This window comes from Podarcis muralis, chromosome 2 (genome assembly GCF_964188315.1).
Source record: "Podarcis muralis chromosome 2, rPodMur119.hap1.1, whole genome shotgun sequence".
NCBI classification, from domain to species: domain Eukaryota; kingdom Metazoa; phylum Chordata; class Lepidosauria; order Squamata; family Lacertidae; genus Podarcis; species Podarcis muralis.
Genome location: NC_135656.1, coordinates 4,004,114 through 4,148,292, shown reverse-complemented (window position 1 = coordinate 4,148,292; position 144,179 = coordinate 4,004,114). Strand labels below are relative to the sequence as shown.

At 46.2% G+C, this 144,179-nt stretch overlaps 2 protein-coding genes across 2 annotated transcripts; one reads left to right on the top strand and one right to left on the bottom strand.

The window, feature by feature from the left end:
* Window positions 1–79,326: 79,326 nt before the first annotated feature.
* Window positions 79,327–109,930, top strand: COXFA4L2 (cytochrome c oxidase hypoxia associated subunit FA4L2). Its single transcript, XM_028720990.2, has 4 exons — window positions 79,327–79,487; window positions 92,162–92,250; window positions 109,349–109,409; window positions 109,628–109,930. The coding sequence occupies exons 1-4, from the start codon at window positions 79,386–79,388 to the stop codon at window positions 109,682–109,684; spliced, it is 309 nt and encodes a 102-aa protein (XP_028576823.1). The 5' UTR covers window positions 79,327–79,385; the 3' UTR covers window positions 109,685–109,930.
* A 10,294-nt stretch (window positions 109,931–120,224) lies between these two features.
* Window positions 120,225–137,786, bottom strand: SHMT2 (serine hydroxymethyltransferase 2). The gene is made up of 12 exons (XM_028721276.2): window positions 137,632–137,786; window positions 134,409–134,600; window positions 132,277–132,356; window positions 130,787–130,987; window positions 130,171–130,252; window positions 127,134–127,256; window positions 126,640–126,779; window positions 125,760–125,925; window positions 123,548–123,647; window positions 122,253–122,408; window positions 121,300–121,407; window positions 120,225–120,655 (listed from the first exon to the last, which is right to left on the bottom strand). Exons 1-12 carry the CDS (start codon window positions 137,662–137,664, stop codon window positions 120,528–120,530), a joined length of 1,509 nt encoding a protein of 502 aa, XP_028577109.2. The 5' UTR covers window positions 137,665–137,786; the 3' UTR covers window positions 120,225–120,527.
* Window positions 137,787–144,179: the final 6,393 nt, after the last annotated feature.

The window sequence follows — 144,179 nt, the reverse complement described above, 5'->3', positions numbered from 1 at the left end:
TACTTTAAGTATTTCTCGATCAATATGCCCCTTGTGCTTGATGACCAGAAACAAGCTTCTTTATATCCGGCTCTATTGCTGTGAGGGATACCCACAGATCACTTGCTTTCGCAGTAATGCCCACACAAAGAAATAGCACCCCACACACTAAGCCTGCTGCAGCCACACACTTGGTGCGGGCAGCAGGAGTGCGAAAATGGGAGGGAGAAGGAAGAGGAAGGGGCGTTGCTGCGGAGTGCGCATGGCGCTCCACCCACTGGGAAGCACAGTCACTTCTCTGTTCACTCTACTCCTCTGTTTCTATTTACTTCACTTCTCTGTTTTCTGCTTTCTTTTGTCTTTTCTTTTATTGGTCACTTCTTCATTTTCTTCACTTCTCACTTTCCTCTCTGGCCCCATAGTCTCATGCTGTGGCCCCCCATTTTTGCGATTTTCTGTTGTGGCCCCCTTGGAATATCCATACGGCCCCCAGTTGAGAAACGCTGATTTGATCTAGAAGTCGGGTATTGGAGAGTTTTGCAGCACCTTAAAATGCTAACAGATCTATTACAGCATTGAACATCTTGCATGTATCCATATCCATATGCATTGTTCATTCAAAAATATCTCACCTTTCTGTCTTTTATGAAAAGACACCTAGGGTGGCTAATTACAATAGTGTTAAGTTGTGGGTGAACATATCAGACGACACAGCGATTCTTCAAACAGCTCTTGTTTATACAGAGGCTAGAACACAACTGAACTGAAGGGCTCAGTCAGCCTGCTTATATAGAGCTCCAGTACAACGTTACTGTAGCAACTTTCTAAAACTATCCAATCACTGAACGCCACTTTCAATCCTTCATTTGCATATCTACAGTATCCCCCTGCTAGCCCAGGGTGAGAACTTCAGTACATAACAAATAACGTCTCATATAGCAATCAGGGGCTGCCAATGTGGCGCCCTCCAAATGTTGTTGGACTATAACTCCTGTCAATCACTGTCAGCATGACTAAGGGTGAGAGATGATGGGAGTCATAGTTCAAAAAGAAAGATCCTGAGGACAACACAATGGCTACCCATTATACAGATAGATATATGCAGGACTTAATACGTCTAGCATGGGTTCATCCAGATTTACCATGTGTCAGATCATTTATTTATTTTTACATCTATTAAGTAATAATAAAGAATCATGGTTTTGAGTTTGCTCCATGGAGCCGTTACATCCTTATTAGTTGGGTCAGGGTTGCTAAGTCCCTGCTAGGGCACGTTTTAGGGATGATGTAGCAGTGAAACAAAGGAAGAATTCAGAATCCGGTGGTCCACTAGATATCTATGGGGAGGCCACAAGCAAGCAGGTCCTGAGGGCAACAGCCCCCTCCCCGCTGGAGAGTCCCAGGAGCTGGCATTCAGAGACATGTTGGCTGCAACAGGGGAGGTAAGAACATATTCATAATGGAAAGTGGGAATTCCTGCATTGACAGGACTTGGACTAGATGACCTCAGTAGCCTTTTATGGGCAGAACCCTGACAACTCTTGCACGGTGGGCTTTCTTCTGTCCCCGTTGCCCCGAAGTTCTCACAGGGGGATCGGGAGAGGCTCCAGAACAGCTCCCGGCAGGGGGGGGGGGAGCAGACTCCTTCTGTCTGGCAAGTTGATATGCTTGCACAGATGAAACGTTCTGCAGAGCACACCATGGAATTCCACCCTATTATTCTATGAAGTGATTTATTAATTTGCTTAGCAATTTCATCTTGAGTTTATCTAGGAGTAGACCCTTAAATTTTGTTGAGAATCATGCCTCCCGTTGCTGAAATCTCTTTGCTGCCCCTCTACTGAAACTTCAGGTGCTCCCCTGGGTGCAAAATGTTTTGTTGTTGTTACTGGGTAATCCTAGGCAGTTCCCATTCAGCTAAGAGTAGAGGACAGCCGTCTCTGCCAGGCTTGAGCCCATACACCTCCCATTTTGGAACTGAAGTGGCGTGTATGTGCGTGTATGCAAGTTTGCTAAGAGACGGAAGAACCGCCATGGCGAGCTCTGGGCTAAATAGAGAAGGAAGGAAGCAACCCTGCAAGTAAAGGCACTCACAAATGGAATGGAAGGATTGAGACGTGTTGCTTTCTTACGCTGTTACTGCTACAATATTCCAATATCAAAACAATCCATTCTTATTCCTCGCTCATGTCTAACAATAGAGGCTTACAAGCACCATGCTATTAATGTGGCTAATTAAAACAGCACTTAATTTCATAACATTAGCCTGTAATGTGCCATCAAAGCGATGTAATTGATTTGAGCCTTATAATGGATTCTGGGATGTTAATTTTCAAGAATATATTTACAGTGAGGACAGCAAACAATGGTACAATGCCACAATAATATTGTTAGGGAGCAAGAAGAATTTTAATACAGTCATTGCCTCAGAACAAATCAATCAGTTTTACAGCAGAGCCGCAATCTAATTATGGGACATTCACATTCAGCTGTGGGTCGACCGCATAGTAGATGCATCCGGATAGAAGAAGCCGGCCACATCGTCTGCTCTCCTGGTGGGTCTGGCCATTGCGCTGATATCCACGTGGCCCTCCTGCACTTGGTCCTCCTGTTTTTTATGCCCAAGGCGACACATTCATTCTAGAAGGTGCTGATGGTGCACATTTGACCTTAGGGCTGTGGTTTTCAGTCCATGTTCTCAGGGACCCTGGGACCTTCAGAAAAATAGCAGGGATTCTTCAAGAGGCGAATGAATGGTTGATGCTCCCCCCTAAGTTCATCCAGTCCCATTTCTACATTAATCAGAGATTTTCTTTTTTAAAAAGATGTGCATTTAAATATGGTGTAGGTAAATATGTAATTCCCCCTCAAAAAATATGCATTATTGTAAGTTGTTTTAAACTGTTTTTAACATTGTGTTTTAATTGTTAAGGTGAAGGATGGGTAATTAACAACTACAACAACTACAACAGCAGCGTTAACAATTATAAGTTCTAAACATATTTTGGAACTTATTTGAGCCAGGAATGACTTCAGAACATTAGGGAAGTGCAAAAGTCAGTAGATAACTAAATTCTACTTTGCACTTTGTGAAATAATATGAGAACCAAAACACAGCTGTCAGGGGTTCAGGGACAGAGGCACAGGTGAGGGGAGAGACGGAGAGCGAGGGGGAAGAATCCCAGGACAGCGAGGAAGAGGATGATAATGATTTGAGGGATTCCATGAGTCTTTCAAGTGAATCGGAGGATTCCCAGAAGGGGGCGCCTGTGGTAAGGCCGAGGGGAGTCACAGGGGGGACTCGTCAGGAGCAGGGGACCAGCAGGGGAACCCAAAGTGGGAGCTGGGAGTCGGGACCGGCTTCTCCGCCAGAGCGCAGTGAAGGGGGTGGAGATTCCAGTGTGACAGGGGAAGCAGATCCGAAAGCAGAGAGGGAGGGAAGATCGGAGCAAGACATCCTCCCGGAAAGGGAGGGGAGTAGTGCAGGGAGTAGTGTAACTGTCAAGAGGAAGGTTGGAGGTTGCGAACGCGCGCCAAGTTCAAATGTGGAGGCGCGCGGAAGAACAGGGAGCCCGGAGGAGGAGCCAGGTCCCAAAGCACGCAGGAGGGGGGAAGAGCTGTCTGGGGATTCCGCGTCAGGGGAATCCAGGAGGGGCGAAACCCCAGGGGGCAGGAAGACCCTGCGGAAAAGGAAAGAAAGGAAGAGGTGGAGCAGCACAGCCCTCTTAAACTGGTGCAGAGGAGGGACTGACTCAGAGGGGACTTCAGCGGTCTAAGCGTAACAGACGTGGGGCTGCGCGCCTCGGCTGTGGAGAGTACAATGGACTTCAATAAACATTTTTGTATATAAACTGGACTTGGCGTTGGTCTCTTGTGAGCTGGGACCTGAGGCAGCCCTGACAACAGCCATCCTTCAAAATGTGCACTCATCCAACTTTGCTCCATCACTATCTTTCATTTCCCCAGATTTCCTCTCTTGCCTTCTTCGCCTGTTATTTTTCCTTCCTTCCAGTCTCTCTCGTAATTCTTATTGTCTCTTTGTCTCTTCCTTCTTTCACATTCTTTCACTTACAAAAAAAATCAGGGGTGGGCATTGCGCTTGTGAAATTGGGTGGTGTGGTGGTGGAGCTTAGAATAAACCTAGGAGGAGGGTTTGTGGAGTAGTGCACCATTTGCCCTACTGAACCAGCCTCCGCTGCATTTATTTCTGCAAATAAAGCAGTGCAGTCAAACAACCATTCTCCATTCTCGAAAGGGCTGCCTTGTCTGTCATTTCCTTTCTGTCCTCTTCCTCAGTTCCCATCACCAGTCCTGAATTTTCTGTATTTATGGTCACTGCTTATGAGGCCGTGGCTGTCTCATGTCTTTCCAGCCCTCCTATTTTATTTCTTCTTGTACTTTTGTTCTTTTAAACAGGAAATGGGGAACCTGTGGCCCTCCAGACAATGTTGGACTGCAACTCCCATCACCCCCCCTTGATCATTGGCTATGCTGGCTGGGGCTGATGGGAGTTGGAGTTCAACAATAAACACCTAGAGAGAGACAGGCTCCTCCTTCCTGATTTAAATGCTGCAACCCTTCTGCCATTTTGCTGAAGTGATGATGTTGCACTTGTGTCTGACAAAATGTTGGGTTTCAGTATGTTGTTTGAGGGGGAAAGGAGTGTAGGTGTGTGTGCATGAGAAAGTAGGGTTTTTTAGCTTGGACAATGCGGAAAATATGGAAGTCTGTTCTAGTAAACTTGCATTCACAATTGCTCTTGCTTGACATCATGTGAAAAGCATTGCCTCTCACTGGTAGTGTTCTGCCAATTTATGTGAAATTGCAGTTGCCTCAGTGAAGGTTGATTGGTACATCAGAGGGCTGGTGGGAGTTTGAGAAATGAAATTGTCTTCCTCCTCCTCCAAAGTAGGTGAACTCTAACAAATGTTTCCGTGTGTTTTCCATACCCCACTCCCTGGCCATACACACACATACTGACGTTCACCATTTTCAGACCCTCCTAGTGTCCCCATTTTCCAGAAGCTTTTACAGAAGCTGTCCTGGTTTCTGATTTGATCCCTGAATGTCCTGCATTTCCTTAGGACGTCCCTATTTTCACTGGAGAAATGTTGGAGGGTATAAAGTCATGGGACTCCTGAGCCAAGGAGGAAACTAACTATCCAACTTTTAGAAGACATCTGAAGGCAGCCCTGTGTAGGGAAGTTTTAATTAAAAAAAAAAAAGTTTTATTATGTTTTTATATATGTTGGAATCTGCTCAAAGTGGCTGGGAAAACCCAGCCAGATGGTTGGAGTATAAATAATAAAATTATTATTGTTGTTGAATAGAACATCCCTATTTTTATGGGATAAATATTGGAGGGTGTGTATTTTACCTGTTATTTCTTTCCAGTGGGTACCACAACAAGGTCATTCTGCATTTTTAAGGGGGAAAGTTTGCTGTTGTTTAAAAAAGTGAATCCAGATTCTCCTGAAAAATATCACAGTGCAGCTAAACAAACTTGTGTTTTAAAAGGCTTCATTTCTCTGGTTGTGCATATAATTTCTGATGATACATAGGATGCTTTAGGCCTGGAATGGGAAACGTGGTTCTTTCGAGATGCTACTGGACTCCAGTTCCCATCATTGCTGGCAACTGGCCGTGGTGCCTGGGGCTGATGGGAGTTGAGGTCCAGCAAACCTCTGGCAGGCTGCAGGCCACCCATCTCTTATTTAGGCTCTAAACTTTAGGACATCATTAGGTGTAAACTCGCTTTGTAAAAATACCTGATGAGATACATATATGTGTTTGTGTATTTGCATTTGATAGTTTTCATCAAACCTGGCAGAAACAGTTCCTCACTTTTCAGATATGTCCATTCCCCAATAGACCTCAGAGCCAACTGTATGTTAAACCAAACTACTTGGGGGCATGTTCTTTCTACCGGGAGTACCATGGTGGCCTGTATGACCCTGCCAAGTGGCATGGAGGAGACGGCCACCTGTCAGGTACAGATGTGAACTAAAATGTGTGGTTAAATGATGATCTGTATGGGTTCAAGGGATACAGGCCTCACTCTTCAGGTAAAAGCAACAAAAAGCTGAATGACACTTGAAAGGCTAACACAGTTCATATTAAAGAGAAATGTGTTTGATGGCTGTGTAAACACACTAACATCTAAAGCTCACCCCCCCCCCAAAAAAAAAGAATCATGGGAACTGTAGTTTACCCTTCACAGGGTTACAATTCACAGCATCCTTAACTACAGTTCCCAGGATTCTTTGGGGGAATGTTTTAAATGTGCTTTACATTTATAAACTGCATTCTGCGTTTGCGAGGAGTTGGCTGTTTAGTGTAGCAGCAGCTTTTTCTGAAGTGCTGTTTGTTGACTTGGTTGTTCTTTGCCCAGCCATTCCATGGGTCTTACTCCCAAGCGTGGGGCGTTAGGAGTGCAGCCTTACTCCGGATCCTACTGTATATTTGAAAAACCAGAGTTTTGCACCATTCATTGTTGTCCTCTTCACCTGGAAAGAACTGTTCTCTTTTGTTACTTGTAAAATTTACCTGTCCAAGCCGCTTTCTCAAAGTGGGGAGAACTTTCTGGAATTGACTGCTTGCTTTGCTTTGCTTTGCTTTGCTTTGCTTTGCTTTAAAAGTGTATTTCCCTTAGATTTGTATAGTGAGAACAAAACCCCAAGGTGGTTGTCACCAATGGAAGCAAAAGCTCAGAAAAAACTCAATATGGAGGCCAAATGGCCAAAATATTGGGAAATTTTGGAACAGGAAGGAGACAGATTGAAACTGCAGAGTTTTGAGAAACTAAAAGACAAAGTGCGAGATTGGCTTCATTACTATCAGATAATGGAGGCTTACAACATAGATAAGAAAGTTGGCTTCCAGGTGGAAAAATCTAAATTGGAAAAAGAACTGTTAGAATCCAAAACTAAGATTTTGTCAAAAATGTACAATTTGCTGATGAAATGGAATACTCAGGATGAGACGGTTAAATCTGCTATGATTAAATGGGCACAAAATGTGGGACATAACATTATGTTTGCTGACTGGGAACAGTTGTGGTCCACCGGTATGAAATTTACGGCATGTAATGCCTTAAGAGAAAATATTATGAAAATGATATATAGGTGGTACATGACTCCAGTCAAGCTTGCAAAAATTTACAATTTGCCCGATAATAAATGCTGGAAATGTAAAGAAAATGAAGGTACATTTTTTCACCTTTGGTGGACGTGCCCTAAGATTAAGGCTTTCTGGGAAATGATCTATAATGAACTGAAAAAGGTATTTAAATATACATTCCTGAAGAAACCAGAGGCCTTTCTCTTGGGCATGGTTGGCCAATTGGTGTTAAAGAAGGATAGAACTCTCTTTATGTATGCTACAACATAGTAACTCCACTTACCTGAGAGTAAACCCCACTGAATTCAGGGGACTTACTTCTAAATAGAAATCATGAAAATTGCAGCCATAAATGGCTTTGTGGTGGGTCATCAAATTTATATTTAAGGTGCCTGAAGATTCTTTGTTGTTTCTGCTGAAGAAAACTGACAGGACTACCACTCTGGAAATTCACTAAGTTTGAAAGGGAAGGCACAGGGAAGATCATTCATTTGTAAATATCTGTTGATGGCTGAGGTGGTACAGTACATGGTTATTGTGTGCTATAATATAAGTTTTTTTTAAAAAAATAGGATATTTCCACATCAGTGGATGATGGAACAGAATAAAGGCTTTTGCAAAATAAGCTAATTGCAGTGGAACAAAACATGGTGGATGAAAATGGAAGTGGATGTCAGAACGAATTGAGACACATTCACACATCCCTGCCACTGATTCTCTGCTTTGAATCCTGTATCATAAAATTTAGTAGCAATCAGTGTTCTTCTAACACGTAGGACTGCAGCTGTCATGTGTAGTTTAGCCATGGAGAAACCCTGAGCCAGAAGTGGGGCATGAGACCCCTTCAACTGGGCAAGACTCACAGAGTTAATCGCCTCAACAATCCAGGCGTCTATACCAGGCCCACAACCTGCCTCCCATCCTTTTTCTCTCTCCCCTCCTGCACTGCCCCCGGGCTTTGCAACTCAACAGCCTTGTTTCCTGGGCGTCAAGTCGACAGCTCATTAGCCGTGTCTCTCACATGCGATCACAAGCAGGGAAGGATGCACAATAAGCACAAAATGGTGCTTCAGCGCTGAGGGATGGTGATGCCGAGCCATGCAATTGGCAGGGCCAGGATGGACCATAAATCACACACACACACACACACACACACACACACACACACACATTACAGGGAGGGATGGAAGGATGCGTCAATTTAGGTCCTCTCACTCATTTTTCCAGTCTAAACTTCAGTTCTCTACATTAGTGCAGCAATTTGCACATTTATTTGTTTTTGTTTTAATCCTCATGAAAATTCATCAGCAATTTTTTCCTAATTGACACATTTCTGTGTGTGGGTTTTTTTGGGGGGTATGTAATAATGTACACATATTTGCAAGCTGTTTTCTCCAAATATTATGTTATTTTTGTATGGTTATAGATTTGGGGAGGACCCCCCCCCCAAAAAACCCCCAAACCTTAGAAATTAATAAATGGTAGGATTTTGATTATGTTGGATATGAAGGGAGAAATACAAGCTGCAGATGAATTCCTGGATTAGCCTGTGCAAAAATGACAAGGCCAAGAGCTAGGGGCATTAAAAAAACAATACAGGGGCATTGAGGAGCACTGGCAATGTAAGATAACTGTCTTCCCCCCTTGCCCTGAGGTGTGAACAGAGACTGGGGGGGTTGGTCAGGGTTAATGGGTGTGAGGTGATAGGAAGAGACTCCTGAGCAAGGGTTGCTGGAAGGAAGAAGTAGGAAGAAGAGAGGCGGGAATCCATCTTGGGCAGCCTGGCTGAAGGCTGGTTGGGAGAGATGCTTTGGACTCGAGTGCAGCACTGCTGTAGGGCACAAGCCCCTCTTGAAATGACCATGCTTGAAGAGCTGGAATCCCTCCATGCAGACTGAAGGGGTAAATAGGTGAATTAACCATATTTCTTAAAGCTGTGGCAGTCTCCACCGTGTCTCAGTTCTACAAAGGAACAAAAACCCCGGGTGAGTCCCTGGAACCTCATGGGCTCTTGTTGCAGCTCGGCAGAGAGAGGGGGTGGCACCCCACTTTTAAAACAGCACGTTATGTTTACTAATATACTCACTTTCCCCTAATATATACATTTTTGTAAACACTGTTTGTTTGGAGAACTGCATCCCCAAAATCGGAGAAGTGCACATTTCAAAGGATGGCTGTGTTTCAGGTTTCATATTGTTTTGGAAAGTGCAAATTTGATAGATTTGGTTTCAAATGTGAACTTAATCGAATTTCTTCCTCCATCCTTTGTTGCAGAGGACAGCAGCAAGGGAAGGCCATGGTAGCCCTCAGCCCCATTGGGCTAAACCTCAAGGCACAAAGCCGGGGCTATGTGCTCTTCAAGTAATACTTGGGTGATCAGGATCTGGGAGGCGTCCTCTGCATTGCAATGACTGTTTCCTGGCACTTCCCCTCAAAAATGGTTGCTTATGGGGCGGGTTGACCAGAGCAGCAGGGGACTCAGATTGCTGCTTCTGTTTGCTGCAGCATGCAGAACACATGCAGGAAAGAAGGAGCACAATGCCTTTGGATATCCCTTCAGACTTATCTGTCGTCTTTTCAATAAGAGTTGTTATACAGTGGTACCTCGGTTCTTGAACATAATCCATTCTGGAAGACCCTTCGACTTCTGAGACTTTTGAAAACCAAGGCACAAAAGACTGGCTGCAAGTTTAATTAGGAAAAATTGAAAAACATGCAGTGGAAGCCGTTTGACTTCCGAGGTGTGTTTGAAAATGGAAGCAATTACTTCTGGGTTTTGGGCATTCAAAAATTGAAATGTTCAGCTTCTGAGATGCTCTAAAACTGAGATACCACCTGTCAGGGGCTCAGGAGCAGAGGCACAGGAAAGGGAGGAAATAGAGAGCGAGGGGGAGGAATCCGAAGGAAATGTTAGCGATGACAGCGGCCCGAGGTCTCTGAGTCTTTCCAGCGAATCGGAAGATTCACAGAAAGGGGCTCCCATGGTCAGAGCAAGGGGGGTGCCTAGGGGGACACCCCAGGAAGAAGGGGCCAGAGGGGACTCAGAGAGCAGCAGTTGGAAATCAGGACCAGCTTCCCCACCAGAGCGCGGTAGGGGGGAGGAGTCCCAGATATCGGGATCAGGCTGCTCACCGCCAGCGGGAGGAGATGAGTCAGGATTGGCCACGCCTCCATCGGAGAGCGAGGAAACGGTCAAGAGGAAGGTTGGAGGCTGGGCGCGCGCGCCAAGTTCAAATGTACAGGAGGGCGGCGCAGTTGGTAGCCCGGATAGGGAGCCAGGTCCTAAAGCCCGCCGAAAGGAGGGAGAGGAGTCAGGGGGGTCAGCGTCAGCGTCAGAAGAGTCCAGAAAGGAGGGGACCCCGGGGGGCAGAAGGACCCAGAGGAGAAAGGAGAGACGGAAGAGGTGGAGTAAGGTTAGAGTCTTAAACTGGTGTACAGGGGGTGGAGACTCAGATGGAGCTTCGCCGGTCTAGCTTCTAAGACGTAGAGCTGCGCGCTGCGGCTTGAAAATGGAAACTGTACTTCAATAAAGACTTTTGTACATTACTACCGGCTAGCGTTGGTCCTCTGTGAGCTGGGACCTGGAGAAAGCTCTGACAGTAAGCTCCATCTCAGTTTTTCACCAAAAACCTCGCAACGTGAGTGGGCGCAGCGAGGGGCGAAGATTGGTGCTTCGCGAGCTCACAAAAGTCAGACAAGATGACTACCGAACAGCAAATAGCAGCCCTACAAAATGCAGTGACACAACTCAACGCGGAGATACTCGCATCCAGGAAGAGGGAAGACAAAGCGGCTGCCGCCTGCAAGGATCTCCAAGCCAGGTTGGAAGCGCTTACTAAGCAGGGGCAACCGGGACCCAAATCAGAGGGGATTGGGCTGGGGAAGAGAGGAGGCAGCCTTGTATCTCATTTCGATGGGAATTTACAGCAGTACCCTAACTTCCGAGCAGACGTGCTGTTTGCGCTGCAACTGCTGGATAAAGACTTTAGAGATGAGCAAGAGAAGGTGGGGTTTATCCTATCTCATTTGCATGGAGAAGCTAAAGCGTGGCTGCGCAATCTGTGGAGAGATAAGGATCCGGCGCTCCGAAGTGCGGATGCCTTCATTAAAGCGATGGATTCGTGTTTTTTATCAAATATAGACATTGATATCGCCAGAAAAGAGATACATGGGCTGAAACAAGGGAGAGCCACTGTAAGGCAGTATCATTCCCGCTTTTTTGCATTGGTCAATGCGCTGGGATGGGAGAAAGATTCAGCTGCAGTCAGAGACCTTTTCTGGGAAGGGTTGAATGGAGCTGTGAAAGATGAAATTGCAAGGGGGGAGAGACCCCAGAGCACTCAGGAAGTTGTTCAGAGGGCGCTGACGATTGGGGTGCGCCTGGAAGAACGTCCATGGAGCAAAGAAGAAGGGCGTTGGGGACGCACGCCAGCGAGAGTACCTTCCCTCTTTCCCAGGGATGCAGCGCGTGCGCAATCCACGCCTCCGCTGGGAGGAGGAGAGGAACCGATGGAGATTGGAGGCGCCAGGGCTCAGTCAGCAACCAGAGCCCTAACACCGGGAACAGTCAAAGCGAAGCCTCCTAGAGGGAACAGGAAGTGCTACATCTGCGACAGTGCTCAGCACATGGCGAAAGAGTGTCCCCAGAGGCTCCACAAGCACACTGCAGCCTCCGCAACAGTAACAGAAGCAACTCAGCAGAGAGAACCACAGCAGGGAAACGACGGAGTCTGGCTGGAGGCAGAGGCACTGGGGCCCAGCCAGACGAGTCAGTGAAGCAGTCCCCAGAAATTTTGCAGCCCACAGACCCTCTCCCGCCCAAACCAGTGGTGCAGCTCACCGCATCGCTCCAGCTACCCAATGGACTCACAATGGAAGTGCCAATTACCATTGACTCTGGTAGTAACGCAGACTTTATAGGACTGGATTTCATTAAGCAACACAGCATAGCGCTACTGCCAGCCACGCTGCCCCTGAAGGTTGTCACGGTGGATGGCAGGGAATTGCTGGGGGGGCAGGTGGTGAAGCAAACGCCGCCGATGGTGATGCAAATTGGAAATCACCGGGAAGTCATCAGCTTCAATGTCACCCAACTGTCGGACACGCCTGTAGTATTGGGCATGAGTTGGCTGCACAGGCACAGCCCAGCATTGGCTTGGTACCAGCGCCAACTGACTTTCGGCTCCTCCTACTGTGCGGAACATTGCATTCTGCCTAGCCCGGAAGGGGAAGAGGATGACCCACAGCTACAATTAGGCACGCTGCAAGCAGTGCCACTCAAGTACGCAGCGTTTTTGGAGGTTTTCTGCGAGAAGGAAGCGGACAAGCTACCTCCCCACAGGTCCTATGACTGCAAGATTGACCTCCTGCTGGGGGCGACGCTGCCGACCGGGAAACTGTATTCCATGTCTGAAGACGAACTGCAGGAACTCAGGGAGTTCATAGATCACAACTTGAAGCGCGGTTTCATCCGGGAGTCCAAGGCAGTGGGGGGCAGTCCCGTATTCTTTGTGAAGAAAAAGGACACGCCCCAAAAAAGGCTTGTGGTGGACTATCGAATTTTGAACTCGAAAACCAAGCCCACGGCCTTCTCCATGCCCAAAATCGACGACCTGCTCGCGACGGTGAGAAAAGGACGCGTTTTCACCAAGTTGGATCTGCGAGGGGCGTACAACCTTATTCGCATACGGGAGGGCGACGAGTGGAAGACGGCCATGTTCACGCCCCTGGGCACCTATGAATACAGAGTTATGCCCTTTGGATTACAAAATGGCTCCCACTGTTTTCAAGCCTTCATGCATCACGTGTTAGCGGGACTCCTCTACAAGAAGTGCGTCTGCTTCCTGGACGACATCCTGATATTTTCAGAATCGCAGGAGGCTCATGAGAGAGACGTCAAGGAAGTTCTGCAGAGACTGCAGGAGCACAGACTGTACGCCAAGCTGGAGAAGTGCCAGTTCGACATGACGGAGGTGGATTTCCTGGGCTACAAATTGTCGGACAAGGGGCTCGCCATGGACAGCGCCAAGGTTCGCTCAGTGTTGGACTGGAAGAGCCCGCGCAATCGGAAGGAGGTCCAGCGGTTTGTTGGCTTTGCTAACTTTTACCGCAAGTTCATCAAGGGGTTCGCTATGCAGACGGCGGCCATTACCGACACGCTCAGCTCCAAGAAGAAGAAGTTCATCTGGACGGAGCAAGCGGAGCAGTCCTTTCAGAAACTCAAGCGTCTCTTCTCGTCCGAAGAGCAGCTACTGCATGTGAATCCCAGCAGACCGATGAGGGTTGAAACGGACGCCTCAGACAGGGCCGTGGGAGCAGTCCTGTTGCAGCAAGACCCGCATGGGGACTGGAGGCCGTGCGCCTTCTACTCCAGGAAGCTCAGCAAGTCAGAGCAGAACTACACCATCTGGGACAGGGAGTTGCTAGCCATTCATGCAGCATTCAAGGCGTGGCGGCACTTCCTTATCGGAGCCAAACACACAGTGCAGGTCCGCACAGACCATAAGAACCTGGAGTACTGGCGCATGGCAAGGTTCCTGAACCAGAGGCACATACGCTGGGCGGAGTTCTTTGCGGACTTCGACTTCAGGATAGAGTACATCCCAGGCGACAACAACGTCATGGCGGATGCACTGTCCAGGAAGCCGCAATACCTCGAGGAGGCGGTACCAGCGGCGGCCAAGCACATTTTCGCACCGAAAGCGTGGGCGTGCGCTTCAGCAACCGTGGACCTGGATGCTGTACGTCGCGCGCTGCAGGAGAACCCCTTCGCACAAGCCAAGATGGAGGAGGTGCACAGGGGCACGGCGAAGGACGACGAGTTCCAGATACGCGACGGATTGCTCATCCGCAAAGGGGCCCTCTACGTACCGGGAGACGACCTCCGTGCGAAGGTACTGCAGCAGTTGCACGACGCACCCACCGCCGGGCACTTTGGCAAAGAGAAGACTGTAGAATTAGTAGCCAGAGATTTTTGGTGGCCCAAGATGCGGGGGGAAGTCGCGGATTACGTCTCGAGGTGCGACACCTGCCAAAGGGCCAAGTCAGTGCACAAACCACCGGCGGGACTGCTGGAACCGCTGCAGACACCGCTCGAACCGTGGGAGAGGGTGGCCCTGGACTTTGTCACGGATCTGCCCAGCTCGAGGGGCAAGACAGCAGTGCTAGTGGTGGTGGACATGTTCACCAAAATGGCCCACTTCATTCCGTGCGCGAAGGTGGCCACGGCGGAACAGACCGCCAAACTGTTCATAGACCACGTGTTCAGGGTTCACGGTCTACCACGGTCTATCCTGTCCGACCGGGGGCGACAGTTCATCTCGAACTTCTGGCAGAAGCTGATGGGCATCCTGAACGTCAAGATCAACCTAGCGTCGGCGAGACACCCGCAGACCAACGGACAAGCGGAGCGGGTCAACGCCATCATGCAGCAGTACCTGAGATGCTACGCAAATCAGCAGCCTGCAACATGGGTGGACTACCTGCCGCTCGCCGAGTTCGCCTACAACAACACGAAGCACGTGTCCACGGGGGTGACACCGTTCTTCGCCAACAATGGGAGGCATCCCAGAACCTTCCCGGGATTAGAGAGAGTGGAGGAGGGGGAGCCACAGGCAGCGGAAGCCTTCGCGTCAGAGTTGCAGGAGGTCCACGAACAGCTTCGAAGGCAGTTAGAACTAGCAAAGCACGCATACAAACTGCAGGCTGACAGACACAGAAGGGTTGGGGAAGACATACAGGTGGGAGACTGGGTTTGGTTAGCAGCCCAGGCAGTGCCGGCCAGATCGTTAGCGAAGAAGAAGCTCGGACATAAGCAGCTAGGGCCTTACCAAGTCGAGGCACAGGTCAATCCAGTGGCCTTCCGGTTGACACTTCCGGAGGGATCCAGAATGCACCCGGTCTTCCATAGATCAGTGCTCACGCCCTACAAAGCACCTCACAGATTTCAGGAGCCAGGCACGGCACCAGACCCGCTCAGGGAAACGCCCACAAAGGGGGGGTCGCCAAGGGGGGAGCCCATCAACGAGGTCACAGAGATTTTAGACTCGAGATGGGGGGAAGAGGGAGTAGAATATCTTCTCGCCAGAGAAGGTACCCCGGCCAGCGCCAACAGTTGGGTGCCGGACTATGCCTTGGAGGAACCTCTGCTCAAAGACGAGTTTCATGCCCTTTTCCCACACAGGCCCATGCCAGCCGAGTATTTCGATGACTGGCTTTTCACACCCACACTTTCAGCCAGCACATTCCAGGGGTTCGCCTCGGACGAGGAACCGGCACTAGACACACGTTCCCCGGAGGGATCACCCTCGGGGTCTGCCTCAGACCGCTCTTATTGGTGGGACGATCGACCAGAGGAGCAGTGGCGCAGGAAGTGGCTGGGGGGTCCTTGGCAGGCAACATCCCCAGAGGAGAACGGGGGAGAGACGGACATGGACGTGTTGGGGGAGGACCACCGTATTTAAGAGGTGACATGCCAGTGTTTAATGTTACAGCACAGATTCATGGAGGATACGCCTATCAACAACCACAATGTCTATGTTCTACCTCTGCTACCTGTGGGGAGAGTACTGTTGCGCTCATGGCCTGCTTTTGGGCTTCCCATGGGCACCTGGGTGGCCACTGCAAGAACGGGATACTGGCCCTGATTGGGCTGATCCAGCCAACCCATTTTATGGCTAGGTAAAGGTAAAGGGACCCCTGACCATTAGGTCCAGTCGTGGCCGACTCTGGGGTTGCGGCGCTCATCTCGCTTTATTGGCCAAGGAAGCCGGGGTACAGCTTCCAGGTCATGTGGCCAGCATGACTAAGCCGTTTCTGGCGAACCAGAACAGCGCACGGAAACGCCATTTACCTTCCCACTGGAGTGGTACCTATTTATCTACTTGCACTTTGACGTGCTTTTGAACTGCTAGGTAGGCAGGAGCAGGGACCGAGCAACGGGAGCTCACCCCTTCGCAGGGATTCGAACCGCCGACCTTCTGATTGGCAAGTCCTAGGCTCTGTGGTTTAACCCACAGTGCCACCCGCGTCCCATTTTATGGCTAATCCATGGCTAATCAGAAGGAAGTCCTATTGAATTCAATGGGGCTTACACTGGGTGATCTTGAGCCAAGATCAAGACAGTCAACAGACACTGCCTTAAGCTCCTTAGAAGAAAGGCAGAATAAATATATAATAAATAGATACACCTTCCACTTGCTGCTGCTACAGCAGGAAATGTTGTGTTCGGCATGTAGGCAAGTTTTCTGTTTTTCTAACAAGCTTTATATGGCTTTAAGGGTTGCATAGAAAACAAATGTAACAGCCAGTGCTTCATTCAAACTTTGTGGATTTTCTGTTCTTGGAGAAACCATACTTGCTGAAATTCTGCTTCTCCTGAAGCCCCTGAAGACACAGTAGTGGAACAGGAGAGTTGGGGAAGGGGGAATCACACCTGGCAGCCAATGCATCACTAGGTTGTTCAGATAGTGCACAGGTAGACAAGTCTAAAAAGCCTGGGACACAAACTTTCACAGCTCTCCTGATGTATACTGTGCTTTAGGAGGCTTAGTTTGGTCAGAATTGATTATACACTTCCAGAGTTAATGCTAAATACATTACAGTCATACCTTGGAAGTCGAACAACTTAGTTCCCAAACGTTTTGGCTCCTGAACGTTGCAAACCCAGAAGTAACTGTTCCGGTTTGCAAACTATTTTTGGAAGCCGAACATTCAACAGGGCTTCCGTGGCTTCTGATGTAGACAATCGGAAGCCGCGCTTTGGTTTTCGAATGTTTTGGAAGTCGAACAGACTTCCGGAATGGATTCTGTTCGACTTTCAAGGTACGATTGTACTTCTGGTAAATGAGTCACCATAGCCACTAGAGGGCTGTACCAATTTGTGTTCTGGGCTTTTAAGATTCATCTACCCATTTGGCAACTTTGGCAAAAGGTCCAACATTGACACCTAAGTAAAATCTACAGGGATTAGGGCTTTGGGTCCTTGAATATTGCAACTGAATAAGGTGGGAACCTGTAAAAAGCTGAATAATATTAGGGCTGTGCGAGCCCCTATTAAAAGTTTTGAAGGTTATATTAAAAGGATGTCCCACATACCCAAGAAAGGCGGGGAGGGTGGAATATCGATAGACAGGAGAGGGTCCAAATCAGATGCAGACTTTAAGGCAGAAATACTGAAAATGTTCGGTGAAATTAGACAGAGCGAAAAGAATATGGAGGATAAATTGGAGCATGTGAACACAAGAATAGAACAGGTGGATATGAGAATTGGGAAAATGGACCAAAAGATTGACGAGACTGTAAAAGAATTAAGAGGCCAAATTAAAGAGGTCTCTAAAAGAACACAATCTCTGGAAGAAGGAATGAAAAAAACAAGAGTAGAAATGAAGGAAATAAAACGGGAAGAAGAGAAACTAAAAGCAGAATTATCCGAAGTCAACAAAATGCAGGAGGAAGTCTGGGATGCTATCGCGATGAACGAATTGAGGCAACGGGAGGTGAACCTCAGGCTGAGAGCAATCCCGGAAACACAAGGTGAAAATATCAGAGAGAAATTGATAATAGAAATTGCAAAATGGTTGGCAATACAAAAAGAAGAAGTGGAAAGAGCAGTTCAAAATGCGTTTAGAATAAGAACAAGAACAACCAGAACAAAGAAAATGCCAGGAGATTGTCTGATCACTTTTAAAGATAAAGATATGAGGAACTTAATTCTGCAAAAAAATAGAGAAAGAAGATTAAACATCGATGGAAACTATATAATCATCTTTAAAGATATTCCAGTGAGATTGTTGAAACGAAGAGACCCATATAAGCCATTGGTCCAAATCCTCAAGAAGAATAAGATTGAATTTAAATGGGAATTCCCACAAGGGATCTCATTTATTTACAAAAGCAAGAAACATAGAATTACTAGCCCGGAAGAAACAAGCAAATTTCTGAGACGCTACAAGGAGCTGACGGTAGAAGAAGAGGAAGACAGGGGAGCAGTAGGAGGAGTCAGTTTACTGGAGAGGAAGTACTTGGAAGACGAGGGAAAGGAAAACGCAGAATTTGTAGAAGAGGAGGGGGAGGAGGAAGAAGAGGAAGGAGAGGAACAAGAAGAAGAAAGATCATAATTTTTCAGATAAATCTTTAATCAGGAAGGAAAGATGGCATTAAAATTTTGGAGCTGGAACATTAATGGAATGAACGATAGGAGGAAACGTAATAAAATTGAACAATACTTAAAAAAGAAACACCTTGATATTATTTGCCTCCAAGAAACACACGTGGCAAAAAAACATAGGAAAATTCTGATCAATAATAGACTGGGGAATGAATTTGTATCTTCCGACAAAGGGAAAAAGAGAGGGGTAGTACTATATGTAAATAAGAAGATAGAGGCGCAACAAATTTTTAAAGACGATGAAGGAAGAATAATTGCAATAGAGATTAAATGGCAAAACGAAAAAATAATAATTGTCGGGATCTATGCACCCAACGGAAATAAGGCGGACTTTTATAAAAATCTGGAAGAAAAGCTGTTTGAGTACATGGACCAAAAAATGATACTTATGGGGGACATGAACGGGGTGGTTTCACTGGAAATTGATAGGCTGAGAGAAAGAGATGTAAGTAGAGAAGGGAAACTGCCTAAGACCTTTTTCACTATGATAAAAAATCTTAACCTAATTGATATATGGAGACTGAGATATCCGTTAGAGAAGCAGTTCACATTCTACTCCGAACCAAACCAATCTCTATCAAGAATCGATCAAATCTGGGTTTCTGAGGAGTTAACATCAAGAGTTAGACAAATTGAGATACAACCAAAAACAATATCAGACCACAATCCAATAAAAATGGAGGTCAAAGGATACGAAGAAAGATCATTTAGATGGCGTCTCAGTGATTATCTTATGGAAGACCAAAAGCTTATCCAAGAGGCAAAGAAAACACTGACAAACTATTTTAAGGATAATATGAATAAAGGTACAAAAATGAGTATAGTTTGGGACGCTAGCAAAGCAGTGATAAGAGGTTTTTTTATTCAACAGAACGCAATAAAGAACAGGAATAGGGAGAAAGGGAGGAAAGAAATTCTAAAACAAATAATAGACAATGAAAGAAAATTAATTAAGAACCCAAACAGTTTAAAAATAAAAGAAAATATTAAAGTCCTGCAGACACAATTCGCAATGATCATCAACAAAGAGGTGGAATGGAACATCAAAAGGCTTCGACAGAAAAACTTTGAATTTGCTAACAAACCTGGAAAGTGGCTTGCGTGGCAAATTAGGAAAAGGAAGGAACAAAGTACAATAAATAAAATTATCTTAAATGGAGAAGAAGTTGAAAACCCCAAAGCCATCAGGAAAGGATTCTTGGATTTTTATAAACATCTATATAACAACAGAGAAAAGAACAACATGAAGAAAATAGAAAGATTTCTAAAAGGAAAAAGTGTGCAAAAGATCCCGACAGATAAGAAAGACCAACTGAATGCCCCAATTGTTAACGAGGAAATAAATGAAATAATAAAAGAGCTGAAGAAAGGGAAGGCACCAGGACCAGATGGTTTAACACCCAGTTATTACAAAGAATTAAGACACGCCCTAATAGTACCAATAAAAGAAGTTATGAACAACATATTGCAACAACAGGATATGCCTGGTACGTGGAAAGAGGCCTTTATTACACTCATCCCTAAGCAAGACTCTGATTTGACACAAGTAAAGAATTATAGGCCAATATCTCTGTTGAACACAGATTATAAGATCTTTGCCGGAATACTAGCAAAAAGGCTAAAAAAGATACTGCAGGAGGTAATACATGCAGACCAGGCAGGCTTCCTTCCGAACAGACAGATGAAGGATAATGTCAGGAACATAATAAATATTTTGGAATATCTGTCTGTAAGGAACGAGAAGCAAGCCTTACTGATGTTTGTGGACGCAGAGAAGGCTTTTGATAATATTTCGTGGGAATTTATGTTAAAGAATTTGGAAATGATGGATGTTGGGAATGAATTTTATAACGGAATAAGGGCAATTTACTCGGAACAAAGAGCTAAATTGATCGTGAATAACGTATATACTGAAGAATTTAGAATATCAAAAGGTACTAGACAGGGGTGTCCTCTCTCGCCGCTATTATTTATAGTAGTCCTGGAAGTCCTTTTAGACTCGGTAAGGAACAATGACAAAATAAGGGGGGTGACAGTCGGTAAAAATGAGTATAAAATCAAAGCATTTGCCGACGACATAGTAATAACGATTGAAGAACCCATAAGCAGCTTAAAAGAGGTATTGGAGGAAATAGACCAGTTCGGTAAAGTGGCCGGATTTACACTGAATAAAAAGAAAACAAAAATAATGGTTAAGAATATTGGCCAGAGTCTAGTGGATGAATTGAAACAAGAATGTGGAATCGATGTGACCAAGAAAGTGAAATACCTGGGAATATGGTTGACCCCAAAAAATATCGATCTATACGAGAACAATTATATCCAAGTATGGAAGGGAATTAAGAAAGATTTAGAAACCTGGGGCAGAATGAAATTGTCCTTCTGGGGCAGAATATCAACTATCAAAATGTGTGTGCTCCCCAAGATGATATTTTTGTTTCAAATGATACCTATAATTAGGGGGATAAGCGTGTTTAAAGAATGGCAAAGAACCATTTCAAGATATATCTGGCAGGGCAAAAAACCCAGAATACAATTTAAATTACTGACAGACGCCAAGGAAAGAGGTGGTTTTGCCCTGCCAGATCTTAAACTATATTATGAGTCGTGTTGCCTTTGTTGGATAAGGGATTGGATAAAACTAAATAACAACAAATTATTAGATCTAGAGGGACACGACAATAGGTTCGGTTGGCACGCCTATCTGTGGTTGGACAAGAAGAAAGTTCACAAAGGTTTCACTAACCATGTTATAAGGGGCTCATTAATAGAGGTCTGGGAAAGGTACAAAAATATTCTGGAATTTAAAACCCCGCACTGGTTATCACCACTAGAGACAGTGTCAGTTAAAAAGATCAATATGAGACCAAACTGGATAACATATGGCGAATTGGTAGTGAAAGAGGGGGAGAAATGGAAACTGAAGCCATATGAACAGGTTAAGGACCAGGTTCACGATTGGATGCAATATTTCCAGGTAAATGCACTATTTAACAAAGATCTCAAGGAAAAGGGTTATATAGGAAAAGTGTCTAAATTTCAGTCAGATATAATTGATAGTGATGTCAAGATAACCTCAAAAATGTATAAAATACTTCTGGAATGGCAAACAAAGGATGAGGAGATCAAGTCGGTCATGATTAAGTGGGCCAGAGATTTTGGTTACAGTATACAATTAGAGGATTGGGAAAAGGTATGGAACGAGAACATGAAATTCACTGCATGCACAGCATTAAAGGAAAACATAATGAAAATGGTGTACAGATGGTACATTACACCGGTAAAATTAGCAAAGATGTATAAGACATGCAACAGGTGCTGGAAATGCAAAGAAAAAGAGGGATCTCTCTTTCATATGTGGTGGGACTGCAGGAGGGTGAGGGGATTCTGGGAATTGATTTATTGTGAGTTGAAAAAGATGTTTAAATACTCTTTTGTGAAGAAGCCAGAATCCTTTCTGTTAGGTATAACAGGAAGAGAGATAAAAAGACAGGATTACAAACTGTTCCAATACGCCGTTACGGCGGCAAGAATATTGATGGCCCAGAGGTGGAGACAAGAGGAAATGCCGACGCTGAGTGAATGGAGGATGAAACTTGTAGATTACGCAGAACTGGACAGAATGACCGGAAGAATAAGACATCAGAAAGATCAAAGATTCATTGAGGACTGGGGAAAGTTTGCGGCTTATCTGGAAACTATATGTGATCAACAAACAACGCTAGTGGGGTTTAAAGAGACTTTGTAATATTATAAGGTATATTGTGTGACAGAATTAGGGTGATGTAAGATAATGGTAAAATAGCAATACTAAATAGAAAATGCGGGAAAATAAGGAAAATGGATGACTGCGGGGGGTGTTGGTGGAGGTTCAAAAATTGTAAATATGCAATCATGGTTGTAACTAATATAAGTAGAAGAAAAACTGAATAAAAAAGAACTTAAAAAAAAAAAAAAAAGATTCATCTACCCATATACCCATGAAACCAAAGGGGCTCATTGGTTGCCAGATGTGAAGAATATTGGCATTATTTTCAGATCTCCTACTCTACTACGGAAGCCGTTAAAAGAAAAAGTGCCAATCTGATTGTGTCACCTGCAATCTACAACCTGTGGTATCTTTCTAGACTACAAGATGGCCAGCTTTTTTAAAAACAACAACACCACCACCTGTCTTTTCTGTGAGTTTATCAGTATGTTTATGTTGCATGTAAAACAATAATCTGGTGAAGGCTGCAATCCTATGCTCAAAGGACGAAGACTTCCTTGCTCACAGTTGGACTTCTTCCTGAGTATACCTGCAGAAGGGACAGGTAACTGTCTATGGTGAATATGGACAGCATGTGTTATGAGCAGTTATAACCATGTTTTAGGATCCCAGGGATTCCACCTAAGCAACCATAGCAGGTCCATCTGATGTCTGTTGCCTTGCCTCCTTCCCGTTGGCACTGCTGTGTAGTAGGTAAAAGCTACTGACTCCTGTGGAGAAATGGCTTGCAATACAGGATGTAGGCAAGCAGCAATGCACACTTTGTCTTCACATGGCATTTCCCTTTTTAGTGTGCAGTGTCTGATAGGGAATTTGTGCAGCCGGAAAATCTGCTTTTTTAAAAAAAAAAACCTTGCCCGGTGTAGTAATTTACTATCTGCAGGTTATGGGGGGGGGGGGGCGGATTACGTGGTTCTTCTTGTTTTGTTTTTTAAATACTTAGGGGAGCATTAAACAATGACCCCCTTCACCTGGAATCCCCAAAGTGGCACAGTACCAAATTATACTACCCGACACCATGTAAAATTCAGAACAATACTTCATGCCACTTGGAACGTGCAGGGATTGGCTTTCAGGATGAAGGCAGAAAATATGTTGTGCTCTGAAAGTTAAAATAGAACTGAGATTGGAAAAGAAGAAGAAGTAAGGAAAATATTTTGTGCCGCAACTTTTATCTGGGGACGCGTGTCAGTGTTGGGGTGTGAGGCTGCTCTGCCCTGTAGCCTTCCCCTGTTCAGCCACATCCGCCTGCCTTAGCTTCATGTGTCTAAAGCAAAACACATGTGCTGCATAGACTAGCCTGTGTCTCCAGGGACCAGGGTCTTCGTGACATCCTGCACAAACTGCATTATTTGTTCCGTTCCCAGTTCTGGGAGGGGAGGCAGCTCCAGTGGGTTAGAGTGGGGTCTGGGAGCCAGGCCTGCTGGGCTTTCTCTCTGCCTCCACTCTGAACTGCTGCCTGACCTCGGCAGACTCTGCAAGGCGGGGATAATAAGAACTGCTTCTCCCAGTGGGTTGTGTAGTTTTGCTAATGAAGTCTGTGAAGCACTTTAGCGTCCTCTGGAGAGCACGAAGGGAAGCAAAGGGTTAGCCCTGGTTATTTATAGTCTTCACATTTGCATAAGCATTTCTGTATATCTGTGCGCACGTCGTGGTTGTCTGTGCATGCATTCACGGTGTGTGTGCTTTTGCACGGGTTGTGAGTTCTCCATTTCTGGACGTACCCATATGTGTACTTCGGGTCTGTGCAATTATGCTTTTGCCTTTGTAAGAGGAAGAAAGAAATAATCAGATTAAAATTTTGAAAAGAACTGCACTATGGAACAGAAACCCACAGTTATTTACTGTTGTTACTGCAGATAACACCTTCAGGGGAAATATCAGAAATGGGTGGGGGCAGGGCAATTATTGGTAGGAAGGGGCATGGGATGGAAATATTAACCTTACACATCGTGGTCACAGGGTGGACCAGGGCCCCTGCTAAGCAGGTGCTTCTCAAAAGGGTAGCCAGCTTCTCAAGAAGGTAGCCAGCACCATGCACTTTTTTTAAAAAAAGTGTACCTGATATCAGGTGTTATTCACAGACAACACCTAAAATATGGGGTATGTTATGTGAGATCTGTGACTGATTTTGACTTAAAACAGGGGAGGAACTTAACCCTCCCCCTACCATCTCATTGTCCCAATTTAGCTGTCCCCTTTTCCAATGGGGAAAATGTGCACACTTTTCCATACATTATCATTTGCACATGTAGGCATGTTCATGTTTGCATACAGTAGCATTCCACACCTGCACCATACATTTAAAGCAGTACCATACCACTTGAAGCAAAAATGGCTCCCCCCCCCCAAAGAATCCTGGGAACTGTAGTTTGTTATAGATACTGAGAGTTGTTAGGAGATACCTCCCCCCCCCCCTCACAGAGCTACAATTCCCAGAGTTCCCTTTGAAGATGGGTTGGTTCTTAAGCAACTCTGGAAATAATGGCTTAAATGCATGGTGTGGATGTGACTTTGAACACATCCCTTAAAACATTAGCAAGTGTTTGTATGTCTGTATGCTTGTATATGCAGTGTACAAGTATGCACATGAGCAGGTGTTGCATACGTACCACGCGCCTACATTTTGCAGGTGTACGTTTCTTGATGTTTTGCACTTGCAAGATGCAATAGCGTTTTCTGCTCGGCACAGATCTCTCCCAGCCAGCGCTTCTGACACAATGAGGGAAGAGGCTATTATGTTTATTAAATTGTATTGAGGCTACATTAAAGCAATTGGCAGCTGGGAACCCTGGTTATTTATGAAATGGGCATCAGGAAACATAGCTCCCAGGGCTGGATTTTAGCTGCTGAGAATACGTTGGTGCGGGGGGAGGGATCAATATTGCCAGGCACAAGCCAATCTGGTTTTAATTTGATATTCACTTACAGAGAACACCGCCTGCTGATTTCTCTTGATACCAAAACAGCAGCTACATGAATTAACCCTCCCTGTCCAGCCCAACACAACACCCTCCCATCCACTGAACACCCACTTATTAGCTCTGTTGGCGCTCCTCCTTACAGCCACCCCCTGCCTCTGTGTGCCATTCTTAAATGCCCTCCGTACTCTGCCATCCCAGCATATAGCCACGATATCAGCAGCCCTTCATTAAATGCCAAAGAATAACACTGCTCTTCTACTGATTCAAAGAAGATGGAGAAGAACCAAGGAGGGATGACAAATTTATTTTCAGTGGTTATTCTCAGACAAGAACACTTTAAACTTTGTGGGCCCAGCACATGAGCCTGGGGCTAAGGTGGCCAATCTCACATCGCCAAAGGAGAGGAAATGCATTGCCACAATAAAGGGGCAAAGGGAGATGCAGATATATGTACACGTCTATATGCACATTCAGAAATCATCATCGTAATGTAAGTAGAATGGCTACACATCACACCAAAGTGAAGAAGAAGAAGAAGAGTTTGGATTTGATATCCCGCCTTTCACTCCCTTTAAGGAGTCTCAAAGCGGCTAACATTCTCCTTTCCCTTCCTCCCCCACAACAAACACTCTGTGAGGTGAGTGAGGCTGAGAGACTTCAAGGAAGTGTGACTAGCCCAAGGTCACCCAGCAGCTGCATGTGGAGGAGCGGAGATTAGCAGACTACCGCTCTTAACCACTACACCACACTGGCTCTCACAGTGGAGAATATTGTGACCACGTGCTCAGACTACTGTTCCAGTTTTGCTAATGGGTTGGTTAGAAAGGCTTGTGGGGTTGCGTTTGGCTCATTGGCCTGAGGGTCTGCAGCAGTGTTGTAAAGCCTTCGGTGGCCCAGGGATGAGACAAAGAGTGCCTCCTTCCATATAAAGCTTCTCATATATTAAGATACTTGAACATGACCCTGTTCTGGGCACCCTTTCTAGCACGTGATCAATCACATAGGCAGGGCCTTTTTGAAAGTGGCACCATCCTTCTGGAACCAACTTTCTCCACTACAAGGCTCTGATTATTTCCAGGAAGTGTGTTAATATGGTTTTATTTCACCAGGTTTTTGAAGGATCGCTGCTCCCTCCCTTAAATACAGCTGAGTTGTTCTTTGTGATTGCAAAGCCTGGTTTTATCAACTGATTTAATTGTAGGTTTACCAAATTTTAATATATTGTTGTTGTGTTGTGCTTTGGGAACCATTGGCCAAAAGGTGGGGTAAAAACATGTGGAACAAACAAACTGCTTTAATGGGACTTGTAGTAGCATGGATATAAGACCTACATTCACCAGGATGCTCATTTGCATCAGATATGCCTCTCCTCTGTTTTCTCTTCCATATCAGCACCACAGTCAAGTGTAATATAAGTAAGTGCAGAAAAGCTCAAAGGCAATTTAAAACCTGATGCATGAAAATGCTCCTAGCCCATACTACCTTCCAGGCTCATATTTGCCAGCAATTATAAAGGGGGGGGGATCAGACTACCATCAGAAAACAAAGGCACACTTTGTGTTAAATGCATACTAATATTGTAATCATAAAACACTTTATTAGTAAACATTGTCATTGGTGCCACAAATGAAGAGCTGCTCCACCAAACAAAGGCAATTTGCTTGGATTTTCTGGGAGATTGGACCTTGAGCCTTTCCAAATGGGAAAACCCCAGGGATGGGGGGATGGGTGTGTGTGTGCACATCATCCCTGTTGCTGGGAGGCATTGAGAGCAGAGAGGAGCAGAATGCCTGGTGAATTGACAGTCTCAGCTGGAGTGAGCTGCTATGGCAGGGTTAGAATAGGAGCCCCAGGGCAGAGGAGGAAAGGAACCGGGGGTCCTGCAGCTGGTCCAACATTCTCTCCCTATTTCCAAGCAAAGGTTCAGAGAAAATGCAGAATGAGCAGAGACCAAGATTGGGGTGGGGGGGAGTCACATGGGCAAACATAAGCCCTCTTTATTAACATTTGCAGAGCACTTGGGGCTGCAATCCTTTCCACACTTTTATGAGAGAAAACCCCACCAAACCCAGTGGGGCTATCTTCTGATCAGGTGTGCATCCTATTGCACCAGGAGAGTCCTCAAAGCACCTAGCTGACATTCTTTCAGTAATCTTTATGACACCACTCTGGGGTAGATCAGCATTCTTATTCCCGTATTTCAGTTGGAAGAGCAGGTGCTTAATCAGCCCATACAAAAATCAGCTTGGGATCATATTTCTTTCCATTCTCTGAAAAGCTTCACCTGCTGATTTCTGCAGACTGAGCTGCCATTAAAGGTGAAGGAGCAAACTAAACTCTTTCTTTGGGTCAGTTGTCTACCCTCGATTGAGAGATAGTAAATTAAGTAAACTCATTGGAAAAGGTGAGGTCTGATCCAGAGACATCCTGGTTTGTATAGCTTGGCTTCTGGGAGTAGCTCCCTCTGCTGGGATAAGCATAATGCTAAGCACTTCCTGTGAATGGGGCACCAGCTCAATTGGGACTTCTAGGACCATTAGAGAAGCTGCTTTATCTCAAGTCATATCCCTTCTACTGAGCCATAGCTCAGTGGTAGAGCTTCTGTTTTACATGCAGAAGTTCTCCGGTTCAATCCCTGGTGTCTCCAGGTGGAGCTGGGAGAAACTCCCTGCCTGAATCCTGGAGAGCTCCTGCTGTCAGTGTTGACAATTCTGAGCTAGATAAACCAATGCTCTGACTCAGTATAAGGCAGTTTCCTATGTTCCAGTTAACAAAACAAACACCTGCTGCTCCCAACATACTGATGCCATCTGTCTGGAAGATGAGCAATGTCTAGTCCCCATCTCACCAGATTTTCAATACTGAGGATAGTCTGCTCACCAGGGGGAACCAGGGGCTTAGCGTGGGTGTGGGGCAGGGGGCATAGCCCTGGGTACAGGATGTTTAGGGGGCATCAGCTAGGTGCCCCCATGCAGAGAGCCCTGTCCCGTCCCACCCTGCTTGCCACCAGCGGTCTGTGGACCCCGGAGCCCAGCCTGGCCTCGCCATGGCGTCCTTGACCCCCTCACTGAATGGCCATCTGGCCAGGGGAGGATTTGTCTGCCAAGGGTTGCGTTGGCCAGCTAGGCTCCTCCCTACAGGGCTGAGCTGCTGTGTGGGCTCCATGAACCTTATGCACCCCATGCGCATGCCCTCCATGGCTTTGGCGGCATGGGCTGGCCTGGCATGGTGGGTTCTGTTGACTCTTTGCGGCATGCCTCCACGCCTGGGCGCGAGTGCCCTGGGTGGCAAAAAAGGAAGCAATGCTGCTGGGGGAGTAGAAGACTCTTTGAGAATGCCGGGAGACACATTGGACAGGTTGTAGAGGTTGCATGTGTGTGTCCTTGTGTATAAACAGCTGCAGGTGACATGTTGTCAGGGGCTCAGGAGCAGAGGGACAGGAAAGGGAGGAATTAGAGACCGAGGGGGAGGAATCCGAGGGGGAAGTGAGCGATGAGAGCCGCCCGAGGTCTCTAAGTCTCTCCAGCGAATCGGAGGATTCACAGAAAGGGGCTCCCGTGGTCAGAGCTAGGGGGTTGCCAGAGGGAACACCCCAGGAAGGAGGGGCCAGAGGGGACTCAGAGAGCAGCAGTTGGAAATCGGGACCAGCTTCCCCACCGGAGAGCAGTAGGGGGGAGGAGTCCCAGGCATCGGCATCAGGCAGCTTTCCGTCAGCGGAAGGACATGAGTCAGGGTTAGCCACGCCTGCATCAGAGAGCGAGGAAACGGTCAAAAGGAAGGTCGGAGGCAGCGCGCGCGCGCCAAGTTCAAATGTACAAGAGGGTGGCGCAATGAGCAGCCCGGATAGGGAGCCAGGTCCTAAAGCCCGCTGAAGGGAGGGGGAAGAGTCCGAGGGGTCCGCCTCCGAAGCGTCCAGGAAGGAAGGGACCCCGGGGGGTGGTAGGACCCAGAGGTGGAAGGAGAGACGGAAAAGGTGGAGTAAGGCTAGAGTCTTAAGCTGGTGTACAGGGGGCGGAGACTCAGACGGAGCTTCGCCGGTCTAGTGTCTAGACGTAGAGACGCACGCTAGGGTTTGAAAATGGATAATGTACTTTAATAAAGACTTTTGTATATTACCGCTGGCTAGCGTTGGTCCTCTGTGAGCTGGGACCTGGAGGCAGTCTCTGACACATGTCATTCGCAGTACTGTATATTGGCGGGTGGAGGGATGAGAACATAACCAGGAGTAGATCTAATTCACTGCAATTGGCCATTTCAATGTAAAACAGCACATATACCTTTTGAAAAATATAAAACACAGAGTACAGCAAATAGTGAAATCTCTGATGCTACCATCAGCATGTATTTTTATTGCCACATTTTTGTTAATATGCATATATGAAACAAGCAAACACAATGGTACTTACGGAACCTGGATCACCTAAACTGTCCACTGACACGAACACAGCAGAAGTGCTGAAGAAAAGAAAGAGCAGGGAGAGCCAAAAGAGAGGAAGAAGGGAGGGAGGGAGAGAGGGATAGAAAAGGGGAGGCGAGCTCCAAGACAGGCCCAGAAATAAGGGGGGAGAATCAAGACCAGAGGGGCTCTAATAGTTCAGACCAGATCTCTCTGAATGCAGAGCTGGCAGAATACTACATGTGGCATGAATATAATGTAAGAAGGAAGAACCCATGCCACAAACTTGTTTTCAATACATGGCAAAGAACAGGAAACGGCACCCTCAACCCTGCCGCCAACCACTAAAGCAGGGGTAGCCATCAACATGCCTTCCAGATGTTTTTAACTACAACTCGCACCCCCCCTTGGCCAATCTCCACATTGGCTGGGACTGAAGGAAGGGCATCATTTTGTTAGCTGAACACTGAAGAAAAATCCAGTAGCCCACTCTTTCCCCATATGCCTAGTAGGGATGGGCAATAAGTGCTTCCCAACATTGTAATATACTGCCAGCTAAACATCGCGATATCACAATGTCGGAGAGGAGGCAGGAAGGAAGAAGGGAGCTGTTGGCCACCGTGCGAAGCTTCTGCCTCTTCCAAAGCGCCTCCTCCTCCAGCCCCCCCCCCCCCCGTGTGAAGGCAGCAGCAGATGAGGCAGGAGCACGAATGTCCGTTTGCATCTCTGCCTCAGCCGCTGCCTTGGCATGGGCAAGGGGGGGGGGGTGAGCGGGCTGCCTCTCCCTCCCGAGATGAAGAAGCGGCCTGCTCATGCCTCCCCCCACCTATGCCAAGGCAGCTGTAGTGGTTCAGGCAGCACCTGCCACTGCCTTGACATGGGCGGGGGGGGGGGGGACAGACTGGCGAGGCTGAGCTGGGCTTCTTTCAGCCTTCTTGCTGCCTGGCTGAGCAAGTACACACGAGCTGTTTGTGCTCCTCAGCTGGGGTGTGTGAGAAGCCTCCCCTTCCCCAGCTGAGCAGCCCCAATCCTTCTCCTGCTTGCACGTGAGCAGGAGAAGGATCAGGGCTCCCTCAGCTGGGGAGTGGGAGCACTTTAATGGAGCCCCCACCCCACCGCTGGCTCGTGCAAGCTGGTGGCAAGTAGGGGGGGTCTGTAAAACTTGGCTGAGGCGAGGGCAGCCGGGCACTCCTCAGCCAAGCTGAACCTCCTCCTCCTGAGTCCCTGTGCCCCCAGCTCCTGCTGCAGCTTATTTCTCCCTCGGCCGCTGGGCACTGGTAGCAGAGGGACTCAGGAGGAGGCAGTTTCCCCCGCGATATAATGCTGAGTGAAGTCATCATCACGGCTTGCCCCTCATACCGGGCCTGGGTGATATAGTAGTCGGCATTGGCCTAGCAAAGGAAAATTGGTATGAAGTTTACGGCATGTAATGCCTTAAGAGAGAATATTATGAAAATGATATACAGGTGGTACATGACACCAGTCAAGCTTGCAAAAATTTATCATTTGCCTGATAACAAGTGTTGGAAATGTAAAGAAACTGAAGGTACATTCTTTCACCTTTGGTGGACGTGCCCAAGGATTAAGGCTTTCTGGGAGATGATATATAATGAAATGAAAAAGGTATTTAAATATACCTTTCTGAAGAAACCAGAGGCCTTTCTCCTGGGCATTGTCGGCCAATTGGTGCTAAAGAAGGATAGAACTTTCTTTATGTATGCCACGACAGCAGCAAGAATACTTATCACAAAGTATTGGAAGACACAAGATCTACCCACCCTGGATGAATGGCAGATGAAGGTGATGGACTACATGGAACTGGCAGAAATGACCGGCAGAATCCGAGACCAGGGAGAAGAGTCGGTGGAAGAAGATTGGAAGAAATTTAAAGACTATCTACAGAAATATTGTAAAATTAATGAATGTTAGAATGATGTTGGATGAAAAGTTATGTGGTTTTTAGCTATAACGCTATACGGAGTATGAAAAAAAAGGACTATTAACAGACAAAAATTTAATGTTACATTATTTTAAGATTAAAGATTAGGATAAACAAAGAGGGGAAGGATTTGCTGAACTTACAAATTGAACTGGAATACAAAAAGGGAGGTGTGAGGAGGTCCGGGAAATAAGCAAATGAAAGAAAGTGATGGAAAGATGGAATTGTTTTTTATCTATTTTTAATTTGTATTTTTCCTTTTTCATTTTGTAAAATTCTAACAAATATCTTTTTCTTAAAAAAAAAAAACAAGCAAAGGAAAATTGGTGGATCCAAGTCTCGTTAGCCAATTGCTAATTGCTTCCTACTTCCCACTGCTTTTCCTAATCTGGTCTCCACCTTCTCCTGTCCACCCAGACTCCTGCTGTTCTGTTTTCCTCCCTTGGCAACAACACCAATTCATCATCCCTAGTGACGATATCATGTAACACCTGGCAGGCTCTGCTACTGCAATCTCTCTCCCTCTCCTCCCAAAATCCCTTAGTCCCACCAAGCACTTGAGAGGAAGGGAATTCTCTGGCTGCGAACACATCATGCATTTAAAGCACACAGCTTCCTCCAAAGAATCATGGGAACTGTAGTTTACTCCTCAAAGGCGAAAATTCCCAGCACCCTTTAAAAAAAAATCTTCACTGAATTGTTTTGCAGCTTATACAAACAACTAAAATACAAAACAACCAGGAGTAAACATAGTACATTAACAAAAACGGAATATAGACACAAACTCTAGCATTACAATGAAAGCAAAAAAGGGTTGGAAATCATTTTATGGGCTCACAATAAAAGTTAATTGCACATTATAAGCCTCATTGTGTTTTTGTTTCAGCATCTATCAATTTCAAGCCAGCAACCTATAATGCTTGGGAATAATATCCAATTCCTAGCACCCATAACAAACTACAGTTCCCAGGAGTATTTCAGTGGGGTACATGCTTTAAATGTGCTTTAAAAGTCTGGTGTGTGTGCACAGCCCGGGCCTTGTTCTTAGTTTTTTTCTTGAATTGTCTAAGGGCTGCAGCTGACCTGCAGCTTGGCTACCCTTGCCTAAAGACAGGTGGTAAAAGGTTATGTGTAGATGAAACCCAGGTGATTCAAAACAGCAGCCATGCTGAAGGAGATGAACATCTGAGTTAGGCTTGGCGCCTCTTCTCAAGGGTCCCGTTTACTCTGGCTCCCAACCCCTGGGGAAGTGGGTTGTCCTGCGGCTCTTGGGTAGGACCCCTGACATGCTGGCTTGTACTCTGATTCCTGTTATTGTCCTGGAGCTTTCAGAGGGCTGGCCAAAGAAACAGCACGGTGCCAGGTTGAGCCCCAATGATGAATGGGTGGAATTACTCTGATAATAGCCCTTTAAATGAAGGTGCCACTTGGAGATGATGTATTTCTGTGCACAGATGATGGATGCGGGTACATTCTACTCCTCATTGCCAGAGGCTGTGTGCGCTAGGAAACAAGTTAGCAGTGGGCCAGGGAGAGGGGAAACAGCAATGAGGGGGAGCTGGATGGGATTCAAGACCCTGGGATTCCCTTGGGATTCCCTGCTTGGACTTACCTTTTGCACAGATGATGTCATTATATGACAGTATAGACATACAAAACAGGTACTACAGCGTATGTTGAACAGAGCATTATTATCAGCAGCATCTGTTGGCACAATGCCATCCAAGCGGCACATGTGATGATGGACTTCACTGTGCCCAATACATTACACCACCAGTACCTCGGGTGCTCATTGCCACAGCCTTCACACAGTCCTCACAGTGCAGAGCCAGGTTAGGGCAATGAAGAATAATCAGGTGAGCACATGCAAGCAACTACATAACAATACTCAGAAGCAGACACCAATTCAATGAGCACAAGGGTGCAGGCTCTGGGGTTTAATATAGGAGAGAGTGGGAAGCGGTAGGCTGCTCTTGATCACCTGACTTTGCAGCTAGGAGGGCTTGCCTAGAGATTTCTGTCGTAAGGCTAGAAAGAACGCAGTCCCCCACTCTGACCACTTGCAGTGATTATGGTGCTGATGACTGATGAGGATCTTTCCATTGAAAGTGCTTTTTGAGTCTCTCTCCCTATTGAAGGGTGGCCTTCCACTTGTGTTTCAACCATTTGGGTGCTCCACCCATATCTATATCTATAGCTATAGCTATAGCTATCTAATCTTCTATAGTTTTATAGACAATGGGAAATTGAGAAAACCCTTGTCAGTTTCACTTGTACAGACTCCCTTCTCTGGTTTGCATTCTCTGTCATCGGGTGAAACTGACATACCCTGTCGGGGTTGCTAATAGGAATTGGTTTCTCATTTGCTCATTTCCCCAATATTAAATTCAGTTTGCATTTCTGCAGCAATGATTGGTTGGTTCTCTCTCTCTCTCTCTCTCGTTAAAATTTGTCAGCTTTCTAGTGCAGATTTCTCTTGATAAACATATTTCTGTATGTAGTTTTGACTAATATACATGTTTTTGCAAACACTATTCCCATATTTGATGCATTTTTTAATGTTGCTTTCACTAACATATACATTCTTGTACACATTTTTTGTTTTCAGAATTCCATTGCAAAATTCAGAAACTTCAGAAAATTCTCCTATAAATTGTTTTACGGTAAGAAAGAGACAAAAGCCCTCTTCCTCCTCCCTCATAAGAGATTGTGGAGGACAGTGAATTCCTCCATAAAAAGCCCCTGGACGTATTTGTCCGCAGTTTGACAGGCTTAATCAACCCTGGCAGGGTCCTGCGCCGGTAAATTTCATCCATTTTGGCCCTAACTGGAAATTGTTATAGATATTTTCAGATTTCCCACTACAGTGAATAGGGAAACAGAGTTTTGGCTGGGAACCTGAAGCATAGGTTGAAGTAGAGAGAATACAGAATGACTCAGAAACAGATTGGAATTAAAATGGAAAATGGGGAAAAACATTCCACTGATATAGGTGAATCTTGGAGCCTGCTTACATTCGTAATTTATACAGCCTGGTGCATACGGATATCCCTTATCCTTTCCATGTGACAGCCAGGTATGGAATCTGGAGTGAGGAAGGGGACTGAGATGTTGCAAAAGGAGAAGGATAGTGGCCCATGAAAGCAGGCCAGTGAGCTTCGAGTGCCAGGCTGGGAAACCAACCCTGAAATTTTTATATGGGGTCTATGGGGAAGGGTTAACCAGGCAGCCATCCCATGCTACTTCCCTTCAGAGGCCCAGGTGATCAGTTTGCTTCTCGGAGCCTCTCAGGAACCTAGGCACAAGCCCTCGAGTGACAGGGGGACTCTGAGTTTCTATTAAACCTCAGCGCAGCTGCAGGCTGTGTACCTTTGAATTGTTTTTGTTTTTTAATTTTCTCCTTCCCATTGTTTCCCCCTCCCTCCTCCCCCAAAGATGGAGGGCAGGAAAAAAGAGAGAGAGAGAAATCTACAGAAGAGGAATGCAATTTGATGCAGTATCTCAGCCTTCGCCCGCCGCGTCGCCGGGATTGGAATAAAGAATCCATTAAAATAACAAAGCGCAAAGCGAAAGCGGGGGTGCGCGAGAGAGAAACAGACGTACGCACAGCACAAACAATAGTCAAATTGGATTTGAGATAGCAACAGGCGCACAGGCAGGAGGGCTCGGGGTGCAGCGGGGGTGCGGGGAGAGAATGCAGATGGGAGAGACAAGCTTGAAGAAGCAGAGCTGCTCCCTGGCTAAGGTGGCCATCAGGCCAGGCTACGGATATGGAGATAACAGGCTGTGAAGACCTTCAGGGATAGGGAACTGTCTCTTTGATCTATAATTATATTTGTGTGTCTAATTGTGTTACTTACCCTGAACCTTGGGGGGGGGGGATAGGATCCCAGTTTTATGTTTAATTCTTCCTCTCACATACCTTTTATTAAAAAAGGCTGTCCCAACCAAACACATGAAACAGGGAGCAGAATAAAAAGCAAACATAAACGTCAATTAGAAAGCAGCAACAACGAAATATGTAAAGCGGCGCTAAATCCCCCAGTTCATTACTCTAGCTCAGGTATGGGGGACCCTTTGCCCTGAAGATGAGCAAGAGCTTCCATCAGCCCCAGCTAGCATGGCCAGGGATGGTGCAGGTTGTAGTTCAGCAATATCTGCAGGGCCAAAGGTTCCCCACACCTGAGACTCCCCAAAGAGAGCTAAATGCCAAAAGGCAGCTAAAGGGGAAAGATTCTTGGATGGACTGGAGCTCTATACTTGCATGGTAGACAACAAGGGTGTCACTCTGCATCTTTGCAATGCGCAAAAAAGAAAACACAACGGGGGGGGGTGCCCTTAGGGTGCTTCTGGGAATGGACAAATCTGTCAATTTCAGCATCTCATTTTTCCAGTTCTAAATTCAATTTGTCACATTTCTATGTCAGTTTGTGAATTATTTTTAAAGTCCTCGTGAATGTTAGCCAGCAGTAGGGTTGGTACATCCTGTTTCACTCCTGGAAGTGAAACAGGAAGCGCAACATTGCCCTGTCCTGCCGCTTCCACCACCACTGCCATACCTGCTGCTTCCTCTTTTAAAGCCGTCCAAGTTAGTGGTCATTCCTGTCTCCTGTGGGAGCAAGTTCAATAGAGTAACTATGCATTGCATGAAGAAGGACTTTCCTTTATGGCTCCTGAATCTTCCAGCATTGAGCTTCATTGGATATTCACAAGTCCCAGTCTTATTATGGAGACAAACTTTCTCGATCCACTTTCTCCATGTCATGTGTAACTTTATAAACTTCTATCATGTTACATCTTATTCACCTTTTCTCTAAAGTAAAAAGTCTCAAACACTGCAACCTTTCCTCATAGAGGAGTCTCCCCATCCCCTTGATCATCTTGGCTGCCCTTTTCTGAACATTTTCCAACTTTACAATATTCAAGAAGAGGCAACCAGAACTGGATACAGCATTCCAAATGAAGACGCATCACAGATTTATAACACGACATTATGATATCGGCAGTTTTATTTTCAATTCCTTTCCTAACAATCCCTTGCATGGAATTTGCCTTTTTCATAGCTGCCACACGCTGGGTCAGCATATTCATCAAGCTATCCACCATGACCCCAAGGCCTCGTTCTTGGTCAGTTTACCACCAATTCAGGCCCCATAAGCATATATGTGAATTTAAGATTGTTTTTGCCCTGGCATGCATAAATTTGCACTAGTTTAGTTTCAATTGCATTTGCAATCTTACCACTCAATTACTTAAAGTTTGGATACACCCTTTGAGAACTCTTCACATTCTTCTAGACCCTCCAAATGTCCCTATTTTCCAGGGACATCCCTGATTTTGAGAAGCCGTCCCAGTTTCTGATTTGATCCCAGAATGTCCCACTTTTCCTAAGATGTCCCTGTTTTCATTACAGAAATGTTGGAGGGTATGTTCTCCCTTTGTTTTAAGCAACCTTGAACATTTTGTATCATCAGCAAACTTGGCCACCTCACTGCTCACCCCTAAATCCATCATTTATTAACAGTTTTAAAAGTACATGTAATTTTTGAGGGGGCTCGGGCCCCCTCAGGCCCCATGGAGTCGGCGCCTATGGCCTGGTGACTTGGAGCGGCCCTGAACAGATGCCGGTTTGTGAGAGCCATGTGCACTCACCCATAGCTAAAAACTATGGCAAGCTGTCTCCCTAGCTGGTTTGGGGGTTGCCCCTGGTTCTGGTGCAGGTCAAATAAATGTGCCCCACCTCCCTCTTTCAACAGTCGCCAGCAAACAGAAATGGAAGTAGGAAGTACCACATTAAAATGGTTTTTATTGCACAGGTATAGAGTTACCATTACAGTGGTACCTCAGGTTACAGACGCTTCAGGTTACAGACTCCGCTAACCCAGAAATAGTACCTCGGGTTAAGAACTTTGCTTCAGGATGAGAACAGAAATCGTGCTCCGGTGGCGTGGCAGCAGCAGGAGGCCCCATTAGCTAAAGTGGTGCTTCAGGTTAAGAACAGTTTCAGGTTAAGAATGGACCTCCGGAACGAATTAAGTACTTAACCCGAGGTACCACTGTACTGTTTTCGCAAGGCATGTTAATGACCTTGATTTGTATGTCGAAGTTAACAATGATCAGAATCAGAGTCTTATGCCTGAATACATGGATTGTGGGTGATCTATCTGGTTCAGGCTGAATACAGAAGCAGTGTTTTCAGAGCAGTGGGTCTCATTTGGAAACACTTTTCTGCATTCAGCCCAAACAGAAGGTGTGGGCCGGCTCTACCATTAGGTTGAGTGAGTCAGTTTCCTCAGACTGCTGATTGATTACAAGTGCTATGAAAAGAGTGGCAAATCATCATTTTATTTTATTTCTTGTTACTGAGGCACTTGTAAGCTTTTCTGCCTCAGCTGCAAAATAGCTGGATCAGCTTCGGGTACCAGGCACCTTGAATGGCAGTGCCATTTGCTGCTGTAATACCTCAGGAAGCACAATGTTTTAGGCTAGCACTTCCCAGGGTCAATCTGTGTTGGGGAGGTGGGGGGGCAGTTATTCAGTTTTCCATGAAAAAACAGCTGTGGGCCGGGCTGATTGGCTGACAATTCCCTGATGGCACCAAGAAAGCTTATTCCCATCTGTGGAGGCAGGAGGTAGTTGGGCTCACCACACAGCTATGCCCATCTTTTTTCATTTCTGGAGACACAAATCCCATCCACGTGGAAGTTCCTTGGTTAGCTTTTGGAATGGACCGATCTATAATTCTGGTTTCTAATTTTTCCAATATTAAGTTGCATTCACCCCACTTCCACATCAACCGGAATTTTAAAATAAAAGCCCTCATGAAAATTTGTACCTATTTCCATTCACATTCCCCAATGGATTTATGAATTTAGTATGCATTCTTGCCAGCAACATACAATTTTTTTGCAAATAATTGTCTCCCAACATGATACATTTGTGTTTGTCAATTTTTACCTTGCCCCCCTATTAAGTGCCTTTTAGTGCACCCCTTTTTGTTTGGAGAATTGCACTGCAACATTCAGAGAAGTGTAAGTTTTGAAGGATAGTTGTTTTTCAGTTTGCACGGAAGGACAAATTAGGAAGCTTCACATAAAAATGGCAGCTGAATAAATTCCAATAGCCTTGCTTGGCCCACAGACTAGAAAAGGGTTCTCATAGCCACTCTGCACCAAAATTAAAGCCTAAGGGATCTCTTCCACATGACATGCTGGCCAGCTGTGGAGCTGCACCTAACCCCACCTTTCTGGGAAATGACCCTAAATATCTAATATATACATTTGCAGGCATATGCTTGTTGTTTTCATTCATTATATTATTCCTAGATATACTTGTAATATTGATTTTATAGGTGCACTGCAAAATGTAATATGTGATGTAGCCATCAGGGCTGTTTTTAGTGTGACCTTTGTGTTACTCCTGTCTTAAATAAGAGAAAAGGGAAAAAAGAGGGGGGACCTGCCCTTCCAGAATGTCCAAACCAGCCAGATGTGAATCCTGTAGGCCTCCCAAGGCAGGGCCAACTTGGCGGCGGCAGCAGCACATTCTAACCTGTGGATCATTCATCAGTCTGAAAATTCACCATTCTGCTATTGGAAAATATTAATTCCAGTCAATCATTCCCATCAGCCCCAGCACTGAAACAAATATTTGGAATTATTTAGATATTTGCTGACTGTTCCAGGTTCACACTTGAAAATACACATTCCAAAGTCACACTACATCTGCTGCCTTAATTTGACTTGAGTGCCAAATTTCGTAAGTGTCTTTGAGAAACATTTGTCATTTAGTTATTTCTCATCTAGCCTGATCATAACATTTCACATACTGTTACCTGTTTCATCCCCTGCTGTACTCCCTGAGGCTCCCCACATGATTTGGAAACCTGGTTAGGGTTCTGAATCGTTTGGGGAACTCCCAAGTGGAGGAGGCGCCCTTGTCCAGGCCTGCACATGCACACAATCCGTGGGTTGGGATGATGGCAGGAGGCAGAGCTTGGTGCACTCATCCCTGTCCACCTGCTCAAACATGAGTTTTACTCCAAGGATGGGAAACATCTAGCCTCAAAAAGAGTTTGGGAAAACTGAAAGCTTTCTCATAACTTTGTAATATTTTAGTTCAGCTTTCCCCAACCCGGTGTCATCCACCCACAATGTTTTGGATGACAGCTGGTGGAGAACAATGAGAGTTGTTGTTCCAAAACATCTGGAGCACACCAGGTTGTCAAAGGCTCTTTTAGTTGGCCTTAATGGAAGGGATAACACATATGCCTCTGTTTTCCTTCTATCACAACCTTGTATTTGGTTGACACTCTGCCTTGACATTAAGAGACATGCATTCTCTCTGGGGCGCTTCATCATAATGTCGGAATCCACGGTTAATTCCTTGCGGAGTGGAAAATCAATTCCATGTGGGGTCACCAGCCAGCCAGCAAGGCCTGTTATCTCCACCGTGTCATACAACCCTCCCTCCCTCTCTCCCCCTCTCCTGCAGAGTCCTTTGGGAAGCTCTGCTGAATGAATATGCCTCCAACACAAGCTCATTTCTCTCTCCGAGAGCCGGTGGCAGCTCAGGAATGAAGCGCAATCGCCTAGCAAGGACGGACTCATCAAAACTACCATAATACGGACAGGGGGAAGCGAGAAAGGAAGGGGGGAAGAGGGGAGGAAAATCAAAGAAATATTAGCGCTATATAATAGCCAATACTCAATGTGAAATAGGAGCTCGGGAGCACGGCTTTATGAGCTCCTGGCTGCGGTGGAAAAAACAACTAGAGGCAGGTGCGCCAAAGGAATGCAACATCTCCATCTTCTGGATGAGACAGAGACCCGAGTCCCTCATTACTCGGAATCATCAGAGACACTCTTGTACTTATTGCTCGAGTCAGGGCAGTTAGCACTCTGAATACAAGCCAGGAGGAGCGGAGGAGGAATGACAGGCTGCCCAAGTCTCCTTCTTTGGTGAAGGGAGCAGGGGAGACATGAGAGGGGCCTTTGCCTTTGGGACATTGTGCTCACAGGGAGCGGGGCCTCATCAGATCACACACACACACACACACACACACACACACACACACGGCTACATGCCCTGCTAGCCCTGTCCACAAATGTCTGTGTGCATTGAACATGCATGTGTGGAGGGATGCAGGATGCCCACATGGTCTGGAGAACTATTTGCCTGGCACGGGAGAGATGACCAAGTCAATGCCAGGCAAAGATTCATGCTGATATGGGAGCTCAGGGTGAAGGACATGTAATAACTTGCTATCAGCACCATCACAGATTATTGCTGGAATGTGTCAGGGTTGGGAGTCAGGCATAGATCAGGAATATAACAATAAAGTCCAGTGAAGTTAACTCTTTATTCAAGGAAACAAACCACAGCTCAGGCATGGTAGTCTCAGCAATTCTTTCCCCAGTGACGCAGCTGAGAGGACTGAATGTTCCCATCTTCCCTCTGCTCTCTAGGGCTCCTTCCCAGGTCCTTCCCCAATAGCCTAAGACTTCGCTTTCTTGCTTCTCATTGCTCTGCTCTCTTCATTTCTCTGCATGTTCTGGGAGACCAGAGAGGAGAGGAGCTGGTAGCAGCAGGAAAAGGAGACTCAGTGTCTTCTTCCAGTCTACCTACACTCAGCCTCTTGACCCCCCCCCCCAGCCTCCCCTCGTTCTGCTCCTTCTTCTCCCTCTGACCAGGCATCGTCATCCCACCACCAATCCCCTGGCTCAGAGCCTTGCTCCCCAGGGGGTTCCCCAGTGGGTTCTCCTACTGGTGCCTCCAGCCAGTCCATGGCAGAATGGGGCAAAATGCACTTAAGGGTAGACACGTTTTAAAGTGACCAGCAACAGACTGGTTTGTCCATACCTTCTTCACACTGGCATTTGGAGAGGTGCACCTTTTGGGGTGATTTGTTGTACAGTTTGAATCCACACATGGACTAGAACAGAGGTGGGGAACCTCAGGTCCAGGGGGAGGAGGGCAAACGTTGTGGGACATTATTACTCTCAAACCAACAATTCATGTTTTGCCAGATAGGCACATGAAAGGCTCACAGAGCTTTCCTGAAAATTGGCTAGAAAGAACTACGAGATCACTTCCTTTGTCTATCTATTTCCTTTCTGCCTGGGCAGCCTCCTCTTCATCATGGCGCCAAGATGGCCATGTATGTAGGTCTGAACTGCAGACACCATTTTTAACTTCAATTTTGTACTTTTGTAGTTTTAAGCCTGCCTTCATTTTGCTACTGTAAACTGCTACTTCAAGACATAAGATTATGTTTGTAAATATGTTTTATTTCTTCGCAAAACAATGCGTGTATGGTTGTTGTTTTTAAGGGGGGGGGGGGGTCAATACCAGGAAAATCCAGTCTGCCTTAAAGCATCCTGGATTATTGTTTGAAGAGTGTTAAACCAGCCCTGTCTTAGCTTCCAACTTTAAGCTGCAAAGAATGGTACTCACAAACGTGAGGAAGAAAGGACAATATCTAAACAATGTATTCTCTCCTAGTGTCTAAATCCACCCCCACAAACATGGCCCTAATCCAGGCCCCTCTGGTTGGTCCTCAGGCCTCCCTAGGCCATGCCCCTCACGGGCCCAGGTCTGCATTGTTGTTTGTTGTTGTGCCTGGGTGGAAATAGGTCCTTCCAGTGACCTTTGAGAGCCAGTGTGGTGTAGTGGTTAAGAGCGGTGGACTCGTAATCTGGTGAACTGGGTTCGCTTCCCCGCTCTTCCACATGCAGCTGCTGGGTGACCTTGGGCTAGTCACACTTCTCTGAAGTCTCAGCCTCACTCACCTCACAGAGTGTTTGTTGTGGGGGAGGGAGGGAAAGGAGAATATTAGCCGCTTTGAGACTCCTTCTGGTAGTGATAAAGTGGGATATCAAATCCAAACTCTTCTTCTTCTTCCACTCTCTGTCCTGGATGGAGGATGGAGATGGGTGCATGCAGAAAGCTCTGGCTTTTTGCATGACTGAAATGTAGCCTATTGCACAAAGGTAAGAGCCTAGGAATTGCCGATTGAAAGGTCGGTGGTTCGAATCCCCGCGGCGGGGTGCGCTCCTGTCGCTCGGTCCCAGCGCCTGCCAACCTAGCAGTTCGAAAGCACCCTCGGGTGCAAGTAGATAAATAGGGACCGCTTACTAGCGGGAAGGTAAACGGCGTTCCGTGTGCTGCGCTGGCTCGCCAGATGCAGCTTGTCACGCTGGCCACGTGACCCGGAAGTGTCTGCGGACAGCGCTGGCTCCCGGCCTATAGAGTGAGATGAGCGCACAACCCTAGAGTCTGTCAAGACTGGCCCGTATGGGCAGGGGTACCTTTACCTTTACCTAAGAGTTGCATCCATTGCTCCACCCTCTTTCATCAGTGGCTCCCCATTAGGGAATGTGGTTCCTCAGGCTGAACAAGGTTCCCTGCCACTGGATAGGAAAACCAATGCCTTGTGGGGACACCGGCTGGCCAGCAAGGATCATTTGCCACAAGCAACTGCAGGGACGCCCCAGGATGTTTTGCTGCCAGAAGTGAAATGCTAGATGGAGCCCCTCCCATTCCACATGTAGAAGCTGGGAGGCTGCCACCGAGAGCAGCAGGCCAACTTAGTGGGTTAGCTGACCAGCTAACATGCACAGCTCTGTCCTCCCCCTGAACACCTCACAATAACCTGCTCTCTGCCCCACCAAAATAAATGCTGCAGCACAACTATGGTGCATTCGTGTGCATCAGCGAGAAGCAGAGCGATACACGCAGGTGCATGGTGTCTGCTGGTGTCCATGCGGCTCCCTCTTTGCCTGCTCGCTCACTCAGGTGCCTTTCTCAAAAGCACAATCTGTGAGGTGACCAGACCAATGCCACTTAGGTACAGCGCATGGCTATTCTCTGAGTAGAAGAGGGGTTAATAAATTCTGGAACCAAAAGAGGGTGGGGAATAACAAGCAAGTGCGGATAGTATGGACACACCTTTAAGCAGCATTTCAGGAAGATGGGAGCTGCTCCAGAGGACAGAATATTCCTCTGGAGGAGGAATAGTCCAAGGGGCAGCCACTCCCCTCACCTATCCATATCTGCCGCCTGAGGCAGGCATGTCATCTGCCTAGGGACAGGGCTGGCCCTGAGTCTGCCACAGGTCCCAATCAAAAAAGGTGCCCTCAGAGGCAGGATGGGCCACGTGTTGCGGCCTTCCGCATCAGGTGTTGCAATCAATGCACAGAAAGAAACATCTCTTTGCTGTAGCTCCATCCCTCAGCCCAAGTCGTCAATGGAAATAAATCCTGTTAATTCACTGTTTAATTATTGCCTGCTGCTTTATTGTTTGTTTGCATTAGTCCGTATGAATTTTTTATTATTGTGAGACAGAAAACAAGCCTCCCAAGATTTACAGCGCGAGGATCCCATTCTGGAGCGAGCCGAACTAAATAACAGAGGAGACAATTGGAGATTCGTTACGCGGAGGAAGGAGGAAATAAATAGTCATGAAACAGAACCTGATGGCTCACCGTTTGAAATATATCAGCTGAAATGCTGAAATGCCAGGAAGTTGTTTATGGAGTTGAAGCAAGCTCAGTTGGTTTTTCTGTTTTGATGCATCTAGGTCAGACTGCCCCAGGTGTGATCACTACAGGCGCTGGCAGCACTTTTCAAGTTTTCTCACATCAGGAACCCTTTGCACATTGACATGCCTACCATGGGCATATTTGCCATTGAACCCCTAGCTTGTCTGCCATTGACCCCTGGCTAGGGACCTGATGCTCGCTCATGGCATGAGAGGTCTGGGGCTCAAAAAGTGGGCATGCCTCGCCTAGAGGAGGAACAGCCGCACCTTTAAGCAGCCCCCTCAGGGCCACATGGAGAGGTCCTTCTTGTACGCTGGTCTTGCGGTTCCCCATTCAAATCCCACTGGAACTGCAGCCAGAAGGTCAATGGAGACTGCACCTTTTGAGGAGGTGACTTAGGGGGTGCACTGGGCCCCAGACCTCCCTAGCATCCTAGCAGTGGCTTGAAAGCACACCTCGCCCCGCCTCTTTCACTCACTCAACCCCCCCCCCGACACACACACACACACACACACCCAGACACACACACACACCCCCCACCAGCCTGGAACCTAAATCGCATGTGCAGCTGATCTTGCAATATTCTCCATTATCAATTCCCCTTCTCTGAGCAAAGCCCGTGGCAGCAACCTGAAGCAGAGAGGTAATACTACTACTGCTATTTACTATTATTATGTATTAATATTCGTATTTCTAATTATTCTATCCTGCTCCTCCTTCCACATGAGCCCAGGGTAGCTGGAGGCAGATATGGATATTTCTTCCTCATTGCAAATATGTTTTCTTATAAAGTGCAGGAACGATTTGTGGAACTCCTTGCCACCGTAACTATTTCAGCAGGAGTGGAGAACCTTTGTTGGACTCCCAGCTCCCATCAGCCCCGGCCAGCATGGCCAATGGTAAAATATTATGGTAGTGGCAGTCCAGCAACTTCTGGAGGGCCACAGTCTCCCCACCTTGAGATTACATGGTACAGGGATGGCCAAGACCCCTAAACCTAAGAGTTAGAGTCTGAGCTCAGCCCAGGGATGTGTGTGATCATAACATAGGACCACCACTCAGCATGTGCAGAGTGTTCCCATCGTGGCCAAGTGTCCACAACTCACACACCACATCTGGGGTTGGGGGCAGGGCTTCCAGTCCAGTCAGATGGCGAGGCTTTTAGGTAGACTTAGCACTGATCTGTTTAGAAAGAAAGTACTGTAAGAAAGGGTATCAAAGCAGAAATCTTCATAAAGCCAACAGCTGCTAATGCAATGTGGCTGCCATTAGCCTGTCTCCCTTTCAAATAACAGTCATTGATTTCCCCCACACATATGCATACATACAGACACCAGCCTCACAGCCCCGATGCCTCTGTCTGGACTCTCCTCAAAATTCCCATTACAGGCATGGAGATAAGCACGATCGCTTGCTAATAATGTCTGCCAATCAAGCTGCTGTTAAAGGCACAAGACCAGAGGCAAGTCAAAAAAGTTTTGCCAGGCAACAGCCCTTGCTTTTTCTTTCATTGATCCCTCACTCACCCTTTTTCCTCTAAATCAGGCATGGAGAAGCAGTGGCCTCCTGATGTTGTTGGACTCCAGTTCCCATCAGCCCCAGCCAGCATGGCCAGGGATGAGAGGAGCTGTAGTGCAACAACATCCAGAGGACCCCAGGTGTCCCATTCCTAATGTTAAGAGATCTCAGATTACCTCTACCACCCTTGCTTTAAACCCTGCCCTCCCTCCCCAGTCTGGACTAGGAATGTGAGAAGGCGTCATTTCCTGTTCTGCCCTGTATTCCTCACCTGCAGCACTGTTGCTGTTTCGCTGCAGTTCATATTCCACCAAAAATCATATTATTTGTCTCACTATCCACTGTGGCAAAATTACATACCCTGTGTAATCATGTTGACCACATAAATTATCTTGCCATTACATTCTTCCATTCCATTCATTTCAATGCAAAGGAAATGTAACGCAAATTGTGGGCAGAGGAGAACGTCATCTCTTATGCCTCATCTGCAGATGGAAAGCAATATACGTTTAGAGAAGATTGGAAAATGTTTATTGAATATATGGGGGGGGGGGAATTGTGTACATTTGAAAACACTGGCAGCACTAAGATAAATTCAACAGTGTAAATAGGTTTTGATGGATGTAATAATGGAATACTGAATGGTTTAGTTTATGTAAAATATGCAGGGATTTATGATATGCAAAATGAACCATGGAAAGAGAAGAAGGGAAGTTGTTGGTATTTTAAGGGTGTTTAAATGAGTATTCTAAACTGTAAAACAGAAAATTTAATAAAAATTATATATATAAATAAAATAATGAAAGCATATAGCAATCTAGTATTTGCTGGATGGATTTCCATTCTAGATGAAAAAGTGACGATTGGCAATATCCGCTTCCATTTCCGTGTTCATGAGAATTCTCTGTCTCAAGGGCAAGGTGGAAAGTGGGGCCCTCAAATAACAGAACATTGACTTTGATCCTATGTGTATTTTGACCCAAAGAGCTGCTTCTGAAGCCTGCCTTGCTCTTCCACAGCATCATTTTGTTACAGAAGAAACAAGGGCAACAGATGGTCCCTTCTCTTCAGCCCGCTGAGAAACTTCCTCTCAAGCAGGGCCCCCGCCACACTACTGCCTGCACCACCCCATCTCCTCCTTCCTTGGTTTCGTCAGATGGAAAAGAAGTGGGGGCAGATATCTCTATTGTGCTTTTACAAGTTCTTCTTTTTTCAGGCTAATCACTTCACTGCCACTTCCTCCAAAGCTTTTGGATGACAACATCTTAATTACTAAATTGCTTTGCAATCAGTGGTGTGTGCTTGTCTCTTTCTGATCCTCTCTGACGGCAGAAGCTGAAGACCTTCCTAACTCCAGGGAAGCCTTGGGATGGCAAATGCCTGTATAGGGTGGCCAGTTGGACATTGCTAAAAGAAAGAGAGAATTTGCATCACCCAAAATGGGACAAAAGAAGACACCTATTTGCATATGATAAATACAAACTGAGAAATAACTGCTGGCCAGTCCTTCAAAGAGAGGACTGCCCTGTGCAAAGAAGGACACATGATGACCCTGATGCCATCTTCAGCTTTGTGTGTTTGTTCTAGTGGATACCAAGCTGCAGTCTCTCTCTCTCTCTCTCTCTCTCTCTCTCTCTCTCTCTCTCTCTGACTCTCTCTCTGACTCTTGGTTAGGGCGGTGGAGATATTTTGGTGTTCTCATAATGCATTTACAAATGTAGAGGCTGAACAGGCATTAGGGAGAAACCCAGAAGCAAGCAGCACACAGCACATCATCCTAGTTACTAAGCAGTATCCTGGGATCAAATCCCACCCCAGACCAAATAGCCACCACTCTCCCAACTGCCAACTTGATAAGATTCAAGGTATATTCCAGATGCTTAGAACAAAGGTTCCCTTCTCCCTGCACCCACATATTGCAGCCTGTTGCCCATGAGCACCCATTGTCACCCGTCAGCATCCAGGCCATAACAAAGCCATTTTGCATGGAGAGGACAGCATGGCTTATAGTGGAAGTCTGAGGAGTGGACCCTAGTGCTGCACCTTGCTGGATAACTCTCAGCTAATAGGAAACCATGGTGCTATAAGAATCCAGTTTAATAACCTCTCAGGGATGAGAGGCAGGTGGGGGCTCCTGTCAGGGTGGGGGAAGGGTTTTGAATAAATGGATGTACGGGGATGTCAGGTGTCGGGGAAGCTGTTGAATCAGCCAGCATCTGAGCTGCCGCATCTCCCATTAATGAAGCACTTCATCACGGTGCGGAGAGAGGAGTCCCAATTCGGAATGATATATTCCCAGCGACAGTCTGGCGCCTGCACGAGCTATGATTCTCCTTCATCTTGAATAATATTTTTGGAGAGGCTGTAAAACATGCCACTTGGAAGTGGTTCCGTGGAGAGAATGCCAGCACTCCTAGACTCAGCAGCCAGCCGTGGCAGTGGGGTTAGTTGGCAAAAGGTGTGTGGGGCAAGGGAGTGGTGGGGAGCAGAGGCCAGCCCTATCATTAGGCAGAATGAGGCATAGGGATGGGCAATTCTATCAATTTCTGTTTCTCATTTTTCCAACCTTAGGTTCGGTTCTCTACATTTAGCTAGTTAGTTAGTTATAAAAGTCCACATGAAAATTCATCAGCAGTTTAGTGCAAATTTGCCCAGCAGACACATTTTTTGAAAGCATGTCCCCTCATTTAATGAAATTTTGTTTGTTATTTCATGAACAATTCTGTTTTTGTGTGCATCACTTGGCTGCACAACTACCCTGCAAAATTCAGAGCAGTGTGGATCTTGAAGGATGGCTGCGTTTCGATTCTCGTATGGCTTTGGAAAGTGTGAAGTAGGTAGATTCACATTTAAATGTGAATTGAATCGAATTCTTTCCCCATCCCTAATGAGGTTTTCAGTGTTAGGAGCAGGCACAGTGTGTAGCATCCATTTTTGTTGTTTAGAAAAATAAACAAATAGAGAAACATGCAGCAATTTGTTACGGGTGTATTTTATCCCTGGGAGGGGAAGGAGAGGTGGTTGTGGAACTGTCCGCTTCAACTGTCAAAAAAAGCCTTCAGTGACCTTGGGTACAATATGCCTTGAATTGGGGCTGGGGTTCTTCTGCACCTCGGGGAACTAAATGTCTGAGCCCAGGATGAGGTCAGCCGAGCTAGGCTGAGACTCTGTAAAATGATGTTGATGATTAAATCAATTTATGCCCCGCCCTTCTTCCCAAAGGAGCACAAAGGCTATGCTGGACTAGAAGGACAAATAGTCTGACCTATCAGAAGGCAGCTTCCTGTGTTCCTGTTAAGGGAGAAGCCACTGTGGGGATGTTTAATTTCCCACTTTCCCTGAGGTGCTATTAGGCAGAAGCATGTACGCAACCCCAGGGTGCCTGTTTGTTTTCCCCCACGGAGCCAAGAACAGCTTCAGAGGGAAAGAGTGAGTCCTCCTTCCCCACGAGCCTCTTCTGCAATCTTCAAAGTGCTAATTATTAAAGAGAAGAAAAGGGGGTGGGGAGAAACTCACAGGAAATCCTGATTCTGGATCTCCCCCACCATGTCTGGTTTGGTCCTTGGGGAACTGCAGCTTTGCAGAGGACAGTTCTCTGTTGGAAGAACTGACAGAGGGCAGTTCTCTATTTGAAGAAGTTGAGTCTAAGCCCAGTTTAAGGAACCCTAATAAGGGAGTGGAGGGCTTTGAAGATGCTCACCAGCACTAAGAGAGCACTTGGAGAAGACACCGGGGGTGGGGGAATCAGTCAGTTTAGGTTTCTCACCATTTTCACAGTCTTAAGTTCTATTCTCCCCACTTTTTTCCCACAGAGCCCTCATGAAAATTCACCAGCATTTTAGTGTGAATTTCTAGCAAGATAGATACGCTTTAATGTAATTTTGCCTAATATAATGTATTATCTGGGTGGCTATTTTCACCAATATATGCATTTTAGGCACACTTTGCCCCAGTACATTTTTTTAATATATACCCATCACTTGACTAGAGAACTGCATTGGAAAATCCAGAGAAGTGTAAAAGGATGGCTACTGTTCAGTTCACACATTCTTTCCAAAAGTGAGAATTGGGTAGGTTTGACTTTAAATGTGGACTGAATTAAATTTGTCCCCGAACCCTAGCAGAGAGCCACAGGTCACAGTCTTCCACTCTGTAGCAAGAACTCTTTGTATTTAAATGGTAGAAATTGCTTCTAAGTCTGCTTGTCCCCTTCTTGGGGTGTGGGAGTGTTGCGGGACGACCAGCACCTCCCCCTGCTGACACTGGAGAGCTGGATGCTAGAGATCAGCTCTGCCAAATTGGCCAATGGCAGGTTGGCTTGGAGGGCAGGGCACACTCTGGGGGGCAGGTCTGACAGATGGAAATGAGTACAGGCACCAGTACCCCCTTGTCCTTGTTCTACCTTGGCAATGCAGGTTTAGAGCAGTGGGAGGGCCAGAGATCCAAAGCAGACATTGCTCATTCCTCTCCCCAATATAGGACCATAGGAATCTGCCTTAGACTGAGTCAGACCGATTGGTCCATCTAGTTCAGTATTGTCTACACTGACTGGCAGTGGTTCTCAGGGATTCCAGGCATGACTGTCAGTATCGTATATCCTTCCATCTCTAAGCAGAACTCACAGGGGAAAGCTGGTGACATGAATGAAGGCTGTGCAGGAGCACATCATGGTCTCTGATTACCGTATTTTTCCATCTATAAGACGGGGCCTCAAAATTTAGAAAATAGGGGGCATTGATCTTTTGGGGAGGATTATTTGGGGGGAATGCCAAAAATCACTCATCCACCAGAACGCAGCACAGAACCACTCGCATTGCTTATAATTGCCACTTTCAATCTCGGGCTTGCACTTCATTCCAACGGGTGAGCGATTTTCGGCGCATCCCCCCCCCCCCAACAATCAAGCAGCCAATCACCACTTACAATCTCGGGCTCACACCAAAAAACCATTTGCGCATCCCCCCTCAGCACTACCCGTGTATAAGACGAGCCTAAATTTTGAACCTCATTTTTGGGTCAAAAAAGCTCGTCTTATACACGGAAAAATATGGTATTTATTGTCCATGCCTCATAAAACTGATAGACCACATCATTATACATGGTCTACCTAATATCCAGTCATGGGATCTGTCAACCACAACACTCCCACCTCATCAGGGTTGAGTCTCAGTTAATTGGACCCCATCCAGCCCATCACTGCTTCCATCACTGCTTCTCCTGATTCAGATGGAATGGAGAGATAGTGTGTCACTCACATCCTGAAGACACCCTCTTCCAAATCCCTGAATGACCACTCCCAGCTGGTTCATATGGATGTTAAATACCATGTGAGGTTGAATGGGCCCCTGCAGAACCACAAAGCTCAAAACTAGCTCAGTCCCCTAGTGCTACTTTCTGCTAATGACCCTGCAGGCAGAAAGAGAACTACTGTAATACAGTGCCTCCAACTCCAAATCCCTTGAATAATTCCAGAAGGACACCATGGTCAAAGGGGTCGAAAGCTGCTGAGAGATCAAAGAGAAGCAGCAGATTTGCATTTCCCCTCTCTCTTGATGATAAAGGCCATCAGTCAGGGCAACCAAGGCTGTTTCAGTGCTAAAACCAGGCCTGAGTCCAGATCTGAAATGGGTCTAGATAATCTGTTCCCTCAGGCACACCTGCAGCTGCACAGCCACCACCCCAGGTTGCATCTCCCAGGACTCGGAATAAACTAATTTAGATTAACTAATTGACAGAATTAATTCAAAAATCCTTGAATTGCATCTAAAAGTGGTTCCTATAACTGAACGTGAATTGAGTTCCTTTTGTGTTGGAGCTCTGGGTGAATTTTCATTGAATTCAATAATTTATATATGTAGGGGCAGTGCCCCCCCGGGGGGGGGGGGGCATGTGCAGTACTGGCACCTTTTCTTCCAAATTTTAAAAGTGTGACACTTACTGCAACTTCATGGTGAGTACTGGCACCTTTTTTAAAAAAATATATTCTTTTTTTAAAAAGCACTGCATGGATGTTTCATCACTCTTAACTCTGTGTTTGACTGTGGCCATTGCATTTACCATTTTTACTTGTCTGAAAAGTGATGCAGCTATTTAAGCTTATACAATCATAATTGTTGGGGGAAATAAATAAAACAACTGTTCATATTAAGTGGCAGAACTTCATGCTCCAGCACTGGGGGTGGAGACCAGGCTGGCATGGTGTGCTGCCCGCTGGGATGTGGCGCCTGTCCTGGGGGCATGGTGCGCCCGGTCTGTGGGGGCATGGCACCCAGCACAGGGGAGGGGAGGCAACTGCGATGGCACCCCACCGGGATCGTGGTGCCGGGGGTGGTGCACTCCCCCTGCCCCCTCTTCCTCCGCCAGTGTTCATATTACACTGTATGTGTGTGTTTCAGTTTTCAAAGTCCTCTCAAGTATATTTTTTACAATAGCAGAGCATTTTGTAAAATTCTGAAGGCTGGGGGGGGGGGAAGCTGAGCAACACGTGAACGAATTGTGAATTGAATTTCAACAGAATTAGTTCATTTTTGGAGGGTGTGAACAGGAACTAATTCCTTTTTAAAATGAACTTTCCAAGCACTGGTATCTCCTATATGTTTTGGTACCACAGGGATGCAGGGCGTAAGGGTTAAAACTCCGCTATTACCACTGTTGGAAATATCTCAGGTGCCTTGGGATTTGAAATATTTATTTAGCCATCAGCCTTGCACGGCACATAAAACGTTGAGGTGAGCTCCTTTAAAATTGACACCAGTGCCAAGGAATTGCTTGTGGTTTCCCAGCCCTGACTATTATCATAAAGTGTGTGTTTCAGGATTAGATTAATATATATAGATAATCACTTTTTATAGGCAAAGTATTCCCCTCTCCGCATGGAATAGAAGCTAAGCGTATCTGGTTGTTCTTAAGCCCAGGATTTTATTTTAACCTGGATGGTATCCTCCTCTTGGCTTGCAAAACAGCAATGTGAAGGGAGTATAGCAGGGACCAGAGACACCAGACTAGGAACACAAACTGAAAAACCTTTCTGCACAGACTGAGAGACAGAAACATCATGGAGTCAGCTCACATCGCCTCAGCCCCAACACCTCTCCATCACTTGCGTGTGTCTCTCCCTCCCCCCCCCCCACTCTCTGTGTGTATGGCGGGGAGGAGGGTCCATGCGCTTGTTTCATGCCATTATTTTCTCTGTCATTTTTCTCCACCACTCCCAACTCTACCCCACCCCTCCCCCACAAAGCATTTCCCTGGGAAGGGTATATTTTACCTTGACACCTCTTTTTTATTTATTAGCCTGCGGCTGGTGGCAGTAATAACATCCCCCGGCTGTGTACAGATCAGGCATGTGGGGAAAGAGCAATGCTCTTTCCATTCACAGCCATATAAGGGTATTTGGTAATGGGAGATAAGAAGTGGTGTCAGGGAGGTGGGAGGAAAGGAAAAAATGAAATGTTTTTTGAGTGGTCATGCTTCTCGTTTTGTTTTTTAAAATCCCACTTTCCCATTCAAGGGCCATTTTGGAACAGGCAACAGGCTCTGGGCAAAGCACTGCAGTTACATCATTTTAGACTCTGTGGTTGGAACAGTCTTATGGGAAGAGCCAGGTGAGAAGATGCATCACCTTCATGGACTTTGAAATAGGGGTAAGCCACCCCTGCTGCATTTTTTTTTGGGGGGGGGAGTCCTTCCTGCTCCTTCTAGTGAGTGTGGCCCTGGATCTGTGCCCCAGAGTCCCACCCTGATGGCACCATTGGCTGGACACACCACAAAGCCTCCAACCTGGCACAACTTCCCAAGATGCACCTTGAGGTCCCGGGGGTAGTGGTCAGTGGGCTTTAGAAGACTTGGCAACTTCTCTGTCACATCATGAATCTTTGCACCCGGAAGACAGCACGCTTCCTGTGACATCCTGTTTCCTCTGTTCTCTTCAGTAGGGAGTCCCCTATCACCCCGACTCATCTCCTCCTCCTCTGTGGAGTCGCTGGAATCATTCTATGGGCTGTGCCTTCCAAAGGCTGCTTGGAGTATTCTGAGGTCTCCTTCTGTTGTTCCCGAGTCTTCCCCTCTTCTTTATTGGAGCTTATTTTGATATTGTTGGAATAAGTTACAAAGGCCGGAAACTTATGGTTTGAGTACTTCCTACTCCTTCCTCCCAGATTGTCATGTCTAGGCTGCAATTCCCTTTCTCTAATGTCATCTCCATGGAAGGTAGCAAGTACATTATCAGTATACTCCATCCATGGTCAGTAGCCCTGCATCTGAAGGAGTTAGGTCAAGAATGGAAAAAGACTCCTCCAAATCTATCTCCTCCTGTCTTTTTCTCCTGGGGGGGGGGCGGGGGCGGGTAGCAATAATCATGCTGTGCACTGTATCTTTCACACCCACCTTCGTGTCTTCTGAGGTTGGCAACTGCTGTCCTAGCTCCTCTGGCCCAGAATCTGTGTCCAAGGTGAGAGTACGGAAGGAATTTTGCAACTCTAATAGCAAAGTGTGGTTTGTGACTGTTCTACTTCTGTGCATCACATCTCTCCAGGGGTTAGACTCTTGCAATGGGCAATCTTTCTCCACCCTGGGGGCATCCCATCTATCTTGGTGCTCAATCTCAGTCAACTCAGCTCTATCAAGCAACTCCGCATGTTGTCCTGTTGCTTAAGGTGTGGCTAGGCAGGCCTCAGGTTGCTGCCCCTTCTCTTCCAGCAAGACAGCCAGGTTGCACCTGCTACAGGTGTGCTGTTGCTTGCTCTCCGGCAGAATGACAAACATGGCACAGGTGTTACAGGTCACTGCAGCAGCTCCCTCGCCCTCCATGTCTCTGGTCCTAAGCACACCAAGAGACAGAACTCTGGACTTCCCCCTTAAAATCCCCCGCTAAATGCCCCTGTTTGTGAGGTCTGGTCGCGAGCTCCCAGGATCTGAACTGAACTGAGTCCAAGAACGGATCTGTGCCCCCTTTTACATCCAGTTAACCTACAGTTGGCTCACTGGCATTTTATCATTGTCATTCATTTTTTTGGTCGAAGAGACACTTTCACTAGAGAGGGGGAGCCTCCCTCCCAAAGCAATGAAGACTATTGATGATGAGAATAAAATCAAATGACCCTTGCCAAACGGCATACATTTGAAATCCCATTGATCAGGGGTTATTATTGAGGGGGAGTTTTGTTTTTCACCTCACTGGTTCAATATCAAAATGACACCCACCCCAAATCTATTTTCCTCCAGCTGCAACTGTGTGTGTGTGTGTGTTGCTGAGGTCAGGCACAGTAATTCTTTCATCTCTGGGGAAAAATTCTCAAGTTGTCTCTCACCTCCCCCCCCCCCACCCCCACAACTGCTGAGCCATCACATCTCAAAGATAACTTGAAGCCAGGAAGGGAATCCATAAAAGAATAGGAAATTCAAGCAGATTCCATTTTGCCTGTTATTTATTGCATTCCATATTTAGGGAGAAGGGGGAGGGTGTGTGTGTGTGTGTGTGTGTGTGTGTGTGTGTGTGTGTATTTGTGTATTTTCTACTCAGCCGTTTCAAAGTTGAACTGTAAAAGTTGCTCTTGAAAGCATTTCCCTCCTGAGGAGCCAAAACAGCGCTCGGCTCTCTGCCTGTAATTAACAAAGAGGGGGAAATGACTGGTCTAAATTAAAGCAGATCTTAATTATAATAATTAACAATGGAGGGCACAGCTGCCTGAGGTTGTGGGTTAGCGCGCAGGAAATAAAAGCTTCTGTGGGCGCTGAGGGACTTCAGAGCTGCAGAGTTAACTACTCTGGTTCCTCCTGTGGTCTCCTCTCACTATTGCCCACCGACAACACCAGCTCTTTCCCTCTTTCCCCCTCCGCTGTCCGAGCATCTTCTGAGAGCACATTAAGCATCACAGCCAACATCTGCCGTGTGTGATCTGCTGCCTTGTTACTGGAGAGGGCCAGCCGTTTGGGCACTGGGCCACAAGACAAGAAGATCTGGGCTCGGCTCCAAGTACTGCAAACCTGTGTGTGTGTGTGACCTTGAGCTAGATTTCCAAGGACAGTGGAGAAGTTTTCAAAGGCACTTCTGGTTTTTGCCTGGTGTCAGCCTTTGCCTTTTCTGAACTGGCCGGCATCTGGCATCTGCTGATCTGCTTCTTCATCTCGGCAATTCCAGGTGCTCACGTGTGAAACAGGAGCAGGGAGGGCCCTGAGGCAGCCTTTTCCGGTGGATGCTCTCTTTCTGTCTGAACAATGTCCATCTCCTCTATTCATCTCCTCTTCTCCGCCTGTCTGCCCCATCCCTGTATGAGCTTACTGTTTTAGGAGAACAAGGCCACTGCCAGGTTAGAAGGGATGTTATCTTGCTTTTCAATGGGCCTCATGGGAGGTAACATGTCACTCAAGTCTGATCAGTGTCGTCATCTGCTAAGCAAGGAATGCTTTTATTCATTTGCCACCCTTTCTTCCTATTATTGATTACAAGTAGGAGCTGTTAAGAAATGTTGCATTGTGGAGTGCACCTGTTCAGGATTGCAGCCTGTCCTGGCTCCCAGTCTCAAACACAGTCCTTTGACTCTCCACCCCATGACTTCTGAAGGCTTTATTCCACAAGCCTGTGTGCTGTGTAGCCTGTGACCTAGATCAGGTCACAGGCTACACATTTCAGAAGTTTAAAAGCAGAGCTCTAAGATACAGGGCTAGGCCCAAGCAAAGACACACCCCTTGGGCTGCCCTTTTGTAGAACTGGAGTCATTCACGTGGTTCACATCCTAGGCGTTGGGACTGGGCAAGCAAGCGGGCACTCCTGCACATGGGCTGGATCTGCTTACACCAGCACATCCAACAGTGTGTCCAGGGGCATAACTAGGACTGGCTACTGCTGAGAGATCCAGCATGTCAGAACAAGTTGGCAGTAAATCACAGGTTGGAGTTAACTCTTCATTAGCAAAAACACAATCCACCTGGACCTGGCAGAATATCAGGCCTAATGAGCACAGCAACTCATTCCTGGCAGGTCTTGCCCCCCATGAAGCAGTTGCCAAGACTGAAGGTCAATGCCTCCCCACAGATGTCTATGTATCCTCCTCCCTAGAGCTTTCCCCAAGCAATCAAAGACTGCACCTGCATACCTGTCTTTGCTCCTCCCGTTTCATGCCTCTCCTGGTTCTGGGAGATAAGCGGGAGGGAAGCTTGTCGCAGCAGGAGTGGGAAACACCTGTGACTTTTCACCAGTCAGACTCATCTCTGCCTGTAAACCTCCCTCATCCCACTCTCCTCTTTCAGCTTCTGATTCTAAGCTTCTCTCTGCCACAGACTCTCTCAGCTCACTAAGCCCTGTCACCTCTTCAGCTTCCAACACCTCCTCTTCTCCTTGTGACCACTCACAGTTGTCCCACCATCACTCCCTGGGCTCTGAGACTTCTTCCCTTGGTTGTCCCACAGCGGGTTCTTCCCACCATTCCTCTGCGTCCAACCAGTCCATGACACAGCAGTAGTGGGGTGGAGATGTCTCCCAGTGCACTATGGGGTCCTGCCCCGACATCAGACACAGTGTTGTCATCCCAGTCCGTTTCCCCCTCCAGTCAATCATGCCAGGTCATCTGCATAGCCAGCCATGCTTTTTTCCAGGATACGCCATTTTGTTCTGCCCTCCTGGTTGTCTGTTCCACCCCCAGTAGCCAATCAGCATTCCGTGCCCATTGAGCATGCTCAATCCTAACTGGGCTCTTTTTTGGGGGGGGGGGAGGCCTGCTTAACTTCCTATCTAAAGTTTTGTTTTGTTTTTCTAAAAATTTATGCCAGCCTGGGTTTCCACCCAGGTCTGTTGATACTTCCCTCTTCTGGATGGGTCTTGCCATTTTGGCCATGTAAGCATTGTCACTAACTGGGAATGGGGAATAAATTTAATTTAATTTGCACTTCAAAGTGAGTTTACCTAATTCATACTTCCTGTCAAAGCTGGCCACTGGAGTGGCGTGGGATGGGGGGATTGGACCAGCTGTGTGGATCCAGTTTCCCCATCCCTGCTGCAATTGATGAGGGCCCCAAGCTTTGTCACAGAGCAAAGTGACCATCATGACTAGGGAGGAAACAGGTAGGAGAAGTTACCTTGTTTCCTGCTGTCTTGGGAGACTTAAAGGTACATGAGAACAATCTTCAGTTTTGATCTGTCAACCCCAAAGTCCAACACAGCGTTAGGCTCATTGTACAGGTCTGATCGGTAGATTAGTCAACTAAAGATTTAAGGAGTGGGGATAGGCAATTTTAATTAGAAGAACTGCAAGTTAAGAGCATACCCGTTAGTTTGTTTTAAAGCTGTTTTCAATATTTTCTGCTGCTTTGTTACTGTTGTCGGGAAATATGGGGAAAAGAAGCAAATATGAAAGATGCCCTTTCTTTTTAATATTGAGCAGTAGCTTTTGCTTATTAAGTTATCTCATACTTCCCTCAGAATCTCAGAAAGGTGCTTATGCTGAATACAGATGTCATGTGGAGATATTGAAGGGAATGTGAGGTAACTTAAACGCACCGAGGCTGAAGGAACATGCAAGATTATTCAAACTTAACTGAATTAATGGGTCAAAAGGCAAGAGAATTGCCAACCAAAAAACCCCTGTTCAATTGGTTCACAGCTCTAATAATAGCCCAATGCTATTTATTTTCTCATTCAGTCCTTAACATTCCTTTCGGTAAAGCAGACACAGAGCTCATCCAGACTTCATAGGTCCATGATTTCCAAGCACAGGTCCAAGCAGTTGCTGTTGGCTTTTTTTCAGCCCTGCCAGGAAAACCCACTTTCTACTCAAAATTGGAGCAAACATTGATTGGGTTTTCCACAGATGGAGACTTGCTCCAATTCAGTGGTAAACAGCTGGTTTTCCCGGAGGAAGCAACTGCTTGGATTCATGCCTGGAAAGCGCGGACCTGTACCTACAAATGGAAGTCTGGATGAGTCCACAGGGTAGGTTCAACATCAGAATAAAAACTTCTGAGGGAGCTGTTAGGATCACACAGCTCTACCTAGGCCCCCCTTAAAAAAAATATATCCAGTGTTCCGATCAGTGCCACTTGGTTTGGTCTGGGAGCCAACATACTGTTGCCTCAGGGCATTGTGAGAAATAATGGCAGTGCCAAGCCATTTGGCTCTGATCTGAGCATGTATGCCATGCTTACTACCACCAGGGCTCACTCACATATGAGGACTTCCCCAAGTCACACAGCCTGACCATCCACTTTCCTCTTCCCAGTGCTATTTTTCTAGAAAAAGGGGTGCCAGAACTCACCATGAACACCTCCCTTGTTCTCTTAGAATGGCAATGGTGTCCACCTGAGGGTGCCAGAACTGAGTTCCTATGAGTTCCAACTGGGGAGGGGGAAACCCTGCCTCTTTCCAGGCCACATTCCTCACCATCCCTACTTTGCACCTTGTGTGAATGGTTTTGCCTGGCTGGAATGTGTCCTTGCACTCTGATGATGCCTCTTAGTTACCTGGATGGAGGAAAGAGAGACGTGTGTGAAGAACCAATGCCCTGAGTGAGAGCTTCTGCACCTTCTTGGCACATCCAAAATTGGCTGCGAGGGGCAGGGGCACCGACTTGCTCCTTTGAAGGGACACAGCCACATGACGTCTCATGTGACGCCAGGTGGGGGCGGGATGTGCGGAGGGCAATCTTCACGCTTGCTTGTCCCAGCCCCCGCCTGGCTCCTGGGCTCCCGGACTAGGGGCTGGGATGCATGGAGGGCACTTGGCAGTGGTGGGGCACTCCCCTCAATATTGGGGGGGGTAAAGCCACCTGCCCCAAAATGTAGGGGGCTAAAGCTGATGCCCCTGGCAAGGGGGTGTCAGGAGAACCGCCGAAATAGCACGTGGGCAGAAGAGGAGAGACTCTTCCACCTGGAAAGCTGCAGTGTTTGCATTGACATAGCACCATTTTGAATTCCACCCACAGTGGCCAACCTGTGAGAAGCCTCTTACAGTTTCTAGCAACTTGTATTGCTAGAAGTGGGAGGGGGTTATTGATCTGTTTTTTGTTCTTGTTTTTATTATGTATTTGGTGTTTTATATTGCATTTTTATGTTGTAAACTGCCCTAAAATCTGCAGATGAGGGGCAGTACAGTGGTACCTCAGGTTACATACGCTTCAGGTTACAGACTCCGCTAACCCAGAAATAGTACCTCGGGTTAAGAACTTTGATTCAGGATGAGAACAGAAATCGTGCAGCGGCGGCGCAGCAGCAGCAGCGGGAGGCCATATTAGCTAAAGTGGTGCTTCAGGTTAAGAACAGTTTCAGGTTAAGAATGGACCTCCGAAATGAATTAAGTACATAACCAGAGGTACCACTGTATAGAAATTTAAATAAATAATTAAATGATGGTAATACTACTACTACTACTACTAATAATAATAATAATAATAATAAGCATGGTGACAGAGCATAGCCCCTCTGGCTAGGAGCCATGAATTTAAAAGCCATTCGTGGGACTATCTGCCCTAGTTTAACTATGCGCTGGGTGGCGTAGATTTGTCACTTGCTTTCCCACTCAGGAGCTCAAGGTTGTGTATGTTTTTGTCCCCTCTCCATTTCATATTTGGAATGAGCAGCAGTTCTTGTCAATGGATTGCTGGGGAGGGAATCCATATACAGCGGCCCAGAAAATCTTGTTGACTTTCCTGTCTGCACATGCAAATTCTTGTGTTTACGTGAACCTTGTGGGTTTCTGCCAGTGGTTCACAGAACGGGAGAGCAGCCAGAGTTAAATACAGGAACCGCAGTAGGTAAAGAAAATCGTGAAGGCCCCAGGACCTGATGCCTCTGGCCTCCCGACTGCAGAGGCAGTAAATCTCTGCCGTGTGGCAGTCCCTGCCAAGATAGAAAGACCCTGGGGCATTGGATGACTAGAGATAACCCAGTGAGTTCCTGGGGAAGATTAGTGTGATGGGATGGATCCTGATTGCTGTGAAACCAGGGCAAAACCTGAGCTGGCTACTCTATATAATTGGTCCGACTGTGAGACAGAGCTGCAGCTTTATTGTTACCAGGAGATATTGATCTGACTGCACAAGCTTATGGTTAGCGTCGCATTTAGTAGGGGAATGCATAGCCCTTCCAGGTGCACAAATCAAATTCAAATATTTACTCGTGCTGGAGAGCACTTAAGGCCATGACTTGCACTGCAGAATAATTACTTGCTTCTTTTAGGCTATAGCTCTGCAGGAGGGGGCAGTGGAATATGCAGAGGCCCCTTGGTTTCTATCCTGTTCCCAACTAAAGCCTCCAGTCTTTTATTATCAGTATTGTGCCATCATTTTTGTGCAAGTGTACCTTGATTGATAGTGAGCAACTGCACCACCTTCTCATCCCGCACAGCAAGTATGGTCCTCTCTACTCCTTACTGGTTGCAGGCATGGCCAGACTTGGCCCTCCAGATGTTTTGGGACTACAACTCCCACCATCCCTAGCTAACAGGTCAGGGATGATGGGAATTGTAGTCCCAAAACATCTGGAGGGCCACGTTTGGCCATGCCTGGATTAAGGGGTTCAAAAACATAAGAAGAGCCCGATGGATCAGGCCAATGGCCCATCTACTATAGCATCCTGTTCTCATAATAACCAAGCAGGATTTGAGCACAACAGCCTTTTTCCCTCCTGCGACTTCCAGCAACTGGTATTCAAGAAGCATTGCTGTCTGCAACTGCGGGTTTCTAATGCAGATCCTCCAAGTGTCCCTAATTTCCAGGGACAGTCCCAGATTTATAGAAGCTTTCCTGGTTTCTGATTTGATCCTGGAATGTCCCGCTTTTCCTTGGAACATTCCTATTTTCACCAGAGAAATGTTGAAGGGTATGGAGCTATCTGACCCCTGATCCATCTGAAGGCAGCCCTGTGAAGGGAAGTTGTTTTTTTAAAATGTTTAATGTTTTATTATTATTTTATATATGTTGGAAGCCACCCAGTGTGGTTGGGGCAACCCAGTCAGGTGGGTGGGGCATAAATAGTAAAATTAAAAGGTAAAGGTATAGGTACCCCTGCCCGTACGGGCCAGTCGTGTCCGACTCTAGGGTTGTGCGCCCATCTCACTCAAGAGGCCGGGAGCCAGCGCTGTCCGAAGACACTTCCAGGTCACGTGGCCAGCGTGACGAAGCTGCTCTGGTGAGCCAGCACCAGCGCAGCACACGGAAACGCCGTTTACCTTCCCACTATAAAGTGGTACCTATTTATCTACTTGCACTTAGGGGTGCTTTCGAACTGCTAGGTGGACGGGAGCTCACCCCGCCGCGGGGATTCGAACCGCCGACCATGCAATCGGCAAGTCCTAGGCACTGAGGTTTTACCCACAGCGCCACCCGCGTCCCAAGTAAAATTATTATTATTAATATTATTATGGAATAGGACATCCCTATTTTAATCAGAGAAATGTTGGAGGGTATGCTGATTCCTGTTACTTTGCATGTAAGAAATACAGTGTTTGGCACAAAAATAACTCTCCCTGGTGCAGAGGGCTGTATCAGACTGGTCAAGCAGGGCCCGTAAGCAGCGTCTTTGGTGTTTTAAGGAGGCAGATCCTGTGCGCTGTGTGATTAGGTAGCCCCTCTTCCCTCACCTCCAAACACTTTCTTTTAACCATCTTGCCTTGGCTGCCCACCACTCACAAACACTTTTCCACCTTGTGCCTCACTGCTCTCAGTGCAAAAGCAGAATTAAAAAGAAAAAAGAAACAGCAAAAGAAAAAGAAAATCCACTTTCTGAACAACATCAAATATTGAGCTCAGAATGCAGCATACAAATTGAAGGCATTTATGCAAAATAAGCAATTTTGCATATATGGTATTGATTTGAATAATTTATTCTGCACAAGCTCATCCACCATAAAGCCCCTTCCTTCCCTTGCTTGCTGTCTTCCCCTGCTCCTGTCTCCACGCCTAGGACTGGAACAGCCAGAGAGAGAGAGAGAGAGAGAGAGAGAGAGAGAGAGAGAGAGAGAGAGAGAGAGAATATCAGCTCTTTGGGAAGAAGAAGTAGCACAACCAAGGACCAGCAAGGTGGGTACCTGTTGCTGATAGTTGAGCCATGAAGCAGAGGTGAAGGGCAGCAATGTATTTCCTTCTCGCAGCAAGTGGCAGCAAATAAGTGGTGAACAGTAGAAGTGGAATGAGCAGCTTTGGACTGAGGGTGGGCACAGCTGTGGACATAGAGGGAACCAGCCAGTTTTTTTCAAAAAACAACAACAACAGATTAGAAGCTAAGGTAGCAATAAAGCCAGCATTATGAGCCAGCATCATCCCCAACGGCCTTCAGAAACAGCCATGATTTCATTGGCTGTCAAATAGCAAGGTGCCAAAGAGCCAGGAGTTGAGCCCACCTTGGAAGGCACTCCACGGCACTGGTGCCACAACTAAAAAAGGCCCTGCTCCAAGTACCGCCCACCCCCCACCAGTACTGGACAACAGAGCCTCAGACGTTGATCTGAGTATTTGGGAATGTATATTGGGAATGTATTATGGGAAGAGCTGGTAGCCAATGTGGTGGCTCTGCAGATATATTGGACTCCAATTCCCATCAGTCCCAGCCAACGTGATCAATGGTCAAGGAGCTGTAGTCCAGCAACATCAGGAAAAATTTTCTGATGTTAAGAGCTGTGTGACAGTGTAACGGACTCCCTCGGGAGGTTGTGGACTCTCCTTCCTTGAAGGTTTTGAAGCAGAGGTTGGATGGCTGTCTGTCAAGGATGCGTTAGTTGAGATTCTTGCATTGCAGGGGGTTGGTCCCTTCCAACTCTAAGATTCTATGATTCCATGAACATCTAGAGGGCATCATGTTGGTCCCCCCAGATTTAAGTTCTCCCAGCTTTAGAAACTATGCTGTACCCCATCCTTATTCCTTTGTCAGCGTGGGGAAGATTGTGATCAGGTGCAGATTTCCTATTAGCATGCCTTCCAATAACAACGTCTAAAGTCGGGTGTCTGTAAAATATATTTCAGCATAGCGCCCTGGCCTTCATTCAGTTAGCCAACAGGTCTGCAGGTCCTCCTTCCATTAGCATTCATGCCCTTTTGAAAGCTTTGCTGGATTCCACTCAATTTCACGTGGTTCTCGTGTGTGTGTTTTCAAAAAGGATACGTTACTAGCATCAAACTCACTTTTGATTAGTTTGTTTTTTTAAATGAAATCAAAATTACTGGAGTCAATAGGTGACCTTGCATCAAATAGGAATCAAAGTCCATCACCACACACCCAGAAAAAAAGACGTTTGCATGAATGGCTCCCAGCTGCCTGGTATGTGGCGGAAAGAAATATTGAGTTCATTCAAGTCAACATGGGATTTGTATTGAGCTGCAAATTAATAAATGGTCACGATGGTCCAGATTGAGATGCAGCAGCTTGGAAAATCTGTCTTCTCCTGCTGGCCCTGGGTGTACCAGAAGCTATCCCAAGTTGCTACACCTGTGCTTCTCTGCTACCACTGTGTGACACACCTGTTCTTCTGTGCATGCCATTTGGCAGAGGAGAGAGAGGAATTCCATATAACAACCCCTTACGCCTGGTCTAAGGGTTCTTTCTACTAAAGTAGCCCCCTTGCACACGTTGAACCCCTCTTCACATGTTTCAGAGCTCCTTAGTGGCAAGTTTGTGGCTTTTGCTCCCACTTGCCTTGCTTAGAATGCTAATATGCCCTATAGCAGGGATAAAACCTCAGCGCCTAGGGCTTGCCGATTGCATGGTTGGTGGTTCGAATCCCCGCAGCGGGGTGGGGTGAGCTCCCATCTTTCGGTCCCAGCTCCTGCCCACCTAGCAGTTCGAAAGCACGTCAAAGTGCAAGTAGATAAATAGGTACCGCTTTATAGCGGGAAGGTAAACGGCGTTTCCGTGTGCTGTGCTGGTGCTGGCTCGCCAGAGCAGCTTCGTCACGCTGGCCACATGACCCGGAAGTGTCTCCGGACAGAGGTGGCCCCCGGCCTCTTAAGTGAGATGGGTGCACAACCCTAGAGTCGGATACTCTAGGGGTAGGGGTACCTTTACCTTTACCTTTATGCCCTATAGCTATTGGCAGTCTTCTGTTTGAGGGGGTACCTGGTCCAAATCTGGTTTAAAGATAAAAGAACCCTAAGAAGGGAGAACAGGAGCCTTGAAGTTGCCTCAAATGGTTAGTTAGCACCTGGACAGCAGACTGAGCAAGCACACAGCTCACCTGATCACAATCTTCCCCACTATGATGAGATGGCTTTCCATTCTATAGAAATTGTAGTCTTGGATGCCTCCTTCCGGCAACTCCTGCAGCCAAGCGGGTGCCAAACATATTGCTCTGCTTTCGTTTGGACCACATCACTGAAGTGACCTCTCTGAAACACAAGCCTGAGCAGAATGTTTGGAGGTCCTGGGCTGCCTAAAATTATCAAAGCACAACATAGCAAAAAGACTGCAGGTTTATGAATACTAGGGTTTACCTCTGAGTAAACATGAAATGGAATGTGCTATTAAAGTTTGCTTGGATTGTGCCCCTTATGTGTTTTTCTGTCTAGGGTTCATTAAGTTTATTTTAGTGGACTATTTAGTTATATATGATTACTTACTATTTGGGCATAAGATCTGTGGATTTCATATGGATGTTCTATTTTACTTTTATGTTTATCTTCAGTATTTTTTAAAAAACTTGGCAAATTGCTTTAGCCTGTGGCTAATGCAATAAAGTTGCATTCAATCATTCTGATAACCTCCAAACTCTTATTCACAAACACACAAATGGATATTAGAATCTCTGTTTCACCCGTGCTTTGAGAGGGAGTGTGTAGGATATACTCTTCTAACAACCCAACTCTAATTTCAACAGGGCAGTTAAAGATTAGAAGGGGTAGATAATCTGCACCATGTGCTCCTGTGAATGTGACCTTAAGCAAAAAAGTTTACTCAAGCAGAGCTCATGCATGTCCGGGCTAGAAAAATCAATGAACAGGGAAGAAACCATTATGTGCTTTGCAGCCCTCAAAGGAGTGGCTCTCCATCCTACAAACTGCATCCTCAAGGGATCTGGCAATCCTATGAACTGTGTGTATATACCGTATTTACTCAAATCTAATGCTCACCTTTTTTGTTGCGAAAATTAAGGTGTGCATTAGATTCGATGGCACATTTACATTCGCCAGCAAATACTTCTTTTGGTTTCAAGGTTCTGAAAATGGAGGTGCACATTAGATTCGATGGCGCATTAGAAGAAGAAGAGTTTGGATTTGATATCCCGCCTTTCACTCCCTTTAAGGAGTCTCAAAGCGGCTAACATTCTCCTTTCCCCCCTCCTCCCCCACAACAAACACTCTGTGAGGTGAGTGGGGCTGAGAGACTTCAGAGAAGTGTGACTGGCCCAAGGTCACCCAGCAGCTGCATGCGGAGGAGCGGAGACGCAAACCCGGTTCCCCAGATTACAAGACTACCACTCTTAACCACTACACCACACTGGCTCTCGAGTAAACATGGTATTTCCAACCCTCCCCATTCAAAAAGGCGGGAAAGCTTGCACAAGTTGTACTCCCTCCTTGCATTTATAAGATCCCTGTAGACTTCCGATACAATCCTACCCCTAGTTCAAAGAGGAAGAACCTGTAGCCCAGTGGAGGTTGCTAGGCTACAACTCCCATCACCCTTCATTGTCAGCCATCAGAGGTGGACTTTGGTACTATGAAGCCTTGAGTGAGGACAATATCCGCCCACCCCCACAAATATTTTTTATTCTCACAATAATTCCTTTTGGTACCATTGCTTTTTATGGATGTTCTCAATGGGCCTAACTCTGAGTAGGCACCCATATAAATCTAGGTTTTACTACTACTACTGCTGCACCCCCTTGACTCAGTGCCCTGCGCAGGGGAACCACCCACACTACCCCAAATCCTACACTGGCTATGCTGGCTGGGGCTCATGGGAGCTTGTGGGGGGCCATTGGTTCTTAACCCCTGTCCTAGTTTAATGATACAGCAATTATATCCCACACAGGTACCGCTTTCCATTATAAATCACCCGTTGAAGCACCTAGATGAAAGTATGCTGATATTCAGCCACTCCTTTTATCCCTAAACTACACAGTCCCCTTTCTTCCCTTGATCCCCTCTCTGGAATAAATTGTCTGAGCTTCTCACAATTTACAGGGACAGTTTCAATATCTCCATCAATGCTACTGCCCCACAGTTATCACCAGGATGAAGCCCAGCTCTAACCAAAGACTTGCCTCAATCACTGACATCACCTTTCATATCAAAGCTCACCTGGAATGGCAGGGGCAACTTATCTGATATGGTGAATGCGTGGATTTTGCCAGGCACTCATGTACAGGGATTGATTCCCGGCCAAGTAGTTTGGAAAGGTGGACAAATGGGGGGGGGGGTGTCTGGTACCGTATATGATTAAGGGTGTGTGGTTTGTGTCTAAGTAAAATGTTTAAGGGCAGAGATGCTTGTATAAGAAGGTTACCTCTTCCCTTCACCACCAAGAAAATAATTCTCCTGCACAACAGCATGGGAAATTATTGCAAACTATTGTGGCGGGGAAATAGCAAACCTTATCAAAGGTTCCACTTGCAGCAAGCAGATTGTACAGTGTGCGACTGCCATTTTGGGAGGGTCCTGAGCAAAATAAACATACAGATGGCTGATAGGAGGCAGGCCGAGCACAAATGGGTCTCATAAACGAATTGATTAGATGGATGAAAATCAAAAGAAACATCTGTGCAGTACTCTTGGTTATGGTTCCCCAATAGTTTATGAATCAAGTTTGTTATCATGGAAGAGTTGTTTCCAGATCTGGGAGAACTGTTAGTGTGCCATGAGAAATGAACTCATTAAGTCGTTATAGGCTCTTGTGATCTCAGTACACTAATCCGCTCTGGATGCTGCCTGCTGTGTCTCTGTGTGATTCATTGTTCTTGTCTTGCTTTCTTCCCATCAGCCTCCGCTGAGGCTGGATAATTCATTTCTTGGCTCATGCTTTGCATGTGGAAAGCCCCAGGTCTGATCTGCAGCATGTCCACACAGGGCTGAGAAAGGCTGCTGTCAGAAGCACTGGAGAGTCCTTGCCAGTTAGGACAGATAACACTAGGCTAAATGGACCAGTGGGTAGTTCCCTTTGCCTCTTTCTTCTTTGACAATCACTCATAGCCGAGTAAGTTTGTCTTCCATGAACACGGTCTTAACAGTGAGTCCGTAAGTGACTGTGGAGGCAAACTCTGGATCCACACATTCTTCCACAGTGGGAACATAGGTTTCCGGGCGGGAGTTGATCACGGTGAGGGTTTGTCAAACATGCCTTCCTCCTAGCTCGTTTCTCCTCCTTGGCTGGAGCTCAGGCTTCTTCAAAGTCCATGGCACCCCTGGTAATGGCTGTTCTCCAGTTGGAGTGCTCGCAGGCCGGTGTTCCCCAGTTATTAGTGCTTATGTGATATATATATATATATATATATATATATATATATATATATATATGCCCTGAGAGACTCTTTAAACCTCTTTTGATGTTCACCAGTATTTTGCTTTCCATTCTTGAGTTGGGAATCAAGTAGTTGCTTTGGAAGACAATAATCAGGCACCCAAACCACATGACCAGTCCAACGAAGTTGGTGTTGAAGAATCATTGCTTTGACACTTGTGATCTTTGCTTCTTCCAGTACACTGACATTAGTTCGCCTGTCTTCCCAAGTGATGTGTAAAATTTTTCGGAGACACCACTGATGGAATCTTTCAAGGAGTTGAAGTTGGCGTTTATTACTGTGCCCAGAATGGTGATTCTTATAGCAACTGAGAATCGTTAAAATGTTACTCATAGAGGGTGCAAAATATCCCACTCCCTACAAGGGACAAATAAAGTGTTTCTCCAGTTTTAATTTGGGGAGGGGGGTGCATACCACAGTTATAATAAATTCTGGAATCATTGTAATAAACATATACAAGTCTACTGGCTTTTGTGTATGTGTGTTGTTGTTGTTGTTGTTGTTGATGATGATGATGATGATGATGATGATTTAAACAGCAGAACCATCCCTACCAAGAGGCAAGATGCAAGAATTCTGTCATATGGCAGGTTTGGTGCACCTTGGAAGAAAGGGAAGTAACGCACACTGTTATCTGTATAGTTCTTTTGCATAATCCCTGTTGAAATGAATGGAAGCTGTAGAAGAGCACAGTTGCAGCCCTGGCAGGTAGGGTGCCTCTCCGCCAAGACAGATGCATTCGGCTCAGGGATGCCCTCTGGCTAAAAAGCCATGCAGAGTGTGCAGCCCCTTGCTGAACCTACAACGGCCCCTGGAGGGAAGTGTTGAGGAATTTTCATAGAGATTCTCCCATTCACAAGAAATAGTAGTGTTAGCCTCTGTGCAAATGTCCCCAAAGGAGGAATTTGGGAGGGTTCCCCCCCCAAAAAAAATCTTATACTAATTGACCCAGAATTTAGTTCTCTGGCAACATTTTTACAGTTCTGATGCACTTCTCTGCCGAAAACACATTCTTAAAAATGCATATTCCAGTGCAGCTATCTGCTCAAAAACTGCATCAGAATAAGTTTTGGGTTTTGTTATTGAAATATTTTGAGAAATGTAGAAATGTATATTTAAACACAAAATTTAAAAATCATAGATTGATTGATTAACAGAACAGATTTATGGGTGAACTGCTATGAATGGGACACTACTGGGAAGCAGACTGGTTAACTAACCTTTACTCCTAGGAAGGAAAGCCCCTATATCATATAACCAGTGCGGCACAATGCATAGTGCATCAAACCAGGGCCTGTGAGACCAAGGTTCCAACCCCCCCTCGGCCACCATGCTCACAGGATGACCTTGGGCTGCTCTCTTTCTCTCAGCCTAACCTACCTCATAGGGTTGTTGTGAGAAGAAAATGGGAAGGGAGGGGAACAAAGCATGCCAACTTGAGCCCCTTGGATGAAAAGTTATACATGTTATAATAAATAAAACCAAATAAGCAAGAACAAGAAATCAAAACTCATTCCAGAAGCGAATAAATGCACTGGGGGTGGGGGGAGCCCCACGCCCTGTTTTGCACAAGCTTTGCTTTTTACACATGCACATACACAAAACAAGGGGAAATTAATGCTCCCCTTCCCCAGGACTCCACTCTATCCCCCAAAGGTGTATATATTTTCAGCCAATCAATTAGGAAGAGCTCCACAGCACCTGGGGAAGTTATACGAGCCCCCGCAGTTGGCAAGTACACCCGCCAGAGCAAAGATATATGCACCTCATCCCCACCCCCGATATATTGCCCATCATGTTTTTTCAAGTAAAAGGAAAGATTGCTCTGCACTCCGATGATTGCTAAAGCCCCGTCTCTGCAGCGCGGGAGCTGCGTCGGGGGAAGAAAGGATGCAATTTGTCTTTGGGAGTGGCACTTGATCAATTCTATTTCAAAACTCTAATTATATCAACAAAGGGCTCTACACGGCGCTGCTGGCTGGGATTCAAGTTTTTGTTTATTTATTTCCATGCACATCCAAGAAGTTCTCCCCTTTGTCCTTTTTAGACTTGCTGGAAGAAATGAGGTCAGGTTGGAGGCGCATCAGCATAACAGCGCATGGAGGGGGGGAAGGCTGCGGGAAGACGGAAGGATGGGGGGCGCGTTGCTGGGGGCTATAAATACAGATGGGGGTGAAATGTGGGCAGAGCTGGAATAATGGTGGAAGGGGGGAGTTGCAGGCTGAGATATTCAGGGTCTGCAGGGAAGGGAAAGGAGAGGCAGGGGCCGTACTGAAATGACAGAGCTGTTTCCCACATGCATTCTGGCTGCCAGACGACAGCTGCAACATCCGGAAATTACTTGCATGTGTGAATAGCCCATCACAGATCTAACACCATAGACAGTAGGGAAGGACCATAGCTCAGTGGCGAAGCACCTGGTCTACATGCAGAAGGTCCCTGGCTCAGTCCCATGTATCTCCAGGTAGGGTTCGAGAGCTGCTTCCCGTTAGTGTAGACAGTCCTGAGCTAAATGGACCAATGAACTGAGTAAGAGTCAACTTCCTTGCCTAACGCTTTTTTAAAAATGGAGTCAGTCCACACATTCAGCTGCACAGTGGACATTAAAGGTACAGAGAAATTGAATGGTGTTACATGCAGGTATGAATCAGTCCAGAATTCGGGAAGCAGAGGAATTGAATAACTGGGCATGGGAGACACGTGGACATGGTTCATTTTGAACCCAGGGTCACCCAGGGCTTTGCTTCAGGACCTGTTTGTACCATCATTCATTTTTGGGATATGTGATTCAACAAGGAAGAGACTGCATTTGAGCATGTACAGAGTGCCTTTCTCACAGCAATAGATGACCAACCAGCTCTCAGACACCCTGTCTAGAGGGTGTGACTTGCAGCGGCTCTCATTTTTAGTTAAGAAGGGACAGAAGGGACAGTGGGTTGAAATGGACACCACTGGCAAAAGTGAGCCAGCACTGGGGTCAGATTTAATAAAGAGATTCAAATCAAAATTGAAAGACAGATGAGGGAGTCCATGATTTAAATGGCAGGGGAGGAACCATAGTGAAGCATGGGGAGAAGCATGAAAAATGGTATGGGGGGTGGACACATTCTCTCTTCTTTCAACGATTGCGTCTGGCATTCCATGTGCACCAGAGAACTGCCATGCATAGGAAACATGATAATGGTAGAGTGATCGGTCATCCACAATCCTGTATGTATGAACAAAGCATAATGGCTGAATTTGGTTTCTTGGGAATCTCAACTTTCATCTGGGGATGAAGCACACCAAAAAGCCTTGGCCAATAGAAAGGTTTTGTAACCTGGCATTACAAAAAAAGCAGAGCTGGTACCAGGGGAGCTTCCCTCAGAAAGGATTCCAAAGCTGGAGCCACAACACAGAAGACCCTGCCACAGAATGCCACCTGCCTCCGTGAAGGGACCATGCAAAGGCTTTATGGTTATTATTCTTATCATTAGCACAGCTGTGGGGTAGAAATTCAAGGCACTGGCAGGTGACCACCAATCCTTTCCAGCTAGACTTTCAGTTTTCCCAGTTGCCTCCCCACCTCTGTCCCAGGAAACAGGCTTTTCTTCTGAGAGATGCCCTTTTCAATGTGGTCATTAGGGAGGTCACAACTGCAAGTGGAAAAGGCTAAAAACTTGCCTGCCTTTCTCCTGCAATTGTCCCACCCCACATACACTCACACACCTCCCAACATGCAGCTCAGAGATTTTGTTTTTGTTTTTTTAATTCTTAAATTTGTATACCACCCTTTCCAATCCAAATATTTTAGGACAGTTCACAGCAGAGAAAGTAGCATACTAGCTAGAGGAAGCGTCCCTGAGAGAGGGTGGGTCTTCAGTGCTACTGACTCCCCACACCATTAATTCCTCAGGAGTATCTATATGTCTGGGGGCACTATCAGACAACCTGTTTGCAGAGCATCCAACTCGATCGGTTTGCAGAAAGATTGCACGCCACCAACTATGTAATGAACATTCAGATGTTTGCATGATGATGATGTGTCACGCAAACATTATCCTATGCCTTTCAGTGCAATACTTTCCTTATTGCAAGAAGTCCAGGCTTTTGGGAGAAGAAGGTTTATTGCACAAAACCTTCCAATCAATGATAAATGCACAACCTGAATTTGCCAGTATGTGTATGAATCCCACCCAAAGCACCCTGGGTTATTATGAGGTATACATAAAACAACCACAAAAACGTTCTCAAAATGCATTGCTTTCTTGCAACTTAATCTTGAATATACCTGAGAGCAGGCATTTGAACCTTGCTGTGAAACATCTCAAACATACCCAATGGTTAGCCAACTTGATGCCCTACAGATGCTGTTGGTTTGAATTCCTAGACTCCCCCAGAAGGCATGGCTCATGCTCAGGGATGATGGGAGTTGGAGTCCACCAACATCTTGGAGACCCTCATATTGGTTCCACATGCAATATACATGAATTCACTCCTTGTCAGAGCATCTCTTATCTCCAGAGTTAAACATTTCTCCCCTCTGCTCCTTGGAGGCCTGCTTCTCCAGGACCAAGCAGATGTGAGTACCTCAGGGAGATGCAGGCACATGTCTTCCTGCATGTAGGAGATGGATACCACCCAACATTCCTCAAATAAAAAGACATCAGTGCTGCTGCCTCGTCCCCCCTGAAGAGCACAGTGGGAGCACCTGGTGCCCCTGCCCTGCCCTCCCCTCCCTGTGAGTCCCACTGCACCACCATGAGGGGCTAGGCCTCCTCCGTCTCCCCCTGCCCTCCCCCTGCCCCGCTCCCTTTCCCCACTTGCAGAATTAGGGACTCTGCATGACATAGTGAGAAGCCATGATGGCTTAAGGTATTTTTTTACAGTCCTGGCATTTCCAGGGCTGTTGGAGATTATGGCGATGGCAAAGCAGAGGGTGGGACTGGTATTTCACCCAACATGACTCTTCCCACCCCCCCACCCCCAGTCCTTCTTCAGCATCTCTTCACCACTGGGGGAGAGAAGATAAGTAGCAGCTTTGGGAGGGCAGTTTTCATAAGGGGAAATCCTCTCCATGGCTGTTCCAATCACATTTGCAGCCTACCAGGGCAGCATCTCCATAATCTTTTTTAAAAAAATGGGGGAGGGAGATATTACATGTAAATGCTGTGTAAGCCTTCAATGAGATGGTAAACCTGTATCTGGGATGTACTACTTCAGGCTATAAATGGGGTCCACATGGTTAAATGCTCTGCCATACAACCCTCCCTGCCCTCTCCAAATAGAAAAATAGATATCTGAGAGGCAAGATCTAGCCTAGCCTTCTCCTGGACATGCTACATTTCTATGTATATAGAATATATATCACCCTGGCAGTCTGAAGTAGTATAGGCCGCAGAAAGGTTTACCACCCCAGCTAGACCTGAGCAAGCCCTTCCCAGCCTCAAGTAAACCAACCTCCCCCCCCCCCCCCTACTCTATCATGAGAGCTACAGAGAAATCAGAGGGAGGTTTTTTTGGGAGGGGTGTTTTTGAGGGACACAAGGAGAAACGGAAAAGAAGGGTCCAAGTCTAGGGTTTTTGACAGGGAAACAAAGTCGTCACTCAAAATTTAGGCATGAACCAAATATGACCTTGCCTGGCACAGTGTCCTTGGCTAGCACATGTCCACTAGTGATGTGCATCTAACAGATGATCTGTGATGTGCCCCCACGATGGGAACAGGCACAGCACATGCTCTTGCTCTGTTATCTGTGCCTTCTACCTGCCCCCCCCCCATCTCTCTCATCTCATTCTAAATACCCATTAGGAGATATTATCCAACCGCTACACGGAATATTAAAAAAACTAATTAAAGCTCCGTTTCAAGCCAAACCAGGCCTCTGTTCCTTGCTCATATAATAGTTTAACAGCCCTCCTTTCAGGCACACATTCTGTCAATCTACAAATCTTTTGTTAAGAGTAAATGGATACAAATAGCTGTTTTCCATATGCACAGCAACATCTGTTACTGCCAGGAAAATTTGCATGGCTAAATGTAATTTGCGTATTATGTCATTTATCAAAAAAGAAGGGGATGGGGAGGGGAGAAGAAAGGAGATCAAATGCTGATGAGACAAACAGAAGGAGAAGAGGATGGTGACCTAAGAAGGAAGTAACTTTCCTTACCTCTGCTGCCTTCTATTCATCTGGATGGATGGATGACAATAGTGACCGTGGGCCACAGATGCAAAGACCAAAGAAGCAACAGGGGAAACATTTGGGGTGGATTCACACATGCATATTCAGCGCAATCTGACTGTAGCAGCCAAGCAGTGGCTTGCAGGTGAGAATCACTCACCCTAGATCAAGCACCCAGACAGAAGTCTCTTATCTTCCAACCAGCAACACACCGCACAGCCAATACTCTTTTGGTGGAAGTTGTTCACATATTCATTCGGCTTTTATCCAGAAGATGAAAACAGATCACTGTTGTCTAAATAGTAATTTAAGATGATGTCCCTGTAACTGCTAGCGGGTGTTCACATTACCACCCTAGACCACGGTGAACTTGGGTTTTGGAGGGGGAAGTGTTTCACAGCTCCCCCCCCCCAGCTGTTCCCATCAGCAGGGCTGCAATTAATTTCTTTTTGTGTACACATCAGGGGGTGTTGATGGAGAAAGGATGTCTTTACCCTATGCAGAGGTGTTCATGCCTTGTATAGAGAAGAATTAGAAGAATTAGGAATGGCTTAAGGACTTCAATCATTGCAAAGCTGGTTGGAGAAACAATGCAAAAACAGCAGGATCTTAGTGTTATAATACGTATACAGGATACATATGCATTTTTGGAAAATAAGTTGTGAACATGATTAAAAGCCCAGCACTGGAAACACAATGAGTGCACAGTAAACAGGATTGTGAACTCAGCCTTAGTGATGAGGTGACTTTTGCCATGACACTAATCAAGGACCGTTTCTAACTGACCCACAGAGACTTGGGAAGAGCTTTCTCCTGCTGTAGTCCCATACGGCTATGATATATGTGACAATGCCCAAGAATACGGGTTGGGCTCATTACATGACTCATTACCACCTGACCATCCTTTTGGAGGGGTGGCAATTGGCTGGAAAAAAGCCAGGTGATCGGCCTAGTCCAAACATACAGGGAACCAGTGGCGGAGCTTCATGCTCTGGCACAGGGGGGCGGAGAGCAGGCGGGGGCGAGGCTGGCGCATGTCCTAGGGGTGTGGCTCTCCCCCCACACTCCTCTTCCTCCTCCAGTGCAGGGACCTTCCTTGTGGCACAGGGAAGTAACTCTGATGCAGCTGTGTTTGCAAGAGAAGAGGATTTGGGTTGAGGAGGGAAGATTCTGTGGCCCTGTGGGTGTTGCTGGATTATGGCTCCCATCCTCCCTCCCTGACCATTGACAATTATGGCTGGGGCTAATGGGAATCCAACCACATTTCATTGGACCTCAAAAGTGGTTCATGTGCATGTGTGGACCAGCCCTGAATACACAATTACATATGGCTGATGCAAGAACCTGGAAATGCACATAACTCAATTTTCTCCACCTTTTTATCAGTACATTCCATTATTGCCAGATACAGCCTATTTTGTTTGATACCAATCATCATCATCATCAGTAGCAGCAAAATGGCAGCATTATGGTTAGTGTGTGCAAATGCTCACAGAATGAAGGCTCATATAGTACAAGAACCAGGTTTGCTGCAGTGGGGCTGGGCTACCCATTATGTCCTTTGATTTTTGTCAACAGGGGTAAAAAAAACAACCATTCATTTATGCAGTAAGAATGTAACAGGGTGCCCTCAGGAACACAGGGAAGACTCAGGGCTAAACCTGCTGTCTCTGCATCCAGTATCTCAGTGTTTAGGGGAAGAAGCTGGCTCTGCCCCCTATTTAACTACACCCTCTTGGTAAGATCCCATCTACTTTGCCCTGTATAAAATTCACTGAGCATTAAGCCTGCTCTTCTCTGCAGAGTCCTGGTCCAGTTTCCTGGTCACTTTGAAGTATGACAAACATTGGGCGAATAGGGTGGAACAGAATGTTGCTGTTGGGAAATGGCTTTTATAGATATGTCATCAAATATTAAGCACTGTGGAGTTTCTTCAAAGCACTTTCTCTTTCTCTCTCCTACGCTCCCATCTCTATCTTGCCCTCACTTCCGTATGTCCTCTGTCCTTCTCCTCAAGCACTCATGAGCAGAGTGCTCATCCTATAGGTTCCACTTTTCTGTCCATTGCTTGTTCCGTAGCCTTCCTCCAGCTTCCCTGACTCTAAGCTCCATGCCCCTTTATTCTGCTATATCCTAGATTTCTTTCCTGTCCTGTTATCCCTTGTGTAATTTAAAACAACAACAGCAACTCAGCCAAACTGACAGCTTTTCCTTTCCTCACAGAAGCTGAATTGCAAGCTATTCCCTGAACATCCTGTGCCATCACACCAGCTCAGTCAATCAGTGTCAGAGGCTTCACCACCACAAGCTCAATACAATATAGAAAGATCATGGCACTTTCACTACACATTAGAAAGTGCTTCGTGATTTAGCTTTCCAACACATCCACAAGCTAAGTTAGGCTGAGTGGCAATGCGTTGCTCAAGGACATCTGGTGCGCTTCGTGAATGAAAAGGGGATGTGATGTGAGGCATCTTTCATGTCTAAATTGAACAGTCTGGCCACTTCACCTGTCTAGCTGTGATCATTTCTGACTTTGTCCTTTGCTCCCATCCTAGAGCCAACAACAAAATCCGGGAGTTCAGAGATGGCCCGTGATATTTTGGGGGCTGCCTATCTAAACAGTGTTCCATGTGGTCATAAAAATAAACAGAAGAACTGACAATTGGATGCCCCAAAATCTTCTTCCTGGGGTGGGTCACCTCACTCTGCCTAAAGTCAAAGCCAGCCCCATAGGAGTTGTTGCTCACCATGTTTTCTGACAGCTTGAAGCAGAAGCCAGCAAATCACGATTCTGCCCCAAGACTAGCATCAGGCCCAGCCCTACAAGCCACCCTTTTAATTTCCCACAATGCTCCTGTCTTGGCATCACTCTGGAGCATTGTGGGAAATTTAAAGGGTGGCTAGACCCAGTTGTCCAGCACTGCTTGGAAGGGGCCTCCACAGCCTGCTAAGTCCACCAGGGCCCACTGATACTGGGCCCCACTGACACTTTGCCCAGGGGCCTTCAAACCTGGAGCTGACTCAGTCTGCCCCACCTTACTCTGGCCAAAATATTTCATTACGTATCCAGATCTCTATGTTCTAATAATCAGATTTCCACTCTGACTGAGCCAACTAGGGAGAAATTACCAGGTATCACATTGTCCATTTCTTTGCTCCCCCTAAATCCCAACATAAGACACACTATCACTCTAGCAATATGTTTTTGACTGCAATGCCCATCATCCCTGACCACTGGACTTGCTGGCTAGAGCTGATGGGTGTTGGGAGTCCAACATCATCTCAAGGGCACCAGCTGGAAGAAGGCTGCATTAGTTTTTACAAGAGCAGGAAATAAGGCTGATTATCCTGTTTTCCATCCCATCTCATTACATTTTATAGCCCACATCCCATCCCTTGCCAAAGGTTGGAACGCAAACTGCCCTAGTTGCCCCCTGCCTGCTCTAACTACTGGATTCTGCAGTCTCTACTAGCAACAGCAAGCCTGCTGCTAATGAAGGAAAGTTTTGTTTCCATTCAAGAAACCAGGTGGAAAGAGAGGGGAAACACTGTGTGTGTGTGTGTGTGTGTGTGTGTGTGTGTAAAAGCAATACAGGTTGATGGCCCCATCAGTTATAAATGTCACCCTCGCCTGGTGTGAAGTGTAGGGACCCAGCAGCAAACATACCTGCGTTTTGTTTGTATGAAAAATAAATTGATTGCAGGCTGGCATATGGTGGAGAGACGTGCATTTTGTCGGCCTTGGCAAATATTCCCGGCTCAGCCCTGCAAGGGGTGCGGAGAAGACGCAGTCGCAAAAATTGTACATTTCTTGAAGGCTGTGCATAGCACAGACAAGGCAGCGAGCCAAGCTACAGTACATGCAAGCTGTGTGATCAGTGTAACATGTAGCTCGGCTCTATGGTGGAGAGATGTATGTCCATCTCCCAGGAAAGTGCTTTGTCTTTCTATGTCTTTTTTCCCCTTCATGAGGGGGAAGCAAACAAAGAAATTAATTTCAAGACAATGACATTTTGAGAACCATGTAGGCAGCTTGGATAGATTTTGACAGGCTGTGGTCCCCAACATACACAGTATTGCATCTTCCAGATGCACAGCTCTGTGCCTCTTTAGGATCAATTCACATGTTAAGTCTTTTAGGCCCAGGATGAACCTTGTGGGTGATTCATGTGAGCTCCAAGCCTCCAGCCTCTTTCTAGGCTTGCAGCTGGAGACATCCTTGTGCACTCGGAGAACCCAGAGCCTAGTGAGACAGAGGAAGGCCATTTTTTAGTAAAAGGTGAAAGATTTATACGATCTGAGGTGAAACCACAATATTGACAGAGGAAGGCCATTTGAGGTTCCCAAAGGTTGCTTGGCGCAGTATCTCAGGATCACTCAGCTCCTAGCATAGGCACACGGCAAGGTATTGTCCCCCAAACTTCGGGCCATTTGGCAGTCTTGGTGCTAACAGCCAGCAAAGTGGAACACTGGCAGGGGCCCAAAGAAGCCGGGGGCTCCCAAGTATATTGCAAAAAAGGGTGAGGGTTTTTTGTTTGACTTCTCTCACAGTGGGTCCCTACTCTGCACACACTTTCCGCAGCCTCCCCCCCCCCCGCCTTGCCATATAGTTGTGTCTAACATTACTTCCCCTCCCCACCCTGATTTAATGAAGGGAGGGGGAAGAAAAGAAAAGAAAAACGAGAATGAGAAAAAGGTGAATGGAAGGGGAGAAACACCACCAGCTGACACCAAGAAGCAATAACTTTTGTCTCCTATTTCTTTGCAAAACCATCCACAAAAGAGTCTACCCAGGTTCCGCTAGTCTAAGCAAGTTTCCCTAGAAGTAGCATTTAATTGGAAGACACCACAAGGGTCCAACCCCCTGCAAGGAGGGACTTTTTGGCCCACAACCCTCAGACTGAGAGTCTCATGTTCTACCTTCTAAGCTACCTGCCCCACAGGACCTGCACTTGCCTCCAGCTCCCGCGAAGAGCATCTTTCGCGCCACCCACTCAGGGCGCCTCTTGCGCCTCTCAACTGCTTCTTGGCCCGCAGAAACGCAACAGGTGACCCCACTTCCTCCCCTCACCAAGTTCCACGCCACGGGAGTTTCGCCTTGGGGAACTGATCAGCTCAATGAACCATAGGACTGTCTACCCCTGCAATGCAGGAGTCTTTTGCCCAACAGGGGACTCGAACCCAGGACCTGACATTAAGGGTCTCGTGCAGACACTCTGGCCTCACAAGTAGACCCCCACCTCCACCAGCTGAATGAAAGAAACTTTTCTCCCCCTCCGCTCTTGTTTTGCCTGAAGTCCCCCAACTTCCCTCCCGTGGTCCCGGCGCCTCCCTCGCCCGCCCGCCCGCCCGCCCTCCCCGCGGGTCCCGGAGGCGGGCGCAGACGCTGCTGGGACGCGCTGGGCTGCTGTGGAGCCGCCGGAGCCGAGGAGATGGGAGGCAAGGAAGCCAGCGCAAGTGCCCAGCCCGGCCCCGGAGCGAAGGGCGCCCCTCTGAGGGGCAGATTCTCCCGGCAGCTCAAGAGACATCCAGGAGTGAGTCACCTCTTCCCCGCTTGACCCCTTAGCCTAAGAGTAGTGACCCCCAACCCCACTCCCCCCCCGCCCACTTCCACAGTAGCCCCAAACCCTCAGCACCCACAACCCTAAACCTTTCTTTCCTTCTCTCGCCGCCCCCGGCACAGAAAGTATGCTGAGCATCGCCGCCTTCCCCGCCGCTGCAGGCAGAAACTCGCCAGGTGCAGCTTTCCCCTAATAGCTTTTGTTTCTTTTTAAATGAAAATGAAAGGTGAGAACCAGCCACCTCCATTTCCCCTGTCCCAAGGAGCGAGGTGTTCCAGGTTTCTTTCTTCCACGCTCCCCTTCTCTGTCGGGCTCCCACTCCTGCCTTCCTATGGGGAATGGCAGCAGCGCAGCAGGAGAGCCCTGACTGCGCGCAAGGTCTCGGGTTCCATCCCCAGCATCTCCAGGGAAGACGCCTTGCCCGAAACCCTGCAGAATCGCTGCTCTTCAGGGCTCTGCCACACTTGCCGCCTTTTGCCCTGGGCTTCCTGGGCAAAGAGCTGCACTTTCCCACCCGTCTCGGAGCACTTTTCTTTTTCTTTTTGCCCCGCAGCTTCCCCCTGGAAAACCCGCTCTTCACCGCTGAATCAGAGCCAAAGGCAATTCGGGTTTCCCGCAAAGAGCAGGTTTTCATGGGGAAAGCATCAGAACAAAAACCAGCCAACCAACGACCCCTTGGACCTGGACCTAGAAAGCCTTGAGCTATAACGAGAAACACAGAGCAAAGGCAACTGTGGATGAGCCCTCAGTGTTAAGAGTGATGTGCTGGATGGACACAAGGGTCTGACTTGGTAGATGGCAGCTTCCCGCGTCCCTCTACCCCCAGCCACATTTGAGCCTTATCCTATAACCTCTAACCCTATAAAGACACTATAAAGACTCTAACCCTAACTCTTTGCATTCAAGAGGAACATCTCATCCCTAACTGCTTCCTTCTAAGCCCACTCAGGAGAAAATATACCTGCTTCCTCTGCTAGCTGGATTCCTATCAAGCCCCTACCCTCAGCGATGCAGTTAGGTATGTGTAGACCACAGGCACTGGCTCCGAGGGGCTGAAGCACTTGAAGACCCACCATGGGGTTTTTTGTTTTTTTTTGAAGGGGCCTTTTTTTGTTCAATCATCCTGAGAAGCTGGGGCCTCTTCTATATATCCAATTCCAAACAGCCCCAGCCAGAATAGCCAGCGGTCAGGGATGATGAGAACCGTAGCCTCAAAATATCTGAAGGCAGGGCTGGTGCAGGACATTTTGGGGCCTGAGGAGGACCACAAAATGGCGCCCCCACCTCCCCACCTGGGAATAAGGGTTGAGTGAAGATCTACATCAGGAACAAGGGGGAAATGAAGATCTACATCAGGATCTGCTGCCAGTGGCGGAGGAAGGAGGGTGCGGTGGGTGCAGGCGCCTCGGGTGTCATCACTGAGGGGGGTGACAAAATGGCAGAAATATGTGTTTTTGAATAAATAACTCCCGCACCCACCGCACCCACCACTGCAGGCGCACTCTCCCCTCGAGTGATTTCCAGAAACCAGAAGCATTGCTACTTCCAACTTTATGGCTAGTAGCCTTTGACAGCTCTCACCTCCATGAATCTGCCTAATCCAGAGGCGTAGCTAGGTGAGGCAGGGGGCACTGGGCGCCACACCGCGGGGCCTGCAGCGGGCCTGAGCCACATGTCTCTCCTGAGGGGGAGGCACCGGGTGGACTGCCTGCAAGCTTGAAAACCTCAATTTTTTCAGTTGACTTACCTAAGATCCAGGACAAATCCGCCCCCCCCCCCCAGGTAAATCCAGACATATGGCATATAACCATATAACAATCCCCTGATTCTTTTGAGGGGTGGGGGCATGACTGTTTAAAGTGACATAATTGTGCTTTGACTGTATAGGGCAGGTGGATAGTTTCATGGGATTCAAAGGGATCTTTCTTTCTCTCTTTCTCCCAAAAATATTTATTTATTTACTTGCTAGCCCAGGCTTTTGAGCTTTTCTCTCCCTCCACCCATAGAGGCAAGCTTATGCATATTTAATTCTTGGTAGTTTGTTCCCTAACCCTAGATGTCCGTGGACGGCTGGCGCGCAATTGGCAAGAGGGGAGATTTGATGTGTTGTTATTTACCTTGTTATATCGGATGTCTCTAAGGGGTTTTTCAACACTCTAGGAATAAATCAACACACAGCAGGTTCCAAATCGCGCCCCCCCCCCCATCAAATTCGAAAGGCAGCTTAAGGTGGTTCCCCCCCATCTTTCCCCTCATACGTTGTGATCTAACTGTTCCCCCCACTTCAGAAATTTCAGTGACAGAATGGAAAACCTACAACCCACCCCAAGCCCCCCCCCTTTATCCCGTCTCCCAAAGCCATTGTCTCGCTTTCCATCAAAAATTCATGACAGGGATTTTGTTTACAAATATGAATAAACCCTGATAAATTATATATGCCCATGAGGCCTTGATATAAATACAATTTCCCCCTCTCACAGGCTAAAAATGGGGGAGGGGGAAATGGACTTGCCTGAGCTGGCTATACACACACACACACACACACACACACACACACACACAAACACAGGAGGGGAGAATAAAGGAGAACAGCTTTTCCATTCCATACAGGAAAGGATGCATAAACACTTAAAACCAGATTTTTTCTTAAAGGTTACTGGTTTTCACTTGCTATAGATCTGCATTTGGTCTCATCCGAGGAATTTTATTCAAGCATTGGCAAATGGACAATCTAACCAACCTCCTAGAGACAATCTAACTATCAGAACATCCCCACCCCACAGCTCTAGACCACAACCACTCTCAGCAAGCAGCATCCTGGAGGGTCCGTTGATCTCTCAGAATCCACCAGTTCCCATAACATGAATGTCCCAAAACAGTGCTAATGGCAGGTGGCAGTTGACATCTGCTGAGAAGTGCTAAAAGAAAATAAAAGATGGGGAAGATAGAAGAAAAAAGAAATGCTGTCACTATAACACCCACCCACCCAAACTCCCGGTATTTGGGGTACCTAAAAACTGTCACTATTTTGCAGGAGAGCTTCAGGTCCATACTGGGAAATTTGGGCTTGTGCAATTGAAGCAGATTAAGGGGCTCTTTCACCCTGGTGCAACAAATATAATAATAATAATAATAATAATAATAATAATAATAATAATAATAGACTTTTTGCAGTTAGGGAAATGACAACAAAATGCATTGAAAAGTGTGAGATGAATGAATGAGTAATAGGAAGATGTCTATGAACACTAGGGCAGTGTTTCCCAACCTTTTTTGGGCAAAGGCACACTTGTTTCATGAAAAAAATCTCGAGGCACACCACCATGCCAGATGGGGAAAGGTCACTTTTTACTTATGTAAAAAAAAAATAAAAAAATAGTAACAGCATAGAAGGTAATGGTTAGGCTAGCATCCCTCTTCCAAATATGCTAGGTTTTTATTTGCAGGGACTGTTCTACATGGGAAAGCATTCAGCACTGTCATTCTCCCATCTGCCATCTGAATTGGTACTATTCTGGGTCAACTTACTCTGCTGCATGTGTAGATGAAAATGGCACCAAGTGTGGGGGAGGGGGCAGAACAGGTTTCAGATACAGGATATTAAGCATACACGTACTTCAGATTGAACTGGTTGCTTGCTTTGCAAGTTTTCATTTCCCAAATGACTGCCTTGGCAAGCGCAATACCTACCAGGCTCAACGCCGGTCTCGCGCTGCCGCTTCCCGCGCTCTCAAGGACCCGGGAGGAGGAAGGCGTGAAGGGAATCCCGAAGGCGCGGAAACCTCGCGCATGCGCAGGCCTTCCGCCTGCGACAGCCCAGTAGGCCGGCCGAAGCGAGCGGCGATGGGATGTGGGAGGGAGCTCGCTCACCGCCCCGCGTGTGCCTATGTGGGGCACGTTACAGCCCCGTGACGTCGGCGCCACGCAGGCAGCCAGGCAGGCAGATGGCGAGAGCCCCGCGCTGGGCGGCCTCTCCTCGCCGCCGCCACCCCTCGCCGCCCGACTCGCCCGCCTCCCTCCAGGCAACATCTCGCGGCACACCAGGCAACGTCTCGCGGCACACTAGTGTGCCGCGGAATACCGGTTGGGAAACACTGCACTAGGGTTATAACTTTTTTTTACAACCTCATGTTCCTGTAGCTTAGTTAGATGAATTTTTGCCTAAAAACAAAGGACTGAACTGTAATTTCCAAATCTTTTGAAAAAAGGTCACCCCAAAATCAATAAATTGATTTTTGTATACCGTATATAACAGTATAATGTATTATGTAATTATACATAATAATGATAATTATGTATTAAAATACAGGTAAAATAGAGCTTGCAGTTTTTCTAATACTTGTACAATGTTTTGTACATTGTACATCACTTCTTATTGCTTAGAATAAGTCGAGGTTGCAGTTTGTCTCTGTTTCTGCTGCAAGCACCATAAAGTTTCCACATCACTTTGATTGTGTGTTCTGTGCACTGATTACTTCTTGGTATCTGGAATACGGATGGCTCCTGCTTCCAGTGATTTTCCAATATCCATAATGCATTTTTTGTAAGGTTTCAATATTTCCGACAAGTTCTTGAAGTCATTTTCATTGAGTAGTAACATTAGATATATGGTGATTCCAACTTTTCATTTCAGGGTGACTTTTTTCACAACTGAGAAGAATTAGTCCCTTTCTTAGTGTTTTTAAGCAAAAGATCATTCCTTTATGATACAGGAATTATTGTTTTTTAAGTCAAAAAGTTATAACCAGGGGCAGAGGAAGGGGGTGCAGTGGGTGCGGACCGCCCCAGGTGTCACCACTGAGGGCCGTGACAAAATGCTGAGCGGCACTTACCGCTGGGCCTGCCCAAGCCAAGCATCTCTCCTAGTCACGCGGTGGCTTGAGCGCCTGCAGGCTCTGCGCTGCCCCAAATGGTCCACCCGCTGCCTACCCCGGGCACCCAAGCGGCTTCCTCTGTTTATAACCCTAATGAACACCCTGCAAGGGAATCAGGATGAATGCAGGCCAAATGCTCGTTGTCGTCAAAGCTCCCTGCAAACAAATCAGAACAAATGCTCAATACAGACTGAACATACAGTCATATCCTACTCAGAGAAGACCCACTGAAAATGGAAAAAAAAAAAAACACCTTAAGTTGATCTTATCTATTCATTTCAGTGGTCTGCTCTGTGTGGAACAAGAACTGGGTGCTAACGCATAGTCTAACCTCTGCATATGTTTTTAAAAGCTTTGTGCCAGCAAATCAGGATGGCTGCTGAATAAACAGGTCGTCCAGAGGAGCCTTGGGAAGAATTTTGCTTCTGAAATTGTCCCCTCAGTTTTTACACACACACACACACACACACACACACACACACACACACCCTGAAGTCACCTTGTTGCAACTCAGATACAGTGGTACCTCGGGTTAAGAACTTAATTCGTTCTGGAGGTCCGTTCTTAACCTGAAACTGTTCTTAACCTGAAGCACCACTTTAGTTAATGGGGCCTCCCGCTGCTGCTGCACCGCTGCTGCACGATTTCTGTTCTCATCCTGAAGCAAAGTTCTTAACCTGAGGTACTATTTCTGGGTTAGCGGAGTCTGTAACCTGAAGCGTCTGTAACCCGAGGTACCACTGTATTCACAAAGATTTCCTATTTGGGTAAGCAATTATGGGGGAGTGGGGAAGCAAGCAAACTCTAGTGCACATGTGCACCCACTATCAATGTTTTAAAAAGGGCATTCCCAAATTCTTCCCACAGAGGCAAAAAGGAGAGAAAAGGAGACAATGATTTACCAGAGACAGATGCTAGGAAACCGGGACTGTCCCTGGGAAATAGCAGGAGTTGGAGAGGGTGCAAAGGGTTAACTGTGAGCGCTAAGGTCTGCCTGCCTCTGATAGGTTGAAAGAAGTAGGGGGATTTGTGCAGCCCTGACACACCATCCATTATCCACCATCAGCTGTTCTTTGCACCATCCATGTGGATCAGCATTTTCACCTTGCAACAGCTTCTCCTGCTGCTGTGTGGCTGCACTTCCCAGGGAGCCCAACTGCCTCAGCCTATGATTAATGCCAACTCCGCCAACTGAGAAGGAAGGAAGGAAGGAAGGAAGGAAGGAAGGAAGGAAGGAAGGAAGGAAGGAAGGAAGGAAGGAAGGAAAAGGCTTGCAACCCCAGAACTCTGCTGGTGGTACAGAAACAGAGCAGAAACTTGCCATTGTCACAAAGCAAGGCTGATGAGCAGCAGTAGCTGTGTTTCCTGGTGGTGATGGGATTTTGTGAAGTTCTCTCTCTCAGAGTAGCAGAGACTTGGCACTATAGTTGTCTTGCGCATGTAGAAGAAGAAAAATCTGGACCAGGAGCATGGGCATAGCCAGGATTTATGATAGGGGGCAGGCTTAATGTTAGGGGGGCAGAACCTCAGTTATTTTCATTGATTTACAGTAGTTACATCCGCTTCAGGTTACAGACTCCGCTAACCCAGAAATAGTACCTCAGGTTACGAACTTTGCTTCAGGATGAGAACAGAAATCGCACGGTGGCAGCGCGGCAGCAGCAGCAGGAGGGCCTATTAGCTAAAGTGGTGCTTCAGGTTAAGAACGGACCTCCGGAATGAATTAAGTACTTAACCGAAGTACCACTGTACTCGATCTGTGGGGGCAGGTGCCCCCCCCCCCGGTAAGCCCAAAGCCAGGAGAAAAGTCCCACATCCAGTAATTCCTAGATGGCAGCCACACTCCTGCACTCTCTTTCCACGACTGGCATCCTTTGCTCTTCTTTCACCATTTTGCCGTCCCCTACTCCTAGGGCAAGGGAAGAGAACAAGGCCAGACAATGTGGGGGCTGTTGGGAGTTGAAGTCCAGTAATAAATGGAGAGCACCACCATGTCTCTAGACTAGAGTTCTCAGCAAGATAAGAACACAGGAAGTTGCCTTATGACAAGACAAACCATAAATCCACCATGCTCAGCACTGTCTGCAATGACATACCACCCAACTTTTTCTGATTGATACCAGGGTGGAATCTACACGCATATAAAAAACGCTCTGAAAATGCTTTTTAAAAAACGTTTTGAAAAATATATTGAATTTGCCATAGCTCATTGTCGCCATCTAGTGTCATATATTGCACTTGAAAGGTAAAGGGACCCCTGACCATTAGGTCCAGTCGTGACCGACTCTGGGGTTGCGCGCTCATCTTGCTCTATAGGCCGAGGGAGCTGGCATTTGTCCGCAGACAGCTTCCGGGTCATGTGGCCAGCATGATTAAGCTGCTTCTGGTAAACCAGAGCAGCACACGGAAACGCCATTTACCTTCCCGCCGGAGCGGTACCTATTTATCTACTTGCACTTTGATGTGCTTTCGAACTGCTAGGTTGGCAGGAGATATTGCAATTTACAACACACTTAAAACGTTTTATTTGCAGCTGTATAGTCGAGTCCCAGGACACACTCCCAGATGAGTAGCGTGCGGTGTTCTTGTCCCTTCAAAGCACTTTTTGGGGGCGTAATCTCATGTGGTGCCCCAAAACAAACATTTTTGACTGCTGCACAAGGTCACAGTTCTCCCCAATGCTTGGGGGGGGGGGGCAAGAGCGCAGCATGAGAGCAAGCAAGATTACAGCACCCAAAATGGCCACCATGACCTCATGTGTAAAAATGGGACACTTGGCAGGTATGCAATGCCTGGCAATGGCTCTCCAGGGCTTCAGAGAAGGAGTCTTTTCCAGCCCTAACTGGAGATCCCAGGGATGCAACCTGAGGCCTCTTGCGCGCACAGCAGATGTTCTGTCACTAAAACACAAGTCTTAGTGCCATAGTAAATTGTACTTGCTCTTCCCACCCACCTCTCTACCTTTCCTTTTCTTCATTCCCTTTCATTTTCTTTTTCATAATTTGCATTAGGTAATTCCATCAAGTTGGCGGGGGGGGGGCACACACACATCTGAACACATGCAAAAAGAGGAGTCAGGAAGAAACCTGCACAAGTACTCCAGTCACATCCTCACAAGAATGCAGGAACCGCCGACCTTCTGAGCCCAAGAAGCTCAGTGGTTTAGACCACAGCACCACACGCGTCCCCCCAAATACAGTGGTTTTCCATTGCGTTGCCATACATCTGGGTTTTCCCTGACATTTTGCTCCTGGCGCCATTTCCCCCATGATGCCATTTTTACACCCGGACACCAGGACATGTCAGGAATTTTTGTGATGTATGGCAAACCTAGACCTACCTCACATTGAAGTAAAGCAGCCCTGCTTATCCACGGCCTTGACATCTATCATCTATCTATCTATCTATCTATCTATCTATCTATCTATCTATCATCTATCTATCATCTATCAATCTATCTATTTAAGTTTATTTTTTAAATTTGACTAGTGCATCACATAATAACATTTGTAGATTGTTGCTGGATCTGGCCAGTGGCCCATCTAGCCCAGCCTCCTGTTTTCGCAGTGGACAACCAGATTCCCGTGGGAAGCCTGCAAGCAGGACCTGAACGCAACAGTACTCTCCCCTCTGGGATGGAGACGTATGCTGCCTCTGACTGGCTAGTAGCCATAGGTAGCCTTCTCCCCCATGAGTTTCTTTAATCCTATTTTTAAGGCATCTAAGTTGGTGCCCACCACCACCTCATGTGTGAGCAAATTCACTCGTTTAACTATGTGATTGTGGGAAGGACTTCCTTTCATTTTGCCTGCCCTGAATATCCCAACATTCCACTTCAATAGATGCCCCCGAGTTCTGATGTCCTGAGAAAGGCAGAAAAACCTTTCCCTGTCCTCTTTCTCCATGCCATGCATAATGTTATACAGTACAAGCCTATTCCTCACCTTTTTCCTGAACTAATATAGGGAGCAGTGTCACTGTGGCTGCTACTACCACCAGCTTCCTATCTTGTTGGATCCCTTAAAAACCAGCACCCTTTGCTAAGCCTTTAGAAAACACAGAAGAGGACAATCTGAGAGGCTCATGGCTAAATTTAAATATTAAGCGGCCCTCATGCTTTGTTTGCACAACATTTTCTGAGATACTTTCTGGAACTCACACTTCAAAAGGCTTTTGAATGGGGTGGGTTGAGGTGGAACAACTTGCATCCTCTGAAATCCTGGAGAACAGGAAAGCCGTTTGGAAAACCTATCAGCAGTGCAATGGTCTGCTATCCTCTGCATGGCTCACATGCCCACTGCCATAGTGCCACAGCAGCTTTCTTCCCAGTGGCAGCCAAATTCATACGTTTATCCCCAGTGAGTTGCCCATCCTCAGATGTTCCCCCAGAATTAATAACCCAGAAGACGCCAGCAGCAGATGGTGAAATACGTCTGTAATCCCTGGCTCTCTGCAGAGGTGCCAGAAGTCCCTGGGACTGTGGCGTCATTCTTTATTATCCGGTGTGTTTCAGCTAGAAGCCACTGCCAGGTCCACCTGGCATGGGGCCGGCACACAATGTGAAAAAAGGAAAATCATTATTTCTCGACAACTCTAACCTCCTGAATCGCACCTGGCGTCTGCTGAAAGTTGGATGCGCCAAAGGGTGTGAGGTGGGGAGGGTAGCCGTGCCTCAGACTGAGCATGCTGAAATGTTAAAAGAAAATGGGGAAATGAATGGGACGCTGCCTGGTCACAAGCAAAGTTGTGGGGTTCATGGTGGCCAAATTATTCCAGATTCCAGAAGGATGCCAACAAGTCTCCCAATGGGAGATTAAGAATGGATAGGAACCCAGGAAGCTGCCCTGCCTTATAGCAAGTCAGACCATTGGTCCATCGAGCTCATGGCAGTGGCTGCTTAGGAATGCTCCTTCAGGAATGGATCTTTCCAAGTCCTACCTGGAGGTGCTGGTGATTGGACCTGGGACCTTCTGCATGCAAAGCAGGTACTCTACTGCTGAGCCATGGCCCTTTCTGGACTGGAATAAAATATTCCACGATGGGAATAAAACCTATGAATCCTTATTCCCAACCCTTTCTCGCCCCTTGTGTTACATCAACCCTCAGAGAAAATTATGTGAAGTGACATTCGTTGGGGAGATCTTAGAACAAAATATCTTTGGGATATATATCCCAACAGATAGAGTTTTCAGTACCTGGATTCCTAGCCCTGTCAAAGATCACAGCCCGTAATCAATCAGAAAACTCATATTTATGTGAACGCCTTGCCCCTCTACTTCCCAGATTCCACTCTGTGTTCTGGGGTAGGCAATGTTTTGATTTGCTTCTATGGCAATAGTTAGGATTATAAACTCCTGGCTATTTGTTTCTTAGAGGGCGGGGGGGGGGGGGAGACACAGAGGTTCATTATGCTCCAAACATCTAGCTGGGCATGAGGGGCCAGTGCAATTTGGGAAAGGTCAAGCGGCTGCTGTATCTGTTTGGATTGCGGCTTTGCACCTTCAGCCTCCTGGGGATTCATATAGCAGGCTAGGAAGGAAATTACCTTGGAATTGGATACAAAAGCTGTTGGCGTTCAGGGCAGCTTCGTTAAATAGGGATGGTAGCTGGAGCCCAAGAGGCAAGCAAACGTAAACATTTTGTGTATGTGGGTGTGCACGTGTGTTGTAGGGATTTGGAGAGAAGTGTTGCTGTAGAAAACAGCCTCAGAATCAAACTATTGGCAGGCAAAGTATTTGGCACTGGACATCAAGTTTGGCTGGAAAGCAAGCAATAGTGCACCAGATAGTGGAAACAGGATTGTTCCCCTTGCTGTATGTTCCACAGTAGTCTCTGATCAAACCAGTTTTAAAGGCTTTTGTGACGCTACCCAAATCTGCAAAAGTTGGGATGGGGTACACAATATGAAAAGCAACCATACTCTATCATATCACTTTCAACACTCTGAAAAGCAGCAGTCATCTGTGTCGAGCCTTATGCCCCATTCCAAACCACCAGCATCAACCAATAATGCCCAGCTCGATTAGTTGAGAACACTTTAGCTGGGAGTATTTGGGATGGACATCTCCAGAAGGTGATGCTCCACCCTATGGACCCTCCAATGTGGGGTGTCGCAAAGGTCAGCCTTATACCTCATGCTGTTTAACATCTACATGAAACCACTGAGGAGGATCGTCCGGGAATTTGAACGGCATTGTCATCACTATGCAGATGAAACACCTCTCTATTTATCCTTTGCATCTGCAGCTGAGGCATTGGATGGTCTAGACTCAGTGATGGACTGGATAAATGCTGGTTAAACTGAAGCTCCACCTGGTTCTTTTGACTGTACTGGTGGGGTCAACCTGTTTTAGGTAGGGTTGCATTCCCTTTAAAGAGGCTGGTGCTCAGTTTGGGGGTTCTTGGATCCACTATGGTCACTCAAGGCACGAGTAGCTCTGGTGTCATGAAGTACCTTCCTTCAGCTTCAGTTGGTGGCCCAACTGTGACCCTGACTAGATATTCAAGGCAAGCAAAGAGAAAATATTTCTTTACAAAACACATGGGCAGCTATGCCTCCTGACCAGAAGAAAACATTCTCTACCATGTCCTCTATATCAGCATTTAAGATTTAACCATGCATTGACCACGTACTTTCAGACTGTTGTAACCATATGGACTAGGAACTTTTTATATATTAAAAAAGTTGAAAGAAAGCTGAAATTGTTAGAATGATTATTCCTCTCCAGAAGGTCGTATCCCTATATTCTGTGTTAATTAAACCTCATTCCACAAACTGGTTCCTGGAAAGAGGAAGCCAGTTGGATCTCACCAGACAACATGCTCCATGTCTTGGGTGCCACAGTGGGCAAGGCCCTTCACCACACTTTCACAACAATGACACTTAAGACAGTGGGAGGATATGCTAAAGGGCTGCCCACTTCCTTGTCCTCAATGGATGGCAGGACTGTGTGGAAGGAGACATTCCTATAGGAATGCCTGTACCATAAATAAGCATAAATCCATCTTTTTACTGCTCTCCACTAATTTTGAGAACAGCAGATTGACTATGAGGTGGTTAAGTAGAAAATGACATTGAGGAAGGAAGGAAGGAAGGAAGGAAGGAAGGAAGGAAGGAAGGAAGGAAGGAAGGAAGGAAGGAAGGAAGATAGATTGGATTGGGGTGTGAGGAAGAAAACTCAGTGTGAACAAGAGAGGTCAAGAATGGGTAAGTGGATTGATAAAAATCAATCTGAGTTGGATGGAGAAGTGCAAAAGTGAAGATACTAAGTGTATCACAATAAATAATGGCTTTCATTTACCAGACAAAGGTGCTCATCTTCTCATCTCCCACAAATAGCAACCACAGCTCCATCAGTTACATCGCTGTTGACAAAACGCCCCTCATAACCATCTCCCTCAGGGCTCAGCAGTCAGAGGGAGAAAATACATGCTTCCTTCTACTGCCCCTAGACTTCCCCACTCACCCACCAATATGCGCCAATATCCAGTGTTAAGAGGCCTTGCTCTCCCCCATCCTGGGAGGTATGGGGACTGGCAGGCAATTTCTCATCCCCAGATCCAATTCCTCCCCTAGATATGTCTATTTTTCTCCCCCTCTTTTAATTCAGTCACTCAAACTGACAGCTACACTGTGTACTAGAGCTTGGCTATACGATTGCTGTGCCATATTTTCCCTGTAAATCTCCTGATGTGTCAGGGCTCCCTTTAACTCCCCAGTCTCCCTGATAAATATTCATTTTATTTACGTATTTTTCATCTCTCTCTCTTCAGCTCATCCCCCTCATTGGCTTCATTGGACTCGGACTGGGCAGCGCTGCCCTCTACCTCTTGAGGCTGGCCATCTACAGCCCCGACGTCAGGTACGTTTCTGGAGGGAGATCTCTACTCGGTTGCAAAGAGAATGAGTTAGTCGCAGCATAGTCGCAGGCATCATCATCAGTTTATTCGTATGCCACTCTCCTGTGCTAAACCAGGCTCAAAACGACTCACATTCGCAAAGTTTTCAGAATAAAATATAACAACATTTCCAGATCATTCACTGATAGTTGCAAAACATAAATAAAACACAGATAGTAATAGGCCTGATGCTATTAATAGACCTGTGTGAATTTGTAATGCTTTGTTCACCCATTTCTGGTAGGGCATCCACACAATACCATCATTCAATCATGGTCATCCTGAATTCTCCCTGCGCTTCTTCCCACTCCCCCCCCCCCCCAGACCAGGGAGACTTATTTTTCAGAAGAAATGGAAGGTGCAGCCAGTGGTCCCCCCCCCAAAAAATAGGTGCTGCTACACATCCATGCCCCCCACCCCCTTCCCCTGCCACGACTTGCCTGCCCACCCACCCCCTCTCTCCCTCACCGCTTCCCACACTGCTGCCACCACTTCCTGTGGCTGCAGGCATAGCCTCCCAGAGGTGCTTTGGCACCAGTCTTTAACTATCGCCAAAGCACCTCTTACAATCACCTGGAAGACTCTTTGGCGATCGTAAAAGGGTGATGTCAGTAGACATAGATGGAAGTGACCAAGTAATTCTAGCATAATGTTTAGCTGAGGATATGTTTCAATAGTTTTTAAAGAAATAGATCCATGTTCTCAAAATTATGTCAAGAAGGTCTAGCCAGTGCTTAATTTTGAAAGCAAAAGGTGCCTCTGAATAATAATAATAATAATAATAATAATAATAATAATAATAATAATAATAATAATAATTTATTTCTACTCCACCCATCTGGCTGAGTTTCCCCAGCCACTCTGGGAGGCTTTCAACAGAACATTAAAAGCAGAATAAAACTTGAAACATTAAAAACTTCCCTAAAAAGGGCTGCCTTCAGATGTCTTCTAAAAGTCGGGTAGTTGTTTATTTCCTTGACATCTGATGGGAGGGCGTTCCACAGGGCGGGGGCCACTACCGAGAAGGCCCTCTGCCTGGTTCCCTGTAACCTTACTTCTCACAGTGAGGGAACGGCCAGAAGGCCCTCGGCGCTGGACCTCAGTGTCTGGGCTGAATGATGGGGGTGGAGACACTCCTTCAGGTATACTAGATGTACTGTCTGCCTTGGGAAGGAAGCCCTGCTCAGCTGCTCAGCGGTAAGTGAAAGAGGCTTTGTACATGTCCTATAGTAATCAAGCAACATACATGTGTGAACTATAGACCTACATCTCCCCACCCCATCATTCCAGCACTGCTTTCTACATTGCAGCGGGGCAGAGTCTATACAGTGGGTGTGACTGACCTGCACTGACACCATTGCAAGCCCTTGCACAGTCCCAATAAGTGGTTGTTCCATTCTGCTATTGGGACCCTGTAGTTCCCCAATAGCACACTGGCAAATAGCCAAGGTGGAACTAATGGCTGGATTTGCAGTTTGCACCTGTGCAAAACTGCCCTGGAAAAAAATGGAGGAAGGAACAGCAAAGGGGCAAATGGCTATTCATCCCTCTCTCTCAGTTGCCTATGCCTGCCTGCCAAACACCAGGCCGCTGCGCCTCTGGCAAGTGCACCGTGAGTCACCCTTTGAAGATGCCTAATGCTTTTATAATATCTGTTTGCTTCTGCTAAAACTATCATTGATTCAATTTGACACCATCTGCCCAGGGCACTTAGCAAAGCAATTATCAGCTCTAGAGCCCCTGTGCCTGGGATTGAGCTGTGCACACAACACTTGAACAGACGTCCGGGGATGTTCACCAGCCTCTTAACAGGCATTGGCAAAGCCAGCTCTGGATTTTTGTAGGGCCCTCCATGGGCCCTCCTAGTCCCATTGCGCCCCTAGACAAGAGAAGACCATGTCCTAGAGAATGTACAGTGTGCTTTCCCTTTCCACTGTGTAACCACAGTCAGCTTCAAAAGCCAGGGAATAGGGGGAGGGACTTCCAAGGCAAAGGTGGTTATTTCCACCACTCATGTCATCAATTTCTATTTATTATCTGTGTAGATCTGAACCCAAATCCCCTGTGCTAGGGTGGTTCTCTTTCTCATGCCCCCTGCCCTCTCTGTGTAGTGGAAACTGAGGCTAATCCCCTTAACAGTTTCTGAGTCCTCCCAGCAAAAGTCTGTCACTACTAACTGCTGGTTCTGGACAAAGCAATGAAGGAAAAAATAAAACCCAAGGGTTGCTACCATTGAAATTAATGAAGCATAAATGTCTTATGTCCATTAATTTAAATGGATCTAATCTGAGTAGGACTAGCATTGGAAACAACCCCAAGCACGGATGTGGGATGAAGTAGAAGCATCCAGATTTGGTTTCTCTGCCCCTGTCAATGCAAGGGCCTTCTGTTATCATCAGTGCCTGATTCCCACATGGAAAGTTTGGGCTCCTGCTTCCTGTTTAGGGCCAAAGTGTTAAAGGAGCAGGAAGGAGTTCATGAGTGTGTGGGAAAGAGTTTCTCGTGGGAACTTTCCTGGCCTTGATCTCCAGGACTGTTTTTTGGGCTTAACCTCTCCCCGTCCCAACCCACATCATGAGCTGCTTGTTCACAAATACCTCAAAGCTAAAATGAAAAACAGCTCTGAGATACTTAATGTTTCAACAACAATCACCCTTAGGAGATGAAATGACAAGGACAGATTCGCCCCGCCCCACCAGCTTAGCTGGTGTCTCTTGAAATCTCATAGTCCTATCTCCAGGATTTGAAAGATCTCAAGCACTGGTCCACCAATCCCTTTCTCCTTACAGTCAAACCATCATCTTATCTTTTTTCTTTTGAACCACAGTGTGTCTTCAGCAGCTCATAGGCATGTCTAAACTACAAACTTGCATCAGTTTTATACCAGAGAGATATCTGTGTTTGTCAGTTGCAGCAGAATCAACAAATATTGTTACGGCAGTTTGATACCTTCTTAAAGAAATGGCTTCCTGCAAAGAATCCTGGGGATTGTCATTCAGGAAGATGCTAAATATTCCTCTGGCTCTAAGTCCTGGCCCTAGCCCTGGTTCTAAGCCCTAACCCTAGCCCTGGTCCTGGCCGTGGCCGTGGCCCTGGCTCTAAGCCCTGGCCCTGGCCCTGGCCCTGGCCCTACCTCTACCTCTACCTCTACCTCCAGGACTTCCATGATGATTGTAGTGCAGAAATGACCAGCATGTATTCCTCTTGCTAGGAGAGTTGGGCACTCTGGAATTAGAGCCAATACCATACTTTCCCACATTAAATCCTTAAAAGTACCAGAAGAGAGCAGACTAGCTAAGGATGTTCCTCTCCCAAATTGACTGACACTTGCTGGGTATAACCTTCTCTATGTATTCGATCAGAAGGATTTGAACCGCTGACCTTCTGATTGGCAAGCCCAAGAGGCTCAGTGCCACCCGCATCCCAAGGTAGGGAGTGGTAGGAGGACATCACCACAGACATTAGTAGGTGACCATCTTTAGCTCCTTGCCATGGAACGTTTCATATGCTGCAGATCAAGTTGCATTGCTGCCAAAGGCACCAGGTCATTCTGGAGAAGGATGTTGGTTTGTTGGTTGGTTGGTTTGTCTGTGGTGGTAGGCTGCTCTTATTATTGTATATTGACAGCAGTGTTTTCTGGGACAGGGCTGAGGAAGGACACAATGGAAGAAATATGGGTGGGGAGAGATGGGTTCAGGGCTCGCCCAAGGCATGCTGCTGCCTGAGGCAAAAAACAAAATGGTGCCCTCTACATTGACTGAGTTGGCTGTTGACTCTTACTTCAGCACTGGCATTCTGCACCACATCTGTGATAGAGAGCCACATTAGGAGACCCAGGACAGACTAAGTGGCAACGAACGAGAATGGCTGTGAGCCTTGGGAGGAACAGCCACCTGTTGCACTTGTCCTATTCTGCCTAATGGTTGGACCAGCCCTGTTATAGATTTGAAAGAGACAGGGGGAGATCTGTGACTAAGACCTGCATAGGTCTTGTCACTGGTACACACATAATTGTACCAGCCTCTGACCTAGTTCCCATGACCTTGCCCAGAAGGAAGAAACGGAATCTCACCTTTGGGGGAAAGCAGGAGGTTGCAGAACCTGGGGGCAACCCAAGCTGCTGATGCTCTCACCACAGGGTCTGAGATAGTGTCTTCTTGCCACGTCCACAGGCATGGTGGATGAACAAGCAAGTGGCAGGGACCATACGCTCATTCCGCAATGAGGTGTGAGGGGCAAATCATACCTGGGGCATCAGTACAGTCACCTTCAGCCTCTGTGGCAAAATAGGCGCAGCAGCACATGGGGCTACTCCTCTCTACAGGTTTTCTTCTCCATCTGCGGCTGGTCCTGGAGCCACGGGTATAATTCCCAGCTCTGTCATTACATTGCAAGGTTAGCCTTTGGCAAGTTGCTGTTTCTCAGCCCCAGTCTCCCTTTTGTAGGGACTAATAATGACAACTCACAGATTCACTAAAGGTGGTAAACACTTCTGCACTTTGCAAGAGTTTTATCAGTAATCATTTTCGATATCAACACAAACAACCACAGAGATCCCATCAGCAACTCTCCCCATTTCTGGGGATCCTTTTCCTCATGGGCACTGAGCAAGCAGAGCTGGATTAATGCAGTCCAGAGGGAATGCGTGGATAAACAAAGCAATGACCATAGGGATTAAAATATATACACAACTAATCAGAAAAACATGGCCCACTGGTGCCTGGTGCCCATTGGGTCTGGTAGGGTGGAAGGTCAACAGAAGGTGGAGACAGAACTAATGACAGAACCAATGTCCTCATCCCTGCTGAGTTCTACAAGGACAGAGACCGAGAAGGGGGGAGGCTGACAGGCAGTGCCATCCCTTGGAATGGATATAAGCAAGGAGGCAGGCAAATGGGGGCAGGCTAAGGTTGGTGGTCCAGGGTCCCATTTTCCTTAATGGACCAGCCTATACTGCCAGACTGGAATGAAGGGGTGACCGAATCTGTCTATTTCAGTTTCTCTGTGTCTCATTTTTATTTATTATGTTATATTATTTATTTCACAATGTTTATATACAGCTTGATTGAAAAGGTTTTTCCAACCTTACATTCAGATCTCAAATTTTCCACATCAACTTTTGGTTTTTTAAAACCTCATCATGAAAATTCATCAGCATTTTAGTGTGAACGTCTCTTAAAATATTCATTTTCGTACACAGTCTTGCCTAATATACACATTTTTGCAAACCAATTTCCCATAATATAATGCATTTTTCTATGTTATTTTCATGAATATATGCATTTTTGTGCACATGACTTGGTTGGAGAACCACACAGAAGAATATGGAACAGTGTGAATTTCAAAAGATGGCTGTGTTTTGGTCTGCATATTGTTTCAGAAAGTTCACTTTTAAATGCAAACCGAATAGAATTTCTCTCCCATCCCAATGGAACGAACAGGAGAGCTGGAGGGATGTAAATTCTGTGGTCAGGTTTAGTGAAATTTAGGGTAGCCAGATGCAAAAGAGAAGAGAGCTCCTACTTATACTTTTAATAGTTGTTTAGAAGATGGAATTTGGTAGGGGTCAGCTTTTCATCTCCCAGCGCTGCACAGGTGAGCCAAGCTGGACCTGTTGAAATTTCCTTTGCTATATATCTATTAGGAATACAAGAGAGAGCACTGCTCTGCTTGGTATCAGGTCACTCTCGTGATGAAATTCTAATTGCCTGCCTCTTCTGAAGCACAACAGCATAACTTAATTTGAAAATACATGGATAAGACAACCAGCAATGGAAGAAATAACAAGAAGGAGGCACACATGGATCTTAGCTAGATGGACAAAACAAACCAGAGGCAAAAAATGACCTAAGGTGGCCTGTGAACTCATACCATTAATAACTGAGGAGACTCCACAGAGGAGCTCAGAGGTGGGACAGTATGTGGAGAAATTCATTTGATTCACATTTCAGTTTGCACCTGCCTAATTCATACTTCCTGAACCAATATGTGAACTGAAGCACAACTATACCTTGCAATTCTTCTTTGTGCTTCTACAAAATTTGGGATCTTTAATGCCAAAAAAGCATACAAATATTTGTGCATCAGGGGCAAGTGTGAAAATAAGTAAACTATACAGCAATTATGAAGCAATGTTTAGGAAAATGTATGTATTGGGCAAAATTTCATTAAAAATGTGCATATTAGGAGAAAGTTGTACAAAAAGGCTTGATTTTTGTGGGGCTTAAAGAGGAAAAATCTGCTGTGGAAATAGGCAGACTGAACTGAAGCTTGGAAAAAATGGGAAATTGAGAGAAACCTAAATTGACAGATTCATTTATCAGCAGCTCAGAGTATAAGGTGCAACTTTAGGATGGGGTGGCTTTGTTATTTTTAAAGGCTGGAAATCCCTAGCATAAAAGGATTTGTGTTTGGGTGCACAGAATGAAAGAGAAACACTTTAAAGAATCTGGTAGACTGAGATGGGATGGCAGGATATTCGTTTGTTGTTCACTGACAGGCAGATACCTAAATATCTATACATGTGAGACCAGCCGTACAGATTACCGAATATCCTGGAGAGAGGCACGCGTGTGCCTGTGTGGCGGAGGGCAAATGTGGCTTCTCCAGGGGACCCACGTGCTCGGTTCATTTCCTCCTTTTGGATCCACAGCTACAAGCAGCTGGAGTTCTAATATGGCTCCATGCCTGGCAGTCTCCCCAGCAGCCAGTTGTCATAGCTACAGGAGTTCACAGGAGTCTCTCAAGTTTTTTTAGTGTTAATTTTGAAGGCTTAATTCCATCTCTTCAGCTTCACACATGGAGATCTTGTCCTTGTTCTCCTTAACACCCTGTGTGAGGTAGCTGTGACTGCTTCAGAGTAAGGACTGCTGGGCGGGGGGCGGGGGGAGAGAGATTTTGACTGGAAGTTAGTAGACAAGTAGTAGGAGCTGAAACCAATTTGCTTGAAAATATCTCATCAGAGAATTGGTATGCAAAATAGTCACAGTATTCTGAATATTCAAATATTTACTGGACTTCCTCTGAATATTTTATATCTACATACAACACCTGGTTGTATTTGATCTGAGTGTTTAGTACTGGACAATTTTTGAGAGCCATTGTACAATGGTCTTTCATATTTGACAGTTGGCATGCAATAGCATTTTAATAGTATTTCTTTATTTGGTGCCAACATCATGTAATGGTTAGAATGTCAAATTAGAATCAGGGAGATGAGGGTTCAAAAGCCCGCTCAGCCACGATGCTCTCTGCATGGCCATGGGCCATGTATTCTCTCAGAATTACCTCATAATGTTATCACAAGGGTGAGGCAGTGGGGAGAATAATGTACACCACCACGAGTTCCTTGGAGGAAGGTTGGGATAAAAATGTGATAAATAATATTTGACCGTATTTGATTATAGCTGACATATGGATATTTGCCTGTCTTTGACAGATGTCATGTGGTAGTATTAGTGTTTGACAGTTAACAGCTTGATGAAATTTCACATTTGATACCTGCCAAAATCAAAGCAGTCAGGAAATGCCAAAGTGTCTCGTGTTCTAAAATACTGAGGTAAATTTTCACATTCAGAATTTGAATTACCCACTGGGTATATCATGATTTGCAATCACCTACTCCAGCTAGACCCAGGCAAGTTGGGATACTCCACAATATCCCAAGATATTAGTGAGCAAGGATCTCACAACTTGCCTGCAAATCATTGCTCAAGTTGTAGCCATCACCCACCTCAATGCTGTCCACCCATAATGCTCCTGATTGTCCCACCCTCATCCTGTCTAGAACCAACAGCAGGGACTGAAATACACAGCCTTCATAGCATAGCCTTGTGTCAAACAAGGCAGTACTGTAGCAGCTGTAGACTGGGCTCTCCTTGTCTCTTTCTAGCCTTAGACTTTGTGGCCCTTAAGCTTAAATCCTGAGTAAAGGTAAAGGTAAAGGGACCCCTGACCATTAGGTCCAGTCGTGACCGACTCTGGGGTTGCGGTGCTCAGCTCGCTTTACTGGCCAAGGGAGCCGGCGTACAGCTTCCGGGTCATGTGGCCAGCAGGACTAAGCCACTTCTGGCGAACCAGAGCAGCACACGGAAACACCGTTTACCTTCCCGCCAGAGTGGTACCTATTCATCTACTTGCACTTTGACGTGCTTTCAAACTGCTAGGTTGGCAGGAGCAGGGACCGAGCAACGGGAGCTCACCCCATCGTGGGGATTTGAACCGCCGACCTTCTGATTGGCAAGTCCTAGGCTCTGTGGTTTAACCCACAGCACCCTATTTCCCCTTCTAGTCCAATAATGAGTGAATCTAAGGCCAGAATGGAAAATCAGAGGAGTACTGCCCTGTTTTACACAGACAACATGCTGAGTCCTTTGTAGCACTAGACAAGACATTCAAATTGAGTACAGTGAAAGCACATGGAGGGAGTGGGGTTGTGGTAACAGCCCCCCACCCCGACCTGTTCTGTTAAATAACTGGGCATCTTACATGGAGTCTATGCATACAACTGAATGCATGTGGGTCAGGGAGGGGCTTACTACTAGAGTCCCAAATCCAATACCGACATGTTTTGACTATATGTAGCTCCAAAACTTCTAGCAGAAATTCTGCCTTGGTCAGACCAAACCTGGAATAATGTGTCCATATCTAGGTGCCACAATTTAAGAAGGACATTGACAAGCCGGAACGTGTGCAGAGGAGAGTGACCAGGGTAGGATCTACACTGACCTTTTTAACATTATTAAAAGAATACTAGCTATATTGTTCTAAAACGTCCCAGGGCATACTGTTTTGTTTTGTTTTTTTTGTTTTTTTGTTTTTTTTTTAAGTTCATTACCTTAACGTTCTTCCTCCATAACAACAGTTCCTCTTACTGCCTGGTTCCTGGTTGCTTTGCAATGCCCTCTGGTGTCACGTTTTAATAACACATTCTTAGCATTCTTAGCAAAATGTAATGTGACCCTTACGTTTTGAAAACCATGCCTTAACTCTTTCTTAATGTTATAAACCATGAATGTAGATCCGCCCCAGGATAATAAAGGGTCTGAAAACAAAGTCTTATGAGGAACAGTTGATGGAGCCAACTGGAAGAGAGGAGACTGAGAAGAGATATGATAGCCATTTTTAAATATCTAAAGGGCTGTCACATGGAGGATGGAACAAGCTTCTTTTCTCCTTCTGTGGAGGGCAGGACCCGAACCAATGGATTCAAGTTACAAGAAAGGAAAATCTGACCAAACATCAGGAAGAACTTTCTGACAGTAAGAGCTGTTCAATAGTGGAGCAGACTCCAGTGTGAGGTGGTGGACTATCCTTCATTGGAAATTTTTGAGCAGAATTTGGATGGCCATCTGTCAGGAATGTTTTGGTAGATATTCCTGCATTTTCAAGGGGTTGGACTAGATGACCCTTAGACAGCGGTGGAGCAAGCCGATCAGGCGCCTGGGGCAGGGTGCATACCCTGCGCCCAAGGGCAGGGCCAGCCGTCCGTGAGGCGGGGCCAGCTGGAGCAGGACACTCCACGGGGCCTCTGAGGAGTCTGCCTGCCTCCTCCCACTCAACCGCCCTACAGCTGAGGGGCAGGCAGCGGGCAGACTGTTTGGAGAGATGCATGGCTCAGGCACGCTGCAGGCCCCGTAGCGAGTGTCGCCCGGCATTTTGTCACACCCCTCAGTGGTGACACCCGGGGCAGCCCGCCCCCACTGCACCCCCTTCCTCCGCCCCTGCCCTTTGGATCACTTCCAAATCTACAATTATGTGAGTCTGTGGTTGTGTGATCTGCATATGGTTCCCATCTCCTCTGTAACCTTAAAAGGCCAGCTATGTTTTAAGGACAGAAAAGAGAATGGCACAGCCCTGGTTGCAGTCAACAGAGTGTAGGGGTGTACAACTGTATTCCTGCAACAGCTGATCACCTAGAGGTGACTGCTGTTACTCACTCAAAGTGAGAAGAAATGAAAATAAATTAATACAGGGGGCCTGTGCTGGGTATTGGGCAGAGTGCTGGACGAGCCACTATTTCTCTGTTCAGCCTCACCTCATTGGGCAGTTGCAAGGGTAATATGAGATAAAGCTTCCTTTTCTTCCTCCCTGCCCATTCCTTTTTCCTTTTGTTTTGTATATTTTGCACTGTGAGCTGCAGGCACGCACTGTCTTATCTTTTTGCATTTTCCTCTGACCTTCTTGGAGGAAGGGGGAGCTGATTAATCATCATCATCACCATCGTCGTCATCACTATAGCAACAATAACAACAATCGCACCATGTTCCTGAAGCCAAGTTTATTTTCTTTAAAATGTCTTCCCATCCTATCAGTTCCTTCCAAAGCAGGGATTACTTTGCCATCTATAGCTTCAAATGAAGTAAACCCCACCCCACAATCTTCCCTCCGCTTTAAGATTGTATTATATTTTAAATGGTGAGTTAGGCTCAGTGTTGACCTGAAAAGAGTTAACGCTGCCCCATTATAAGAGGACAGGCCTGCAGCTGACAGTCAGCTTTCCATCTCCTGTCAGGCCTCAATATCATGTCAGCCGTTGTCCTGGATATTCATTTAAATGGAAAGATGCAGGTTATTTCCCCCGGGCACTTCACCACGATCTGTGGCCATTGCCTGACAGGTAAATATGCATTAAAATGCCATTCCTCAAGTCTATACCTTACCCAGCTTACAACAGCCTCTGTTACCATAATATCTAAGCACCTTAATATATTTTATTTTACCATATTTACTCTCTGGTCCCCCTGCATAAATGAGAAACCAAAATCTAGAAATGAGGCTTGCCAGTCTGCCAGCATTTTACTGGCCTGACCACAATGACCACTAGTAAAACCACATTTTGTCAGGTAACCCATCCTGGCCTCCAAAAAGCCAGGAAACCCTCATTTAGCCAAGTTGTACCCAGCTCCCTCAGTTTTCCAGAATCTGTCTTAGCTCCCCATTGATGCACAGTGCCTGCCCACCTTGGTCAGCCTTGAGACCAGCCCAGGGTGCCATCTTTAACTTAAACCAAAGTTGGCACACTCCATGCTAGCACACCAGTCTAGCTTTTCAAATATAATTTCCCTCTTCACATCCTACCATTCAATTCCAGTACGTCCTGCTAGCAGACTATAGCATATGAACATTCATTCAAGCAGTTGCAAGTTACTCCATGAGGTAAGGGTTCTTACACTTGGATCCATGCACAGAGTATGGCAAGGGGCCAGGATCACTTTGAGTGGCCCACCTTGCCTTTCAGCCTCTTTGTATCTGTTGGCTTCACCCTTAAACGCCATAGACTGAAGGTATTCTATGGGCATGCAGACAAGTTAGATCCCTGCCGCTTTATAGACCCGATGCACATGCAGCTGAATGTGGATAGGGCTGAGTGCAATTAAGCCATTATCAGAGTAAAACCACTGAAATGAATGCACACGACTAAGTCTTGTATATTTTTCTCTGAAGACACTGTTGTTGGTCAGTTCCAGGGGTGACATACTGGGATTGGGGAATAGTTGACTTGATCTACCATGATAGTCTAGGGCTGCCTCTGCCCTCAGGTTGGGCAGGTGTCTTTCAGGTATCCCAGACTACTCCCCAGCCACCCACAAAGTTCATGAAACCATTCAAAAGGTGAGTGGAAGTGTGATCTGGTGCTACCAACGGACGCAAAGTTACACTGGGCAAAGGATAACTCAGAAATACTCAGCATCGTGTTTTTTCATTAACTTTTTCATTGTGATGGAATAAATTCGCACAACTACACTAGAAATCTTCTCCTGGGCTTCATTTAGCTCTCTCTATTTTAGTTATTGTGTGATTCTTCTCAACAGTGTATTCTCTATTGACTCATTCAGTCTAATGTTTCAAAAAAACCCCACAAAATCTCCCCATCACTCCATCATATGATGCTTCGCATCCACCTATTCTGCTCCCCACCCCCCACTTTCTTCTTTTTACTGCCTCACAATCTGCAGGATCTGTCAGTGCTGGCTCTAAATTATTCTACTTTCCGAGCCATGTCAGAAAGCTCAGTGGATATGTGTGGCACCTTATGACCAGGGACAGTGAAATCTGTGGCCCCCCAGGGGGTATTGCACTACAGCTCCCATCATCCCTAGTCATTGGCCAGGCTGGCTGGGGCTGATGAAGGTTAGAGTCTAGCAACAACTGGAGGTTCCCCATTCCTGCCTTTCACGGAGAGTCAGCCCATGTGAACATGTTAAACTGGCTTTTACTGATTCAGACCCCCTTGGTCAATTTAACCCTACCCTCCAACATTCCTCAGTATTATTATTATTATTATTATTATTATTATTATTATTATTATTATTTTATACCCCACCCATGTGACTGGGTTTCCCCAGACACTCTGGGCAGCTTCCAACACACATAGAAACATAATCAAACATTAAACATTAAAAAAAGACTTCCCTATACAGGGCTGCTTTCAGATGTCTTCTAAAGGTTGTATAGTTCCTTATCTCCTTGGTTCTGTTGAATCTTTGTGCGTTTCTTTTCAGCCTCACGGGGTGCCCCACATGCTCCTCTGTGTGCTCCACTCTGTGCAGCATTGTCAAGTCTTTTGTGGAGGCAATCACTGATGCAATGAACTCACTTCACACCCACGGTTCAGGCAGAAAGGTTCATTGCCGGTTTACATCTTAATGGTTCTGTACCCTCACCCCAAAAAATAAATTAGATTTCACATTTATGCAGAATTGTGTTTTAGCTCTAGAACATATGGAGCTCACTATTGCTAAAGCACTATTTCTGCCCCAACATTTCTTTATGCGTAACCTTGGCAGGCTGTTCCACTGTCAAATTACCCTTGGGCACAAATAGAAGACACCAACGTGCATGAGATTTGCATGTGGTCCTTTCTATGTATAGGCACAAATTTGGAAATCATAAATGTGATTTAAAGAGAAGGGAAATGCATTTATCACTGTGGTTGAGATGACACCAGGTGACTCGTGTGACTGCTCAGTCGGCTGACCAGGAGCTCCTGATTGTTGATGGACAGCTTCAGGGCTCCTCTTTTCTCTTCTTAAAAGTTCCTTTTATTTAAACTAGACCAGGACTGGGCAGTCCTCAAAGAGAGGACACCTTCAAAGAGCAGACCATCTTCTGATAACCCTTCAAAATAGAGGATGGTTCTCTGTAACATAGGTCACTGACATGGCTACCCTAGCATAATGACAGAGCAGGAAATTGTTAATCATTGATTTGAGCCCCTATCAGGGCAAAAGAATAATAATGGCTGCATTCTCATTTCTTGGGACGGTGGAGAGGCACTTGTGGGATTTTCTTCTTTAGCTAGCTTTACGTGCTGGTGGGTGGGGGAGGCAGCAATATGTCTTAGCCCGACCTTGCAGAAGCTGCCCCATCCCCCACCTTGTTGCTGAACTAAGATTTTCAAATGGTTTCTTGTTCACTTTTAATACTTTGATGCCTCAAAAGGCAATTCTGAACAAAAAACGAAACAAAAATCTCTCTCTCCACATTGATTATATGGTTAGTGCAGTCGACAGGAGAGGATTGTAACAAGACTTGGCAGTTTGTGGCTTACAACCATCATCTTGTTAGCACGTTGCATTACTTGCTAAGGAACCAGAGTCAGCAGCTAAACACCCAAACACCCTGAAGAGTCTGTGATTGTGGCAAGAGGGGGGGGGGAGGGAAAGGGGGGTGCTTCACCCCCTACAGAAGGCAGCAGGAAGATGTGTATTCACAGGAGGGACCCTCATGTGTGTACACATTATTTATATGAGGGTACACATCTCGATAAAAGCAACCACAACCAAATCAGATGTTTGAAAACCAACCCCCAATCCTGGGAGCTAGAACCATAGCCTTGGTCTCTTATCACTCAATGGAAAGAGAAAATGGTTGTGCAGATGTCAGTGTGGGCCTTGGAGGACCTGGTTTCAAACTGTATCTGGGCCACATTTTAATGAGAGATACTTGTTAGTCCTTTGCAAGAACAACAACAGACATTTTATTCTTCTTAATTTACATGACACTTTTTCTTAATGTACATGACAACATTTAAAGACAAGTCCTGAGAAGCTTACATGTAAGGCTAAATTTGAAAATCAGGACTCATGGTTAGCTCCAGAATCCAGATTTCATGTCAGGGTTCAGTTGTATGCCATAGGGTATATAGAAGCACCTCTGAACATGTACAAAGTGCCCTTCATTCACCACAGGAGAGGAGAATGAAAGTGCTTGTTTCTATTTTCAGTTAACCACAGTTTAGCATTATGTCTGAACCTTAAACTATGGCTAAACTATGGTTTATTGAAAACATAGGCTTGAAGTTGGCTTGTTTCAATTCATAAATCATTTTTTAGACTAACCACAGTTTGTTCAGGTTCAGGCACAATCCTGTGATTAGTTAAAAAGTGGAGCAAACACTTCCAATTTCCTCATTGCAGTCATGCTGGAAGAGGAGCATTCACAAGCCCATTCATGGTGGCTAAAAGAGACCTGTCATGCCCCAGTCCTCCAAGGACGGCAGCTGCAGATTGACCTCAGCCTCCTTGCTCACCTCGTACAGTGGTACCTCTGGTTACAAACTTAATTCGTTCCAGAAGTCTGTTCTTAACTTGAAACCGTTCTTAACCTGAGGTACCACTTTGGCTAATAGGGCCTCCCGCTGCCGCCGTGCCGCCAGCGAGCGATTTCTGTTCTCATCCTGAGGTAAAGTTCTTAACCCGAGGTACTACTTCCGGGTTAGCGGAGTCTGTAACCCAAAGTGTTTGTAACCTGAGGTACCACTGTATTGGGAAACAGCAGAAACAGGATGAGGAGCAGCAAGAGCAGTGGTCAGGCATTAGCATGCTGATAAGCTTAGAAGTATATGAGCAGCACCAACAATGCCAGAAGCAGCAGACAAGATCAAATGCTTCTGGCCTCATGTGCTACTTCTGCCACTATCACCACATGTGAGGTGAATTCATAAGGAAGATCTTGCACTCCCCGCCACTGATCTCATGTCTTTTACACATGGGACTTGGAACCTTCCAACCAATTCACAAGTAATGTTGTTGTGTTGTTGTTGTTGTTGTTTAGTCGTTTAGTCGTGTCCGACTCTTCGTGACCCCATGGACCAGAGCACCCCAGGCACTTCTGTCTTCCACTGCCTCCCGCAGTTTGTTTGTTTTTTAAATATTTTTTATTGGTTTTACAACATTTTTATAAACAATACAAACAAATAAAGAAACAAACAAACATGTATAATTTCCTCTCCTTTTTTTCATAAACCTCTCTTCTCCGACTCCCCCAAACCTCCCCTTTCTACATCCCAATTTCCAAACTTATTTCAGCAAATCCTAAATTTAATTTTAATAAATTTATCCCTTATTGTTCTTTTCTTTAACTTAATGTTTTGTCGCTGTAATCTCCTTTTCTTACAAAAACCTCGACATTTTAACATTCATTAATTTTATAATATTTCTTTAGATAAGCTTTAAACTTCTTCCAATCCTCCTCCGCCGTCTCTTTCCCCTGTTCACGGATTCTGTCAGTCATTTCTGCCAATGTCATGTAGTCTATCACCTTCATCTGCCATTCTTCCAGAGTGGGTAAATCTTGGATCTTCCAGTACTTTGCAATCAGTATCCTTGCTGCTGTTGTCGCATACATGAAAAAGGTTCTGTCTTTCTTCGACACCAATTGGCCAACAATGCCCAAAAGAAAGGCCTCTGGTTTCTTAGGGAAGGTACATTTAAGTACCTTTTTTATTTCATTATATATCATTTCCCAGAAAGCCTTAATCTTCGGGCATGTCCACCAAAGGTGGTAGAAAGTACCTTCAGTTTCTTTACACTTCCAACACTTATTATCAGGCAAATGATATATTTTTGCTAGCTTGACTGGGGTCATGTACCACCTATAAATCATTTTCATAATATTTTCCTTTAAGGCATTACATGCCGTAAATTTTATACCGGTGGTCCACAACCATTCCCAGTCAGCAAACATAATATTATGTCCAATATCCTGTGCCCACTTGATCATGACTGATTTGACTGTTTCATCTTGTGTATTCTGCCTCCCGCAGTTTGGTCAAACTCATGCTGGTAGCTTCGAGAACACTGTCCTCCCATCTCGTCCTCTGTCGTCCCCTTCTCCTTGTGCCCTCCATCTTTCCCAACATCAGGGTCTTTCCGAGGGAGTCTTCTCTTCTCATGAGGTGGCCAAAGTATTGGAGCCTCAGCTTCAGGATCTGTCCTTCCAGTGAGCACTCAGGGCTGATTTCCTTAAGAATGGAGACGTTTGATCTTCTTGCAGTCCATGGGATTCTCAAGAGTCTCATCCAGCACCATAATTCAAAAGCATCAATTCTTCGACGATCAGCTTTTTTTATGGTCCAGCTTTCACTTCTATACATCTCACAAGTAATACAGTAAGTCAAAAAAGAGAAGAGACTCCCTTCACAGAAAAGCACCATGGTGTTAGGTAGTTGGAGCCAGGCTGTAATGTAATTTCTGGACCAACACCAGCATGTGGCATCCTGGGGCAGCTGCTCAGCTCATGTCCCACAGCAGGACCCATCAGTGTTTGCAGTTGCCCTGGGCCTTCTACATCAGGCAGCCAAGTCTACTGAGCTCCATTTAAATTTTCCATGATGCCTCAGAGCAATCCTACATTGGCTACCACTGCCAAGAAACCCATCAAAGTAAGAGAGGACCCTGCCTGGTTTTCTGTCCTCTCGTGTTATTTGTAGCTTAGGAATACCAGTGCTTGGGCTAATAAGAGTTTTGAAGCCTCAGAGGAGCAGCGGTCAGAGACAACACACATCTGAAGCACAATGAACCACTGGGGAACCATCGTTTGTTAAGGGAGTTGTAGATTAGTGAAGGACAAATTATGGATCCCAGGATTCTGCAGTGGGACGCCCTGTGCTTTAAATGATGTGAATGTGACTGGATGAATCCTTCGTAATAAAATACTATGAGGAGAAAAGATGAAGAAATCAAAGCTGCCTCAGGGTGGGAGGGATATACTCAATGGCACTATCCAGATGTGTAATACTTATTATATGTGGCTTTCCTTTCCTTTTCCCCCTTTCAGTTGGGATAGGAAGAATAATCCAGAACCGTGGAATAAACTGAGTCCTAATGAACAGTACAAGGTATGTGGGAGGTTACGTGTTTTGATCACCCCAGCTAAAAAACAAGAGAATGAAGAAAATGTCCAATTGGACCATGTCAAGTGTAGGGTGGAGTGGGAAGAGTCAGAACCCTGGAAAGGCTGGGGAGTGGGCATTGAGGGATGACGCATCATGCCATAGTAATTCCAATGGGGCAAAGAGAGCAAACCATCAATCATCAGCAACACCTTCTTCCATAGTTCATGGCTGTCTCCACGGACTACAAAACCCTGAAGAAAGATCGCCCAGACTTCTGAGGGTGCCACGGCCATCTTCCAGCTCCTGCCATGTCCAGGGAAGAACCACTTGCTGCTCTGCACAGTCACATCTTCCGCTCTCACATTGAGTCTTTAACCATCTTTCACTTAAATTGTGTACATGCCTTAAAATTGCACACATGCTACTGCTACTGCTTCCTGCCTGCCTATGTATTGATTCGCTGGTGCCACACTACAGATGGCCAATAAAATATCTACAGCCCATTCAGCAGAAGCAAAGCAAAATATTAGCCCATTCTTTCTCTAGGAAACGCCTTGGATAACAAACAGCTCTTTTATTAAAAGAGGTGGAGGGAGAAAATGAGAAGGAATGGAACAAAGTGTGTTCCCTTTGGGTCCTAAGAGGCTTCTTGGTTCAGTGTTTCCCAGCCCCTTCCTGTGAATGCCCCTGCTGAACCTAATTTGCTGCATTTCCTGTCTCCCACGCTCAACTGTATTATTCCCACAGAGAAAGGGCAGCACCAAATAATAGACCCCAGAGTCGATCACGCTTACCAAGGCCTTTGGGGAGGTGCCCTCCATAAGACAGGCAACTCCTGGTTTGGAGGAACTGGCTTGGTGGAAGAAGGCTCATTAGGAATGGTGCAACACAAGTTGTAAATGGTATAGGACATTTTCATGGGATTCATCAGCAGTTGGTGGAGTTAGGTACTGTGGTGATCTGGACTGCTCTACCTATGTTTCAAAGGATAATCATAGAGGTACTGGTATAGCATATATAGAATATATAGAAATACTTTATTGTCACTGTACCACTTGCTTACAGTGAGACTCAACGAGCCCCCCTCCCCCCACAATCTCTCAGTCCTTGTTACACTCTGTGTGCTGTCGTACGACCACCAACTCCGAACGTCAGCTGCAATGTTGCTGTCTTCCATTCAGCAGCCTCACGGCCCACAGGTAGAAACTGTTCTTTAACCTGTTGGTGCGCCTTGTTATATAGTATTACACGTGAATAACCAGGCTTTTATTTTATTTGCGCCAGGGCCAGAAATCTGTTTTCTGTGCCAAGACATACAGCCCTGGAATATGCAAAGCAGTCACAAAGACTGTAGAACATCTCTAGAGTGCATTTCATTTACCAAGTAACCACAACCCATTTCTACACATGTGGGTTAAGCAGAAATAAGTCCCAGTTTTTGTATTCAACCAAATTAAGCCCCAACATTTCCTCTCTCCTCTCTCATGTTTCTCTGTGTGTATATGAACACAGTGTACACAACGCAAATACATGCTATGGGTATTAGCCAATGCAGTGCTAAATAATCTGTTTGGGGAGGGTGCAGGGCATGCACAGTGAGAGGAGAGAGCGGAATGTACAGTTGCAAAAGCATAAAGCCTTGCACTAGTGGAATGAGTGCACTGGATACTGCCCCATATGCATAAGAACAGCAGTCTTGATTACACATACATGAATGCAGAACTACATACCTGAATGGTAAGTAGATGCCTTTGGAGGTTGCTTATGTATGCATGTAAGAATTAAGCATTGAGCGATAATAATTTGTGCAATGATGGGTGAGTATTGTTTTTGGCAGATGCTGCCTCTCCAGCCAAAATCCAGAAAGCCAAAGAAAGCTTATTTATTTGTAGACCACCTTCATTCAAAGACGCCCAGAGAGCAGCTTCAGTCTTGTACCAGCTGGGTTAGCCTGAGAGGGACTTGCCAAAGACCATCCAAGTAGCCCTTTAACTGAGCAGGAATTTGAATACGGATTTTATATGGCAAATGCAAGCAGTCTGGCACTTGTTCTGAACCACTCGTGTGAAGGAAGAAGCACAAACATCACACAAGTCCAAAATAAAGGTGATTCCAACCTCTAGAAGCAACTAGGCTTGGAGTGAAGAAATGCATTCTTGAAGAGAGTTGAAAGTGTTTTGAAAGAGGTTTGGAGTGCTTCCAGATGAGGCCTCACTATTACCTATGTTTTATTGAGATATTGCCAATAGGTGGCAAGAACTTATTATCTGGGGGAAATTCCAGATAATCTTGATGCCAATGACCTTGTGTGGATGTGGGGGGAAACCAAACCAAACCAAGCATGCATGAGCAACATTGATCATAAAACACCCATCTGGAAGCACCCTTAGGGCACTTACAGACTGTTGCTATTTTAAAATGGGATTCAGTCACATAGCAGAAAATTCAGGTTATGAAATTAAGGCTGAGTTGGAAGTCTTTGCACAACAAACCAACTGCCCCCAAAGACTGGACTTTCTGCAACAAGCAAAGTGTCAGTAAAATGCACTGGGAGGTGTGGAATGACACTTGGGGGCAACACCATCAACAACCTCCCCACAAAGAAATTGGAATGAAGGCTCAATAAATAGCTGGTGCCATCTATACTTTCTTTGCAAACAGGACAAATGCTTGGTAAACAGGACATCTGAAAGCTACTTTACTTTTCTGTGGTATATGTTCACCACAAACACAGACACATCACATACACATACATATTTGCTTTGGGCCACTGACACCTCCAGTTAAACTGGGGTTCTGGATTTTTGAAGCAAATATAAGAACCTGCACAACCTGCTTACCAAAGTGGAATGTGAGCATACAGACCAAAAGCAGAAATCCTCTTTTTTCAAGCAGCTGTTTAACTCTCTGCAAAAAGTGCTGCCTGCCTCCCTTCTGTGTTCTTTGGTTTGTCTCCAAGAAAAAACAAACAAATACAAACCAGATCTGAGAACAGGACGTGCTACTGTGCAGGCAGCTACTGGAAGCACTGCAGATGCTAATGGGGCTTTTTGAAGACACGTAACAGATGCCACCTGTAGCTAAGGAGCCAAAACAGACATGGCACAGGAAAGCCACGATGAGTTCTCTCACAGGTCCACACCCACCATACATTTAAAGTACTGTTATGCCACCATTAGCAATCATGGCTTACCCCAAAGAACAGTGGCGTAGCGTGGGTTGTAAGCACCCGGGGCAAGGCAAGTAATTTGTGCCCCCTAACCCGTGGATTTGTGCCCCCTAACCCGTGGATTTGCGCCTCCTAACCCTAACCCCCAGATGTTGCGCCCGGGGCGGCCGGCCCCCCCTGCACCCCCCACGCTACGCCACTGCCAAAGAATAATCAGAACTGTAGTTTTTTAAAGGTGCAGGGAATTGCATCTCTGTGAGGGGTCCCCTAACAACTCTCAGCACCATTAGCAAACTGTTGGTGCAGGGAAAAAATATTATATAGAAAGGAGAATTCCTGGATGCCAGGATACAGGTTTGAGACAAGTACTCTTTAGTGAGAAAACCCCAGGAGAGATTTAAGATCACAAAATATGCAGCAAAGCAAAGAATGGAAATATAGGCTGTTAGACCTTTAAAATATGTCTGTATGAGTTCCAAAACTTCCCTCTTATCCCAGCATTCTTGTTTGGTATGTTAAAAATGGTTCATTTACAAACTCTACAAAGATCAAATCCATGCACAGGCAGTAAAACTTGGCTTAGTTATACAGTGGTGATAGTCCCTAAATTATTGATATAGGAACTGAATAGTGGCTTGTTAGGGCCATGTGGGCTGAGCTTGGAGCAAGCAGCTCAGACCTCATACACTGAGCTCCTCAGGTAGACTGGGAGAGATCAAACACTTGATTACCTAATCCCTCCCAAGGTGAGCTAAGCCATGCAGGACAGCTTACTCAATGGTCTTAATCCTTTTGTGCATTAATTAGACTTAAGCATATTGGTTATATGAGGCTGATTATCCCACAAACTATACTTTACAGGTTTCGGGGGGGGGGGGGACCATGAATGTTAAAGTGGGATTAAAATGCTTTGGATGTGACCACAGTTGGCTCTTCCTTTAAAGCAGTTGGGGGAAATGGAGCTCTGCTTTTAGCCAGAGCAGGAGCTTGAGGGAGCCTAAAACGTTTTGGAAAAGGGCAATTTTTACCAGGAAAACATTGCAGAGAGGAAAGGGCTCCACCACCACTCCAGCTGTTTTAAAGTGGGGGCAGGGAGCGAGAATGTCAGGCGATGCAACCACAGATCTTCTGCATCATTTCTGTTTTGGTCCTCAGCAGAACTGATAAGCATTACCAGGTTCTTTTTATTAAAAAAACACACCAGTTGCTTTCATCCATGCTCCACATTGTGAAAGCTCTAAAAAGGATGCTTGGGAAGAGAGTAGGAAACACCACTGCCTGATGCCTCTGCAGTCACCTGTGGTTTCGTCCTGCTCCCCAAATCTATTGTTTCATCCAGCCCTCTAGGAGCAGATTACTGTTCTGCTTGAACTGTGGAGACAAATGCAACAGTCACTATTATTAGTGGCTGCTGCCGCCCTCCGCCCTCCTCTCCTCTCCTCCCCACTCTCCACCACTCCCCGCACCCAAACAAAGCCACATAGGCCTGAGGCAAAATCCAATCGCATTGAACAAATCCAATTTGCAGTAGCAGCTAATAGAGTTTGTTGCTGGTTTAAGCGATGGCAGCGTCAGAAACGCTCTGAAAAGCATCCAGGCTGCAGGCCAAGCAGAGAAAGAAGGGAGCGAGTAGGAAACTTAACCATCCCCACACACTGGGCTGGCAAAGCCTAGCTGTGTCTCTCCCCTTCCCCTTCCCCTTCCCCTTCCCCGCCCTGCCAAAGGGGCACAATTTTTTCCTAGAGAATTGTTTGATTGCACCTCCCTAACAATTCCAGGTATGGCTGAGGCAACCATAGCGATGGAGGGGTGGGTGGTGGAAGACAAGGGTGTCACATAGTCTGCACTTCAGGTTTCCATTTCAGATCTGCCACTCAGGTGACAGGACCATGATGATGAACAGATTATGCTGACTCAATGTAGCTCAGAAGTGGGCTTCTTCTTCTTTCTACTTCGGTGTAAGTTTATCTCCCATGAATATGGTCTTAACAGTGTGACCGACCGTAGGTGACTGTGGAGGCCAATTCTGGATCCACACATCCTTCCACCGTGGGGACACAGGTTTCCGGGCAGGAGTTGTTCACTGTAAGGGTTTGCCAAATGTGTCTTCCTCTTAGCTCATTTCTCCCTTTCGTCCTGAGTCTGTGCTTCCTCAAAGTCCATGACGCCTTTGGTAGAGGCTATTCTCTAATTGGAGCGCTCACAGGCCAGTGTTTACCACATGCCAGTGTTTGTAGTACATTTGCCTTGAGAGCATATTTAAACCTCTTTTGTTGTCCACCAGCATTATGCTATCCATTTTTAAGTAGTTGCTTTGGAATACGATAATCAGGTACAGTATCTGAACAACATGACTAGTCCAATTAAGCTGATGTTGAAGAATCATTACTTTGACACTGGTGATCTTTGCTTCTTCCAGTACACTGACATTAGTTTGCCTATCTTCCCAAGTGATAATGTAATTATTATTATTTTGAAGAAACAGTTGAAGGAATCTTTCAAGGAGTTGGAGATGGCATTTATAAGTGGTCCATGTTTCACAAGCATACAGTAAGCTTGGTAGTACAATAGCTTTGTAAACAAGCATTTTGGTTTCCCTGCAAATGTCCCGGTCCACAATCACTCTGCTCTTCATGCAGGAGAAAGCTGCACTCGCAGAGCTCAGGCAATGCTGGATTTTGGCATCAATGTCGGTCCTTGTGGAAAGATAATTGCCTAGGTAGGAAAAATGATCAACATTTTCCAATGTTACACCATTAAGTTGGATTTGTGGTACACCTGCATCTCAAGAACCCCCTTGGCCTAATTTCATGCAAGTGTGGAGAGCCCTAAGGACAGTGAGGATCCTAGACATTTTGCTGCCTGAGACCAAAGACAGGATGGAACCCCTCCCCACTTCCCATACAGAGGTCAAATGGACAGACCATCTTTAACAGGGAAAGGGCCACAACTCAGTGGCAGAGCCTCTGCTTTGGATCCAGAAGGTCTCAGGTTCAATCCCTGGCATCCCCAGGTAGGACTGAGAGAGGCACCTGACTGAAATCCTGGGGGTGCTGCTGCCAGTCAGTGCAGACAGTACTGAGCTTGATGAACTTATGGCTTATATTTGTATAAGGCAGCTGTTACTATTAGGACTCAGTCCTTCTGCTGTGCTTTCACATCTGGAGTGAGCTAATTGCACTAAATGCAGAGAGGCAGCAAAAGTATCTGCCCTCAGAGGAAACTGCACATTTAAGGCACATGGCTTCCCCCAAGTAAGAACTACAGTTTGTTAAGGGTGCTGAGAATTATAGCCAGTGAAGGGTGAAGCACAGTTCCTGGGATTCTTTGGAGGAAGAACTCCTCAGAATGCCGATCCTTATGTAGTGAAAGTAGCCCCATCCACACACATAAGAGGAAGGTATTTGTAAGCTTGCGGAAGTACAAAAACTCTCAAGTTAATGCCTAAAGGTGGGGACCTGAAAAACCGTCCAATGAGGACTGAGCATATTAGTGGTCGTGGAACTGGTGTTTGGGGAAGTGAAATTGAATGGAGTATCCTGAAAGATGGTATGCCTGGCTGGCAACCTAAACAGAAGCACTTCACGCTGCAATAGTTTGCTGCCAGTCCCACCAGTCCTGGTGTAAGTCTACCTTCTGTTTTAATTCCAAGAGAACAGTGTGCCTCAGCACGCCTCTTAGAAGTCTGAGAAAGGAAGCTTTAACAGCAGCAAAATGGGGCTCAGTCTCAAGATTCTCTAGCCCTGACTGATTTAAGAAGACTGTTCCCCGAAGCACGTGGGTGAGAAAGGAAGGCAAAGAGGTCAGTCAGCGAAGGAAGAAGCTGCAGCTGAATCCTCTTTCTCCAAGACCATTAAAGAAAGAAGCCTGTTCTCCAGGTTGCAACCTAGCAACCTTACAAGCCACAATTCTACATTATTGCTGTAGATGTCCATGCTGTTCAACCTCTTCATTTGAATCTGAAATCTTGCCTCCCTGTTCATTTTTCATGCAGTCGATTTCACTCAAGGGGCAGAATATGCACATTTGTTTGCTGGGGTCTGCCTCCTAAACAATGTTATATTGCCAATTAAGATAAACATCATTAAAGGCTACATTTCCTGGATCAATACTGCAAAAACTTTGCCATCTCTGCAACCTGATTTAAGAACAAGCTTTTCGAAGCCATGAGGTATGATGTCAAAGCAGAGCCCCTTGTAATATTTTGGCATCTCCCTAATAACCTCCGCTCCTTGCAGTGCTTGAGCATCAGGTGAGCATTTGACAAGCCTCTGCAACAGGTTACATGAAAAATCAATGTTTGAGCTTAAGATTAACAGTGCCAGCAGCATAAATATACCACCTCAAGACATAAAATGTGGCCGTGTTAAGCATCTTCATACAATTGCCCTTTATCTTTTCATTGCAGAAGCCACCAACCTTTATGGTCCAAGAGGCACATTTTGAGAGCACTGCCAGATTAAACCCAGTGGAGGTCCCTAGTCAGTCGAAATCGCGTGGGGGGGGAGAGAAGCCCTTGCAAATTCTCTCCTACTACTCATGAATATTCTACTAGGATCTGGAGTCTGTGGAACTCATGACACACTAACTCACAGAAAGCTTTGTACCTGGAGGTTTCTCATGCTCTCGCTCTGGTGGGATGACATTGAACGAAGAGAGCTTGACTTGATCCGTTGTCATGGAGCCCCTAAAAGGCTGGTGCCTAATCTGCCTTTTTGGTAATCTGGCACTGTTTGAGAGTGTCGTGGGGGCAGCAGTCACAAAATGGCTCTCATGGGTGTGTGGCGAAATGCAAAATTAGAGAAAGCACAATCACAGTGAACATTTCCCCATAATTATATTTCCATGTAAGTAAAGGCTTAAACTGTTGAATTTCTGCCCAGGAAACTCTACATCTGGAAAATCTGCCAAGGAACCTGAGTCGATGAGGGCTCTGCATCCTGTGCCCACCTGGGAACTGTAGCACCGTGAGTCTAGGGTCTAGCACCGTGAGTCTTGCCTCCAGTGGTGGTGGAGGCCCTGCAACTGGCCCCTTTCGCAGTCCTGGGGCCCTCACGGGAATTGAACATTAGGAAATTCTGTAGGTAGAATGAATTTGGCAGTGTAATGGGTGCATGTTACTCTTTTGCATAAGATACACACATTTGTCGAACGTTGGATTTCAAACACAAACACACACACACACACACACACACACACACACCCTAGACCTGATTCTTGAGGGCCTCTTATCTTAGGGAAAACTTGCATGTCTGCTTAATTTTACTGGTACAGTGTGCTCCTCCCCATCCGAAAGACAGTGAATGTGTTTATCTACAGTAACATGCTTCCACCTACCAGGAATGTCACTACAGCTAACCATAGTACACCCACTAATCTCCTGTGTTTACATGTGTGCAGCATTGTATGTTGGGAAGCACCACACAAAAATAAGCTTAAAACCAAACTATGTGATCAAAAGCAAGCAGTGGCAGAGGGAAACTGAACAAGAACAAATGGAAGTTAAAGCAGGATCCATTCAAATGAGAAATAAGGCACCAATTGTCACCAGTGAGAGCAATTAATCATCAGGACAAGCTGCCATTGGCTGGAGGAAGCGAGGAGAGAACAGTTCCCCATAACTTGAAGCCTTCTGGTGAATTATACACTCCCTCCATAAAACTAGAAACAAATGTAGTAGGTTGATTTAGTTATAAGCAGAAGGAATTCCCAAGCATGTAGGAGAAAGAAAGGGAGAGAAGACTGTCTCAAGGGGATTGTTTGCCGTTTTGACCATTAATCTAAAAGATGAGGAGAAAATTGGGGGAGTGGGGTTGGGCAGGAAACGAGAACAATGCTGCCAAGAGATGCTCCCAGTCATGCAATTTGTGTTGTATTCCAAATTTTATATGCAGATTCCTCCCCCCCCCCCAAGGGCAAAAGTTTCTCACACACACACACACACACACACACTGAGCAAGACACAGATGCTGGAAGCTGTGGCTTGAGATTAATTCTTTTGAAAACTGTTTACTTTTGGGTAGCAAAACACACACACACTCATGGTCCCTACTGGTGACCTTATGCCACCAAAGATCCCAGTGCGCAGGACCAGGAAAGACTCAAGTTCAGGAATGCAGCAAGCCTCGGCCCAGAAACATGCTTTTCTAGAACACTATAGAAAAGAATCTCTCCCTCTCACCACATGTCATTACTACTGTATTTGTGGACATGCATGCACACACAAACTGTGCCCCATGGACAAATAATAGATGGCCAGAGATTGCTACTTCCCCAGGGAGGCATGCAGCAGCAACTGCCCTTCCTTCTAGCGCAGGCCCTCCAGATGTTGTTGGACTGCAATTGTGTTCACCATCCTTCATCCAAATAAAATCTAGTTTAGTAGATTCATGTAGTAGAAGCTTGTGTTCACCATCCTTCATCCAAATAAAATCTAGTTTAGTAGATTCATGTAGTGAGTGCTCTCCACAAGAAACATCCCTCTACAGAAGGCAGAGTCAGCATGCAGAAGGAAGCAAGGAGCCTAATTCTGAGAAACAGAAAATATGCAGGAGTTGGGAGTTATGTTTGCAGCTTTTAAAAGGTTGCATGCGTTGGCATGTGAGAATATTCTGCAGTTCTCCTCTACGAGTGTGTTCTCAATTCCTTTCCTGTCTGTAGTGGATGGGAAGAGGGGGGTCCATTTACCATGTAGAATCCTGTCATTAAGCCACTTGGTCAGAACAAATACCTAAACCACACTTCTTCACCCAACCAGAAATGAACAGACAGTGATTTAGGAGAAGACCAGCTTACCAAGTAGTAAAGTTACCTACAGTCACATTGAGGGGGGGGGGAGGGGCTGGATGTGCTCCTGTTTAATAAAACAGGGCCAGTCCATGAATCAATTTTTCACACAATAAACCTACAGCAAGTAGATATTTTGTGCAATATTGACACTGCGAAAGCAGCCTTACATATGCCCTAACAAGGAGACAACATGCTGGGAAACTTGCAAGAACCACTTGGATACAGAGGCTGCATCTCTGGCTCCTGTAGGGCGCATTGAGAGAACCATTTCCCCACAGCAGAATTTCAGGGAACAAACAAGTCATGTTGCCTTCACCATGTCAAAGGAAATGACTCCTCTCTGTGCTCTCATTGGACAAGCTAATGTTAAAGCTCTATAACTAACAGAAAAAGTGCTCTCTTTACATAGTCAGGCACACAGACCCTGAATCGGGAGGTAGCATGCAGCCATCATGACCAGAAGCCACCAAGAGCCTTGTCCTCCATGAACTTGTCCAATCTCCTTTTAAAGTCATCTGAGCCGACCCCCAGGATGGAAGGCACAGGCCTCTGAGCAGCAGGCGCTGGAGAACAGCAGCAGGAGAGAGTGACTGCTCTCAGGTCCTATTTTGGGCCTCCCAGAGGCACTTGGCCTGATCCAGCAAGGCTCTTCTTACAATCTCACAAAGCATAATTCTGCCTGCATGGTACTTAGAAGCCCACAAGTGTGCATGTTCATATCGCTGGCTGTGTGCTTCTGGGCAGAGAAGGTACTGTGAGCATGTACACATGTATACATAAACACTCTCAAACATGGATGGCAAAGGGCATGACATCAGAAGGTAGTTTCAAAAATGCTCTGTTTTGGTTTAGTCAAGGGAGAGAGATGAAGCTGTTTAATTCTTACAACCCATCTTGCATAGCGGGCAGGCGAAAATATTACACAGGTACCGTGGATCAGAGACTAGTCCTGCTATAAAACGGAAAGGAGGTCAGTTGTTTTTGAGTCACTATAAAATGTGCATTGGGAGAAGGAGAAAAGGTGGCCAAGGCAATCACCCTTCCAGAAAGGGGCACCTGCTGGCTGGCTCTCAGAGGTAGGACTACAGGGACCCAAAGCACCTGGCCTCTGGCAAGCCCCGCCCATCTGGGGGCAATCAGACAGTCTCTGGTTGGGCATGACATCAACGTTCATCAAAGCCAGGCATGGGGAAGGCACGGGCGAAGGTCTCAACTCGCTGCCTAAGGTCAGACAGGCGCTGCTTCGTCTCTGGGTCAGCCAGCAAGAAGGTTTTGAAGTCCTGGAGCTTGGCTGTGGGAAAAGAAGGAGAGCAGGAATATAAGTAAACCAGGAGTTGCAAAAACACAGGGAGACTGAGGCACAGAGGGAGGAGTTTCAGTTATCTAAGAATGTCCTCACTCCTCAGTCTAGGGCCAAGCCTGAGAAATCAGGAACCCCCATTTTACCACTTTAACCAACTTTTGGTTACATAGAGACACATGGTGGAAAAATCTTGACTTGCTCAACTTCTCTGCGTTAAAAGGCACAGAGCAGGGCCAATAAAGCAGTTGCGGGGGGCTGACCTTCAGAGGATGTTCTATGACCTCTTGGGTCTCAGCTGAATCAAGGAAATCCATCATTCAGAAACAGCAAATGTAATTAGTGCTGTTTTTCTAGAAAAAGAGGTGCCGGAGCTCACCGTAAACTTCTCCCTTGTTGTCTTAGAATGGCAATGGCACCCACCTGAGAGGTGCCAGAGCTGAGCTCCTGTGAGCTCCAGCTGGGGGGGGGGAGCCCTGAATATAATGAGTCTATCAAACAGATCACCCAGATGTCCCACTAAAGAAGTCAAAGTCTCGAGTTAGTGATAGTCAACATGGACTAGTAACTGCAACATGCAAACAACCCATCCCAATTCAACCTGCTAGCTTTTCCATAACACACCAACAACTTACAGGTTTTCTTTTTGACATCCAGCCCAATCTGGATTCCTTCATCCATGAACTCCACCACCTTCTGGAAATCGCCTTCTCGGAATTGCCGGGAGGTAAGTGCAGGTGCCCCTGTGAGGGATTGGAAGAGAACAGCTCTTCTCTTTGAAAGAATAAACACCCTGGACAGTGCGAAAGCTCATAAGCAGGAGAAGGACACACACAGAGACCTGACAAGGATCAAAGACCTCCATGCTCCTTACTCTCTTTCTTAATCATATTGACGGATTGCCTACAAAAACGTCACCAATACCTACCAATACCGTTTTCTGCAATTGGTATTCCAGGTGTGTGTTGGGGAGGACACCGCGGGGAAGGGGGTGAGAAGAGAAGAGTCCTCATGGATTGTAGTGTCCTATCCCAGTTCAACCTTCCTTCCCCATTAGTATAAACAATCTGCACTAAAAGTGAATGAATGAATGAAGTAATTTGGGCCAAGAAAACAAGAACCTGGAAATGAGGTGATTTATAGCGATTTGCTTACTCTGCTTAATTTATTATACTAATTAAGGGCAAAAATTTACAAGATACTGGAACTTTCTTTCCTCACTCTAATTTCTGGGATACTTTCAAACCTATTTTTGCAGCCTTAAGGGCTAGAAAGTTGTTTTTTTATTAAATGAGTAAGATTCTGAACTTGCTGAAATCTGGGCCCAGTACTGATTTCAGCGCTCACAAGATGCATCCATGGAAAGTGAGTAGTGCGCCTATTCCCAAATTTCCATACCCTTCCCACTGTTTTTCTCCCTAGCAGTCCTGAGCAAAAATAATTGATATTATTTAAAAAGAAGGCGTCTCAAAGCAAACTTTAGCTTTTCTTGTGGCAGAATCTGGATTATTTCAGCGTAATTATATGCAGCTCTGAACATCAGAAACAGCCATGCACCTGACTTTTTTATTTAAGTCATTGTTCTTACCAAGCCGCAAGCCACCAGGTGTCAATGCACTCTTGTCCCCAGGACAGGTGTTCTTGTTAGCTGTTATGGACACCAGCTCTAGCACCCGCTCAGCCCGGGCCCCATCAATGCCTTTTGGTCTCAGGTCCACAAGTACCAGGTGGTTATCAGTGCCACCTAACCAGAGAGATAGAGATAGAGATAGAGTATAACCTTCCTAACTCACATCCATTCTCAACACTCAAATAATAGGTCCAGCTCATAACAGTTATGATGATCATTAGAATTACTCTGCTGGGTTAAAGACATTCATAGTTGCTTGCCGACACAGCCTCTTCATTATGGTGGACATGTTGATGGAGCCATCTACCATGAATTTATCTAATCATCCTAGTGACCACCTTTTCCTATCCCACCCCCCCCAAAAAAAAACCTGTGACACTGAATTCATAGACTATCCTATGTATTTTTATTTATTCATTTCATAAAATTTATATACTGCTTGGTTGTAGAAGAAGCAGTACTGTGTTTAGAGCAGGGATGCTTAACCTGTGGCCCCTCCAGATGTTGTGAGATGCCATTGGCCATGCTGGCTGGGGTTGATGGGAGAGGGAGTCCAGCAACATCTGGAGGGCTAGAGGCAAGGCACCCCTGCTTTAGAGGTCGATTCATGGAACTGAACACCAGCAATTTCAAAAAAGTGTCCTATATGAGCACCTTTTTCACATCTCCAAGGTGAAGATATCCTCTTGATTGAGACTACTATATGGTGCTTGGCAGAGGAGGGATTTGAACCAGCACTCCAGTCACTGGTCAAAATGCATTTAAAACTTTCCCACAGCCCTTCTTATTCCACCCATTCCAAATAGCATGCTTCTGCAAACAGCCACAGGCTTTCACATCTCCATATGTGCTACTCACTGGCTAACCTACCCCAACACTTCCCTTCCCACTGCACCAAAATAAAGTCAAGACCCAGAGCTAAAGCACACAAGCAGAAGAGTCAGATGGCACGGCGTTGGCTGGGATGTGCCATTTCAGACCACAGGTGGGGAAGCACATGTTTGAATTCCATCCCATATTAAAAATTCCCTGTGCCTACCATTAAACTAGAATATCAGAGATATGACTAAGCCTAGAATTCTTCTCCCCTACATACCAATTTCTGTATACGCTGGGAGCTTTTAATATAGGAGAATGCCTAAAATGTGCCATCTACCTGCAATCTGAAATGGTACAGCCCAGTAAAAGCTTCCGCCATGTGACTCTTCTGGTTGTGTGCTTCTGCTCAGAAGCAAACAGCTTCCTCACTATACCTGAAACCAGAGTGTATCCTCGCTGCAGCAATGCCTCTGCCATGGCCTTGGCGTTCTTCAGTACCTGCTGGCAATACTCCCGGAACATGGGTGAGCTGGCCTACAACGGAAAAAGGGATGCAAAGTGGGCCAGAATCAGCACTTCTCCTTTAAGCAGCACAACTTGCAGCATTTTGTCACTCCGCAGGGAAGCAGGGGCAACACTCTCTCGGCTTCTTCCAAGCCCAGAACTCCAGGGCTGGGAGGGCGAACCTTTTTCAGTACAAGGGCCAGACGGACATACTTCCTTGGGCCACGAGCCAAGATTGAGTGCCGGGACCAGAAGTAAAAGTGGTTGGAGCCACGCGCATTACTTTGGCCTTTATACAGCCATGCAAAAAAGCCACAGGAAGACACACGTCTTCCTCCATCCACACAAGCAAGAGGCATTATCACATTTCAAGGGCATCATCACCATTTATTTCTTGTACCCCGCCCATCTGACTGGGTTGCCCCAGCCACTCTGAGCAGCTTCCCAAAAAATATAAAAGAACACACAATATATCAGGCATTAAAAGCTTCCCAATACAGGGCTGCCTTCAAATTTCTGCGGAAGGTTGTTTAATTGTTTAGCACTTTGATTTCTAACAGGAGGGCGTTCCACAGGGCAGGCGCCACTACCGAGAAGGCCCTCTGCCTGGTTCCCTATAACTTCACTTCTCGCAGGGAGGGAACCACCACAAGGCCCTCGGAGCTGGACCTCAGTGCCCGGGCTGATTGATGGGAGCAGAGACATATTCCAGACAGGCAAAGCTGAACAAGGAGGGCATGGCTCAGGGCTGGTGAGGGTTGTGGAATGGGGAGAGGGGTGTTTGGACTGGGGGTGGGGGCATGGCCTGAGTGTCCCAAAGGTCAGGTAATAATAATAATATAATAAATTTTATTTATATCCCGCCCTCCCCAGCCAAAGCCGGGCTCAGGGCGGCTAACAACAATAAAACAGTACAAAAGTACAGCACAGGTAGAAGGGTTTAGACACCCACATTTAGTTCCTGAGCCTGATATTCCCCCTTCCTGTTCTAGGGAACACTCTCCAACACTGGCACTTAACTGGTCAAAAGGAGGGCAGTCAATCAGCTGGCACAATATTGGCAAACTAATACTAGTTAGTTTACCAATACTAGTTATTAGAACTGTAACAGAGATAGCTACGCTCTTGGAAACAAGAGAGGGGGCTTTTTCATCAGTGGCAACCCAGCTGTGGAATCCCCTCTGCAAAGAAGTTCATCTGGTGCCTACATTGTTGTCTTTTAGGCACTAGGCTATGGCATTTTTATTCTCTCAAGCACTTTAAATGTAACCAAGAAGAAAGAAAATGATGTTTTAAACAATGAGTTGCCCATTCTGCTTTCCAAATTGGTTCTGAAGTTGTGGTGAATTTGTAAAGTACATCTCTTTCAATTCTTTTTTTGGGTAGCATTATATTTATGTCATTGTCTAGCATTGTAAATGCTTAGAGGGAACTACCCTTGGATAGGAAGGGCAGTATACCAAAACATGAAATAAAAAGAAATCAAAGCTAATCTTCTAAAAGATGCAGGAATCTAGCCTCTCCTAGCAGAATTAAGAGAGCCAATGAACTGGACTATATAGAGGACAGAAGCTTGCTAGGAGAGTAGCGGGACAGGGGGTGCCTACCCCTAAATGGGGAGTTTGTGCCCCAACTCCAGCAGGACAGGGGAGCAAAGGGCCCTTACTGCTCCTGTGATGCAACATTTTTGATTAAAAGGTAGCTCCTCTCAGACATAAGAGAACATGATGGAACAGCATATATATATCAGGCTCACTGGTTCATGAGCTGAATTTTCAGAATCAGGACCATGGAAAGAAGGATTGAGGTCCAGGGCAGGATAAAGAGAGAAAGGTTGTCCAGACCACCAAAGCAAACAGGCAGGACAAGAGAGACAAGAAGTGAGCACACAACAAATGCCAAAGCGTGAAGGGAAGGCGGGTTTCAAAAGGAGACAGAAGAGCTTACTATGGGGTACAGATCATTTGCACTGAGCAATGCACTTGATTAGCCAATCAACAGCTTTCTTTTGCAGGGGCTGCTGGGAAACCAAGAGTCAATGTTGCTCATTTCAGGCCACGGAGGGAGCCGAAGTGGTGATACAAGTTAACGTTGACAATCCTGTCCAAAAGGGTATGCAGGGCTCTTATTCCCCTTCCCCACCTGTTTCAGTGCCACAGCGACAGCTGCAATGGCATGGTTATGGGGCCCTCCCTGCAAAGAAGGGAAGACAGCAAAGTTGATCTTCTCTTCCAGATTGTAGGGAATCTCCTTGCCAGTCTTCTTGTCTATGGAACGGACACCTTTGCGGTAGAAGATCAGTCCAGACCTGCATGTGACAAGAGTGTGGAAGTGTGAACAGGAAAGTACATCTATCACTAGGGCTCCTCAGATATAGGTCCCAGGTGTACAAGGCTTTTTGGTTAGGGTTAGGGCAATGCCCACTGAAGCTTCAGAAACCAGAGAGGAAGCTGAACAGGGTTTCCAATAGCTGCAGACAGTCCTTGCCTTTCCCATAACCAGCAAAACTAAAAATTATGCGAAGAATTCCATTTATATTCCCCAACACCTTTTGCCAAAAGTCCTAACTCCAGTGTTTTTGACCTCTCGCTCAGAGAGCACTTTGCCCTCTAATTACCCTAGGCACAAGATTGCAGGCAAATCAAGAGAGATTTCACAACTGGACCATGTTAGCCATGTTCACAGTTCCCGAGCAGATTAAGTACCATTATTGAGGCAACACAGAGGGTCTTCACAACCCCCAAAGAGATGAAAAATGAGTGAGGAGCCTCTGGCCCTCTCCTCCTGCAGTGGGGAACACCTTGCGGGCAAAGCCCACACTCTTCCGCTGAGTTCACAAAGAGCAGGTGTGGGGGAACCTGGTGCCCTCTGGATGTTGTTGAGCTGGAACTCCCAACATCCTGCTCATTGGCTGTGCTGGCTGGAGCTGATGGGAGCCCACCTGGAGGGCATCAGGTTCCCACCCCCCAAATGATGAGGACTGATGCTTCCCCACCCTACACTCCGTCCTTGTCATGCTCACCTCGCTCCACGCAGTGTCTTGTGAGTCGTGCTAGTGACCAGGTCAGCATAATCAAAGGGAGAAGGGATGACTTTGGCTGCCACCAGACCACTGATATGGGCCATGTCAGCCAGCATGTAGGCCTTCACCTCTTCACACACCTGACAGAGAAGAACAGGTCAGTCTCCTGCTCCCACGCTCCTTGCCACATGCCTCGCAAGCAAAAGGAACAAGCACCCTTGCACTCCAGCCCAAAGCCAACTGAAGGTCCAGCTACTTGCAGATCCAAAACTATTAGAAGCAAACAGGTTCCAGTTGAGCCCTAACACTCACGTTTCCACTGAATTTTACTATGGGGTAGGGAGAATAAACATTATTCATTCAGTCATTTTATTTGTATGCTGCTTTTCCACACAACCCCCCCCCCAAAACATGCTTCAAGCGGCTTACAACAGAACAGGGGTGCATTTCAAAGCCCTACAACTGCCTGCCCTCCCACTGCACCCAGGGGCTACCTTCTTGATGCGGGCGTAGTCAATGAGGCGGGCATAGGCACTGGTCCCAGCAATGACGAGACGCGGGCGGAAGAGTCGGGCTGTTACTTCTAGCTGATCATAATCAATCAATCCTGTTGTTGGCTGCAGAGTGGGGAGCGGGGAGGGAAGTGATGGGTTAATGCATGGGGATTAAGCCAATATTTCTCCCTTCACCCATAAATGCACACACAGGAGAGAAACGTTCCATAGAGCAGGGGTTGGCAATGGGCTGCAACAAATCCAGCCCACATATGAAGACGAGTTATCTTACAACTCAACTGCCCCCTTGCCTAGTGTCTTGTTAAGATGCTTGTAGCTGGCTGAAGCTGCAGACAGTCTGATGTCCTGCCTTTCTAAGACAGAGATGGCTGCAGGAACACCCAGGCTATGAAACCCCAGAAAGGGCTGCAGTGAGTCAAGTTGGGATTCTTTAGACTAGGATGCCTAGCAGGCTGCCTTCTCTGGTTCAGACCAGCTGATATTTGAGATCTTTTGAGGAGTCCATGACCAGCAGATTGTCACTTGGTGGCAACATGGATGAAAGCCCTTCTCCACCAGACGGCTCACTCTCTGGAATAACCTCCCTCGGGTCTCTTGTGAGGCAGAGACCAGAATACAATATGAAATTTCTAACAGATCTTTCTACTGTAATGTGAAATCACTTTCAGATGCTTCATGGGAAGAGACTCATGAATGAAATGAAATAAATAATAGCAACCACCTTTAAATGCCTGTTTAAATTTACTAGAAAACAAAACACCAAGGTGGTTATCCCCAATAGAAGCTCAAGCAAATAAAAAATTAATATGAGTGATAACTGGGTACCTATAATGAATTGTTAGACTTTTCAGAAGGAGAGCCAAAAATGAGAAAAATAGAAGAGATTAAAGAATTTGTATCGGTTAAATTATCATCAAATCAATTCAAAATTTAAGATAGATAAGAAATTGGGATTTGCATAAAAACCATCACAATTTGAAAAATGCTACGATCCAGAGCTAAAATATTTAAGTTATTTTTATTCTTATTACCTTGTGCTTGACTGTAACACAGTATGCATTGATGATATGATTAAACAGAAAAGCTTTTTTTAAAAAAAGGCTCTTTAAGACTAATGCTTACCCAAGCTTACCCTGGACTTAGACTCTTAGTTTTGAATTCTGCATGCTGTTACATTATATTTGTGATAATTTTCAAAATAAATAAATCAGAACAGAGATCTTTTCTTTTTTTGCCACCAGGTAGCTTCTCCACAACCAGTTTTATTGGCTGCCAATACTGACTGAGAATACAGAACTATAAAGAGGCTGCTGCCGCCGCCGCCGCCTCCTCTCCTTCCCAGAACAAGGCAGCATTGTTGCCAGCATGTTTTCTCAACCTCAGGCATCTTTGTGTAGCATGGCAGAGGCAAGCCAAGTGGTCGGGCACACAGAGAACTGACACTAGAAAAGAGGAGAGGATTCTCTACATTGCCTTGGGAAAAAACAGCAACTGCACTTCAGAGCCACTCAGGAAAAGTGGATGTGAGTGAACTGTGAAATTATCTCCTTCACCCGTAATCTTGTGCAAGGGATAATCAGTGGGCAAAGTGCACTCAAGAAGTGAGAGGTTAAAGATAAGAGAGGCTGAAGGAATAGCACAGAGCCATCTTGACAGTATTAAAACAACAGGTGCCCAAGAAATCCAAATCCATACATGCTTCGCAAACTGAGCACATCTGCCAAATTTCAACTCTTTTCTTTACATGATTTAATCTGCATTCTTTAGCACTGTGCATAATGTATTCTAATTTGGATAGTTATGAAGAGGAACAAGAAGCTACACAGGCTATGGAAGACCTCTTCTCAGATTCCTGAAAGGATTACTTCCAAGCATTATCTATATGTGGTTAAAAGAGCTTGGCCCTTGTTTGCAAAAAAAAACTAGCTAGGGGAGAAGACTATGAGGGCACCTAGATCATCATCATCACCATCATCCACCCTTCACCCGAAGGTCCCAGGACAGGTTACAGCAATAGTAAATGCATCATTAAAACAGGCTCAACAGCCCCCCCCCCCTTTGACTGCCAGGCCATTTCAGCCAAGTCATGCCCACCTGCCCCATACCTGACATCATAAACGCCATCAGATGTGGGGCAGGTAAGGTCATGGCTGAGCAGAAAGAGATTTTGCAGGAACAGTCAATCAGCTGGACTGCAAAGCCCTGTGTACCATCACCAATGCCCAACAATCAGCTGACCCATGGTGTATGGATATAGCACCCAGGACTGGATCGCAATGGCTGCTTCACCCGGAAGTATATTGTGGGTGAAACTGCCACTGCTGAGTCCCTCTGCCACCAGCGCTCAGCACGCAAGGGAGAAAGAAGCTGCTGCCGGCCGCTGGCAGCAGAGGGACTCAGGAGCAGCAGCCGTTTCAGGTGCCATTGCACTCTGGCTGGCCCTCATACAGTTGAGGGGCCGATGGAGCTTGTTCCTCCCTTGGCTGCCCGCTTGGGCAGGTGGCTCCTTTAAACTTCTCCGTTCTGGGGTTGCCTGGCTGCCCATCCCTCAGTGAGGAAGTGTAACGGTGCCCTCAACCCGCCTCTGGCTTGCACAGAATAATAATGAATTCACAGAATAATAATGAAGGCAAATCATTATTATCATCATCATCAGCCTCCCCACGCTGAAATCAATTAGATTGGCAAGTACTACAAGCAAGGTCTACTTGGTGGTGGCCCTATATTTGTGTAAATCCCTCCTGCAGCTACTTTTCAGTTGGAAGGTTAAGCTAAATTTTGATTATTTAACCACTCATACCATGACTGGTTGTAAAACTGTTTCTTCTAAAATGCTTTAAAATGGTTTTTATGAGCACCATGATTGTCTGTGAAATCCTGCTAAACTGCTGTTTTAACGATTGGACTGAATTTTATTGGAACAAGAAGTTTCAGTTTTATATTTCATTTATGAATATAAGCTGCTTTGGGGGTATTTTGGAATAAGGAAGGATGGGACACATTTCTGTTCACTCACATTCAGTTTGTAGGGCATGGACTCGAAGAAGATGGACGTGGCCGAGATACGTTTGATGTCAGACATATACCCATGCGTTAGGCTGCAAGAATAGGGAAGACATATTGTCAGGAGATAATCTAAGCCCCAGTCATAGCAGAACTCTGACTATGGGACCAAGTAAGAACCTTCCCACCCAAATGGACCCACAGATTAACTACTTATCCGCCCTCAAGTAGGACAGTCACTTCCAAGCAGGATTTTCTATGTGGCAGAGTAGGATCTAGTAACTACACGAGGCAAAGTATGTCCCCCCAAAAATACAAGTTCAAAATCTCCACAAACCAGAGAGAGAAAGGAACCAGAAGCTTCTACAGACACAAAGCTGAAAAACCAATTGCTATATTAAACTGACTAAGGGCCAGCAAATTTCGTTTTGTCAGGGGACCATTATCCTGTGGAGGATTTTATCACCATGTGAAGAAAAACCACAATGCCCTGAACCCCACACAAAGACCCACTGTGTCAGCATTGCAGTCCTGCTCCTTCTACCTCCCCATCCTTCAGTTACACCTTCCTCACTTGCGCCTTTATTAGCCATGCCAGTTCCCAGTTCCACACCCCACTTCGAACGTACTGGCCTCCATCAGGCAAGTCCAGGCCCATGAGTCGCTCGTGGGGCTGCAGCAAAGCTGTGTAGGCAGCAAAGTTGGCAGGAGATCCAGAGTATGGTTGGACATTCACTCCCCAGCACTCAGGGTCCAGGTCAAAGGCCTCCAGGGCCCGGCGTTCACACAGCAGCTCAATGCGGTCCACCACCTCAGCGCCACCATAATACCTGCACCAGGATGCAAAGGGGAAAGCAGAATTAAAACATCAACAGCCCACACATCCGTTGCCCTGGTGTCACCATTATCTCTGAACCAGAGAAGAAGACATTGAGAAACAAAGAGAGACCCCTCTCTCTCCTCTTCATGCCACAATGTATAAAGGAAGTTGCCAAGACCACCATCCCCTAGCAAAGCCTCCTGCTGCCAGCCCAGTGCTCCGCAGCTGACTTTTCATGCGCCCGCCTCTTCATTACCATATTCCTTTCCCAGATGACAAAATGCCCCTCCCCCCGCCTCTCGTCACTCCTAATATTTCATCCTAACATGCTTCTGTGGGTGATAACCACTCAAAGAGGCAACAGCTCAGGCCCAAGATGCGCCCTGCCCAAATCTCTTTCACTCAGGCCTCTTCCAAGGGAGGACCATTCCAGGCATCAAGCAAACACCAGGCGCACCGGGACAATTCGGTGGCGGTTGCGTTCTGTCTCTTCACTGTGAGAAACAAGCCCCAAGCTATCCATGGCAGTCTCGGGAAGAAGAGAAAAGAAGACTTTTCTTCATACGCAGTTGGTACACCTTCTCCCCTGCCCAGCCATAGCTCCTTCCCACTAATGCTACGTCTTCCTTTGGCTTATTCCCCCTTTCACCCCCTTCCATCCCTCTTCCTTGGTACCCTTAGACATTACAGTGTGAGCTACTCTTCCCTAGGTTCATCCTGTGACACGACTTTGACATTTAAGGGCCCACAGAGATGCTGGTTGGGGCTGTGAATCCCAACAAGATCTGGAGGGCCACCACTCCCCCATCGAATGGCAACCACTATTTTGCCCCTTGCTGTTCTTCCTTAATGGCACTTCTTTTCTGCGATGTTTGTGGTTCTCCCCCACTCTCCCGGTGAGGTAAGTTGCACTGAGAGACTATGGCTGGCTCAAGGTCATTCAGTGAGCTTCATGACTGAGTGGGGATTTGAACCCTGGTCTCTCAGGTCTTAGCCCAGCACTAACCACGGTGCCACCCTGACTCTCAGGGTGCGTTTCCTGCATTCTTGCCCTCATGTTTTATCCGCAGCCCCCAAAAAACTGACGGCACCAGGCCTAACATCTCCGCAACTCGAGCCCCAGTGATATCTACGTGAGAAGTTTTTAACATCTTTGCATCATTTTTATCCACTGCAAGAGTCTGCAGGCCAGCAGGCCATCAAAACTGGTCTCTGCTCACCCACTTTCAGGACCCTCCATCCCAACCCATTACTGATTTATTTTACCCAGACTGTCTCACTATTAAACAATGGCATTACCTCTTGCCAGGGTAGCCCTCTGAATACTTGTTGTTGAGGCAGGATCCAAGAGCCTCGAGTGCAGCTCGGCTGCAGAAATTCTGGAATTTGGGAGAAAGAGTTTCAAAAGGTAAGAGCTTCCCATACTCCTTGATATATGGAATGTGCTAAAATAGTATGATTTTTGTAGAGTTGTATTGATATTTTTTCACCCCCTTTTTTCTTTCTTTTTAGCTCATTTCCTATGTCTGTATTCCTACTGTGAAGTATAAGATACACAAGTCATCAATATTACTTATATCTACTGTTTATCAAAATGTGATTTGCCATTTCTCTTCTACTGTATTTTATTGTTTTCTAAAATTTGTGCAAAATTAATAAGCAGTATTTTGAAAAGAAAAGATGGAGGGGTAAAGAGAGAAAAGAGAGAGAAGGGAATCACACTCAAGCAATAGATAGAGAGCTAAAAACATTCCATCCCTCTTATGCCATGTTCCTCAGACTGCATGCTTCTCTTTCCAGGTGAATAAAAATGGAGTAACTTTTTCACCTTGCAGTAAGATATAACTAAGACCCAAACAAGATAATGAGTCTTGCTCTGCAATAGTCTATCCAGGCTTGTCATTTTGAAAAGAGAAATAAGAATTGCATCCGAAGCGGAAGGCCAAATAGATGAGAGAGACTGATCCAGGCTGGGACCACAGTGAGGTGCAACTTTGGGGCCAAGTAGCAGCTGGGGGTGTGATGATCAGAACAGTGGGTAGGAAGACATGCAGAGAAATGTCAGACATCTCCTCCTGCCCATACACCAGGATCTGGATTCAAAAATGAAAAACTCAGACTAGTTCTATGTCAGATTAGAATCCCTCTTCCTTTCATTAGCTTACGCTATTTTATCACTCCAGTCATTTCTAAAGCTAGTAGGGCCGGCCCTAGCATTAGCCAGAGTGAGGCGCTGGGCAGGGGGCAGCAACAGCCTCTCTGGCCATTCCTTCTGATCCCTCCTGGTGCTCCCCTGTGTTTGAGGACAGAGCTGTGTGTGCACTACACTGCCAGCCCTGTGCTCCTGGAATTAGCCTGATGCCTAAAGTTGTGGTGGAGAAGGCTGTCCCATTGCCAGCACTGAAGGAAGATTGAGCTGCCAGTCAATCAGCTTTTGTATGTAGAGTAGGGGAGGGAAGCCTCTTGCCCTTGGCTTCTGGCAGCAAAATGCCTTGGGCCAGCTATGCATGTCATATACACAAGATCATACCTGTGAGTTGGATCCAGATTTAGTCAATCTTAGAGCAGAACCAATGAAATGAATGGGAGTCAAGCTCCATTGATGTCAGTGGGTCTAGCTTTAAGCATGACCTAATCTGGATCCAACCCCTATGCAGTCTGCATTCATGAACCCAGATTAACTACCTTTCCTTTGTATTCATCACCCATACATCCAGGTAAAGATTATAAAGATTATAAAAGCAGAGGGGTTGGGGCAGGGGGTAGAAAATCCCAAAGCGTTTTTTCCTTTCCTTTGGACACTTTTCCAGCCCTGTTAAAAAGACCTCATTCTTGAAACCTCAGATTCTGAAATATTTTTACAGTCCTGACTTTAAACATTTTGCATTTAAACTGTGCATTACAAGTGCTTTATTATTTATTTCTCAAATTATTATGGCACTTTAAAACTAATGAGCTCAAAAGCAGCCAACACCCAAACTTAATCAAACACAATAAAAAGAAGGATATAAAACATCATTCATTAAACAGCAACTAAATTATAAGGGAAGAATTACTGTAAAACCAAAACCCGGTTCTAAAACACAGCAGCTAGTCCTCATGAACTATTTATTTCTCGAACTGCATACTTCAAATGAGGTTAAAGGAAGCCTCTCCCCCTGTAATTTAGTAAGAAAGAACGCTCAACGCTTGGAAAAGGCCATAGCTGTAGTCAAGCATTCAGCCTGAAGACACAAGGGCCAAACGTGGCTTAGGGGGCTGGGGCTAAATAGACTCTTACAGCACTCCCAAGTGTGTAAGAGAGCTGCTGGATCAGACCCAAGGCCTGTAGGACCAAGAGAGATCTCCTACCAGGAAGGAGACAGCACTGGCCAGCCAAAGGGTAAGACCCTTTTGTGCTGCACTCCGGGGCTAAAGAAGGAGACACCCACCTCTGAGGCAATGAGCTCCAGACCCCGGCACTGGCGATCCTTCTCTTGCTGCACCAGCGCCCACATCTCAGGGTCACTCTCGGCCAAGCTCTCCTGCCCGGTCCAGCCTGGCGTCTCCTTGGCCGATGCAGCAGCTGCTTTGCTGTGTTGGGCCCGCAAACTCCCCGCAGCCTGGCAGCATCTCCGCAAGGGCTGGCAAAAGGGAAGGGAGAAAGAAAGAAAGAAAGAAAGAAAGAAAGAAAGAAAGAAAGAAAGAAAGAAAGGGTTATATTAGCCTGGTCATCCTAAAGTATTTTGAGGACTCAAGCGGGGGGTCCAAATGGTGCTCTTTCCACACATTAGAATGAACAAAGGGCACAATCCATCTTGGAAGTTCGGCTGCGCATGTTGCAATCCAGGCACCTGCTCTACCGGAGCAAAGAATACATCAAACCTGTTGGATTTCTAGGAGACCCTGACTGCGTATCCCATGAGACCTGCTTGACACCAGTAGTAGGAGCCTTTTTCTTATGAAAGGTTGCCATTAAATCAGGTCTATAGCCAATAGGTGACATGTTGCAAAATTGTGTAGATTTCTCTCCCCACCTGCCATCGTGTGTGTGTGTGTGTGTGTTTTCCAACCAACCTCTCTCTCACTGTGTATCATCCCACATGCGGAAAGTACGCCTGTGCAATATAAGCCTCCTCATTCTAGAGGCAGACAGCCATCTTGGATTTGGGATGAAGTCCCACCATAAGCAATACACAGAGAGTTTACTGGCACTCACCGGCTTCCCTACCATTCAAAAAAACAAACCAATAGAGGTTCACAAAAAGAACCATGAGTCTTGGAGCATCTGATGGTCTCTTGACTGCAAAAAGCTCACTGCAACAATATTCCATATCCAGACAGGAACCTCCATGTTAGCCTTCCTGAACCTGTGGCCCTCCAGGTGTTGCTAGGACTCCAACTTCCATCAGTTCCAGCCAGTATGGGCAGTTTTCAGGAACGATGGGGCTTGTAGTCCAACCGTATCTGGAGAGCTACACATTCCCTCTGCCCCTGCTACATGCCTTCCACACTGGCTCTGGTTAATGGGAGCTGTAGTTCCAAAACATCTGGAGGGCACCAGGTTCAGGAAGGCTGACACAGAGAATAATGCCTGAATAGGGCTATGGATACCAGCCGAAAATCACTAAGCAAGCTTCGTGACTGAGCAGGGATTTCACATCCCAGCCCAGCTGCAAGACTCCATCCACTATGCCATGTTAGATCTTGGAGCTGCCAACTGGGGCTTCCTCACCGCCCCCCTTCCCTAGCAGTTATGTCCATTTCAGAACTTAGGTTATTATCATGCAAACCAGATGGGTGCTGAGGAATTTATATTACAGCCTTCTGTAATCTAAGGCAGCTGTTGAGCCCAGTGGGAGATTATGAAGTTTGGGGGGTGGCAGGCAGATAAATCATCCAACCAACTAACATATATAAAAAAGAAGTCTAGAAAGCAGCAAATAGTTGAAGTTTATCAGCCTCTTTCCGCGTTGCCCCAATGGACCTACAGAATAGCATTTGCTTGCATTAACATGTGGAGTTTGGGGAAAGGAGTAATTTCTTGCCACTTCCGTCACTGAAAAAGCAACACAGTGAGAATTCTTGAAAGAAAAAGCTGGAGTGGTGAGGTGGCAGGAGGAGCTGCTTCAAGGGCTGCTGAAACAGAGCGGGCTTTGTTATGGTGTTACGTTGCAGATGGTCAAGTGAGCTTCATTTGTGCAGAACAGCAGACACAACAACTCCTCCTGCTGCTGAATGCTGAGTTGGCAAATCCAGCTTGGAGGGGGGCGTTGCATGTGCACACACACAGTTTGCTTTTTCTTTCCTACTTCTTTCCCACATGTTTCAAAGAAAGGCAACACAAATGCCAGCCAACAGCATTTAAAAGGAGCCAGTTTTTCTTTTTAATAAAAAAAGGCTGTACTTTGAAAAAACATCTAAAACTCATAATCGCCTCTGCAGATGATGTAACCGGCTCATCTCGGTTGCATCAGCAAGGAGGGAAAACTCAATAATGCATCTTGGCCTATGAATGAAACACTCCCTGCATCATTTTAAAACCATCATCGTTTTCTAAGCAAAATGTGATTCTACAAATTGCAGAGGTTGTTTGTTTTTTCTTGTAAAGCGCAGGCACAAACTTGTTTCTGACTGCTGGATAGAAGGCTTACAAAATATTTACAGTTCACTGGCTGTAGAAACTCTTTCCTTTTAATTTTGAGTTGTAATCATGTTACCCAATGCAGATATCTTTAGCCTGCGAATCAGGAAGCCGTTTTCAGGGGGCATGTCATTTTATTGACTGGGTTCAAGAGATCAAATGGCATCTGGTGCCAGAGAGAAGCCTCTGCCAAAGAGACTTTGGTAAGGTGATAAAGCAGCTGCCCGAGTTGCGTTTGTACCTGTTCCTCCCACTCCACTTTCCCCCACTCCGAACCTGGGCCTCTTTCTACCCATTTCCCTTTCTTTCCCTCGAAGCTGCAATGTCAGATAGGACAGTGAGAAAGGGAAAGAGATGCTACAAAAATTAGCCTATAAAAGTCAGCAAAGCGTGACCGAGACTCTATTATCAGCTGAAACCTCTCCCAGCAGTCTGGGAACGTCAAGATAACTCTTCGCCTCGCTCGGTGCCGCATCCAAGAGCCATTAAGCCAGAATTAAATAATAATTGAGCTGCAGAATGGCGCACAGATCGGTGCTGCTATCAGATCCCTGGCTTTGAACCCTCAGGCGGGTATATAAACTCCTTACCCAAGAAGCTTGCCTCTCCAAACTTGCACGACTTAACAGTCCCATTTGGGGGGGGGGGGCGGTGGAGAATGCCATCAGTGAGGACAGATCTTCACTCACTCGAGGAGCAAAAAAACCACTTCCCCAGACACTCCAGAACTGAACTGTCTAGGGAAAGGCCTCCTGGCGCCCCGCATATGGGGAGGGAGGAGAGAGGGGGCAGGATGGAGGTGTCGCTCAGGTCAGCTCCACTTTACAAGTCAAGCCACGCGCACTCGCCCAGGGGCTCCAAACATCCACGGCCACTGACCTGCAAAGCACTTCTGTGAAGTTGCGCGTGGGACTAAGGAAACCCCTCCCCCCCCCACTCTCCTTTTGCATCTCTTCCCTACACTCAACTTAGGAGATCCCAGCAGATCCAACCTCCTCCCCACCTCCTGCCATTCGCACCCCACGCCTTACCTTAGCAAAGTGTCTAAAGGGAAAAGGCAGCATGGCAGCCTAAGGTGCAGAAAGTGCAAGAGCCCCAAACTGTTTTGCTAGTTGTTGCTCACGCTGAGTGAGTCTCCAAGATCTGAAAGGAGGACGGTGGGCTGGAGAAAGGGAAACACGTGGTTCTCCCTCCGCCACTGCCAGTTACTACCGGGTTCAAAAGGTATCATGGGAAATGTAGTTCTCCCTCTCTCGCTTTGGTTGGAAGTCAGCCGAGCGGATCGCCCTGCAGGCTGCGCGTAGCAGCTCGTACTTGTCTTGCATTTGAACCCGCGGAACGGACAGAAGCTCCCTCTCTCCTCTCGCAAAAAAGGGAAAGTATACGCATCAGTAACGTGTCAGGGGAATTTGCAATTCTGTAAACAAGGGGGGGTTGCTGCTGGGCTCAGTTTCAGAACTATATATTGCCTGTTATTACAGCAACTGAATTTAATACGTACACAGTCTGCCTTGCCACATGTAGGATTATACAGCTGCTCGTGCACAGATATATTGTCCCTGTCCAAGCTTCCGTCGCTTTGAGAGTTAGAAATTCAATCGATACAGGTTCTGCCACTGCTGCATCGGCATGCAGGGGAAGGCTGCACCTGTTCAATTTCTGTCTGTCACGTGACTGTTATAGGCACAGGTCTTTGCCGGATAAAAAGATGTGCAACCCTACTGTTTCTGCATATTATAGGGGGCTTACTTTTCCTGCTCCCCTGGAAGCGTTCCTGTTAGTTGGCCAAATTCAAAAGATGTACCTGAGCAGGCACACATAGGTCACCTGGTCAAAGCTTTCTCCATTATGGATAGATATATTGCATTTCTATATGCCAATTTTGTGGGGGGAAACTCTGTCCTCTTTCAGGGTGATATTGTCCCTCTGGTTTCTTTCCATATGGCAATGTTTAAGTGGCTGCAGTATTTATTACGTCCATAATACAGGGCGGCGAGTAGCTTAAGATGGGAACAAGCGCCTCACCAAAGGATAATCCGTGAGTTCATGGCAGAATTGCTTTTCACAGCACCTGCTCTTAACCACGATGCTCCATCAGCTTTCTTGAATCAGCCCATCTGAGCCCCAACAAAACCTCATGCAGGCGTTCCCTGAATTTCAGCTACTCTGTGGTTGTTTCTGTTGATGTAAAGCAGAGTTCCGTGCCAGCGGAAGGATGAGGAGTGTGTACTACATACTCAATATTGCTTTATTTACAGTTCAAAGCAGATATATTACAGAAAGACATCTTGCCTCTGCCGGAGCAGATAAAGCATCCTCTCTCCTCGACAGCTTGGAGAGAATCACACAGTGAAAAACAGGAAACCAGTGTACGTCACATCCAGTCTCCCTTTCCCGTGAGAAACTCCAACAGTACAGACTGTGGAATGTAAACACCTGTCTCGTGACAAGCCCTTTCGCTGCACAGTGAAGGAAAGCAGAAACCAACATCCTCCCCCTTTCTGTGAACATCACTGGGCAGCGTGTTCGTACAATATCAGTACAAACCCAACTTCTGCACATAGGTACAGTGTTGATCTCTTGATACAATCTTGGACAATGCATCAGCAGGAATTTCATTACCTGGCATATAGGACACCGTTACGAGTCCCTTCTGAATACATTCCCTAGCATGCTGCAACTTTAATTGCAAGTGCTTTGTGCTTTGCTTACAACCTTCAGACTTCAGCAAAGCCAAACATGCTTTGTTGTCCTGGTAAACCTGGATTGGACATTTGACAGGAATTTTCATATCTTTGCACAATTGTATTAACCATTCACAATCCTTAAGTGAATAAGACAGTGCATTCAGTTCAGCTTCACAAGTACTTAAGCTAACTGTTGTTTGCTTCTTGCATGACCAATCAAACAGACCTTGATTGTACATGTAGCAAACTCCAGACGTACTTTTCCTGTCTGCAGTGTCACTTCCAAAACTTGCATCTGCAAATATCTCAAGACCACCAGACTTCTGATTGTTAAATCTCAGTCTGTAATGCATAGTGCCTTTCAAATACCGCGCTATGCGTTTCAGAGCTTTCCAATCCTTGACACTAGGATTGTTGACTTGTCTGCTTAGCAAATTACAGCTAACAGCAATGTCTGGTCTTGAACATCTGGCAATGAAGTTTAGCTTGCCTAGCACACTTCTGTACAGTGTAGTGTCAGAAAATGCTTCTTCAGTGTCATCTACCTGATAACCTGTTGTCATCGGTGTGTCTACAGGGTTAGCATCCATCAGGTTTAGTTTGCTTAACACATCAGCAATTTTCCGTGACTGGTGTACTAGAATGTTACCATCTTGATCTCTCTCTATTTCCAGAGATAGGTAGTTGTTTACCTCACCAAGATCTTTCATGTCAAAGTGCTCTTTCAGTTGAGCTAGGGCGTTATTGTACATTGCGACATCTTTCCAAAAGAATAATAAATCATCAACATAAAACAAACAGTACAGTTTCTTTTGCCCCTCCTCTTTGACAAATACACATGGATCAGCTTTCCCTTGCTTAAAACCTAGAGAAAACAATACTTCAGTGAGTTTCGTGTGCCAACACCGTGCACTTTGTTTGAGACCATAAAGGGATTTCTTCAGAGCACAAACAAATCCCTGTTTTACCTGTACGCCATCAGGTGGAAGCATATAAAGTGATTCATCTAGAGATCCGTACAGAAAAGCTGTATTAATATCATGGTGACTAATGTGTAGATTTTCCTCTGCAGCTAGCTTGAGCATAAGCCTAATGCTTTCATACCTCACTGTGGGTGAGTAGGTCTCGTGATAGTCTTCACCTGGTACCTGTGCAAAACCTCTGGCTACCAATCTGGCTTTGTGTCTGACTATCTTGCCATTTTGATCTGTCTTCGCTTTGAAGACCCATTTGCTTCCAAGTAGTTTCATTCCTGGAACTACTGGAACTAGCTCCCATGTTTTGTTCCTTTCTAAGGAATCAAGCTCAGCCTTCATGGCATTTAACCATGGCTCAGCTTCCTTTGAATCCAAACCCTGGATTTCTTGGAAACTTGAAGGTTCAAATACCTTCTTGGAGCTTTTAACAGCTGTTACAGCTATCGTAGCAAACTCATCAGCAAATCTCTTTGGAGGTTTGCCCTTTGTGGCTCTCTGTGACCTACGAATTAGCCTTAAGTCTTCAACACTCTCCTCTTCCTTCTTAGGAGAAAAACGTCCTATTGTGAACAATGGTTCCTCCAATTCTTGATCAGAGCTTTCAGAGGGTCGCATAGAGGCTTTCGCACTCTTGAAATCCTCTGAATCACCCGATTCAGTTTCAGATTCAGACTCAGAACCTTCATCAGTGGGTGTGGGTTGTTGTGGTTGCTTTTGACTATCCTCAGTCTCATCACCGTCATCAGGATAACATTGGAAAATTCCCACATTCTCCCCCCACTTTGCATTGTACTCAACACTTCTCGTGAGCTTAATTGTCTTGGAGTCAGTCATCATTATTCTGTAAGACCCTTTCTGATAACCTAGAAAGATACCATGCAATCCACGCTTGTCTAACTTGGTGTTTTGTGGTGAATGAACCCACATGTCAGAACCAAAAATTTTCATGTGTTTGATGTATGGCTTCTTGCCAAACATCTTCTCATAGGGGGTACAACCAATCGCTGAAGATAACCTGCGATTGTAACTGTAAACAAAACACGAGAGAGATTCGGCCCAATAACTCTCTGGAAGATTGGCATCATGCAGCAAGGTTTTTAACCCTTGAAGCAATGTCTGATTTGCCCGTTCCGCAAGTCCATTCTGCCATGGCGAGCGAGGACTAGACAAATCGTGTTGAATTCCTTTCTCAGTCAGAAAAGCTTCAAACTGCTGAGAAGTGAATTCTCCCCCGCGATCACTGAAAAGAGTCTTTATCTTCTTACCATGCACATTTTCCAACCAAGCACAGAATTCCTTGAACCTAGGAAAAGCCTCTGATTTCTGCTTGAGATTGTACACAAAAATATATCTAGAAAATGCGTCAATGAGAACCATGAAGTACCTATTTTCACCCAAAGAGGGCGATAGTGGTCCAACCAAATCTGCATGAATAACCTGGTATGGTTCCGTAGTTTGCCTACTAGACACCTTACCTTTCGCAGCCATTTTCACCTTGTTTGCTGCGCATGCTTTGCACTTCATGTGGTACTTGCAGGGTTTAATAGTCATACCTTCAACCAAGGCAGGCATTTTAGATACTGCCTCAAAATGCAAATGACCAAATTTTCGATGAAAATCATGAATACATTCTGCATGCAAACTTTTGTTAGAACCTGCAATGCAACAAGTGTCATCCTGCACAACATCATCATAATACAAAACAAACAAACGATCAACATATTCAGCATGCAATTCATAATCATTTTTCTTTGTGATGATGCACTTCTTGTTCTTGAAGGACACGTCAATGTTCCGCTCAATCAGCTGTCCAACGCTGAGAAGATTATGTTTGGCGTCTGGCACGTAAAGGACATTCTGTATCGATAAGTCCAAACTGTGAAGAACAACAGTTCCGTAGCCTTTACTGGGAATAGTGTGGTCATCCGCCTGGTGAATCGCACCTTCCTGCGGTGTAAAAGACACGAACAGTCTTTTATCGTTGCACATGTGGTGGGTCGCCGCCGAATCAACAACGAAGAAAGATCTAGACGTCTTCTGGACCTCTGCAACCTTTGGAGTGAAGCGTGAAACCATAGCCTTGTGCTGCGTTGTCCTAGACACTGGACCTTTGCCTTTGCCTCGGCCTTTTCCACGCGATGAGCTTTCGCTGCGCTGCTCTGTCTTGGCCCTGGGATATCTGCATTCCCTCTTCATATGGCCTAGACGTCCACACGAGTAGCATTTCACTGCCTTCAAAGCTTTGGCGCCATCTGGTGGTTCCACTGCACTATGGGATGACGTCTGCGAAGACTCCCCCTTGCCCATGCAGCTAGCACCCCGGCGATCTGCTTCATTCTGAATCACGGCAGTAACAAAGTCCACTGTCAGCTGAGCTGTTGGCTGCACAGCAATCTGGGTTGCAACAGACTCCCAACCTGAACCCAAAGATTGTAGTATCATGAAAGAATACACAGCCTCTGGAAAGTTGAGTCCTCTCTGTTGCAGCTCATGTCTCAGATTTTGCATCTCCATCAGATGTAAACGCACATCTCCACCTTCAGCAAGAGCCATATTATGCAGCTTGTTAAAGTAAAACATAGTAGATCCAGCTTCTGTCCTTAAGTGAGCCTCTCTCAAAGATTCCCAAATTTCTCTGGCTGAGGTCTTATCACGCAATAGACAGAGCTCTTCTGGGGATACTATCAATGTAAGTGTTCCCCGTGCTTTGGAATCCTTAGCTTTCCATGCATCTGTAACCGGAGCTGGGGGGGTTTCTGTAATCACCTCAAACAAACCCTCTTTCCGCAGAATTGCCTCTGCATACTGAACCCAGTCCGCATAATTTTTCTTGTTGAGCTTAGGAATCCCACAAGCATCCTGAAGGGCCATCATGACTCTGGCATTAGCCTTCAGCGTTATATATGCTGCTTTAAATCTTGCTGCGTCACTGCTGCAGCTGCTTCATTCCAAAAGCGCTTTTAAAAGTTACTTTCGATTTCCCCAGCATAGTAACTTGTGCCTGGGAGCCTTTTGCGTATTCCCGGCAAAACGGCTTTAAAAGTTCAAAGTCCAGCCATAAAGCCATTAACTAGAAGCTGGCAGGCTGCCCGGAGCAGTAGTACATACCTCATCAATCACTTTTACGCGCAGAGCAGATTCCGATCCGATCTGTCCCTCTGCATTCCGATCCTTTGCCGGCACTCCGATTCGACCTCTGGGCCCATAACCACGTGTTGATGTAAAGCAGAGTTCCGTGCCAGCGGAAGGATGAGGAGTGTGTACTACATACTCAATATTGCTTTATTTACAGTTCAAAGCAGATATATTACAGAAAGACATCTTGCCTCTGCCGGAGCAGATAAAGCATCCTCTCTCCTCGACAGCTTGGAGAGAATCACACAGTGAAAAACAGGAAACCAGTGTACGTCACATCCAGTCTCCCTTTCCCGTGAGAAACTCCAACAGTACAGACTGTGGAATGTAAACACCTGTCTCGTGACAAGCCCTTTCGCTGCACAGTGAAGGAAAGCAGAAACCAACAGTTTCCTGTCAGTGTAAGAAGATTCCCAACAAACAGACCACATTAAAGCATCTCACTCCACGCCCAAAACAATGGAGTTGCAAGCATTCAGGTGTTACTTCTTTGTGTTTTAAGGTCTTTATATCTTGAGCCATTGTACTGCACTAGAGACGCATCCTGGCACAAGGGCAAAGTATTTTTACATGACACTCCAATCTCTGAATGGTGCAGGATTCCAGCAGTCTTGGTGCTCATCCAGGGTTTGTGTTTCCTTCAGAAATGAGGCACATCAAAGACTGTGGTGTCTTCATGATGTATGGTTTAGTTACACATATGTACAACCTGCATCTACAGTGGAGGGATTTCCAGCATTGGCATCTCAAGATGAATCTTTGCTCCTCTCTTGGGAGCAG

Coding starts and splice junctions, on each gene's coding strand:
- COXFA4L2 (XM_028720990.2), top strand. CDS start 79,386: ATGGGAGGCAAGGAAGCCAGCGCAAGTGCCCAGCCCGGCCCCGGAGCG. Junction 79,488..92,161: donor AGCTCAAGAGACATCCAGGA/GTGAGTCACCTC, acceptor CTCTCTCTTCAG/CTCATCCCCCTCATTGGCTT. Junction 92,251..109,348: donor ATCTACAGCCCCGACGTCAG/GTACGTTTCTGG, acceptor TCCCCCTTTCAG/TTGGGATAGGAAGAATAATC.
- SHMT2 (XM_028721276.2), bottom strand. CDS start 137,664: ATGCTGCCTTTTCCCTTTAGACACTTTGCTAAG. Junction 132,357..134,408: donor TGGAGCTCATTGCCTCAGAG/GTGGGTGTCTCC, acceptor CCCAAATTCCAG/AATTTCTGCAGCCGAGCTGC. Junction 120,656..121,299: donor GGATGTCAAAAAGAAAACCT/GTAAGTTGTTGG, acceptor CTTTTCCCACAG/CCAAGCTCCAGGACTTCAAA.